This window comes from Aythya fuligula, chromosome 12, assembly GCF_009819795.1.
Source record: "Aythya fuligula isolate bAytFul2 chromosome 12, bAytFul2.pri, whole genome shotgun sequence".
Lineage (NCBI taxonomy): Eukaryota > Metazoa > Chordata > Aves > Anseriformes > Anatidae > Aythya > Aythya fuligula.
The window spans coordinates 7,334,616-7,478,794 of record NC_045570.1 but is presented as its reverse complement, the minus strand read 5'-3'; the positions used below and the strand labels follow the sequence as shown (position 1 = coordinate 7,478,794).

Genomic DNA, 144,179 nt, shown 5'->3' with positions numbered 1-144,179 from the left:
GCATGGATTCCTGCATAGATAGAAAGTAATTCAGAGATCTGAAGAGACAAGAAGATCTGATCTTCAGAGCCTTCCAATTTATGTCTGTGCAAAGTAGGTGTAAAATGCTACCCAACCTGTGACTCATCTGTAACAGTGATAGCCAGTCTGGCCACCTTTAGTGACAGCTGCAGGTGTTCAGTAGCAACTGGCCACAAAAACGCTTGATGTGCCTTAAGGCTATGGATTCATGATACTATAAGACATCGGTATCCTTGTTGTTTTCCTATTCCCATGAGTCACTGTTTTTGCCAGGATAACTATGTGTGGGACCAACCTCTGAACAAAATGAAGGAATGGATTGATCTTAAGGAATGCACTGCAAAATTGAGGTTTTGTGGCATTCTGTTTGGTTTTAACTGAATCAGATCCGACTTTCTAGATCAGGATCAATATTTCAAAGCTGATTCAGAGTGTAGCCTCACAAATAGTAGTGCTAAAGGGTTAGAGAGGACAACAAGCCAATGGCAGCCTGTGAATGAAGAGCTGAGACTGGATGAGTAAAGTGTGCCTGAAATTGGTATTTATGTTAAACATCTTTTATTATAAAACCCACAGCTTAAGAGTACAATTTGTCACATATTATGGCAGACCAACCAGCTCCTAACTATTCCCACTTCTTCAGTGAGGGCATGTTTGCTTATAGTGCATATTAGGATTTAATCTATCTGAAAAAATAGTGAAGGAGGAGGTCAGCCTCCTCTGCCTCCCTGTTCACACAAAGCAAAGCAATAGACCACAGAAAACAGCAGTTGAATGATGGTAAGTAAATGTTACTGCTTCACCCAGAGCATTATCAGCACATCGACTCTACTCACTGCGTAGCCACTCCCAGGTTGTGCCAGGCAAGTTTCTCTTGTGTGTGTTCTAGGGCTTTTTCCCTTTTCCTCACCGCAGTATAGTTCTGTGTAAAAAGGACAAAATCTTAATGTATGGTAACTATGTCACACTGATTGAAATAGTTACTCAAGAAAACTAAAGAACGACTGAACATAAGGTGATATTTCCTGTCAAACAAGGGTGTGTGCCACATTAACAGACTGCATTGGAAAGGAGGTGTGGTAGTATTGGCACTTATAAAACAGCTCTGTCATAGTACTTTATCACAACTCCAACGTATTGGGAAGGGAAAGGGCAGAACTCATAGCACCTGCTTGCCGTGTACTTACATATTATCTATGTTTATAAAGCAATTCTGTGGTTATTAAGTGATAAAATGGACTGAATTGCATCAGATGTCATCTTAAATTTAAAATTTCTGCAGTGTGACAAAGGGAAGAGTCTATTTAGAGCTATCCTTCATATATGTGTGCCTAAATACATACATACATACATACTCTTTTGTTACTGTTGCTTTTTACTTGAATACACTTACTGACCATGCAATATGTTTCATTCACCATGTTTCTTCTCAGAAATTCACATCACTCTAATATCAACCAGATGTATCAGTAAGGACACTACTATCTTACTTCCACTGTATATTCTACAGGATATAAAATCCATGATCAAGCCAAAGGAGCAAAGGTATCTGCTCACCCATGCTCAACACAAAGACAGTCAAAACAAAAATGCAAAAGTTGTTTCAGAGACCTATTTCTCAGGGGAAATTGTTCTGTCCTTGTAATTGGGTGTAATAAGACATGGAGTATGTATGAAATCCCAGTGTCACTTCCTGAATATGTAATAATTGGTGGTGGAGTTGAATGAAATAAAGTAAACATAATGAAGATGAAAGATGAAGAAATTATTGAATGATAGGTCTCCTATCATGTTTACTTTGGATGCACATAATTGCATTTATCAGTTTATTATATAGAATTCATTGATGAAATGTTTTTAAAACTTAAGTGCTTCAACATCTGGTTAAGCTTTGCCTAAGTTTTGCATTTATATTTTACTTCTATTTATACTATGGTGAGAAAAAGGTGTGTATTAGCATATCTTTTTGTGGAATACGTTTAATTAAATTATAATGAAGAAACAAATGTCAGAGCAGCTAAATCAAATGGGAATGAAACATTATAGGGACACACCCTCGTTTATCAGGGTTTTTAAGTCAACTGAGTTCTTGTGGTATAATCTGAATAAAAAGCCAAAGCTATACACCTTACTAATCTCTGCCAAGATACTTTCGTAAGGCTGGTATCAGTCAATAAAGCTTCAGAAAGTGTAACTTGCATGAAGTCATTGTTAGTTGTGTAATTTGGTCAGTTTTTCATTAAGCAATTTGGACTTTCAGGATACAGTCTTTTGTATTCTGTTGGTGATCAATTCTTTCATCACTGCGATCTTGCAGAATTGATAAGCAACTCTCAGTATGTGAGAGTAGTATATAGCATGCAGGTGTTTTGATGTAGGTAGTAACATTTACATTTCATACGTTGTCTAAATATATATATATATATTTTTTTTTTTTGCATGCAAGGTAATTAGAGTTGGATATACAAAGTTCCAGGTGGCTTTGGCTGTCCCACTTTGAAACATCAGTGATTTAATTTTTCAGTGAACTTCTGAGAACTTTCTAGACCTACAGTGTGATTGTATTTACATGAGGCATACGGTGGGTTGAACACCAATTCATTGAAGGACTGACTATGAAAAATTTCTTTCAAAAAGTTAGAGGGCTACTGGATTTCCTGTCTTGCTTTTCCTATGGCTGGAACTCTTTGAGCTGATCCATGAAAAATAAAGCATAAAATACCCCCATGCTTAATGTTTAATGGAGACATCAGGTCATTCTTATTTTCTGTTAAGAGGAGCTAACAACTTGATCTTTTTGCAACAGGATATAGTTTGTCCTGTTGAAATCAAACACATGAAGTCATTAAATATTTTATTCCTTATAAAGATAATAGTATGATTCTGTTGCGTTGTATTTACATGGTAGTGAATGAAAGCAACTTTTTTGGCTTTTTTTTTTTTTTTGGCTTTTAGTCATTACAGTGAATTGAATTATCAGTGTATGTACTTACTCTTTTCACTAAAGTGTGGTGGTGGTGGTAGCAAGGAAGGCAGTAGTGTATTTCTTGGCATTATAGCTGAAGTAACAAATGACTCATTATTCTAAATTTAATCATTATAAAGCAGGGTTTTTTTTACTGTTAGTTACGTTGTCACATTGACAGACTTGTAAACTGCTATATACTTTCAATGGACAAAGAGAGAATGGATTACCAGTGTGTTTTAATCTAAGACCAACCATCAGTTTGCTTAAGAACTGCCACAGAAATAATATATCCTGTTGAATTTCCATTTGCATATTGTACCCGAGACTATCAAAAATGTTACCAATTGCAATGAGAATTTATTTGGCAGATTTTAGGGGTAATAAACCTCCACAGAAAGTGAATTTTCAGTCACAGGTAAGGTAGATTGAAAGGTTCAGGAAGTACTTGCATATTCATCTCATTAGGTAACAGAAATCATATCACATGGCTTGTCTAGTTTACCACAGCTTAAAGATCCTGTCTCAACTAGTTTCAGTGAATTATTTGAAAGCTTAGCAGAGAGATCAGATTGGCTACTAGGAAAAAGTTTCCTAGGAAAATGTTTCTCATCAGCAACGTAGTGCAGCATTGGAGCAGGTTATCTGTGGAGGTTTGGAATTGCTGTCCTTGGAGGTCTTAAAGTCTCACCAAGACAAATCATTGGCAGGCTCAGTCTGGTGTTGGCAGTAGTCCATCTCTGACTATGGTGTTGGACAAGAGGACTTAGAGAGCTGCCCAGCAGCTAGCATTTCAACAATTCTAATTCAAAAAAGCTGTTTAGAGATTTATTTAAAGAAGAGCATGATATCCAAAAATCTAAATTCACTGCATATTTCATAGAGTCATAGAATCATAGAATATCCTGAGTTGGAAGGGACCCTTAAGGATCATCAAGTCCAACTCTTGACACCGCACAGGTCTACCCAAAAGTTCAGACCATGTGACTAAGTGCACAGTCCAATCTCTTCTTAAATTCAGACAGGCTCGGTGCAGTGACCACTTCCCTGGGGAGCCTGTTCCAGTGTGCAACCACCCTCTCTGTGAAGAACCCCCTCCTGACGTCAAGCCTAAATTTCCCCTGCCTCAGCTTAACCCCGTTCCCGCGGGTCCTGTCACTGGTGTTAATGGAGAAAAGGTCTCCTGCCTCTCGACACCCCCTTACGAGGAAGTTGTAGACTGTGATGAGGTCTCCCCTCAGCCTCCTCTTCTCCAGGCTGAACAGGCCCAGTGACCTCAGCCGTTCTTCGTACATCTTCCCCTCCAGGCCTTTCACCATCTTCGTAGCCCTCCTCTGGACACTTTCCAACAGTTTCATGTCCTTTTTATACTGTGGTGCCCAGAACTGCACACAGTACTCGAGGTGAGGCCGCACCAGCGCAGAGTAGAGCGGGACAATCACCTCCCTTGACCTACTAGCGATGCCGTGCTTGATGCACCCCAGGACACGGTTGGCCCTCCTGGCTGCCAGGGTACACTGCTGGCTCATATTCAACTTGCTGTCTACCACGACCCCCAGATCCCTCTATTCTAGGCTGCTCTCCAGTGTCTCATCGCCCAGTCTGTACGTGCAGCCAGGGTTTCCCCGTCCCAGGTGCAGGACCCGGCACTTGCTCTTATTGAACTTCATGCGGTTGGTGATCGCCCAGCTCTCCAACCTATCCAGATCCCTCTGCAAGGCCTTTCCACCCTCATTCGAGTCCACAACTCCTCCAAGTTTGGTGTCATCAGCAAACTTGCTCAAAATACCTTCTATTCCTACATCCAGATTGTTTATAAAAATATTGAAAAGTACCGGCCCTAAAATGGAGCCTTGAGGGACCCCACTGGTGACCGCCCACCAGCCTGACGCAGCCCCATTTACCATAACCCTTTGGGCCCTGCCCGTTAGCCAATTGCTCACCCATCGTATGATGTTTTTATTATATTTGCTTAAATTGCTAACCTTAGTGTAAATCTAGAATATTAATGAAGGACACTAATGTGCATACACATTTGATCTGTCCATAAATTTCATAGAAAAATAAAGTCTTTTATCTTCAGAAGCCTGATACCTATTTTTTGGAGAACTTCTACTAAACAACATGCATCTATTCACTGGGATTCAGGGGGAGGAGCTGAGCATGTATAAAACTTTTGTAGGATTAAGACACCAGATTGATTGTCATCCCATAAAGGAGAGAAGCTATGTAACGTAACAGTGAAAGCAACTTCATTTTTATTTATTTAGCCTAGTCACTGTTTTTATGTTTTAGTTTACCTTTGAGTCAGTAGAATTGGAATTCCAGCTGGTGCAGGATTCTGGGTGAACGATTTCCATAGGGCTTGGTGGGGCTAGTATCTGCAGGGCAACAATCCGTCGGAAACCACCTTTCTGAAGCAATTTTGCATATTGCCAAGCTTTTGTGAATATCCCAATGTAAATTATTTTGAGGCCTCTACACTGCATTATAATCATGACAAGACCTACCTGGCAGACCAAAAAATCAGATCTCTGAAAACATCTGGACAGCAATCAAAGAACACTGCTAAGCAGTTGTTCCCATGCCCTTTCCCACTCATTTGCTGTTAAAGAAAAGATGCCAAAAAATTCTTTACATATGCATTTATGTTTCAGTAGTTACAGTAAGCTCCTCCTTCAGAAGACATTGTCACAGTTGCTTATAGTTCAAAAACCGAATGGGTATGAAACCTAAGTGTCTTTTCACATTTACTTATAGATCACATGTTATTTTCTGTGCCAATTCATTTTGGAGAGGCAGAGGCATAGAGAAAAAAAAATGCTTCTATCCGTATTGTGCAGGTAAACAACAAGGCTCCATACTTACTTAATTTAGCATCTCTGTTTCTCAGAAGCAGACCAGTTTTGGCTAGAAGAGACTGCTGGAGGTCATTTTGTCCTTTCCACACACCAGCATGGCCAATTTTGAAGTTAGACCCAACTTCAAAGTTAGTTCACATTGCTCAGGGTGTTTCAAACTGTTTTACAAGATCATTGTCTTCCTTCTAACTGATGATTAAAGTACCAATAAGGAAGACTTTTTGGTATTCTACAAGTTTGGAACAGCAAATAATCTTTTAGTTTCTCTGAAAGATTATCAAAGTTTTGCTGTAGCTCTGAATGTGGTAAGGACATCGCTCTGGATCTTGTGTCCCCATTTTTCACACTCCTTTTATTGGCTATTACAAAAGGACTTCTGTGATCAGGACATTCAGTCAATGGTGTTTTTAATAATGCTGTAGTAAAAGGGAGTTTTGTTTTTGTTTTATCTTAGTGTGTCTTGATTTAGTGGTCTGTGGAGTATGTATAGGAAAAATTAAATTGGCACCACAGATTTATCCATTTCAAGCACAATGCATTTAATGAGCTTCTTCAGCATTCTCATGTGATCTAACTATAAGACAATTTTATTTTCCAGTTTTGTTTGATTAAAAAAAGAAGTGAACAAGATAATCACAATGCTAAACTCAGATAACAATGTTCATCTTTAGAACTTCTATTCTCCATCCAGTTAAATTTGCAAGACATTATTCTTGTATGGAGCCTACAAACAAACAAGAACCTCTGTAAACATGACTGCCAGGATTAAAGCTAAAGGTGAGCAATAAAGTCTTTATTTCAGCAAGATCTTGGTTACAAATTAACTTTGCTAATGCTCAGTGTACATGGGCTTATCCCACACAGTGTTTCAGGAAGTGGATCCTGGTGCTGTTCTCTGGAGACATGCGATGTCATTCCTTCGCATTTTTTAAATCCATAACATTGCAGGGACTGGTGTAATTAAGGATTGCATACAGAGAGATGAAAGTTTGTGGGTAGAAGGGGAATAGGAAGACAATTACAAAACCTGAAAATGTATCAAGGGTCTTTGGCATTGACATGAGTAGGATTTCATTAACTTGGCATGTTGTTATAAGTAAATTGTAATGCTCGACTCTTTCATATTAGATCCTGAAAGACAGGTGCAGGGGGATTGGCATCTTTGTGACAGCTCACAAAGGCCTGTGAGCATATCTGTCAGGCTGGACAAGAATATATCAAGTGTATGGTCCCTTATACAAATCTGATAATTATAATCAGAATTTTATATGTAATAGGTACATATTAGGGCTATGAAATGGCACCCTCATGAAGGTAGCTATATTGTAGCAACAGTGCCAGAAAATAAACTACTGAAAACATTTTGAATATGTAAATACATGTATGTTACAGAATAAAGTTGTCATCTGAAGTGTTTGGGAATTTGCCCTTTCTATAACGATGATGTATCTTCAGGACTACGTTTCAGGCAGCTGCACACGTGAGCAGCAGAGATGACAGCTGAAAGGCATTTAACAGCTATCTTGTAATGTTCAGTGAGCTACACCTCTGTACTGTGACTTCTCTGCAGTCCCTGCCAGGTAAATACTTGCAATTTGTGAACTCTTAAGAACTCTAGCATCTTCCTATGAGATGGTATCCTTGAACTGTAGGTTACTTTCATTGAAATAAATAGAAATAGTTTTGGTGATGCTGTTAGCATGTGAATTGGTGTTGGTGTTTGCTGAACTAAGTCCTTAGTAACTGCTGTTTCATAAGACTTTAAAAAGAGCATAAAAAAATAACCAATTAAAAAAAATTAGCATGTTAAAAGAATAAAGAAAATGGGATGTTAATATTTAAACCCTTCAGATATTCACAGTTAAATGTCCACCTCTGCAGTTTCCCCACGGTAGGCATCAGCAGTTAAAAAGCAGCACCCTTTTTCGGTCAGTGAAAATTATATTTCAACTCAGCACTGTTATTGAATTGCAAGTTTAAGATCTAATAAAATAAATATACATATGATCGATCTAATTTGCAATATTTGCCCTTTAAAAATCATGAGTAACTTATTAATTGTGGTAACAGGAATAAATAGTAAGGTGGTCAAAGCATTTTTTTTTTAGCTTTTTTATTGTTACTTCTGCTTGAAAATAGATTTGAATTTGACAGCGTCTCTAAAAATGTCTGGAGCCACGATGTTATAGATTTCCCTACTGCTGCCATCCAGCAGAAACGCTTAGAGGAGGGTTTTTGTGAACCAGACAGTGTTTTGCCAGTGCAGTCTCACCTGTGAGACAGAAAAGGGAGGAGGTACAGAGAAAAACTGCTCATCTGCACGGTAGTTAATGCCGGGGCGATAGTTCTTTACCGAGTACAGGACAGAAAATGCAGGGCTTCACATGCCTACTTTGGAAAACGTCCTAGATCCACTCTTTCTCAAAACCGAAAGTTATTTCACAAGTCATTTCACCTTTGAAACCTCGTGGAGAACAGGGCCTAAACCTGCCAGCTATCCCGCAGGTTACACCGCCCTCCTCTTACAGGTGAGCTCTGGCACCGCCGGCTCGGGCCGTGCACGGCGACCTCGGCAGATGCCATTAATTCGGAGCAGGTGAAGGCTTTCGTTTTGCGCCTTTCAGACCCAAGGCTCTGTTTTCCTAACCGCACGTGCACACTCTTCAGATTTAAAAAGCAAAAAAAAAAAAAAAAAAAGAAGCCCCCAAACCCAAAAAGTCGGTGCGAGCAGGGGGCCGGTTCAAGCCCCCAGCGCCCCCGCCGAACCGAAAGCAGGTAGAGGGACACTTCCTGCGGGGTGGAGAAAGGGAGAGAAAGGGAGTTTGCCTCTCATCTCCCTCAAAAACCAATCAGGCCGGATCAGCCAGGCGTTGAGGCGCCCTCCGTCCCTCCTACACCTTTCCCAGAGACCCAATGGCCTTGTCCCTCCGGGAGATTGACTAGAGTCACATGAGCTGCACCAAGGGCAGGTAACTCAGGAGAGGAGAAGGGGAAGGGGAGGAAAAAAAAAAAAAAAAAAGAAAAAAAAAAAAAGGCCAAGCTCAGGCTGGGCTTCTGCCATGATGTCAGAGGGAAAGAACCCCACAGCTTGCTAATTTTACCTCCCAATCAGCCCCGGGAAGAAGGAGATCACCGGGAACAGGTAGAGATGCAAGTTTTCTCCATTTTAGTTATTTTTTTCATTTTTGTCTCAGAAACCCTACCTCCTAAGTAGCTCTTTCTTCTCCTTTTAATATTGTGACTCCTCGTTCTCTCCTTTCCCCTTTGATCACTTGGAGGTAGGGGGTGAACCTTTGCGGGATTTTTTTGTTGTTCCTTTTTTTTTTTTTTTTGTCTGTTTGTGTGTCTGTTTTTCTTTTTTTTTCCTCTTTTTTTTTGACCTCTGCTTTTGATTGTAGTTGTTTCCCCCCTGTGGTCATGACGGCTTCGCGCAGTGACTCTTTGGTGGTGTTGTTTGGGGCAACAGCTGGTGCATATGGGGCTAAACTGGGTTCGGATGAGAGGGAACTAATTCTCTTGGTGTGGCAAGTTGTGGATCTCCCCGGCAAGAAGGTATGGCTTCGACACCCGGTCCGAGGGCGCGTTCCCCGGGCGCAGCCTTTTTGTTTCTTTAAGTTATTTCCCTTCTGTTTGAAGGGCAGAAGCAACTTTGAAAGAAAGCCAGGCCTCTTCCCACCCCCTTCACCTCCTCGGCCCCCTTGGACCATCGGTGGCCCTAAACCTGAGGGCTCCTCGGGGCTCCTGGAGGTGCCCGGGGCAGGCTGGGGCTGGGTGCCCCTCCTCAGCCGCCTCACGGCACACGCTGGGCGCTCTTACTCTTCTTTTATACAGAAAAATAGCCCCCTGTTTGGATAACTTTTCAGAGAATCTTAAGTTCCTCTAATTTTGAGGCTGATCTGAAAAAAAGTTGTTTTGTTTTTTTTTTTTTTGACCTCCCTCCCAAAGCCCTCTCGTGAATAATAATCCCTCAGAAATGAAGGGCTGTAACAAAACAAATGTGGCTATCAATTTCGTGAACAGATTCGGGAAAGCGCCTTAACTTTTGGTGGTTTTCCTTTTTCAACGAAAAATTCCCCCGAAACTCAGCTCCAAGCCCAAACGGCGAGGCCTGAAGCCGCTCCTGTGGCCCTCAGCAGAGAGCACGGCTCTTCTGCGGCTCTCCCGGGTGGGAGGGAAGGAAACCTAGGCCAAGGGTCTCCATTTCTGAAACCTTTACCAAAAAATGCCTTTTTCTTGTTCATCACGATAGTCATTGAGGCAGTGATACTGCACCTTTCTGATTTTTTCTGCATTGTAAACGCGTTGTTAAACAGAGCTTGTTTTCGATCGCTCCTCACTTCTGTCCATCGTTTCTTCAATGTTTTTAGGTAGGGACACTGCACAAATCCCTGGTGAAAGCAGACAATTTGGAGTTAAGTGATCAATGTCGTGAAGTGAGTGGTTTAACACCAGAGGGACTGGGCAAAGCAGAGCCTCTGGACCGGGTTCTTCAACAGGTGAGGCATTGCTCTTTGCAACAGGGGCAATGTAGGGGGATCTGGGGGCAAGACTCAACTGTCCTATAAAAGAAATACACTTTCATTTTGTCTTTCACTGTGAAATCACTAGCAAGTTTTTGTGTTTAAAACTGACCAAAAAGAGACCTGAAGCATTTGAACTGTGAGCCCTGTAATACTGAAAGTTATGTATAGCACCAGAGTATGTGAGCTTGTGCTATGGCTCTTGAAAGTTTTGGCTTCTGATTATGTTGCTAGGCCTCCCTTTATTCCAAGTTTCTCTTACTCCAGACTTAAATATATATATACATAAATAGGGTGATAAACATGATAAATGCAGTACTGATCAAACTTTCAAAATATAGGTGTCATGTTTTAATCCACGGGTTCTCTGCTATGATGTGTTTTAAAATATTAACCTTTGCTTGGTTGTTTTTCTTGAAATTAGTTGAATTCTTCAAAACTATGCTTACGTAAAACATCAGCTGTGTTTGTCATATATCATTCTTCCAAATGAGCTTAATTAGTTTAGTAGATTCAGTGGATAATGAAGTGATTGATTGTTTCTACAACTTTTGTATTATACTATTTGACTAATTTAGTATTGCACTAACAATAAATCTGTAAATTTATATGATTTTTGCACTTCAAGATGTCATAAATTACTTTAAAACTTCTAATACAAGTACTGTGTATGTACTCAGTTCATGAAATTTTGCTTTATTTCTCTTTTATGCATGCAAAATGTGCTTGAGTGGAAAAATACAATAGTGCGTTTTTGTGGAACATATAAAACTGGCTTTCCACACCTTGTCTGAATCACTTGTAGGTGTGTTTCAGCAAGAAACTTGCTTAGGCAGTAGAACAGGTTCATGTTGCTGTAACTTCTGGTGACACAGAGATAACTTGGCAGACTAGGTCCTAACCCTCTTTGATATTGAATGGTTAACATTTTACTCTGGAGTGGGTACGTTTAAAAACAGAAATACGTAACTCGTGTTTTAAAATCTCTCAACATCAGCTGTGGATGGCATTTATTCTACTTGCACAAGTTTTGCTAGACTCTAAGACCAGAGGCTTTTTTTTTTTTTTTTTTTTTAATGCTTCAGAATAACCCCTGAGAAAATGTGCAGCTGCAGGTTTGATCTTGTCCCAGATCTTGCACTAAAGACATCTGGAACAGCTTAGCCTAGTACACTCTGTTTACCTTTATAACAGACACACTTTAATTACACTCAATACTTTATGAGAGATTGTATCTTATTGCTGTAAATTGCGCTGTAGGTGGGTCTGATTTAGCAAATAAAAGGAAATACTACCTTTGTGTGTAGGTGTGGTAGAGACTCTTGAAAAACAACAATTTTACCCTTTTTGTTTGGCATATCTATGCAACCAAATAATGATTTTGCTGTTAATTGTTGGATGCCAGTTGTGATGTGGCCAATTCTGTCATAGATGTGCTGGAACACCCTTTACCTAAGCTTGTCTCCCTGTGCCTCCATACTTCCTGATTCCATGGGAGTTGGGGAGAATTAATTCATCCTCTTACTTGCAATGTCAGCAAAAGGTAGAATTCTGTATTCTTTTACAGTAGACTCTTTTTCTGCATTTTTAAAGATAAATCCATTAAATGATTTAAGTGCATTGTATATTTTAAGGATGTCAGGTACTTATTGATACATACAGATTTTTTTTTTCCTCAGTAAAGTATTTTGATTAGCAAAAGTACTGGTGGGTGAAGTAGTTATTTGAAAAGGAAGTAGACGTGTACCTTGATTTGAGATAATGTTGTAGAGTATGTGAAATTAGCTTTCCCCACCCTGCTTGGATTGTGGTAGAGAATCTGATGATGCAGCTGAAAATTGCTCACTTTAGCACTCATCTTAATCTTATAAATGAAAGTTTCAGTACCTGCTTCTGGCTTTTGCCTTGGGTTCTCAGTCTCTACATGTAGAGGGAAGTGAAAATCCCCAACCATAAAGCCGTCGTAAGTTTTACCTGTGCTTCAGAGGTCTCTTCCAACCTCAACTGTTCTTTGATTTTGATTTGGCAATTCATAACTGATACATGGTAGATCAGCAGCTGTGGGCCTGGAGTTTTCCCACTGACAGCAGAAAACCTCCTGTTACTTTTAAGTTCAATTTCTAGGAATGATAGTCTACCAAAAACCTATAGTCTGGATAAATCTTCACTATGCTTGTAACAAAACACTTCAAATAATGTTGCATCATTTCAATTGTACTTCATATTCTCACAGCATTGCACCTCAGACGACTCATTGCTTGGGTTTGTCTCAAGTATTCTAAAGTATTCTGTTTTCCCCGATGTATTTTTGCTGTGTGATTTTATGAAGACAGGTTCTGAAATACAGTGTCCCCTAAATAATCAAGCTTATTTTGTTAGTGTATGTTTGTAGTGTATGTTTGGTACATTTTTCTACAAGGTTTTTCATACTGTATTTGTCTAGGCTAACAAGCATCTGATTCCACATGTTCTAGTTCATTTATGGGATCCGGCTGGATTTTCCTGTAGCTGATGTGCAATGTTTTGCTAGCTATGTTTTGGGTGGGGAGGAAAGATCCTGTACATGTACAAATATTAGGGAAATAACTACCACAAGTCATAAAGTGTATGCCTTTTGGAAGTAGTTTGCTTAATGTATTTAGTTCAAAATGGCAGTAATAACTTGTCTCTGTTGTAGGGCCATTAATGGTGAACATAAAACTGCTGACTGAGATGTGGTGTTGTAATTGAAGAATGCTACTGAGTAGAAAACATGTGAAGGTTTTTTTTTTTTTTTTTTAAACAAAGCAAGCAGGAAATCTCAAGTTCAAGTGTATGTTTGGAACTGTTTTGAACCTGTGATGTAAGCCTCTAAGCATGCATTACTTTAGTAAGTAATACTAAAGGGAACAGCATCCTGTATTTCTTCCTACAGCACTAGGACATCCTTGCTCTGTTTCTTTGGTCAGATCCTCAAATCATGGGACTGCCTTATTTAGCATGTGATTTAGAGTTTTCTTTTCCAGAGTTTCTTTTTCTTTTTAGAGCTTTATGCTTTCCCAGTTTCCAAACTTTTAAGGGAAAAAATGTTCTCAAGTTGCTGTCTGAAACCTTGCAGGAATGGAAGCTTGTTTTAAAAGAGCAAAACCAGAATGAACTTTACCTTTCTTTCATCCCCATTACACTGTCATTAAAAAGCTGACATCTTCATGTGCTTCTTTGATTATAGCCATAGGGATTCTTAAGCTAAAGATCTAATGCTAAGTTGAAAGTGTTGTGGATTTCTTAATCCTTCCCATACAGAAAACCTGGCTAAATCAGTATGATTTGCCTTAAGACATGTTGCTTTCCTTTTGCAAGGCAATATTTGCATGTCTCCCTGACAAAGGATGCAGTCTAAGAAGAGCTAATAACTTTGGAGAGGTGTCTGCAGTGTTTAGCTGTAATTACCATCCTTCTTTGAACGATGTACATGAAAAGTGAGAGGTTCTCATGAGAGCTGGGTCTGCTTTTGGACCTATTGAAGCACACAAATTTTGTCTGTGGAGTGACATATAAGTATGAAAAACCTGTTTGTAAGACTATTCTAGTCTTGCTGGTCTTTCATCAAACTTTACATTGGATGCAATACCTTAGTGATAAATTTAATTCATATTCTTCATAGGCTAACCCGGGCATGTTTTCCCTCTTGGCTAAACCATGCTCAAATTGAAAATACTGAGAGGTTGCCACTTCTTCAGGTGATAGCAAATTACCACTTCTCTAAAGCATGTTTGAATGCCTATTGATTGTTTATGTGAGCTGCAAGAGCAGTTTATTTTCTCAGGTATCAACAAATTCGGCAAGAAACAAGCTGATTAGATGAGCATTTGGAAAGAAAGGGGCGGGCAGGGAAGAGGTGGAAGAACCAGTGAATTCCTCTAACCTGATAAACCGGTTGCAACCTTTTTTTTTTTAAAGAGAAACTTGTTCTGCAGCCTCCTCTTCACAAAGTGCTAGCAGAAAGTTTTCTTGGCTCTCCCTTTCCAGCTGTCACACCTTCATTTTGGGTAAATGACTTCTGAAATGTTTTTTTAATATACTTCTGAATTTTCAGACTGGAGGAAAAAAAGCCTAAAAACGCACGCTGATTTCTTTTTTTGTCTCGAGCTGTTAATCATAAGACAGATAAATACAACCCCCCAAAAATGTAAAATAGGGAAAAGGATGTTCAAATGTGTATTAGTGGTAATGCTGGGCTTTTTTCCTGGAGCAGAAAGCTAATTCTTACTGTTTTGTTACTTTTGTTACTGACTTAAGTTTCCCTAACTCAAGGGAAATAAGCAGCATGTAAATTATCTTTGGTCAAAGGCATTTCTTGAAACTGATCACAACCTGAATTTTATTTATTTATTGGGACTGTGGTTGGTCTTCCAGTCTGAGGTTGTTTGGTGACTATATCAGCCCAGTATAACTCTTGGCAGAGTCTGGAGTTTTGGAGTCTGAGTTCTGAAGTTTTGGAGCAGGTGTTTGGCAAACCTTTGGCAAGTGTTGCTGAGCAGGCTGTTCTTTCCACAGCAAATATTTAGGGTGTAGTTTCACAAGATTTGGCTTCAGCAGCGAAGCCAGCTTCTTGCCCCTGCACCATGCTTTACCATTCTTTCTGTTGCCTCAGTAAAGTTCTTTGTGAGGCTGTGCTGTAAACAGGATCGCTGAAATGAGCAGGTAGGGTGGGAACTCAAGCTGCTTCGCTGTCCAAGCTCACGTCCCATGAAACTACACCCTTTGGTTGTGTTTTCATGATCCAACATGTTTGATGGTGATACCAGCTTAAAGTATTTCTGCCCCCACATCATGCTCTCAAGCTGCAGATGCAAAAAAAAACGGAAAGCTTTTCAGTAGCACCTTTCACTAAGGTGGTGCTTACATGGACCTCCCTCCCCTGCTTTCTGCCAATACAAAGGTTTTGGGGGCTGCACATTAAACTGGAGCAAGGCCCAGTGCTGAGTTCAAAAAGAGCTCTGGTCTGGAGCAGTTGTGTTTGATGTGCAGCGAGGCAGATTAGGTGGTTAGCTGCTGAGGGCAGCCGTGGCACCAAGGTGTGGACATGCACTGCGTTTGAAATGAGAGAAATGTTTTAAGGCAGCCTGGCTACCAAATAGCTTGTATTGTGAAACTGTGGCCTTGGTTTGGCACCAAGTAAGTGATGAGGATCCCCTGGCACACACAAGGTGGCCTTCAGGTTGTCAGGGCAGGTGGGACATAAACACCTCTTACAGGAGGGCTGAGAGGGCTGTGAGCTGTCTTATGCAGGGTTCTTATTATAAGCATCTAATAACTTCCCGTTTCCATTAATAAACCTAGCTTAACATTAGTTAAAATGTTTGATACCTAATATTGGATTATTGTCACCCTTTCTGGTAGGGAAGCAAGGGTGTGGTAACGCCTCCTGTAACTGCAGGATGTTGCAATATGGAATTTTTCTGTTTAGCAATGAAAATGGGTGGCAAACTCTCACTAAAAGCTCTAGTTGTAATTCTGTTTATGATAGCATAGGATTTTTTTTTTTAACCATTACAAATCCTCTGTGCTACTCAGCTCCCCCTATGTAATGACACACATCTGTTCTCAAAAACTATAGAGTTAATACCAGAAACAGTCCCTCTGTTATATTATACATACTTATGTATAATATGAATGCATCTGTTTTGGGCAGCATTTATGTTCTGTTAGCTTTTATGGAAAAACAATATAACTGTAGTTTCTCTGAAGGCTGCAGTGCTTTCGTCAGAACTCCTTAAGTATTTATTTAAACCTTGCTTTGTTCCTGTATTTAGGTACATTTCTCTTTAAAATCACTAGAGAATTAAAGGCATTTGTCTAAAGCTGCATATGACTTTCTCTGAAAGCATAAAAATGTGGTATTCCCATTTATCTGTGCTACTTCTTTCTCCTCTTAATTTTAAGGGAAGTACTATATTAATTAGAAGTGAATAATTTGGCCCAGTGGTTTGAGGATGAGCTGGAGTAGGCTTTTTATGGTAGTGGATGCTGCTGCTTCTTCCAGTGAAGTTAAAACATTAGCATGAAGTCTCTTACTAAGGCTGGATGGACTAGCATACGTAGAAAAATAAACGTTCCTATGACATGTTCAGAACAGCTTGAAAGCTTGAAATACCTGTCTTCATACAATGTGAGGTTGTGCAGTGTTTAAAGCTGTGTCGCTGACACATTGCAGTGTTCTCACTGCTATGCTGTTATACCTGAATACTTCAATTTCTCTTGAAATTGAACTTAAAATACTTTTTATATAAGTCACTGGAAGATGGTAAAACAAAGGGTAGAAGCCTTTTACTACAAAGATTGCTGCTGGTGAATACATGATCCTCAAAGTTTTTGAACTTTTTTCTTATGACTTGCTGTAAATAGCTGCTGGAAAAAAGTCCCTGGAAACGTGTTAATGAAGTGTTTTGGGGGTTTCAAAAGTGGCTAAGCAATAATGAGGAATTATAATAATTATGAGGAATAAAGGATTTGGATTCTACCATTTTAATAATAAAAATGCATGCGATGCCTCCACCAGTTCTTACATGTTAGCAGGGAAGCAGTTTACAAAATTTGGTGCAGACACTGTGTTGCCTGCAAACCTTCATTGCTTCTCTCTTCCTTTGGTAACAATTAATGTGATTCTTGTCACAGTTTTTGAAAGGGCTGCACAGTTCTTGCATCAGTGCGTTGGTTTGCTCAGAGTTTTAAAAACAAACAAGAAAAACAAAACACCCTTAAGTTATATGCAGAAGGTCTTGCACAGGTAAGTGCTGCCCAGCGAGGACAACACCTCTGTCAACATGTTGCAGCACTTCTTTGCTGAACAGCCTGGTTTAAGAGTGACACACGGATGCTGACAGGAACTGATATTGCCAGCAAAGCAGTCTTGTGGCCAAAGCTATAAAAATGCTGATTGGAATTTGATTTATTTGTAACCAACAACTTAAATAATGGCAACCCTGTTTCATTTTATGCTTCCTGTGGTTAAAATTGGAACTTCCGTATCTTTCAGTTAGAAATAAAGTAATGTCTCTCTCCCCTACAATGGTATCTGTGGCATCCAAAGTTTATGAACATGAGTGGGTTTTCTATCCTTCAGTCTTTCTGGGGTACTGAACTTGTCTCTATTATCATTCTTACTGAGTTGAAACCAAAGCTAAGTAGTGGTGTTTTCGTTCTCTGGTTCTAATTCTAGAGAAATTTAAGCATGTTCTTTATTGTTTAAATGAATTGTATAGACGTTTGCAGTGTGTGAAAACAAATGTGTTTACATAAATTAAGACAAAATTACTTCCCTGACAAGTAACTCTGTTGCAGTGAATTCCACTAAAACTGAAGTAGAGCTAAGTTACGCAACCAGGAAAATAAAAGTGCAAAAAACATTGTGGAGGTTCTTCTTTGTAAGTAGATAATGTTGTGTGTTCCCGAATACCTAAAAGTTAGTTTAGGCGTCATTCGAGGTGAAGAGAATCACAAAACAGTGTATAATACATCAAATATCTTGAATGAAGTAACTATCAGACTGGGAGAAGATGCACAAGTTTGAGAACTGGAAAATATGTTACAGTTGCAAGAATGACTGAAACAATGAAAGAGTTTGGGAGTTTCCTTGCTTTTAGTGTGCTAGCCACTGTCACTCCTTACAGCACAAACTGTGACAGGATGAACTCTTGCTTATTGTAAAGCTCCTGAAAGGACACTAGGTAAATGTGCACGGCAGAAGAGAACTGCTGCTCCTGTGATATACTTACAGAAACAAAAGAAACTATGAATCACCTCCCACTCCTCCCTTCAAATATCAGACACAAAGAATTGATCACAAGGAACCGTGTGATTTGCTTTACTTCATATTCTGTGCAGCTCACATGATGCTTTGTCAGTCATAATGCTTTGAAAACAAGGCACTGCAGAAAAGAGAATGCAATTCTTTAAGAGGAAGCGACATCTAAATAATGCCCCTGATAGTGTTCTAGTTCTGTATTGGGCGGGTCTGAATCCCTTGGAAGGCCAAATGGAAGTTCTGATCCTACTCAGTAGTAGACTACTACAACTACAGATAATCATTTCACTTACTTTCATTTTTCCTTTTCTCAAACAACCAGTTCTTGATGTGTGGGGTTGCTACTCTAATCTGTGACTTCAAATTTCAGAGTTTAAAGGCAAGTTGGCCTAGGGATCCACTTCTTTTTATTTCCACGAAAGCATGTTGAACAAGAAAGGGAAAACTCAGAGCACTTTTATGAAAGCTTGACTTTTCTGCTGATATGTGTAAGCGTATGAGCAAGGATCACTTGGATTCCATTATAAGATAAGATGCTTACTGGATCTCAAGTCCATTCAGGGCGGTCCATGTTTATGGTATTTTACTGTATTCAGTTAAAGGAATGAGAGGGAATCTCATTCAAAGGAAACAGAAATGTGGATAGTATGTATACCGTCTTATAATTCCTGTTTCCATGGACATTACTGCAAAAACAACCTGAAAAACAAAACCAAACAAAAAAAGGGGAGTGAGGGAAGAAGCTTTAATTTTTAAGGCATTGGCAGTTCTCCTACAACTGGTTAAGCTTGCACTACAAACAATGAGGTAGTGTTGAGTAAATAGAGCGGTACCATGCATTACAGTCAATAGAGCCGGTGCTAAAGATCACATTGCTAATGAAAGTTTGTCCTTGAAACAGAGGTAAGAGGGAGTGGGGGAGGTATAGAACGCAGAGAGAACTCATGCTTAAACTAAGATTTTAGGAAATATTACAGTCAGAGTATATGAATTAAAACCTAGAGTTAGGAAAGTCTGTTCAACCTTTTATTTCAGGCTGCAGTAACTTGCTCTGGGAGTTGAACTGATAGCAAACAGCCAATGAGGAGTGTGAGGCCATTGTAGTCCTACTTGAAATATAGGTAAAAGGTTGACAGAATATGGATTTTTTTTGCAAATATTCAAAGTTTCCTGTAAGAGTTATCTTTCGTTTAAAGACAGACTTGTGAATAACCTACACAAACAAATGTTTGATCTGTAAGATATGCATCTTTTTTGCATGTTGTTTGTTTTCGCTGCCTAATGGCCTCTTTCTTATAGGTTAATTTAAACTTGAAAACTGCTTACTTTTTCTCAGTGTTTCCTTGTTATTCAGTTCCCTGACACATAATGCAGTAGTAAAGTAAGTGTAGAAACTGTGCAGTTCCTATACTGCAGGAATGGGCTTCTTTTGTCTCAAACAAGGCTAACTTCTAGTAGCTTGTTTGTGGAATTCCGTGCACATTTCAGCACTCTCTTATTAAAACAGATTGTGCTTTTGAAGATAAAAGCTGTGACCTGATTGCTGTGACATTTAGGTGGCCTGAACCATGGTCTTACTTTTTAGGCTTAATGCATTACCTGGATGAGATGCTGTAGATATGATAGCTGAAAAGCATGCAAATAATCTGGTGTTGCAAACTTCTATGTCAGAAATAATTAATCAAAAATGGTCATGAAATGCTGAAGTGGCACGGCTTTGGACAGATCTTTGTCTTGACAGAAGGTTAGGTTTTTGTATTCTTTCCAAGGAAAAACTAAAACTTTTCAGCAGCTGTTTCTGTTGTAGTAGAGAGACCAGGCCCAATTAAAATGACTCAAAGAAATACATGTAAATAATGGAGCAACTCCACACTTAACACACTTTGTTGTTACTCAAAACTATAATAGTGTTTCCTATGCTCTACAGACTGGCAATGGACAAAGCATGACAACCATTGCTTTGTTTATGTCTTTCATATTCTACCTGTTGCTGAACCATGCTTGGGGGAAAAAAAAGCTTTCACGTAGAAAATTAATGGTAGGTTAGCCTTATCTAAGCTGAATTTTCAGCCCCTTCATGTATGGGGGGGGGGGGGGGGGGCGGGGAAGACCTATTTTAAAGTACTCGTTGAATGGGAAGGATGTAATAAACTTGAGTACCTTCTGGTTTTCTCCCTTGAACCTTAACTGCCATTATAAGAACTATATATGAGCTGCACATCTCCCTTACCACTCTGTGGTGTCCAGTATGATGGCAATGAGGAGGACAGTTATTTCCTGAAATTTCAACTTCCCCGCACCAAAGCAAAAGATAAAAAATGGATATCTTCGAATAGCTTTAAAAATATAGATCCTGTCTTTTTCTGTTCTGGTTGTTTTGAAGATTTGTAATGTTCGGAATTTTATGGCAGAACTCCACAGTCCGATGATGTTTGAGACCGACTTGGCTATTTTTGTTGCTACCAAGCTTGTGCCATTTGTGGTTAACTAGTTTCTTTGTAAGATAAGAGTTTGTATCTATGCAGCCACCTAATGTAGACGAAATTGTTTTGAGAGAACATCAGAAGCAGCAGGATACGTGGTACCTGGCTTGCTCTTGAAGCTTTCTTCAGGAAAGGATATAAAATGACAAGATAGTAGGTAGTGAGAAGTGTTGTATCCTGTAGCTCCTTGAGATCAAGGTGAGCAAATCTGTTCTTACACATTCAAATTCCAAAGGTGGATGGAAACTCTGCTGGATTGGTCACGTGTAAATATAATGGACTATCTCAGGTACACTTACTGTGGCCATTCTGATTGATTACTCCGTTATTAAATGTAGTTTGAGTACCTTTATACTGTTGGTGATGTGTAACTTGACTGATCATACTGAGCACTGTTATGCCATCTTTGGCATGCTGGAAATGAAACCCATGCCTTTGTCCAGGGTAGTTTTAACTCACTAAGTAATCTCAGGCATTAGTGTTCAGCAGAGCAAAAAATTGCTTTTCTTTTAATAGAAGAAATCAAACTGGCAATATTGTTTTCTAGCATTTTTAGTGAGTGGGCCTGAGCTGCCTGTGTCACTTGCGCAAGTTTCCTCTGCAGAGAAATAAGCCAAGGCACAACTTCTTTTTTGTGTTTGAATAGTGTCTAAGTACAGTACCTTTTCCTATGTTTCTAGGGGAGGAGGGGAAAAAAAAATAAAGAAAAGAAAAACTTAGTGTAAGCCAACAAGCTCCAGTTTTTTTTTTTTCTTCCAGCAGTTTCAGTACAAGGTCACCATGTATCCATTATCAGCCATGTGGAATAGCAGCTAACAGGTCAACAAAGGCAAGGGCTTACTATAGGATTCTCTGTTTAAAAAGTTACCTAGAACAATAAAGGGTTATCATACTTGTAAATACTGCTGAAATGCAGTCTACACACTTCCCCAGTAGTATTGACATGCTTTAAATTCCACCATTGCATGGGTAAGGCTGGCATTATCACCAGGATTTGAAGAATGAAGGAGCAGAAAACTGCCCATGGAGAGTATTGTAAATACATGTGAAACTCTTGAAGGTGTAGGATCTGAGGCACAATGTCGAGGTGAAATTATTTTCCAAAGTTGCCATTGTTTGGGTATGTTGTGTGTGTGTCCAAACTTTGTATACCAAACCAATGATTTGTTACTCTTGAAATTTCTTATGCCTGTAAGTTTAAGGGAGGCTTCAGGGCTGCTGGATATTTGTTTTTCAGTGGTGCTCCAATCTTGCTTTTGTTTGGTGGCAGAAAATTTCTTTTCATCAAATTTGGTTGCATCTCAGCCCTGCCCTCAAGACACACACAAACCTCCATGTATACACTATGGTGGCCTTAGTGCAGCTGTGGAATGGGCAATAGAAAGAGTGCAAAGAGATGGGAGAATCACAGAATGACTGCAGTTGGAAGGTACCTATGGATGGTTCCCAGTGCAACCCCTTAAAGCAGATGCAACTAGAGCAGGTTGCCCAGGGCCATGTCCAGTTGGGTCTTGCATATCTCCAGTGATGGAGACTCTGCAACTTCTCTGGGCAGCCTGTTTCAGTTTTCAGACACTTTCAATCCTTTTTTTCAGGAACAGCACCTCTGCAACTATATGCTTTTTTTTTTTTTTTTTTTTGTCTGTTCTCTAGCAATGAATTGTAGAGGGCTGTCTGTAAAATCAGGCTCTGAGGCAAGACTTGAAATATCTTTGCCTGTTGAAGCAGAAGGTGTAGTAGAGCATCTTCAGAGCAGTGATGTGTGTTTTGGGTTGCCATCGGTGTTTTATGCTTCTCTTACTAGCAGAAAGACAGTTCATTGTTATATGGTCTGTGCTGCGAGTGAAGAACAATCCATGCCAAAGCCTAAAAGACAAATAAAAAGCTCTAATGTAATGACTTTCAGTAATGTGTAATAAGTAATGATTTTTTTTGGACATAAATGAATTTGGATATCAAACGTGGTGGTAAATAGTATGGCTTTAGTTGAGGCATTTTGGGATGCTTATTGCAAAGTGCCAGTATGTAGTCTTAATATGCAAAGCATGTGGTTTCTTTGCTAGGAGAGCTACAATTAGGAAGCAACTTGAATACCTTCAACTGACAATTCGTTGATGGCAAAGTAGGGAGGGTATGTGTGGAAGTGAACTTGTGCTTCTGGATTGAGAAAAATGCTTTGTGTTGTCGCTACTGAAGTTGTTTCTGTAAAAATGCTATATGTGTGTGAGTCTGGGGATTTTAGTGTTAATGGCATGTTTTGGTAGACAAATTCCATTTGAGAATCTGTCTGATAGACTGAACTGTAGTTCTCAGAATTCATTATACTAATAAAATGAAAATGCAACAATTTTCAGGACCTAAAGCGAAGCCTTGAGAGGTATCGTGAACTAAAATTTAGAAACATTATAACTTGATAAATTTAGACTGCCTGAATTATTAGACATGCAAACACAAAAGTTCAGCTGATCTGATTTTTATGTTATTACTTGTGTCACTCTGCATAATTCTGTACATAACCACATGCAGGTGCATACATCTGTATATAGGAGTCACCTATCTGTAATGGAGTCCTTGCTGTCCTACACTCCCTAGTAATTCATTGCTGGAGGAGGTCTCTTATGTAGGTAAAATAATTTGTTTGTGAAAGAGATCTAAAGTAGTTCTCTAGCTTCAGCTTTGCATAGAGATGCATGCTTATCAGAGTGGAAACTTATTCTTAATTCCTTCAAATGAATGGGGAGAGGGGTGTAACATGCTTAGCTAACGTTCAAGGTTTTAGCAAAAGGGAACAGCTCAAATGTGTGTACCTAAGATAGAAGTTTTTATTTCAAACAGTGTATTTTAAAAATCTGTGGATTATATCTTTGCTGTTTTTCTAGGACCATTGCATATTAGGCATGTGAATTTCTTAAGCTCCAGGGAGTATATTGGAATATATGAATTTAGGTGAGCCAAAATAACTTTTCTTCTAAGTAATTTCTGAAATTGTTCCTTTTAATAATGACCAAAAGATGTCACTCCTGCATAAGTTTTTTTTTTTTTTTTTTTTTTAATTATACATTTTTTCTAGCAAAGCAGCAGTTAATCTCCTCTACAAATAGAAAGCCCTGACAGTAGGATGTATGTGTGTATAAAAACAGGTCTGCATGCCTGTTTTGCAAAGGACTGATCTAGAAGACATGGTTACAGGTTTTTTTGACAGGCTTTATGCAGAATCACAAATGACCTGTTGGTCTCTGTCTTAATTTTTGCCTAGACCAGGTGTGATTTGCCTTCCCACAGTTAGCCAAAAGATGTCAAAACAAGCACTTTTTAAGAAGTTAATTTGGCAGAAACTTGATCTTGTATCCACGTGTAACCAAAATGTAACCTCTGGGTAATTCACTAGCATGCCTGTTGATATCACTGATCTGAACCCATGTCCCCACACAGCAAGCACCATGTAATACCTGTGTGGGGATATAGAGGCATGTCTAGCCTGAGCATGGCACAAAAGCTAAGCTACTTTCTGGAAGCTGTTTCTGTCCAGAGTTAAATTGCAAAGATTCCTTTAATTCTGAGGCTTTGTGAATGATTTTGTGTCTAGCCTGGTGCTGTTAGCTGTGACGGGTTAGCAGGGCTAACAGAAGCAAAACAGAGAAACTTTTGTGCCTTATTAACAGAGGATCCAGTTCTGAAGAAGCACTAGGAGCAGGTCAGATGAGTAAGAAGCAGCCAAATTTTCTGTTATTTCTCAGAGGTGAACGAAAGAGAGAACCCCCCAGGGTATCTTGGGTTCAGATACAGCTTAGCTGACAGCATGGCAGGGTTCTGCAGCTGCCTGCTCCCTGCTTCACTGCCATGCCAGCCACAGTGCAGAGGCAGCGGCCTTTCTCAAGGATGAGAGCTATTTTTAGTTAGGGAAATGGGAATATCCAAATAGCCAGTGGTTTATTTTAGTGCTTCGTGCATCATAGCTATTGAAAGAGCTTACTGAGGAATCTTAAAGTTTCCCTGCCATCCCCAGCTTTGTTCAGTTAAGGCTACACGGAGAAGGGGGCCGTGTCGTTTCAGCCACTGGGGATTCATTTGCAGAAAACACAGCAGCTTGTGCTGGCTTTCCTCCAGCTTTGCTGCTGGCGAAACATGTCTCTTTGCTCTCTTTGTACTCTCAGCTACAAGCCCCAAATCCTGTAGAGCCAGTTTTTCAGACAGTGCTCTGACTCTCTCCTTCCCTCTCTCCACCTTTTCCCTAAGAACTGTTTTAGCTTTCAGGGAGGTAAACGTACAGAGCAGCCTGCTCAATTCTTTCTTCTTTGTTCAGTTTTTAATCTGTGTGGTGAATTATTGAACGTGTTCCTTTAAACGTGGAATGATTCATCAGAGCCCTAGCAGAGGCTGACCTGCTGGAATAAGCAGCACAGGGTGATGCCTCTGCACTGTGGCTCTTGCAAGCTAAATGAGAGCTGGCTGCAAGATGCAAAGAGTGGTAATTAACGCTGTATAACTCAGTTCCTATGAAATGACTAGATTAACAGGAGCCATAGGGTGTGTGAGCTTGGTGGAGGAAGCCTTAAGGTGGGGCAGCTTTGCATGCTAAAGTGGGGCAGCTCTATGGAGAACAGTATGAAGGTGAATGACGGGAGGTAAATAGCTGAGATGGGTTTTATTAGTGGAGTTAAGGAGACTTGGATGGAATTTATAAAGTGACAGACTTGTGGACAGGTTGCTGAATGTGTGAGACAGAAAACTGTAATGTAAATCTGGCACTGGTCTTAACTTGTCCTGAGCTTGCTATATGTTGGTGTATGACTGTTCTGGGTTGCCTTTTGAGGTGCTGCCTTGTATTTATGGTGGGGGAAAAAAAAAAAAAAAGCTGAAGATGGCTTTTCAGCAGGAACTTGTAATCACTGAAGTTACATTTTAACACAGCTTTATGAATGCATGTGCACTGGTTGCTTTAACTCCTTCTGAACATATGTGATAGGCTGTACACGTATCTGCTGCCTGAAAGCCTTAGGGGTCTGGTGTAACCTATAGTAACGAGAGCTGGTCTCCAGCTATGCTTTTATACTTAACCTTTCCAGAATTAAAGACATCTCATGTAGATGAAAGAAGCCAGTTCAGACTAATCTGAAAAATCTCTCGTTCCTCCATGGCAGAGTTATGCCTGCTATTTTGCCTCGTGCTTTTTTCCTAGGTGAATTTTCCCTTTCACAATCCTCTGCCTCATTCCTCTACATGGTTAACCTGTGTGATAGTGAGGCTGGTTTGGATGGGAAGGGTTGCTCGTGACTCCTAACTATTCTTCCCACACTCCTTTTGGCCTATTTTGAGGAGCACACCCCAAAGTTTGGAAAAGATTATTTTCAAAATAGAAGTTTCTAAATAAGCATTCAGCAAGGCCTGCTAGTCCTACAGCATTTTTATCTGGGGCACTCTAAAATGTTAACATCTACTAATAAGAGATGATTGTTTTCACAAGTAGATTATCCCATATTAGGAGTTTGCAATGTTGAAATTTATCACTAACACTTGTTACATATGCAGTGCAAATAATCTGGCTCAGTTAAAAATAAAAACAACTGCTGCCTCATGTTTTTTTTTAAACTTAGTACACCTCGAGTATTTGGTTTATCTGTGTACTTGTGTAATGTTACGCTTGATGTCTTCTCACCAGGGGCTTCTGAAAATAGTTGTGCTGTATACCTGTCTTTTCAGCTGTACATTGTATGGGAAATGATCTGAAGAAAATAATGTGAATATTTCAGTGCAGCAGTCTTGATTTTTTTTTTTTTTTTGCCAGTTTATCTGATGCCATTTGGCCTGAGCACTGCCTCTCTTGTTCAAACATTTTTTTCTACTTTTGTTTTCTAATTTGAAGGCTTTTCGAACTACAGTTGTTATGCTGTACAAATCAAATGAGGCTGCATGCATTTCCTGCTTCTCTCAAAATGTGTATGGGGGATTTCTTCTTGCATCTTATTAAAACAGATCTCTAATTGCACTTTTGTTATGTGGGCTCTTCCACATCTTCAGAAGCACAGGGTACAAAGTTGAAGGTTTGTGGAGTGTTTTATTACTGCTCATCAGTAAGGATCTGCTTCCTTTTGGCAAGAATCCCTGTACACCTTTGGGAGGCTAATTAATGCCTATTCCTATTTCCAATCCCTTCTTACAAATATTTGCTTTTTATTGTGCCCAGAAGTTAAAGCATGAAGGTGTTGCATTTAGTAAAAAGAGTTCTCCTCCTGTCTGTTATGGTGAGAATATTTGTTGCTGCTCTGTGACTGTGGCAGGCCCTGTAACTGCTTTTCTGAAGTGGTTCATGTGGAATTTTCTTCTTTTTGTGGTGTTTACACATCAGCTGAGGTATTTGGAGCACTCTCAGATCTCAATTTTCTGATTTTTTTTTTTTTTTTTAAATTATTCCTAAACAATGACTTGCTTTATGGCCTCAGGTTCTCCAAGCCTTCAGCTTGTGGTAGGAACCTGAAGTAGCAACTGGGAGGAAACTGGCTTTCTGAATCTGCAAGAATGAGAAAATATAAATATACGTATATAATTATTTATTTTGGTGGGTTTGTGTGCTTTGATAGAGTGCAAAGAACTGCATTAAAAAGGATCGGGGAATATTTCACCCTTTTAAAAGTATCAAATGCCTTCTGTTTCTATATAAAATGAAGTTTAATATAGTTTAATGTAATATGTATGCAAATTAAGCAACTCGCACAAGTTGCTGATGGAAGTGCCTCTCCTTATTCAGTGTTGCCCCCTCAGTTCTCTGTCTAGGGGGATTTAGGGACCACTACTACAGCATTACCCCAAGTGGCAGTGGAATGCTGTTAGCCTAAAGAAGGGCCAGAATTGGATTTGAGCAGTTACTTTGAATTAAAGCCTGGGTAGTCTTGTCTCTACTGCTAATCCATGTCCAATACAACATTGCTCCCTTGTGAACCTTACCTTTGGGACATAAATGCTACAAGAGTCGTTCAGAGTTAAAGCTGTGTAGCTGTGGGAGCAGGTCATTAGGATGTTGCCTCTCTAAGCAGAGAATGTAACATGTTGCATGTGTTGATACTGGGGGAAAAAAACAAAACAAAAAACTCTATTTTTCCTCATATACAGGTTAAAAGGTAGAAATATATCTTTGGATTTGCAAATTTGTTCTAATTTGTTACGAGGAGACGAGGGGAGGTTATTTTTCAGTGGATGTCTACTGCATCATGTTGTTAATTGTTGCTTTGTTTGTGATCAGATGCTTTCCTGGGAGGGAGTAGCATCAAGAGAGAAGCTTAGAATAATTATATTTGTCTCCTTGAAAGTTAGGTAACAAGTTGCTATTTACTGATTTGAAAAGTGTAGCTACTGTACTGTATTAGTGTTAAATTCTCTGCTTATAATAGTCAACTGCTATGGGCTAATAAAAGACTAGAAACTGTTGTCCAAGGATGGAAAACAACTTTGGGCAAGATACAGGTGGAGCCCTTTTCTCTTGAGAATTAACCTGTTGGGGATTATCTATCCTACAGGCAGGGAATAACTTTGTTTTAGCTAATGTTAGTAATGCTGTATCTCTGCAAAGACTTTCATTTTCCTAGATCTGACTTCATTATAATTTCACTTTTGAAGGCATCAGACCACAATTTGTTTGGCTTTTCTTGACATAAAGCTTCCAAAACATTAGTAAATGCAGATGGGTAGGTGTTTTTTTTCCTTTTAGAAGTAGAAATCAAAATGAAATTTTAAGGACAGAACTGAAGTGAAAGGTGGCATAGGTGAAGAAAGACTATTGCACAATCGGTACTGTGGTTTATCTTGAAACGTTGTGTGTTTTTTATTTAAAATATTTCACAGCATTTTTTAGTAATTACTTCAGATTTTGAACCTTGCCATTACAATACCGTTGCCTTTCATACAAACTCATAATTCTGCCATTCTATCCTAGTTCTTTTTGCCATACTGCTGGTCATCTTATATTTTATTCTGCAAAAGCATACCATTTCTGTGCCTGCCTTTTATCAGAAGCCCACATCTGTTATGAAGTGTCAATTTTTTCTCTTGACTAATTTTTTTTTAAATGGTAAATGTTCATTTTATGGCTTATGTGTATTAGTCAGTCAAATGTTTTTTTCTTCTCTAGTTTATTCAGCTGGTATCCAGTGATTTGAAAGTACTTGGAAGGAGTTCTTACACGCTCTGCAGTGATGGCCAGTTACTCATTCGACAAGTCCTCCACCCAGAAACATCTAAGAAGGTATGAGATCAGAACTGATGCAGAAGGAAGATGGTTTACCTGCATTTGAGATGAGCAACACAATTCAACCTTGGCAACTGTAGTGCTCCAAGAACAGCTCTGTGCTTCTAAGGGGTGTGAAAGGGAAGGCATCATCGGATATAGTCCCTGGCGATTGCTCTTGGAAGTCAGATGCAGTACTTGAGGACCCCCAAATAAGCATAATGAGGAAAATAAGGAAAGGCAGAATAAAGAACAACAAAAGTTGTTTGAATTCAGTGTCACAGGGAAAAGGTCTAACCTCAGCAGAGGTGGTAGAGAAGTGCTGCTTTGTTTAGGCTTAACTTAAGTCATTGGTTCTGTGCAGAGCTATGGGTTTGTACCAAAACCTAAAATTGGTAGAAGCCACATGTCAGTGTCCTGCAGAGAGTAAACATGCAATGACTTGCCCTGGAGAATGGCAGTTGTTTCCCATCTGCATTTATTCAGCAGGAAGCAGTACTACAGCTCGTTTGTTACTCCCATATGAAGCAGCAATTTCCTCTCAAGCCTGTCTTGCACAGGGAGAAGAATCTTGCCTTTGTGCAGGGTGGTGGCTCCCGAGTTAGCCTGCTTGGCAGGGTCTGGAGGAAACCTGCAGGAATGGGAGCTGCTGACATTTAAGGAGTTGACGGATCAACTGTATTTTTTTTCTTTTCTATATAAGGGCGGTAGTCATGCTGAGTTTCTACAAATATTCATCTGGCATTTGGGTTGTGCTAAAATTTAGCTCTGTGGCTTTTAATAAAAGCAAATACTTATGTAGGGATGAAGCAAGAAAGAAAACAATGGTGTTTAGCATTCAAATGTGATAGTACTATTTTTTATTTGATTTTGTTTTTTAAATCGGGTCACATGCTGCCATCCTGCAATATGGGTTGTGGGTAACACTTTGTCCTTCCCACTTGAAAAAAATGGACTGAGACAAACAAAATAGAGCAACCCTATAATACCATGAAAGCAGTAATTTTGGAAGACTATGGAATTTGAGCTATTAAAAAGGAAAAAAAAAAAAAAAAAAAAAAAAAAACCTGGTCTATCATAGACAGATGATGATGACATGTAACTATGTAGTTCTTGAGATTGCCTCATTCAGTCCAAAAGCATTAATCAGAATTTAATTGAGGACCCCCAAATAATTTAAAAAATATTAATCAGAAGGAATGTATACAAAATCATTTTGCCTTCTTTGTAGAACTTCCTGCTATCAGACTGCTTCTATTCCTTTTATGATCTGCGCAAAGAATTTCACACATGCTACCCTAGTTCAGCCGCCGTGAAGGACCAGACTATCAAGACCATGGCAGAATGTATCCTTTTGCTGCAGCTTTTGCAACTGAAGCAGTTATGCTTATTTAGGTTTTACCCCTGTGATTGTTATGGGTTTTATTCTACTGAGCTATGATGTGAATTTTAAAAATCTCCTAGGTAAAACTGATCAAGTGAGTGTGTGTGGGGGGAGGGAGGGGTGCCTGTTTGTAATATTTTTCTATTTTGACTCTAATAATGAGAGCTAAACCATATGTAATAAATCCATTACAAAACAAGTGAAAAAAAAAAACACACAGCGTTTTTATTTATATTTGATCCTTAAAGGAAAGGCTTGGCTATCAGTGAGCTTCTTCAGGGTCAAGTAGCCTGCAAGTTTCCACTGTTTGCAGACAATTGTTCTCTGATCTAAACAAAACAAAACCCACCTCTACATCTAAATTTTAGGAGTATTGCTATGGCCCAGAATAATTTGGTTAAAGTTCAGTTATGTTTGAAGTGATAGGAACTTATTCTGTTTTTTTTTTTTTTTTTTTTTTTAAACTGTTAAAGCTGAAATGATGGTAAGCTATCAATAGTTTTCAGAATGTTGACTGTTAAAGTGAATATTAACTAGTTTATGAGCAGAGTTACAAATGCCTAATGGTCACGTGTCCCTGCTAAGACCAGTGTGATTTGATTACCAATTCCATGTTAATAACAGGGAAGCCTTATGGCTTGTTTACAAATGATTGTGCAAGTCTGTTATTTTCTATAATCACCTATTTAGATCTAGGCTTAGGGACAGATGAAACAGAGGAGGACTTTGGCGTGTGGCAAGTGAAAACAATGGTGGCTATCATTTTCAGCATGCTCTCTGAAAGTTGCAGTAAGTGACCTGTTTATTCAGAATGTTGAAATTTTTCCTTTCTGTGTGAATCGACAGTGGTACTGTCATTCTTAAGTAATCTGTGACCCTGGTTATATTTCAATGTCCTGTTTTGTTGCAGATCACATATTTACTGAGCCTGAAACTGTGAAATACAAATATGAAACAGGTCCATGGTAAGTGCTGTTGTTACAGTTCATTACAACCAAAGCTGAGCTTTGTCTACATCAAGGAAAGATTCCAAATCCTTCCTTCCATCTCTGTGAAACTAGGTTGATTCCTGAGAACAATTACAGCATGTTTGGAGGTCTGGTGCAGACAGACCGTAGCTGGTATATTGAATGCTGTACGTTTGTCTGTCTTAAAAGTCACTGCAAGTAAAATGCTCTTTGCTCACTAGCTTCTGTTTTGAATGGCAGTGAGGCTGTCTTATCTTACCCAATGGTGAAGAAATATTTGTGAACTTTCCCTAAGTCAACAGGGGTAATGGCTGGCACACCCTAAATGGAGCTGAACTACATTACATGGTGCTTTTGAAGAGTTGTCTAATATGCTGAATTGCAGACTGTCTTACAAGGCTGTGGTTGAAGCAAATGATTTTTTTTTTTTAATTGTTTGGAGATCCTGCTTAAGGGATCTTTTTGTATTACACAAGTGGATCCCTTATGCTTCTGTGAAAGTCTTGATGTTAATTATTTGCTGTCTAGACAAAGTGTAGTTGGACATCTTTTTAAACAGATTCCTAGGTTTCTGCTTTGTGCAAGTGACAAAATGGAAGCTGTTGATTAGCAGACATGTTCCTTACCCAACTGCAGGTGTTTTGTCTTTTCAGTGTGCTCATGAAAATGGGCGTGTCTCTACCCTATCTTGATCAGTATTACAGTTTAGGAGACACTTTGATTTTAAACAGATTTCTTGCTGAGAACTTGGTCTTTAGATGGATGGAAACTATTCCTTACATGAAGTAGATTTCTCATATTCTACAGAGATAAGCTCAGCTTTTCCATGTTTTTTTTTTTTTTTTTTTTTTTTTTTTTTTTTTTTCTTCTAATCTAAATTGACTTTGGATTTTGGGAGACAAGAAACAGAATAGTTCTTTATTTTCAAATACATTTCAGGAACTGGAGACTTACACATCTGAAGCATAAGTAATGTATATTCATATTTAAGACTTCCTTGTAATCATCTGCATTAGATTAGATTAAATTTGGAAGTTCCTTATTTCTTCACTTTGAAACAACCTTCTTATTTTTCTTAAGGAACTGCTATGTGATGACAATACACTGCATCTTAGGTATTGTGTATATAAAGGAATTACCCCAGTTATTGTTCTTTACTGAAAGGAGTAGCAGAATTATAAGAGTCTCAACTACAAATATGCTCTGTTTTTTCAAGTTAAATGACTTGTAAATAGGAACTTGAAAATATAATGGAAAACCTAGATTAAAGCTTAATTTTGCTTTTTTTTTTTTTTTTTTCTGTGCAGTAGTAAATCTGAAACAGTGGACAATGAGACAGTAATACGTGCCAGAGGTTTGCCATGGCAGTCTTCAGACCAAGATATTGCCCGATTTTTCAAAGGACTGAATATTGCTAAGTAAGAGAATAAGAATTTGTCTTGCCTTTATTGCTTGGTCTTTAACATCAAATGTGTTTAATATTTAGTGTGTGCATTCTCTCTCACACACATGCATGCACAAAAGTGCTTTCTTATATCTTTCCCACCTCCAGCACCTTCCCACCCCATGTTCATAACTGAATAGGTTTCACCAGCTTAACTGTGCGAGAAAGAATTGAGAATAAAGGCTCTCTGGCTCTTAGCCGTGCAAATCACAGTTCCTGGGTAAACTAAGGCTGGAGATGTGATGGCCTTACCTTACTTAAAAAATAAATAAATTTGTGTTAGAACCAATCAGTTGGATAGTAACATATTGAAAGATGATTCAAGCTTTGAGACTGTATCTGTCCCATGTTACTTTTAGGAAGATGTGCATGCAAAATACCGTACTACTTAGACAATGCTCTATCATACATACAATGACAACTGTACAAAAAGACCTCTATTATGCACTCCCACGCACCCTCCCCAGCTCCCCCAATTCAATCCTGCCAGCTTAGGAAAAATATATTCCTGTGTTTCTATTGTATGTTATTTCTAGCTTGCTAACATTGCATTTTAGGATGATATCAGCTCTTTTGATTCTTAGAACCTCAGATAAAAATTGATTTCTCTGTGAAATTTCTGTGTCAGAGAAGGTAGAAGATAATTGTTTTTGATCTACAAATGAGTAGACCAAGGCTTGGAGGGGTTTCAGAAGCCTGTTCTAAGTGTTTTGTTTGTTTGTTTGTTTTATACTAATATTTTCTAGAGTAATCTTGTTGCCTACTTGGAAGACTTAAAAGCCAAATAAATGTTGGAAGACTTAAAAGCCAAATAGATTCAGAAACTTCCAAGTGCTCTTCAGAAGAAATTTTCATTATTGTTTTCTGTGGGTGTGTGAAGTGATTCTAATGTAACATACCTGCCAATGTATATTCCAGGTATTCAATGCAGAGTAAATATGATTGATTTATTCCTGTAGGTGTATGAGGAAATTCAAACCTGAATCTGAGACGATAGGAAGGGGTTACAGAAATACACCTGCATAGAAGTTGAGAAAGTGACAAACAGCATGAGATCCAACATCTCACTTTTTATTTTATTGGGTTTATATTCCAGAGGTGGTGTGGCCCTTTGTCTGAATGCTCAAGGAAGGAGAAATGGTGAAGCATTAGTTCGGTTTGTCAATTCTGAACAGAGAGATTTGGCACTGGAAAGACATAAGCATCACATGGGTAGCAGATACATTGAGGTAAAAAGTAACGACTTGAAGCAAATCTTTGGAGAGCAAAGAGTATGGTTTTGAATGAGAACTGTGCATGCTCCTATATTGCTCTAAATAACAAAAATACTCATACATGAAATGCTTGAATATTGTAATTTTCATGTATGGATTTTTTTTTTTCTTTAAGGTTTACAAAGCAACAGGGGAAGAATTCTTAAAAATTGCAGGAGGTAAGTGATGCTGGAGTTCAGTATAATTATTCAAGTTCATAGGCACATTCTAGTTCTGATACCTCTCTGTTGTGGTTTAACCCGGCTGGCAGATAAACACCACACAGCCATTCGCTCACCATCCCACCTCCCTCTCTGGGATAGGGGAGAGAAATGGGAAAGTGAAGCTTGTGAGTTGAGATAAAGACAGTTTATTAAGACAGAAAAATAATAATAATAACAGTGGTGATAATAGTACTGCTACTAATAATGCGTATAAACAAGTGATGCACAATGCAATTACTCACCACCTGCTGACCGATGCCCAGCCTAACCCTGAGCAGTCTGGCCCCCCCACCCTGGCTAGCCACCCCTATATATTGTTCAGTGGCATGCCATATGGTATGAAATACCCCTTTGGCCAGTTTGGGTCAGCTGTTCCGAGTCTGTCCCCTCCCAGCTCTTGCCGCACCCCCAGCCTGCCCGTTGGCAGGACAGAGTGAGAAGCTGAAACGTCCTTGGCTTGGTGTAAGCACTGCTCTGCAACAATTGAAACACCAGCATGTTATCAGCACTTTTCTCATCCTAAGCCAAAACATAGCACCCTACCAACTAATAGGAAGAAAATTAACTCTGTCCTAACTGAAACCAGGACACTGTCTTGGCTGAGGACACTATTAATGAAGTAGCTTTTCCTGTTTTGCTTTCTAAGAATCTTTGACCCTGTGAAGTTTTGGTTTCATGTGGTTGCATTTGAGCTGTGATGTTTGTAGGCTGGGCTTGGTGTTTGGGAGGAAGGGGAACCTTTGCAGCAGAAGTGTCTGTATACCTCACTAATCTCTTCTTTGTTCCAATTTCATTAAAATGTGTAAGACTTTAAGGGTAAGGGGGTCTCGCTTCAGAATAAATTACTGCGAGTTAATATTGTCTCAGGTATTGTGTGTGTTTGTTACTAGCTACTTACCTCCTGTGTTGCTCCTTAACGCTTTTCTGTTCCTCTGTCATACGGAATTGGCTGACCGTATGTTAATATCTTCCTACCAGGTACCTCCAATGAAGTTGCCCAGTTTTTATCTAAAGAGAATCAAGTTATCATCCGGATGAGAGGCCTTCCATTCACTGCTACTCAGGAGGATGTGTTGGGGTTCCTGGGGCCAGAGTGCCCGGTCACAGGAGGGAAAGAGGGACTTCTCTTTGTCAAGTACCCAGATGGCAGGCCCACAGGAGATGCATTTGTATTGTTCTCCTGTGAAGAATATGCACAGAATGCACTTAAAAAACACAAAGAAATTCTTGGAAAACGTTACATTGAACTCTTCCGGAGCACAGCAGCAGAAGTCCAGCAGGTTGTAACTATTGGCTGTGAAACTCAAAAGAGTTAAATATTTATTTAAATGATCATACACCCATTGTAGACAGTCATGCAAGTTGTCTATATCAAAGATGTCAAGCTCCAGATAGGGCAACATGTGCTTACTGCTTGGCATGGAAAAGGGTACAGCATTGTTTTGTGTTTTTTTTTTTTTTTTTTTTTTTTTTTTCATTTACTGCCACTTTTTTTAACATTCCCCAGATCATGAAGTAAAAACCATTGGATAATTTTCTTCCACTTAAAGATTGACTGAAATCTCAAAAATAATTCTAAAAATGTACCAGATTAATAGTATTTCAGTAATACTGATTTGAAGTCTGTAGTATTGTCTTTAAAATCTGTTTCCCGTGCACAGAATTTAACATGAAATTCTAATCTGGCTACATCAAAAGAGCTTTTCCTACAGTTCTTTTGTTGGACACTAAGAATTACTAGGATGTATCTGATATTTGGTGAAGGGAAGTGATATATCTCTCTTCCTAAGATAATGTATTTCATTTTTTTTCTCCTTTTCTTGACCAGTTCTTAATCATGATCATCTTCTTAAACTGGTAAACCACCGTTTCGTTTTGGCACCCGCAACTTGAACCCTTATAAAACATCACATACTAATTTTTTCTTTGTGACAGAATATTTCTATACTGATAATGCCAAAATCGTGGGAACCATTATGAGATTTCATCTGGCCTTTGCGTAAACATTGGCTATAAAGCTTGCATACAGTTACTGTTTGTTACTATCTGAAATGAGAAGCTTTTTCCATAAAAGTGATGGGGTATGGGAAAAAATATCCACATATGCAGACCTGCCATTTACCTATAGTACTGTTGCATGGAGAATACAACAGTCAAGAATCTGATAATGAATATTATGAAGACTAAGCAAAATGTCATGGTGAAACTTATTTTCTCCTCAATTTTGCTTTGCTGAAAAAATGAGGCAAAGTCCTCAAAGGAACAAAGCCACCGTGTTCACAGTGACCGGATCTTTGTTCTTGTTTTTGTTAGGGAGACCTGGATAAAACCCATGCTCCTTCAATATGTCATTACTTCTTCCTCTAGGTCAGTTTTCTAAGGTGACACCCTAGTTTTTTACTGCTTGAGCAAGAGATGATTCTTAGGGAATTAAAGGCAACTTGTTTGTGTAAAGACAGCTTTCATCTATTTAAATTAACACAAAGTGATTGCAATATTCTATACGCAATGAGGGGAGATTTCTGGCCTGAAATGTGCTACAAGAATAGATTCTTGCAAAAAAGCTTCTATCAAGACAAACTCAATAGGCTTGATCGTTATTGACAATACTAAAACTTTATTATCTTTGCATTGGTGCCTCTTTCAGTGGAATGTGTTTATTTCTGATAATCACTGCTAAATATGTCTTTCAGCAATAAACCCCAACAGCAAGTTATGTTCCCTCTGTCACAAGGGGATGAGTCAAGAGAAAATAAAATGTTGAGACCAAGGTCTCCTGTAGCTTTTATTTTTTTTCTTTTTTTTTTTTTTTTTTTTTTCCAGAAGCCCTGTACTTCAGCATGGTTGTTTTGATTAATTAAGGTGTTTGTTTATTAACCTATCAGGTCTATGAAAGAATTAGTCTTTTTACTTATTATTTATTTCAGATCTCAGTTCTTTTAAACTAGATGTTTTTAATTTACTGTAATTTAAGTATGAAGTGTAAGTGACAAGACTGGTGTATTAGTGTGAATGTTGTTTTCAGATGTTCCTTTTGGGATATGCTAAAATGTACTGTAATCTGCTTTTAACTTTATTGTAATAAGTTTAGAAAGGTCTGCTATTAGTGTCTAGCAAATTAAATTTATCAGACTTTTTTCCTTCAGAGTCTGAAACTTTCAAATGCCCAACAGGAAACTGTCCACAGTAATCTGGTTCAAGAAGGCATTTTCTCTGATATTGGAAATGGATTTATTTAAACATATGAAATACTATTGTGAGAACTGATTTGTGCTCAACCAGATGATGTGTAAATCTCTATCAGTGTCTTTTTTTGTTCCCTACAGGTACTCAATCGATACATGTCAACACCTCTTATTCCCACCCTCCCAACTCCCATCATTCCTGTCATACCCCCACCATACACAATTGCCACGGGTAGCATACGTGACTGTGTCCGGCTCAGAGGCCTTCCTTACACTGCTGGCATTGACGACATCCTGGAATTTATGGGAGATGCCACAGCTGATATCAAGCCCCATGGCGTTCACATGGTCCTTAATCAACAGGTAACAGCATTTTGCACAGGAGAGCTGACTTTCCAGTTACTGAACCAAATTAGAAGTCATGGTAGCTTATTTGCTATGCTTTAGGTCTTCCATAACCTTGACAAAATACTATCTTCTGCTTGACTTTTTCCTTTCTTCCTCAGCACTTCTCCCTACCTTCCCCGTACATGCTTGCTTTCCTTTCTATATCATCTGTATGCCTAAAATGGAGGAGGTTGAAGCCTGTGGCATGTTTTCTTTGACTAATAGCTTTGTCCTTGAGGCTGCCTTAAATATTCCCTTGTGTTTCAGTCAAATTCTGGAAATACACAAGATGGAAATCGCTCATGTAAGATGGCATATCTGCCCTGTTCAGGGTTTGTGCTCAATCACAGCTGTGTTCTATAAGCCCATTTGTGGAAAAATCTTTTTTTTTTTTTCTAACTTGATTAGAGACTTATCAGGGTTTAAAGGAAGCTGATAATTGAAGTTATGTTTTGGATATATTTTAATGATGTAACCATGAGAATTTCTTTTGTTCTTGTCATCTTGTGTTAAAAATATACTATTGGTCACAGAAACATTGAGGTATTATCCTTAAAGGAAACAAATGAGGGAGATCTACTACATCTCTACCCTCTGGAGATGCTTAAAATTCAAATGGAGAAGACCATGAGTGGTCTGATGTAACCTGAATGTGTTAGCTAGCTCTGCTTTGGTTTGGATAAGAGGCCTTCAAATTCTGTTTCCATACCAAATTATTCTACGTTTCCTTCTGGAAAAAGGAAGTAGTATTAAGTTAAGGGTGCTGGCTACACAAGTCTTGCCTTTGCTTCTAAAAATAATTGTTGACTTATGAGGAAGAACAATAATTTGCTTCTCTAAGAACAAAATCTTAATACTTTCTGTGTTTCTTGTGCTCTTGTTCTAATAACACTTTGATTTAAGATTTTTCTTTTTCATAGGGACGACCATCAGGTGATGCTTTTATCCAAATGAAATCTGCTGACAAAGCCTTTATGGTGGCTCAAAAATGTCACAAAAAAATGATGAAGGACCGTTATGTGGAAGTATTCCAGTGTTCGGGAGAGGAGATGAACTTTGTTTTAATGGGTGGCACTTTAAATCGTAGTGGCTTATCCCCACCGCCATGTAAGTTACCATGTAAGTCTGCAATTCTTCTGCTCTCTGCTGCTAAAGGCTGATATGTGGTAGGTGCTGAAGCTTTGTGGCCTTTCACCTTTTGACTTGGGTTTTGCCATGATCAATAATCATTCATCTGTATACATGCTGAGATTGGAATTGTTCCCTTTGGGCAATAATGGGACTGATTGGAGCCATTTTTATTGTATTTTCGGTGGTGAATAGAGGGCAGCAAGGCCTTGCCAGTGAAATTGTTGCACACTTTGCTTTTTATGGGTGAACTGTTCTTCTGAGCTCTGCAGTAGACTCGCCTGTAGTGAAACCTACTTGGAATTAGAGGCATTTTTAAAAGGGGGAGAAATTTTATATTCTAGCTGCCAATGAGTGCTCCTGCTATCTTGCCTTAGAGCATTGAGAAGGTACTCTTTGGGCTTATTTTTGAAGGAAAGCACCCACTGGGATGATATGCTAGTTGGGAGGATTTTTAGTTTTTCTATTTTTTTTTTTTTTTTTATTAAATTGTAGTGAACTTTATTGTGGAACTATAATGGAACTTCGCTGTACCATTCTAATTAGTCTCACTACCAAATCACAAAACAGATAACAATGTGTATCTGCAAAATGGTAAAAAGCAGCCAAATATACTATTTAAAAACAATTTGACTGCACACTAAGCTTTGTGTTCTTATGCAAGTCAGGTATTTGTGTGTCAGAATGCCTCAGACTAGTGATGTAGTGTTTTTTTCCCTGTTGTGTTTCTTAAAAACTTTTGTTATATCCTAAAAATACTTTTTGAAGCTGCAGTAGGCTTACATATGAAAACTTGTGGTCAGCAGTTGTAGATGCCCACACATAGCTAATGTTATGGTTCTTTTGTCCCACAGAGTACAACTTCTGTTAGAAAGAAAAAAGGGGTGTGTTGGTGTGCACGCCTGCTTTCTCTATGCATATGGCTTTATGCTTTCTTTGAATAACTCTGAAGTCACCTGCTTTCCATGTACATATGGACATGGCTGCTCAGCTTGAGGAGTTGTGATTTCTTAGGAATTGCTCATTTCAAATGCACCAGTTGTCATTCATGGTAATGCGCAGGGGTCTCCTGGAGAGGGGCTAGAGAGCAGTCACATTAGGATGAACAGTTCCTTTCCTACTGCAGAGATCTCCATTCTGATTTTTTTTTTTTTTTGTTGCTGTTGTTGTTCGTGTGTCCTCGTTTGTTTTTAGGTCTCTCTCCACCAGCTTATGCTGCTTTCCAAACAGCAGCTGTGATCCCAGCAGAAGCAGCACTCTACCAGCCACAAGCCCTCTTGCCAGCCGCCAGGACTCCCCAGGCATCAGCTGCTGCTCCTCCAACTGTTACCTACTACCCAGCTCAGGCAGCTCAGCTTTATATGAATTACACAGCTTACTATCCCAGGTACCCTCTAGACTTAACTGCTTCTCTTGCCATTTCATCTCAGTGGAGTAAGCAACTGTGCATTTGGTCTGAAATTTGTACTTAAGGTGTAGACAATCTTAGGAATTTGTTGACATTAATCATCAGGGAAAGTAACCCTTTTGACTACTTTTCTGTGGCTTTATAATGAAGTTCAGCTTTTCTATAGGATTTGGTTGCATCTCGTGATAATGTTGGTGTATTGTTTAACAGCATTTTTGGCATTGGTGTGATATCAAGGCAATTCTATTTCTTGACCAAATGAGAAACTGTGTAAATACATGCCTCTGTCCTCCTCTTGGTTTGATCTTGTACTTACAGTACTGTTTCTATACTAATACTATGCTTAGTACCTCTGGTAAGTCTGCTAGATATCTTGTATCAGTGAGACCAAAGAACTTCTTCATATGTATAAGCAAAGCAGGTATCTCCACCTTTTCCCTTCCCACTGATATTATCAACATGGCTTACTGAAGTCTGGTGCTCAAGTCTGTGGGGGAAGAGTTTGTTCATTGACATTTCCTAGGCTTGTGACACTAACTTGACTACATAGAAAATTGCTAGACAGGTCTCGACTGGAGATATTACTTCTTTTGTGGCCTAAAAGCACCAGATTTGGGCTCTTGGCTGCTTCTTTTACTATGATTTCCTCCTGCCTCCTGTATGATTCTATTAATGATCTTAGAACAAGTCATTTGTAGCTTCTAGTTTTCTCCTCCACAATGAAGTAACAAGTACCACTCTTAACCTCTTCGACTGCAAATGCTAGCTATTTTCCTCTACATCTCTTCCCCCAAAAATTGTCAAATGCTGAAGAAAAATAAGGGAAGTCAGCAGAGCAGTCCATATCAAGGCTGTTTCCTCGTGTTTTTTTTTTTTTTTTTTTGTGCGCGCGCCTTTTTTGTCTTATTCTCAATTTTTTCAGTTTCGTCTTTGCGTGTTCCAGCTACTAAAATCAGTTACTGGTTTTCATAACAATCTTGCCCCTGTTTCTCTTTCAGTCCTCCAGTATCTCCTACCACAGTTGGGTATATCGCAGCTCCTCCAGGAGCTGTAGCTGCTGCTGCCACTGCCACCCACACTCCAATTCTGCCCCAGCCTGGAGCATTAGTCCGTATGCAGGGCTTGCCATATAACACAGGAATGAAGGAGATTCTCAGTTTCTTCCAGGGATACCAGGTTAGTATGCAGTCTCTCTCCCTGATGTTTTATTTGAATTTATTTGATCAGCAGATATCAAACTGAACAAGCCTATGCTCTTGGAAATTGATGAACATATTCACAGCAGACTGCAGTTTAGAATTAACATTTGCCTTCATGCTTATAGTAAGCATGTCCAAATTTGAAAGCAGTGATCTAATGCGTGGATATAAGACGTGTTAAAGACTGCTGAGAACAAAGTTCTAGTACAGTAGGCTGCAGTGTAACTCACCACACCTACATTACAAAAGGAGAGACACTGGTGTCAGACACTCTTGCATGGACTATTTATTCTGGTTACAGGAAGGAACATTTTGCATTATGCTGTAACCTAAAGAAAAAAATGTATTCTCCAATCCATGGGATACTGATAGCAAGTATGTTAAGTGCTTATAGATAACTTTGGTCAGTATCTACTGATTTGATACTCTATCAGTAGGCAAACACATAGAAACTTATCTTCTAGAGGAACATTTAAAGAAAGAAAAGCACCATATTTGAATTCAGCAGCACATATTTGAATTCATGGATGGGTCTTTCCATGTCTTCTTCCTTTCACCTCAGAAGATATTGTATCTATATCCATGTTTTGCCATCACATATTTGCTAAAAGGAAAGATAATTGAGTATGGTGTGTTCTGGTGAGTATTTAACCTCTTTGGATAACAGCATTTACATGAATACCAAATCTGTCCTAGTACTACTCAGAAGCCCTTATTTAGAATTTCTTGGTGGGTCTCAAACCACTCTTCAAGTGAAAAGAAGGCAATTTTTACATGAGTTTGTCCTTCAAACTTATGTAAGTTGGTTAACAGTGGTATTGCTGAAGGCTGAGATGCGGATTTTTTTTTTTTTTTTCATGCAAAGAAGCAATTTTTTTCCCCCCAAACGTTGCAGCAGTAATGATCCATTTCTTAACCATTCACAGTTTACCTTTTTCTAACTGACTGCTTTTTGGTGGATGGATGTATGGATGGTGGTTGTATTAAAACCTTAAGTGTGGGGATAGCTTACTTCCTAAACTGAAATTCAGCTATAAGTGTAAGTGTGCTGTTGAAAAATGACTTGAGTCTGTCTATGCATGGAGCAGGTCAGTGATTTACAACATCTAGTAGCCCTGGCATCCACTAGATCTTCAATTTAGCGAAGCGGGACTCTGGGTCTGGTGCTGAATTAGAGCTTTTCCTTATTTTCTGAATTTAAAGAGTAGTTTCTAGCCTTTGTGTTAAGCAGTTAAATGTTTCAAATGAATGGAAATTTTACCACAGTGTGAAAGCTATTCATATTCTTCTGCTGCAACCTCTTGACATCATTAGTTACTGTTATTAAATTGGTCACCTCTTTGATTTCTTTAGAAGATGTTGTCCAAATGAGATCGGGTTCAATATCTTATAAAGGAGCCAAGGAATTATTTTGAATTGTTCTTGGAATCCCGCATGTGGTAATACTAGTTTTGTACTCCCTCATTCCTTTAGGGGAAAACAGAGGTGGTGACTTACTGTACTGGGACAATATTATGTCTCTGGAGGAATAACTAATCTTTTTTTTTTTTTCTTTTTTCCCCCTTCCCTCTCTCCTCACATTATTTTTTTCATTTTCTGCTGCTGCCCAAGGATGCATTGCACGATGCTTCTGGTCATTTATAAAGTGAGCCCTTAATAATCGTCAGTGGTTTTGGGCATGGTTTTAATTTCTGCATAACTAATTGATGTTGGTATTCAATGGGCTTGGGAAATAGATCGGAAAAGCTGAGATTAAAGGGTGATTTTTTTTTTGTCTTTGTATGTCCTTGTCTGAAAGGAGCAAGTTTTAAGTTTTAGTTCCTGCTTTATGCTCTTCTGTGTTCTTCCTTCAGTCTTCATGGGCTCCATATATTGCATGTATTCACATGTTGTTATTTAAGTGAAAACACCTTTCATACCAGACCTGCCTCTTAAGAGAGAGAGTTTGCTTATTATGGCCTTCAACAAGCTAGTCTCAATATCAGTACATGCTTCTAATCTTAAATTATTTAAGAATCTGCAGATCAGCACTTTATCACTTACGTTAATTTTCATTTATTTTATCAGCACTAGGCTCTTGTTTAGTGATCCAGTAGCTTGTTTTCTTCTTGAAGTTATGCATTCTTATTTTTATTGTTAAAAATCCCTTCCAGTTTGTATGTGTTTAATGTATCTAGCATTAAACAACCTTGAAAAATCTGTGAAATTTTAATAGTAAATCTTGGAGATGGGTATTTTCCCCATCACCTTTCATAATGTTGTAGTGCACTGTAACATTCAAAATTGCTAATAATACTTTCTCATTTAGTATTTTTTCCATGTTAAACTGCTTTTTAGTTATATTGTAATGTAACTGGGTCAATTATTTGACTGTGTAGCTAAAGGATACTCAGGGGTGGAGTGGGGGACAAAAAAAAAACACACAACCCTTAAAATCGAAAGGACATAACAGTAGCTGTTGCCCTGACGAGTCCTAAAACACCAGCTTCTCAGCAGGTTTGCTGGTCTTTAGGCATTAATTTGAAATAAGGGATTTATGGATGTTTACCAGAAACTTCCTTTATTGTTCGAAGGCTTTAATTGTGTAGACACTATTTTAAAGTTGAGAAAAAAATAATCTGTCTTTCAGACCCTATTGGGAAAAGCTTGAGGAAAATGTGGGGCAGAATAGTAATAAGATGCAAAGGACTCATCAGTGTTGGTTTTGGCCATCACTCTGCATATCAGTAAGTGCAGCGAGAGAAATCAAGCACCTAAGGAAGGAACTAAGTGTTGGGTGATGGTTTTATATGAAGTCATGTGTCAGAACAAAGCTGATCACCATATGGACATTATTTAAAGCCTTCTGAATTTGCTGAAGAAAAGGCTAGGCTGGAAACGTAAGGACTCCTTTGTGAAAGTATTTTTGTGTAGAACACGCTTAAAATCAATATTTAAACCTGTAGTAGACCTAAGCGCCTTTTATCTTCGGCTAAAAAAATAAAATATTTGCAGTATATTAATCCTCCAAGTCTTTGGAGACCCCAAATTCAAGGCTTGCTGAGGTGGGGAGTTGTGCTTAAAACAAGAATAAGGAGGTGTAGGGGAACGGATAGATCGCTAAGTTCCAAGAGCATTAACCTTTCTCCCTTGTATTAGAATAGCAGGCTTCATTGGTATGGACTTGTTTAAGGATTATTTTTTTTTTCTCCCCCTATGAAACGCATGCTTGAACAAAGAGGTGTTCTCTTTCCAGTGGGTTCCTTTTGAAATCTGACACTTCACAGTCTGAGAGGGATACCCCATTGTCTGTGTACCAATTCTTAGTGTAGAACCTTCTGCCTAGGGAAGGGAAAAGAAAGAGGATGTGATAAAATAATAGTAAGTGGGAATTCTTTAAGTCAGCTGACAACACAGATGTGTTATGTTTACTCCCATGCAGCTGGAATATAGAGTGTTACTTGTTTTACTTTGTTCCTAAAAGTCTTCCATCTGGAAATACTGTCTGTATGGAGAAGGCAACTGTGAGAATGGGACTAGCAAATTAACAGTTATACCTTCTGCCTGGTATTTCTTGCTATTTCTGCCAACTCTTTTGCCAAAGGTTGCAAACACCTAGCCATCAGATTGGATTCTTTATGTTCCAGACTTACTGTATCTAGATTTATTTTATTTTTTCTAGATTTTTTTCCAAAGCCTTGGAAAAATGGCTGGACTAAAAAAGTGTATGCAAGGAGAAAGTGTAGTATTCTACTTCTTTGTTAGCCAATGTATCCTTGGTTCTTATCTGAAAAAGCTTTGCACTACAGAAAGTATAGCAGATAGTCTTTCTGGGAGGTGCTACCATACTGGAAGTATTGGTTGGTCATCTCTAGGAAAAGAGGAGTTAGTGTTTTTTAATATACATCTGTCATTTAGTATAATTTTAGTCTGTTGTAATATATACTATTTAATATTAAAATAATGGTGGTATTTAATATACATGAGTTGAAAACTCTCTGCCATTTCAAATGTTAATACCTAGAAGGGTAGATAAAGAATCAGAGAATGGCTTGGGTTGGAAGGGACCTTAAGGATCATCTGTTTCCAACCCTCCTGCCATGGCAAGGGATGCCGCCCACTAGATCAGGTTGCCCAGGACCCCATCCAACCTGGTCTTGAACACCTCCAGGATTAGGGCATTTACAACTTCTCTGGGCAACTTGTTCTAGTGCCTTACCACCCTCCAAGTGAAGACTTTAATATTTTACATTTGTAAAGTAAATCACTGGCTCTATGAAGAAGCGCCATGTCCTTCAGGAAAGATTATTTTGCTTTAGCTGTGACACTGTATGTCTGTCAATAATGGTCTTGTCACTGTATGTCTTAAGCTATGAAAGTCACTACTGCCACAGGGGAGCTGACAAGGGAAAAATGTAGGAAATGGGGAAACAGTCTTTGCTATTCAGCAGCATCTCTCCTAGTCTGCTGCATTTTTTTTGGTCGTTATGTATGCATATTCCTTCTGGCATCTTGCTGTAGAATTAATTATTGACCCCAGGACCTTATTTGGTAACTGCTTACAAAGGTTCTGTTCTATTTCTTTCTCCTAGGTTAGTTTCCCACACCTGGCTTCCATATGTAGCTTTCATCTTTCTTTATCTTGGCTCACATCTCTAAAAACCACTGAAAGGGGTCAGTATAGCACCAGGGCACATTCTGGTAACTCAGTGTTGATGTCCTTAGCATGTGAAGTTGACCTTTGTAATGGAGCATTTTATTTAACAGTGGTATTCTGTGTATTCTTCCTTACTAGACTAAGCAAAAAAAAAAAAAAAAAAAAAAAAAGGGGGGGGGGGGAGGAAAGAAAATTTTCTTCAATTTGTCTCAATTTGTTTCTGCGTTCTCCTTAAGTAATTCTAGGAAATAGGTCACTCCTGTTCATCTTCTGTGAACATTTGAGAATATCCAGTTTAATAGGGTATGATGAAGAAAACTTTGGTAGACATGCATTTCATAGATAAAAGTAATGGCTTAAAAACTTAGTTTTGCTACTGTATCATTCCAGTAGACTACTAGATTTAACACTGCATTTGACATAGAATCACAGAACAGTTTGGGTTGGAAGGGACCTTAAAGCCCATCCAGTTCCAACCCCCTGCCATGGGCAGGGACACCTCCCACCAGCCCAGGCTGCCCAAAGCCCCATCCAGCCCGGCCCTGGACACCTCCAGGGATGGGGCATCCACAGCTTCTCTGGGCAGCCAGTGCCTCATCACCCTTAAAGAATTTTTCTAATATCTGATCTAAATCTACCCTCTTCTAGTTTCAAGCCATTTCCCCTAGTCCTGTCACTGCGCTCACTGACAGTCCCTCCCCAGCTTTCCTGTAGGTCCCCTTTAGGTACAGGCTTCTGTAAGGTCTCCCCAGGGCATACTCTTCTCCAGGCTGAACAACCCTAACTCCCTCAATCTGTCCTTGTAGGAGGGGTGCCCTGGCCCTTTGATCATCTCTGTGGCTTCCTCTGGATTCATTCTAATAGGTCCCTGTCCTGGTGCTGGGGGCCCCAGAGCTGATAGCAGGGCTCCAGGTGAGGACTCACAAGAGCAGAGCAGAGGGGGACAATCCCCTCCCTCACCCTGCTGACCACACTGCTGTTGGTATAGCCCAGAGTACGGGTGGCTTTCTGGGCTGCAAGCACACTTTGCTGGCTCATGTTGAGCTTCTCATCAACCAACACCCCCAGGTGCTTCTCCTCAGGGCTGCTCTCAATCCATTCTCTGCCCACCCTGTATTTATGCTTGGGACTGCCCTAACCCGGGTGCAGGACTTGGCCTTGTTGAGCTTCATGAGGTTTCACACAGGCACAACTCTGAGGTCAGGGTGGGAACCCTTCCCTCTGCTGTGTCGATGGCACCACACAGCTCGGTGTCACTGACAAACTTGCTGAGGGTGCACTCAGTCCCGCTGTCCTTGTCACTGACAAAGACAATAAACAGATGTATGAGTAAGAGCTTCTGAATCACAGAATCTTTCAGGCTCAAAAGGACCTCTTTGGATCATCTAGTCCAGCCCTCCAAGAGCTGTGAACTCAGGAGGGGAGGTGAGAAATCAGCAGGTCTGAGGAAAGAGGCTGTGTTTCAGCTCAGAGAAGCAAGGAAGATGGGAATAAGGTGATGATGAGGGTAGTGGAGGTAGGAACAGGGAGGTCTGCTTTTAATTTTATTTGAATTTAAATTAAAGGGGGAACTACTGCAGTGGATGGTAACTTCTTACCAGTTACTCGTCTGTTAAGGGTGGAACTTTGAAGTACAGTATGAAGCTGTGTGTTGTCTCAGGTCTCAGCAACATTTATACCAGAAACAGCCAGAATCTAGCTCGGTGAACTTGTAACTGGTCATATAGGGGGTTAAATCACTAGGTGGCGTTTTTCATATCTAAATGGAAACAGAATTGAGCCCACCACCAGAACAGTATCTCCGTTCTGAGCAATGGGATTGTAGAATCACCCTTGACTTTATACTGTTTATCCTGGGTCATTTGATTTTGATTTGTTTCTATGGATTTATAAAAAGCAGACAGAACTGGAAGTATTCATGTTGGTGTATTTCCTCAGGCAAGGCAGGGTAGTTCCTATTTCATTCACAAGGAATAAGAATTCCCCCACTTTTATTTCCTATCTTGGTCTACAGTACTACTCTTTGTAATCCGTAAGTCTGAAGACTTTACTATCCTGCAACTTCTGTTTTAATAACATTTTGTCTCTTACTTTTTTTTTTTTTTTCTTGTGATTGGAACTGACTTCTAGTTTTTATTATTATTATTCCTTTTTCTGTTTCTTTTTTAGGCCTAGGCCTAAGGTCCGACAACTTTGACATTTCTGTGCAGGGTAATTTTCCCACTTTCATGTTTTCCTCATTGCTTATGTGTTTGAACACTCTCCCTTACTAGAGACTATAGACCTTTACATACTGTACATCTATTAATAATCTAAAGTATGTACTATCTTGAGACATTCCTTCCAAAGAGTAAACTTACATTTTGTAGACTTGTTTCAAGGGCAGGTCTGGGAACTGATAAATCTAATATTTGCACGGTCTGGTTGCCCTGGCAGAGGTTATCTAGAAAATACTTCTTATATTTGTCTTTTACTTAATGGCATGGGTCTAGATGTGAAGGTGGCTAGAATCCAGTAGTAAAAATTCTGGGAGGTTCTTTTCTTTAATGTTCTCTGGGCTCTTGGTTGCTCTCTGTGGAAGGTGTGTACTGTGATGGTGGTTTTGTTGTGGTTTTTCTTTTTTTATCTCCTTTTCAACTTCACTTTGGATGGATACAATGTGTCCTGTACACCCAAATATGATATAATTTTTCCCCAAGCTGGCAGGAGACTTCTTTGTACTATAGGAATATCAAAGAAGGCAGCATAGTATGTGTACATTGTATGCTTCTGGCATACAATGTACAATCCTCTAAAATGTTAATGCAAAACAGCCATTTTAGGGAGATGGGAGAACTGAAAGGATATTCTAGAGCTTGAGTCATACTAGACTTTTTGTCTTCTGGATTACAGGAACTGTTGCAGTAGCATGTGTTTGTAGCATGTGTGAATATGCTCAGTCCCTTTCTGGGATATGTCATTTTGGAGCGATAAGATATAGATAAAAAACAGTGTTTTGTATTCCTCACGATCTATTTTCTGACTATAGATTTCATATTTGTAATAGGCCCTCCAATAGTATACATGATTACTGTTCAGATGCAGGGTCTCAAATTTTTGTTAGATCTAACCCACAAGTGAGGAGGGTTTTGTCTTGTTTCATTGGTGCAACTGTACTGTACAGTCACTGTTTTTATTTGAAATATTCTCCCACAAACCTGTCATGATGCAGTTATACGGTATAGTTTATTCCTTTTTCTATTCAGTATGGAAATAAGCTATATTAGTATAAATGCTTTTAAAAAATATTTCAAGTGCATTCATGCTGGAACACTGTTTTTCTTTATAGACTCTACCAGTATAGTTATAGTGCAAGTATTGTATGCAGCTGAAATGCATATCACTCTATGCTAGAGAAGATGCAGTTTATTTCCATGACTGCAAAAAAAATAAATAAATCTGAATGAGATCTGTACACTTCTAATCCCCCGCTTCAGTGTGCATGCTGGAAGATGGTCAGCTGTCCCAATGAGTCATTACTGGAAGCAAGATCATGCAAACTTAAGAGTTTTGTTAGCTGATACTAAAGAGTCATAAGTATAACAAAAAAAAAAAAAGGAATACTTCATGGTCTAAACTGTTTCCCTCCTTAAATAGGAGCTGTTCAAATACACAGTTCAGAATATTCCCCATGTGCCTTTACTGTAAATCTATTCCTACAACCAATTCAGTTGATGTATTTTATTCATCTTGCTTAAAAATGGTGTCTGTCAAACTCACTGTCTCCTGCCAGTTGTTGTAGCTGATGCTCTTAATTTTGGTTGCAAATGATGGTCTGTGTGGCTTGCTGTACCAGAACTGTTCCTTCTCTTGTTGATTTATCATATATCACACTTGTACTGTAGTATGCACCCGATGACTACAATGGCCTTATTCAGCTGAGCGATCAAGCAAGGAGTGTGTTACAAGCACCGAAAGAGTGGGTCTGTTTGTAACTCTTTGTAACTTCCGAAGAAGGTAAGATGCAACTGGCAGAAACTGGATCTCCAGTGGTGAATGGGAAGGGAAAGAAGGGCTTGTTGATGCAGAGCTTTCTTGGTGTTTTTTTTTTTTTTTTTTTTTTTTTTCCCCTTCTTAGCTTGCATTGGGATCCTTGCTTTAATCTTTCTGCTTTTGTCCTATTAAAAAATCAACTAACCTAAGCAAATAGGTCAATTGTGATCTGTAGTTGTTGGGATAGTGGTGGTGGAGGTAGTGTGATTGTCTGGTTTTGCTCAGATGGTGTGCTAGACTTCCAGAAGAGCTGATTAGTGCTTATTTTCATGTGAAGCTTTCAGTTCAGTATTTTACTTTTAACATGTCAGTGGAAGATGCGTTTTTCTTGCTACAGCTACAAAATGTGTGCACAAAACAAACAACAGACTTCTGGCTTTCTTTTCTATACTGTATAGCTGTGTAGAGGTTATTTTTTTCTGTTTCTTGATCTCACTAATAAAAAGTGAACTACATACTTTCTTTTTTAGGAGAGGCTTCTTTAGTATAGTGGCTTTCTAATACAACAAACTAAAATTGCTGATAGCACTACCATATACTTCTTAAAGGCATATCATTGTGACCTAGGCGGAGTTCATCACTTCCAGATACTATTGTATTCCATTCAAAATGCTACTGATTAATTACTGTGTTTTTTACCATTTTTTTGTACTGAAACTTTTTTCAAAAAATAAAAAAAATAAAAAGATAACTAAATAATACATGTTAACAGCAGTATCTTCATAGATAGCATAGACAGCTTGCACAAAATCACCATCCACTCAGTTGTTTTCAAATTAGTTGGGTTCTCATGCCACTATTAGATCTACTAAGGAGAATACAGAGTAGAAGCTGCATGGCCTGGTGATGCACAGAATAATACCTGGCAATATTCTGAGCATTTTTGCATTTATGTGGCATTGGACAATCTGTTTGTCTCTCTTGTTTTACTCAGATTATCTGGAAATCCAGTTCAGCTACAGGGTTCTACGATGTATTAGTTGGAAACAGGCTTTGGCTAGAAAGTAATTCATGGAGTAGCTCAATTCTGTGCAGTCCAAAGTAGCATTATAGATACCACTCTTCTACTAGCAAACCATTCAGGAAAAAAAAAAGTATTTGTACAGATTTGAATCTATTTTTTTAATATAGGTACATAAAGAAATCATGTTTCTCTCAATGTAAATCAGAATGTAAAGCTGTTACGTAGGTATTAAAGAACATGAAGTTTTTTTTTTGTTTAATGCCTATGTTGCTTCTGGAATATGTGGTCTTCTCTGTTAACTTTCTATACAACTCTAATTTACTAAAATAAAATTAATTTTTGGGTCCTGGCGCTAGTGTTATACTAATGCTGCTTTTTAAACTACTTTTTAAAGCGGTTGTATGTGCTCAACAGGCTGACTGTGCTTCGTATGTGTTTTCAACTTTGAACTTCAATATTGAACTTAACTCATGACTGATATTATAAAGATTAATATTAAAGAGCTATTTTAGAGCAGGCTGTCTTTTTGCTCAGATTGTGGCCCAAACCGAACTGTGTACAACTTTCTCTTTGAGCACAGCGTTTTTCTGAAATAAACTAAATTTATTTCTAAACCTGAACTGGGCTTCAGACATGATGTATTTATTTGTCTATGAATTTCTTTCTGCATGCTATTTCTTGATTAACTTTAATTCTGTGTGAAGCCAGTGCTAAATGTCTATACATTCTTTTAGTTTCTGAAGTGTACTGATGCTTATATCTTAAGAATACCTCTACTGCATGCTAAGTGTTTGGGTGGGTGAAGCTCTGGCAAGTATTGCTTTATTTTTGTATGTTTGAATGCAAAGCTGATCAGAAACTACTACTGATAATAACTGAGAAGTCTAGTATTGTGGTATACTAGGCATGCACAAATTCTATTTTAAAAATCTTAAATATTTTAGATCTTCATAAACTCATGAGGACATATGTCACATGAACTTAACTTGAATCAGGCTGCTACTCATAAAATGGTTGGTTTTCCAGCACAGATTTTGTTTTGTCTGGTACTAATCTCGTATGCTGAGCTTTTTTGATCCTCCAACCTTTTGATTTTGAAATTACACGCAGATTCATTTCTATCCAGCGTACAAATGGCACTTCTAAACTTAGCCTGGAAGGACTTCCAGTGTGTTGTAAGAAATGGCTGGGGTACCATAGGGAACACAGGCACATCTGCTTTAAACTCAGTATTTTGAAACTGTCTTTTAAGAATTTAGGAGGGCAAATGCACCCCACAATTCCAATGACTAAATAATCTAATTTTCTATCTTGTCTTTCTTATCATCCTTGAAATTATAATAAACATTTCTTTGATTCAGTAAGACCTGGTGTAGTGCTTAGACTTTCACTGAGCAATCTTTCTTGCTCTTTATATCTGTGTTTTAAGTTCAGCTAAACCTCCCAACACAAAACTCTAATACATCTCTATCCATTTTTTATTTTTTTTTTAAACTTTGCATGCGAGTATCTGCATGCGTTCATAGCCTTTGTCACTTGCCGGTAGTCCCCATAGTACAAGAATTATTCACTGAATGCCTGGTCTTTCTTGCTCAATTTACCCTTTATTAACAACTAAGTTCTTTCTGGTCAACCTCTAAACTCAGTTACTTGTCTAGCAAAATCTCTGCATGGAATTGTCTACATCATTTTGTTCCAGCAGAATAAGAGCTGCTGATTCTGTTGATCTTTGGTCCATCTTCTTTACTGTTCTTGCATACAGAATCTCTTTCCACAAACACAGGAGCGGAGTGAACCTGGTGCACAGCATTTAAAAACTGCATTTCTAGGTGTCATCTTCGGCCTTAATAGTTTATTTCCTTTTGTCTTCTTGTACCCTTGCAGCTCCACACAGATTCCATCCTCGTGCTTTACAACTTTAGTGGCCAGCCCAGCGGAGAGGCACTGGTGACTTTCCCAAGCCTGGATCTAGCTAAGAAAGCAGTGGCTGAGAAAAACGGACAGCTTCTGGGAGGCCACTGTGTAGAACTGTACCTGGTCTAACTAAACACTCTCTGAGGGATCGGAAAGAATGTCGCACTGAACACCGTGCCCTTTACAAAATAAGGAGTCTTCCCTTGCCACCCACACAGCAGCAAATGTGCCTTTTCAGCATGATATGTTGGAATGTAGAGTGGTACATGTCCTGTATTTAATTAGAAAAATGGCGTATTGTATGCCAAAGATAAAGTGAAAAGAAAAATTATGCAGTTAATTTACTTAATCTCTAATGTACTTGTTTGAAAATAGGCAACCCCGCTCTTGGCATCTAGTTAATTCTGAAGACAATCTAATAGCACTTCAGCTATCACAGCCATGGGAGAAACCTATTGCCTGTTTAGTAGCATTTGAAGTGGAAAGCGAAGCTCAAGTCATTCAGATTCTTCTTTGTTTAGTTTTTAGGAGTTTACACTTGGCAAAGTGTCTGGTTTTTGTAGAGTTTAAAAGTCTTTAGAGAGGGCTTTTGGAATGTGTAGCATTCCCAATTCAAAGCATAGATCCAATTGTTTTTTGTTGTTGTTGTTGTTCTGGACTGGAAAATACCAGGATACTGGACCCCAAATGCAATTGTGATTTCTCATGTTTTCATTATATGTTTTGCAAAAGCCATATTTGTCTTTCCTACCAGTGTACTGCTGCCAATGTGTACAGCAAAAAAATAAAAACAAAGGCAAAACCAGCAAAATGCTCTCTTCCCAACCATAACTCCCTGACCCCAACCCAAATTTTTAATCTCTACAGGACAAAAATGGCACATAAACCGGAGTACTAATAAGTTATATTTTTTTATTTAAGCATAATAGCTTTCAGATACTGTATTAAAGATTTTGCTCTAGTTTATGTGCATGCAATTTGTTTACATCTTTAAACTACTTTATTTGTATATTATGAAACAACAAGATATGTTGAAATCTAAATCCTCTAGTGCATGCTTCTTTCTTTTTCCGTGTGTATATACATAAGCTAGAAGTACTTTTACGTCATGTAGCATGTGTTTAAAAAAAAGACATCTGCTGTAGAAGCACTAAATGACTTTGTTTTTACTGTGCCTTACTTCAAAACTATTCCAAGTGCAATACCAGCAGAGCAAAATGTAATGAATCCTGTTGTGACATGTTCATGGATGTCTGGATTGATCTTTTTTGTTAGTGTACAATTTGAGTTGTACTTAAAAGAACTGAATGATGTATGCTTCTTTATATTACAACAAATAAAAGAGATGCTTACGATGTGTATTGGTTTTTGAGAGCAACTTATACTTTGTTTTAATGCAATTTCATGGGCAATCACTTTCTGCTAAGTAAGTTTTACCTATTTTTTTCTTCCCCATAGACTTAGATGGGCACATATGTCTTGTGAGATGGTATGGTTTTTCTTTTTTTGTATGTTCTGGCAAGCCTGAAATGTACATGATAAATATTTCCCTTGCAGTGGAACACTTCTCAGGCAGTGCAATGCAACTGTTAGATGCTTAGCGCTCTCATTCTGGTGCCAGAGAAAAATGAGTATTGAACTTGAAATTGTGTTCACTTCAAAATTTCATTGACTAAATGGGTCATTCTCTCTTCTCTGCAGAACCCAAAATGCTACATTTCTGTCATGGCAGAGCCAGATAACCTTTCTGTAGCAAAAATGAATGGGGATATCTGACTAATATAATTGGGTTTGTTTCTGGTAAGAACCATCCCATGTCAGATGCCACTTCATCACTAAAATCTCCTGCTTGAAGTGTTACTGCAGTTGGCTGGGACTATGAAGATATTTTACTTTGGTATTTTAAAGTGGGAATGCATTAATCTGTTTCCAAGATTTGTCTTAAGTCTACGAAAATATTACTGTTAAAGTATCCTGCACACTAGACAGGAGAATGTTAATTATAATGGTGCAGTCTTTGTGCCTTTGTGGAGAATAGTTCTCAGTTCTCCCTCCTAAAAATTTTGGGAATCCCTATTTTGAGCAATACAGAGGGACCTACCAGGCCATTTTTTACACTGTTATGTTCTGCCACCATTCAGTTGATGATAGCTTGCTTGTGGCTTTGTGTTGAGTTGAAAAGTCTTATTTTTCTTATACCAGCCAGCCTGTGTAGGACTTGTGCTTGTCTGTTAGCTAAAACGATGCTTAATCTACTTAAAAATGTCACTTATTTATTTTTATTTTTTTAAATTTTTTATAGCTTCTTCTACTGTTGTTTATACATGCTTTCTTCCTTCCTTGGCAGGCTGCAAGATTTGGAAGTCTGCAGTCCTGTGCTTACCTGAACAGAGGTTACAGCCCTAAAGGCTGTATTGAGCTTTTTTAAAATAAAAATTATTAAAAATAAGAAAAACAGGAGGCTTAGTTAATGCTGTTGTTCTAATCCCTGGTTAGAAGGAGATGCTGGAAACAGGTTACCAAAATTGAACTCAGCTGTTTCATGCTTCGTGGCTGTGTGTATGCATAAAACATAACACGGGGGCTTGGAGTCGTATAAATTTAGGAAAATATTCTATACATTTTTCACTTTTATAAGCTACACTGAATGCCGGGGCACTGCCAGCACAGCCACCCTCATGAGGGGCCTGACACCAGCCCCACTCTGGAGTTATTCTGAGCCTTGTTGGTCGTGTAGCAGAAAGCAACAAAGGAATTAACAATGGTGCATTTGAGTAAAACGTATCTTTATCCAGCGTTTAATATAAAGATGCTAACAAACTTTGGTTCCCCCCAGTGGCCTCAGGCTCCTTCACCCCTCAGGGCCAGCACTGCTGTGCTCGGGGCCTTGCTGGGGGCTGCCCCAGCCGTGCTCCCGCTGCCGTCCCCTCAGGGCGGGCCTGGGATCGTTGGTCCCCTCAGGCCCTTGTGGCGCCCCACTGTGCCCGGCTCCTTCTCAGCGGCCACCGAAATGAAATTAATGAAGAATGATTTTTTTTTTTCCGGAGGGGTTGACTGTAGGGCTGGGGGAGGCAGAGGAGTGGTGGGAGAGTGCGGGGAGCCTTCCTCAGCCATGTCAGCCTCCATCAGTTGTGTCCCCGTATGGTGGTCGTCGTGTGCCCCCTCCTGCCGTATGCCCAAAAAGACTGAATGTTTGCCTCTGTCATTTGAAGTGTTCTTGTGACACGTTTAGGAATAAAACCCCGTGTGACTAAGGCCTCCCTTCCTGGCCTGGTGGATGCCACCCAGCAGGCTGTCCCTGAGGATTTATGTGCCTCACCTGTGGAAGGGGAGGGGGGGGGTCGTGTAATTTGGGTGCTGGAGACCTCAAGTACAGCAGGTAACTGCTAGAAGCTGAGGTGAGCTCACAGTTTGGCTGTGCTTCTGGAAGCAACATGCACCAGAAGTAGTGTCAGGACTGTATGAAAAAGGTATTAATCTTCTCAGACTTGATCACCAAGCACCTTCATCATGCCTTCAAATGGGGGCCTACATCGCTGGAGAAGGCCGGGAACTTAGGGTAAGGCCTAAATCTGTTTTCTTCTATTTGATGCGTGTGTTTATTTCTTGCAATTGAATTTTTAGACCTGCTCTGTTTTGGAGGACTTCTGAAGTGGATTACTGTTGTAATAAGAAAAATAAGTACAGAAAATGTTAAATGTAAATTGTTTCACCAAAGAGAAAGATGAGAAGCTTGGGAAAGAACTTCTTTGAGAAAGAGTCCTTACCCTCTGTGTTCAGCCACAAGAAGTGTTTCTCAAAAATTATTATATGATTGAAGTACGGAATTCACATTGTTAGTATTTATTTGTTTCTTGATTTAATGCTTCTGATGGTGCTGGCTTTGAGATGATCCCTTAACTGGTGCATTCCTCTTCCTGTTCTCTTGACATTGATAATTTTACCTAGGAATTATTTCTGTGTTGTTTATCTCATGTTGTGTTTCTCCCCAGTTCTAAAATAAGGTAGTTTATTTTTGTTACTTGAGATTGGGGTGAGATGAGACTTAAAAGCTTGCAAAAGCATCTTGTTCCCTGTTCTAATGGTTACAGCTGTGTTTCTGGATCAGGTGTTTAGTGTTAGAATTGCTTCATCAGCAGAGCTAACTCTCACCCTAGGCAGGTTGATAAGTTTTGCTTGTTTATGTGAAGTAAAATATTTTCAACAAACTTTTGCCAGTGATTATCAATTCCTGATTTTTTATGTATATATTTTTAAGAAAAAAATCTTCTTGACTTTTGAAATAGTATTTGTATCTTCTTTGGTCCATCTGTATCTCCTTGGTCCATTGAAATAAGTTTCAAGTGTTATGGTTTAACTAGTTGAATAATGTTTTGTATAGACATATATTTGCCCGAGTCCATGCTGATAGGTTTTGAGGCTCACGCTTAGTGTCATGTAAAAAATGATTGCATCTAAAGTTGGCTTGAAATAGTATAAAGCAAAAATCTCTCCTCATGTGTGCCAAGGTTTGTCTGAGGCCAATCTAAAACTTTAGCTATTTAGATTTACTTGTCATATAGATACATATATTAACAGAATCACAGAATTTCTAGGTTGGAAGAGACCTCAAGATCATCAAGTCCAACCTCTGACCTAACGCTAACAGTCCCCACTAAACCATATAAAAAAAGAAAGAAAAAAAGCAAAACTAAAATGAAACAGGAGCATAATTTTCTTCTTCCTATAGAATTATGTGATGACCACTGTATTATTTGGATGGATATCCAGGTGGACAATGTAACTATTCAGGTAAAAATGATGACAGGTTCATCTAGGCTTGTTTTGAATAACCCAGTCAATTGCTGTTTCTTACATTGGTGTATATTATTGCGATCATATTTCATTTTATCTATATGAGTCAAAAAAAAAAAAAAGCTATTTGTTTCTGCTAATCATAAAAAATACAGTTTAATTAAAATGCCGTCTTTTCTACAAACACTACTAAATTGTAGTTATAATTTGTCTTTAATGTTGTCTGTGTCTTTGACAGTTTTTAAAGGCCTTTACGTAAGTGATAGTAGCAGAAGCTTCTAGATTTCTCAAGTGCGTCAGTGGATTCTAGGTTGGTACTGTAATTTTATTAAACTGGCAGTTTGGTGTTTCATGCCTGCACTAATCCTTGCTACCAGTAGATGTCCCCTTTCGACCAGGCGTTGCAAATAGCAAACGAAATACAAATACTTCGGGACTGAGAGCTTCGATGTTAGCAACTGCAGTAGAAGAGGCGTGCAAATATTGTTAAATAATTTAGTGTCTTAAAACCTCTCAAAAAAAAAAAAAAAAGCAGTTAACTTTAAAAATTATTATTATTTTATCCATGATCTTCAAATTTAAATGCTTTCTGCCTACAATGGTTTGTTTATTGGTATTTGTTAGAGCTGCTTTGAAATGTGCAAATACATCTCCAGTTGTTTCCTTTGGTTGAGCACCATGAACTGACAGTCTTCAGAAATTGTCTTTGTAGACGACTTTGTGCACAGTAATCACTCAGTGCAGTGTGTACATAGTGTAGAAATAGGGTTCATAAACATCAGAAGGGGTTTTAGTGTTGGATATCCTTGCTCCAGCACTTTGGGACTGCCTCACTTGTTCAAGAGAGAATTTTGTGAAAACAGGAATCATGGGGAAGGGGGGGAGAAAGGGCAGTTGTATAACAATAGTTCTGCTAAAAATAAAAAATAAAAATAAAAAAGGCAAACACCCTTTCCCACATCCCTTAACCTTTTAACACCTGAGTTGTCTTTATAGACTCTTTTTTGTTGTTTTGAAACACTCCATGTATTTAGGAATATCCTTGTCATGATGGAAAGATTGTTTCCTGCAGAGCTTCAGAATAAATGCGGTATTTTAAACGCTTTTCAGTTGTGAATATAGCAATAGAACTAGAAGGAAAACATTAGCTCTTGGTTCTTTATAAACTTCCCACTCCTTGTGTTTAATTTTTAAGAAAACTACAGTAAACTCATTTGCCAGGTGTGTTTTTAAGTGAAAGCATAGAAAGCCATAATCTTTGTCATTTAGAAATTCTAGTTTTAAAGTGTTGAGGTGTCCAGTTCTGTGTCACCTTCCCCAAGCCCCTCTGTAAATATAATTAGTATGTACTTTACTCAAATTTCTGATCGTGAACTAAGAATGTTGAGTCAGCAGAAAATACAAAGGAATTGTTAGTAACAGAATTTAGAGACAACTTAGCTGGGTTGAGTCTATACCACTATAACACAAATTTAGACTTAGGAGAATGCAACTCACCTTGTGTCCAAAGCCTGGGGATGTTCAGCAGGGCATTTTACTGCTTTTACAATATATATATATATATATATATATATATATATATATTTATGATAATTTTGCAGTAAGAAGGAATGGCAACAACAACACGTTGCATTGTTTTTATTTTGGGAGAGCATCTTTTATAATAGACCTGCTTAATGTGCAGTTACTCCAGTTTATATCAATTTCTTCTATTTGTCCCTGCCTTCTGCCTCAACTGTTAAAGTGGTGTAACTTTTGAAAGTTTTGTTGCTGTATGTTTGTTTGCTTTAATGATCATCTGTTATCAATACTTAATTTTCTGCTTGCTGGGAGTGAGTGAAGCCAATTTGCTATTGCCATGAGTCACTTATAAGTGTATATTCCCTTTTAAAGTAATTTAGGATACTTGCAACTGTAGCTTTTGGACTGTGTCTTTATGTGCAGAAAGCTTCAGAACCTTTAGTCTGGATGCTTTTAAATGAAAAACATTTAAAAGTATCCAAGGGTAAAATGAAGGAAAACTATTTCCATGTCACGGAGTAGCATTAAAATTTGACTTTGATGCATTGAAATCTAGCACTAGCATGCGTGTCAGGAAGAGGAAGAGCTGTTCCTAAAGGTTTTGTACTATGTCACTGTTAGGGATGTGTCTTCCTAGGCCAGGTGTGCACTGCCTTCAGTGTGGAGGGCAGATAAACACAAAGACCAGCTGTGGGGAGGAAAGTAAAGGTGTGGTGTAACTGAACAGAAGCAAGAGGCAGGCTGCAGAAGGTGCTTCCTGTCTCTTGGCAGGGCAGGACAGACTCAGCCTCAGCTCAAGTGTACCAATTGTTGCTACAGCTTAACCCACGGAGATCTTTAAATGTGCTCTGAGAGCATGGGCCATATTCCTGTTGGATTAAGTGTGTCTCTCTTCTGTTTGATGCAATCAAAATTTTACTGTGAAAATCCACACATTACATCTAATATTAATTCTAGCAAAAGCATTAAAATGGCCTTGACGATTTTGCTCAGTTTTTACTTAGAGTGGAATAATCTATGCTTGATGAGGATAAAGTTGCATGATCACTTACAATGCTGCATGTTCTATGCATGGTATTTACATCTTAAATCTTATTATCAATCTTATTAATTATGTGTGTTATTTACCTCTTAAATCCTTTTAAAATGACTCACCAAGTCAAGTACATTGTACTGGTGATGCAGTCTGGAGAGGAGGTTAAATGATGACCTGCAGGATGTAAGCAGACATGTCCTGAACAAGTAGTAAAAAGGTAGAATTATGCCTGTTTATGCTCCTGTGAATAATAGTCTATTTCTCTCACTTGTAAGTAGGAGAAGTCTTGCAGTGATGGCAGCTTCCAGGTGTTCAGTGAAATGCAACTTCTGCTTATCTTTAAGTTTAATCTCTTTTTGTTCAGTTAAAAGATATTGGCAACTGAGAGATTACAGCATGGTGATGTTTTCCTTAGAGCATTAACCTGATCTTACTGGGAAAGTAAGGAAACCCTGGAAAATAAGGGTTTCTGAATTTTCATATTATGGGGACAGTTTTGAGGCTGGTTTGGAGAAGAAAGCTATATCACAGTGCTATGGGCCTAGATGCTGCTCGTGTAATCCCATAGTCAGTTTGCTAACAAAGGGAAATTCAGAATACAGTAGAAGCAAGTTAGAGGGTTTTTTCCTACTCTGTTCATTGCACCAGGAGAGGATCTAATTGTTCTTTCTTAAATGTAGCAAGTTTGAGAAACAAGAATGCTGGCTTGCAACTGAAGTGGACCTCAAGACCTTTCAGCTACAGGGGAAGTTCAGTTTTGGCTCTTGTGGCTTTCAGAAGGTTTGCAATGACTAGACCAGTTTGGCTAGTGGTATAGAGATTAATATCGTTCTGCTAAGGATTGAGAAGGTGGTATGATTTCCTGACCTGTTTTGAACAGGAAAAGCAGGTTGGAAATATGCTGAAGAGGCAGTCGGTGGTGTTAGACGATACTCTGGGTAGGATGGGCTGAGGTGGAGGCAAAGTGCATTACTGCTAAGAGGCTGTTCTTGGGATAATTCTGGACAGGCCAGAAGAGGAAGGTGGAGCAGGAAGGTGAGGAGACAAATTCATCAAAGCAGTTGATAGGTGATAGGTGTAACTAATCTAGCTTTGAGCCAGGTAGCTCTGGAACTGCTAGCTCCGGGCCTTAGCAGCACTGATTATGTCAAAAAGCTGGACAGACAGGGAGGCAGTTACAGGACAGCGGCCATACTGCTCGTGTTGCTGGTCTCATGACCTGCAGTCACAACAGACTATAAAATAGGTTGCTGAGTACAATTACAGTTTGTTGGTTGCATGTATGTTATTGAGCATAAAAGAAGGTTTAGCCTTTAGATATAGGATAGGAAACTGGATTTGGGATCTGAAGAAAGGGCCAAGGAATCACTTTGCTTGTGCCAGCACCTTGGCTTTCATCCCTGTCAGGCAATGTTTATCTAGTAAGAGGGAGCATTTAATATTTGTACTGATGTCACTGTAAAAGCACATAGTTTTGCTTGAGGTATAATTACGGAGTTGGTTTAAAAAAAAAAAAAAAACACACAAAAAAAAAAAACACAAAACAAGACACCCTTAAGCACCCTTGAATTTCTAATGCTGGCATTGGAGTTGGAAATTCCTTAGAAATGCTACTACAATTAACAAGTAAGTTTTGAATTCTATTTAGCAAGCACAGCATGTCTTTTCAGAAATTCTTCTTGTTCCTACCTATTGTTACTGATTTCAGAAATATTCAGCATCATATTAGGTATAGGTATCAACTGTGTGAAGCACACAGGACAAACTTGACTGCAGTTTAACAGACTATACCACTAAAAATCAAACTCTATGAACTCTTTGTGTAAAAGGACTTGCATTTTTTCCTGAATGCTCAAAACCACTGCCCTCCCCCCACACACTTGAATGTTTTTCTCTATTGTTCAGTGTACCCAGGAAAAATAAGACTCTGTGGTTTATCATTCGTTTTTATTTTTTACACACAATAAACCATGGGGTGTTTTTCAGTGTTTTTATTAGAAACACTCCATCCTTAGTGCCCCAAATCAACTGGTGAGCATTGATACCAAGGAGATCAGCTTTTCAGTAATTTTGTGATATAAGTAACAAATAGTGCTTTTCAGATGCATGTTGTTTAGTTGTTGTTGTGAGTGAGTAGCTGTGCTACGTGGAAGGGTAACCAGTATGAGAATCTGCTTTGCTGGAAGGTGCAGTTAGAATACCAGTTATCCCCTCTTCTCTCTTAAATGGGTTCTGCTGATATCCTATAGAAATTATATAAAGTTTCATGGCTGCTGCCCTTAAATCACTTCAAGTCTGATATGTTTATGACAAGGTGTTTTTCACAAAATATAAATGAAATCTTAGGATCTGGAACTTGACCTCTCTTCTTCCTCACCAGTGGTAAGGTTTGCAAGTAGTTGACATGAGTGATTTGGATGACAGACCAAACTATTCCCTCTCACTGGGGTAGCTTTTCAGTGCTAAAAGGAGTAAAGATGGTGGGGGTTTGTTTGTTTGGAAAAGAAAATGGAAGTGGCAGTTTATACCAAGGATAATATAATACAATCAGTGCAAAGGGAAAGCTTTTGTTCTACCTTTGATGCTCATGAGTAGCTCCTCAAATTGTGTTTGCAAAACTTCCTTGTGGCACAGCCTAGACTATGTTTCAGATCTAAGGGTCTTGTGTTTCTCTGACCTGTTCTTTGTATATTCCCTCTTTAGAATACGTCCCACTTCTGTGTGGTGGATGCTTGGTAACCTCTGCACAGCAAGCAGTTTTATATCAGGTTATCTGCTGCGTGATTTTCTTGAACCTTTCTCGGAAGGGATTGTGCAAGCAGTCTGGGCCAGCTTTCAGCCCAAAGCAAGAGAGACGACATGGCCCTGGTTTCCTCTGATATTCCCCACATCTGAGCTTCATTTGTAAAAGGAGCTCATCTAGTTCTCACTTCAGCAGTCTGGTGTGTTTGAAGCATCACATTAACATTTAGCTTAGAGTTATCTTTGTTTACATGCACATCAAGAGTTTATTCACACAGTATCTCAACACTGAATAAGATCGGTAACCTGTGATTTTTCTCAATTTCTTGAATTTTTCCCCCTGCATAAACTGACTTTCGTTTACAGGCACAAGGAAATAACTCTTAAAAAATGTTTTCTACATGAATACAGTAAATGCAGTCCATTTCAGACCAAATAGTCAAACCACACATGTAGCCTTTTGACTCAAATGTATTAAAGTATTGAAGATAATGTTCTCTTGATAATATTTCATGATGGGAAAACATTCCTCCCTTTCAAAAAGTGCCTTTACATTTATATTGCTGTAGCGTTCACTAAAGGATTGCTAATGTGGAGCTTTATAAATAATCCTTTCTGCACTGCAGTAAGAGTAATTTAATGGGCATTTCTGGGAGGACATGCTGATGGGAAGATATTTATAGGAAGTATCAAGGGATGCCTGACAAACTGAGGTGCGTGGTTTGGCTTTTAAGTATTTCTTACCAGCTCTGAGCAGAGAGTGGGGTGGTGATGTTGGTGAGTACACAGTTTGCTGCTGTGCAGTGTGAGCACGCTTTGTGCCCACTGTTCCCAGCCCACCCACCATGTTCTGAGAAGAGCTCAGCTCTTCAGCTCTTGTAAACATTGCTCCAGCTGTGTGAAACCAGCAGAGTGGCTACAGTAGTTGCTGGAAGGCCAACCGAGGCCAGCCTTAATTATGCAGACTTTTTAGAGAAAATAATTTAAATGTTCCCAACACTGAGCAAACAAGGATTTCCTCTTAACCCTATGAAAGCAGGAAACCCTATTCCTGAAGGACAAGTTTATTTTTTTTTTTCCTTTCAGAATGGCTTCTCTTGTTGAAAGTCATCACTTAATCACCGGTTGTACCTGGTTGTGCCTCCAAGTCCAGCCCCTTTTGTCTCCTTTCTTAAAAAGGAAGGTTTCTCCATGCAAAATTCTATACTAAGATGCTGTTGAGGTTCCTTTGGGCTTACTTACTTTATTTTTTTTCTTTTTTTTGTGAGACCTGTTTTGTGGTATATCTTGGGATGCCAGGAATCCATTCTGAAAGATTTAATGTTGTCTTTCATAAATGCACCTTCATGTGGCCTTTCCTCTAGTTGTGTGCTTTTTTCTGTGCAAACAGCCAGTTGTGCAATGCGGCCTTTCAGGTAGGACCTCTTCTGGCAGGGCAAGACTGAGGACTTTCTGAGAAGTTATTTAGCAGGCCCCGTGTTTGAGGCAGTCCTTTCGTGTGGTTCGGATGGTTCTGTGCTGTTGCAGGGACAGCAGCAGGAACATTGAATTAATTGTTTATATATAAATTATTGATTGGTTATAAATTAATGAAACCAACACGAGAAGCACATGTTAAAAATGTCTAGGGTTCATCAACCACCATCTGTTACTTCAGTGAATTTGCTGGTGGGATATAAATAAGGCATTAGATGAACCTGAGTATCTTTTGGTAACAGCAAAAAAAAAAACAAAACAAAAAGATCTGAAGAAGATGACTGTAAACATGAAATAACAGCAACAGAATGGAGTGAGATAACACAAACAGCTCTAACTGCAGACATTACTGCCATTGTAGATTTATGCTGCAGATAACAGAAGTACTTGAATAGCCCTATCCTGCCCCCAGTTTAGTCATCCCCACACATTTGCTGCTTAGCAGCTTACTTCCCTTGTGAGTACAGGGAGGGCTGGGGACTTGTGGCCAGTGCCTCATCCTAACCTGTCTAATGCTGGCTCCTGGGTTAGGGTTCCTAACTGGGAGGATCTGCATGTCACTGGTCCTTTTCTTCGTCTCCTGAGGGGAATCTGGTATGAATTCACTACGTGGCATGAGAAGTGATTATCCTTTCATTAGTACCTTAAATTTCCTCTAGTTTTAGACTGACTTTAAATGGTGAATCTATCTAGGATGGGGAGGGACACCCTTGATAAAATGGTGAGTGGTTTAGAAGTTTGAGTTACGGGAAAGGTTTATGATGAAACAGCTTGTGATCGATATGCGGTATGCTGACAACTACTGAGACTGTAAAAGGTGTTTGTCATAACTGATAAGGCTCCAAAATGCTTTAAATATATGACCTGAACTGTCAACCAAATATCGAGTTCTTGGAACTGGGGATTGGTACTTAAGAGATTTTATGCTATCTCAGTGGGACGCAGTGGAAAATAACTTGATGGAGTTCAAATGGTGATTGCTTGATGCTACTTAAGAACGCATTTACCTTAGTGGTCTGCACAAACTCAGGTAATTATGTAGCACCTACCTGAGACTCATTGGTATTTCAGCTAGAAGAAATTATATTTCTTAATCTCTTGACTTCCTGTGGTTACTATTAAACACTTGCTGCAATCTACCTTAGTGGTGGTTGTCTCCATGATGACTTACATGCATTTTCTGCATGTATTTGAAATAACTGATAATGCAAAGTGTTTTTTAAAGCAAGCTAAGTTACAGTGATACTGAAAAATTAGCAAATCCTAAGACCTCTTTGTTCATTTTACTAAAGCTTATTCAACTCTGTGATGTTCTGTATCCTGTGAGCTATGGGGTTCAATATGCTCCCAGCACAGAGCCTCCAGTGTGGCCAGTAGTTACTGGAAGTTATTTTTGTGCCTGTGGCCCTTGTGCTGTCAACTCTTCTCTGGGCAGTGCTGCTTGAATGGGAACGCACTTTGTTACTGTTAAGTAAGTGGGTGAAGTACTGGGGAACCAGGCCACTTGCTGAAGTCCCAGTTCATAGATCCACCGCATGTTAGGACAAGGGATGCCTTGCTGTTATCCAGATTACTTTATCTAGCCAGAGTTAAGTGTGATTTAGATTGTGAATACAGTGTTTAACTGTATTGTATGCTCAGAGTAAGCAGTTTGCTTTCTTTAAAAAGTCATAGGTGTAGAAATAACTAACAAACCAACCCCCATGTTTAGTCTAGTTGCATTTACGCTAGGGGAGAAAGCTCTCAATTTGTGCATTAAGCGTCTTGGCTCTTTCCCCATCTGAGAAGAGCTACTTAAGGACTTAGCCTTTGTTTTTCTCCTTTTTGGTGGGGTATCCTTATCTTTTACAGCCAATATTCTCTCTCAAGTCTTCTAGAGAGTTTATATCAGTTTAATCTCTCTGGCTGTCCCCCTGCTTCCACACCCTCTTCTTGAGTAGGAGAGAGTTTGGCCATCCTGTTAGTTAAAATAAAGGCTCTTTCCCTTTTACGTGTATGTAAAATGTTGCCATATCTTCAGCATCAGTTCTTTTACTAGACTGCTAGGTTTTTTATCTAATTCTCTCCTCTCTCTGATGGATAATGCTGCTTGCTGCAGAGCACTTTCACTGAGGCAGTATTCTGTGTCTGTCTGCAGAGAAAACAGCACGCTGCAGTCATACAGCTTATTACTGCCTCTTGAGAGAGACCAGACACTTGCTACCACTCAGCGGTAGCACGTTGCCAACCTTTTCCTATTTGTAGCTTCCTAATGTTTCTCTTTTTAAAAGCAAACTCCACTAAACTGTTTTTTCTGTCCTGCTCAGCCCTGTAACTAAGTGTATGTGAGTGACTCCTGTGTTAGCAGTGGCACCAGAAATTCAGACATTGCTTGCTTTCAGCTGGAGATCTGTCAGTTCATCTTCTGGGAGAGGTTATTTCCTACCACTGTGGGTTTTTTCAGGAAAAGGTGCAAGGCAGTCTGGTCCTTAGTTAAGGTTTACCAGAAGTAGCAGCAGCACTGGCTTTACCAGCAGAAGGCACTAAAGAAGTTGCGAAGCTCCTGATCAGTTCTGCTTGATTCAGTGCAGGCAGGCCAAGGCTGTTTCCCCTGGTGACCTCTCTACACGTGATTTCATCTTCTATTGCTGCTTGCTTATGGTCATCTTGTGGGGGGTCATATTGCAAATAAAGTGACTCAAAATACACAGGAGGGAAATCATTCACACTGCATGTGATCCTAGATATACCTCTTGGGTGCAAACAGGAAGCTAAAATTAGTGTGTGCTGTAAATTTTTTGCTTTGTGCCCAATGTCTGTGTCTTCAGAAAGCTCGTGAAGTATAACTTGGGCATGTGCTTCGTGAGGACTCACACCTCATTTGCCAGGCAAAAGGGCTGCTGAAAATTCCTTGTAAGAAAAAAAGAAGTTGGCTAATTGTTCATAAACTTTTTTCTTACCCCTGACTTTTCTTGTAGGGAATTAGAACAGCAGGTGTAAAGGTGAGATCTCTAAGTTGATTAAACATTATACCATCCCTTCATCCCCATCTGTGTTTTTTTGAAATAAAGGCAAAACCAAACAAAAAATCCTAAGTCAGTATGCTGCTGACAATGGAAAACTAGACTGTATCCATCCAAGTGGCAGCAACACCAAAGATTTGCTTGGTTATTTTAAATTAATATGGAGCTTGAGAACAGCTCAAAAAGCATCTCAACAGTGTGATTTTTTTTTTTTTTTTAACATCATCCCTGAGCATTTTCTTAATGCACAATATCCAGTTCTGATCTGCTTCCTTGGGCCCATCTGCAGCAGGTCTTTACTGCCTGCAAAACGGCCTTCTGTGCTGCATCAGCTACTCAAGTGGATTTGGGATGAAAGAAACACAATGCTGCTTAAAAACTACCTTACAGAGTGGAAAGATACAAGTGTAATGGCCTTTTTCACTACTTTGTTTATGAAAGACTTAGTCACTGTTTAAATATTTAATGTCACCTGCTATTGTACTGTATTTAGACTGGGTCCCTCCAACCAAATGGATTTTTTGTTACAATTCATAGGATTCCATTTTATCCATCCAGCCTGAATGTTGTTGGAACTGCTAAGGGTTCACGGATTGCTGGAAAAAATCTTGAGCATAGTGTAATGCATGTGCAAGTGACATGTAGCAAGGAAGGCATGGTCCCTGCACTGGGATCCAGGAGGAAGGGCAAAAATGGCACAGAAAAAGAACAAACATTAGAACTTGCCCTGCTTGGCCAGTGGTATGTTTAACTCTTGCTTATCTAAGGGCTGTTTTATACAGCGTATGTGCTATCTAAAAAGAATTGCTGAGACCTTTGTGAGAGGTTTTTCTGTCCTCTGCTATAAAGCAGGAGTTGAGATTAACCTTCTGTAGCAGTGGAAGTCTGCGATTGGAAACAGACCTGTTCGGTAAACAAAATCCCACCCCTCCCTCTCTTTTTTTTTTTTTTTCTTTTTAGGGTGTGGGGGTGGTGTATGTGTTCTCCTTTCTAGCAAAGGAAACCTCATTGATCCCCAGTCTCATTTCAGCAGCTGGATTAGTGCCATAGGTTTTCGTCTCAGTCAATCAGCATTTTAGACTCAGTGAAACTCTGCTGACAGCCACAAAATGTATGTCTCTCCCTCTGCCTGCAAACCACGATGTCATTCAGCCCAGTACTTGGCCAGTGTTGGATTGCTTGTTTCCTTCATTGTTTGTGCAACTTTTCCATTATAACTCCTGTCACTGGTGAGGTCAGATGGCAATGATGACTTTCTTGGCATAACTTCTTTTTCCCCTCATATCCTTAGAAAAAATAATCCCATAGTAGCACTTAATTCAGTTTCAGAATTGCCTTATTTGTCCTATTGGGTTGATGACTTGCACTCCTCATCCAGCTACTGTGACCACAGCCCTGTGAATGCCACAGGGTAAGCAACCTGAGCACTCAGACGCTGACATAAATTATCTGAGTACATGTTGAATTAATGCCAATCTGCAAAAATGACATGAACTGAAATTGTTTCAGATTTGTAAATAGTTGCACCTTAATTATGATTTTTAAAATGTCAGACCTTAATATAAAAACGTAATTCATGAAATCATAGAAAACTAGGGCTCTGGAGCAGGCTGTGCAGAAGCTTTGAAGGCACTTGTTCAAATGTCAAAAGACTGGAAAAATCTCTTCTTACATCATACTCACAGAATTTCCTACTTGAAAAGTGGCATACTTCTAGAAGTCTGCCTTGTCTTTTTCCAACACATTGTGAGAGAAACTTGGCTGGCAAAACCACCAAGGAGCTCATGAAATATTTACAAACAGATCCCTTTATTGCAGTGAGGAAAAACTTTTGATACATGTAAGAAAACTGGAATAACAGCTGTAATTTTGTATGTTTCTTGCAGTATGGCTGCCAGCTTGGTAGAGAGAATCAATCGTGTTTTGTATGAAGCTATATTAAATTTAGGAAGGGTACCCTCACCCTTCATGTCTTGTCCTGAAGAATGCTCAATACTAGATTAAATCCTCAAAGTAGATGGTGATGTTGATGCCAGTGCCATGGTAGCTTCACTCTCGCTGCTTGCACAAGAGCCAGAATGTGGAGGAACTTTCCAAGTCACCACTCGCTCACTTCTCATTCCACTGACACAAGAACTTCTAAAAGTATATTGCTCCCGTTCCCCCCTGCTTATTTCAGGTGATACCACTGATTATCCAGCACTGTGTGCCCAAACAATATTTTCTTGAATGTCCGAGTCCCCTTTAGATGCAGAAGACTGTAGTCTATCACTTTTCTTTGAAAATGTTGACACGTTGATCAAAAAGCACAAGCTGGCAGTAACTTTTTTCTTCTGTAAGAGGTGAGGTTAGGAAGGAGTTTGAATGGGTGGGAGGATGGAACTGCATTGATAATGGAACAAAACTCCAGTCTGATCATTGGGGGTGGGGGGGACAGACACCCACCATCCCACAGCAAACGGCATCTAGGGTACAAATACACATTGTCAATTACTTTTATTAGGAAGTACGGCCAGAAAGTTATCTGTTGGCATTGAACATCTTCATGCAAGGGGCAAGGACCACTCTGACCAGAATCACTCTTGATTTTTCAGACTGTCTTGCCTGTACCTTTTTGAGGCCCTAAAGCCCCATGTCCCCCACCCTATTATCTAGAGAATCAGATCAGTCTGTCCAATCTTCAGGCATGCTCCATGCTGTTGGGTCTGGAAGAAATCAAAAAGATGTACTTTGTATCTTGTCATTGATTCCCTTTTACCTGGATAATGCAGCTGCTGCATGCAGAAATGGTTATCACCAATATACTTGCCTTTTTGATCTGCTCTGTCACAACAAATCTTTCTGTAAGGCAATGGCAAGAATGGCTTTTGAAATAAATCTGTAAGGGCTGAAGCCTTGGGCTTCAAATAACAGATCTGAGAAAGATCTATATGTGTTTTTCCAGCTGTTACTAAACAACTTTTTAAAAGATTGGACTGGGTAATTGATGGTCTTGCACCAAAACACGGCCTTGTGAAAAACAAATGGCAACTCTAAGATTTTTTTTATGCTCTTTGCTTATTTGTCCACCCAGAGTTTGGTCATTCGATGTTTGTGTTTTATGATTGCCATATATATACAGTTAGGTTTCTGAGAGATGTTCAAAGTGTTTGTTTATGGAAGGTTTAATGCTTTCTGCAATGTATTAAAGGGTCAGGACTAAATAAACCTAAGTCAGCCAAAAAAAAAAAAAAAAAAAAAGGTCTACTTCAATGGGATTTTGCTTGGTCTGGTTGTTGTTTTGTTTGTGTGTGTGTTCTTGCTTCAGTTGCATTGCATCTTCAGGAGATGCTTCAGTGAGAGCTGAAAAGACAGGAGTTGCACATGCATAGCATTTAGCATGGCTTCCTAACAGGCATAGACAGCTGGAAGGGACTTCTGCTTCTGGTGTGAGCTATTTAAGTTTTCTTGTAACAACATATGCATTTCTTTCTGAGAGAAAAAATTCTGGATGAGTATGCATCAATTGCACAAACGTCTTTTTTTTTTTTTTTTTTTTTTAAATGAATGAAAATATCAAGTGAGGTATCAGAGCCCTTCTTGGTAGGGGAAGAGTCTTTGCAATGGGAGTAAGCAGAGACCACAAACACTTTTCCAGCTGTTACCTGCAGATGACATAACAATGACAGTAGGGAAGAGATAAGCACTGTTGTTTTGAGTTTCCAAATTGTATTTCAAGATAGTAAACAAATTTTAAAAAATAAATATGAAATAAACAGAAGAACAACTTTCCCTCACCCCTAAATCTGTGGAAACATTAGAGAGAACTCTGCCCTAGCTGTAAGGTGACTGTGTAAAGCTTGACTTTTCTACATCCATCTTTTTATAATAATTAATGATACATACAACTCTTCACAAAGCAGCCATCCTATTTTTCTTGCTCCTGTGTCATTTATGACTGTATGTTACAGGCTGGTTGATTACAAAAACATACATGCACCCCTTTATGTGTAGCAGATGTTACTGGTAGCAAGAAGTTATTATGAAGTAATTTTTTTCTTAGATGCTCCCAGCAAACAATGATGCTTTTTGTGTAAAGGGCTGATAAAACTTGCTCTTCTTAAGAGGCAGAATGAGGTTCAGTGTTAATGTTAATTACCAGTGAAGTGTGCATGCAAATCTATGTATGAATTTAAATTCTTTTTTTTTTTTTTTTTCCCCATGTTGAACTAAATGCACTCCTAGGGGGCTTTTCAAGTATCTTAATACTTTAATCACTACAGCAGTGGCTACTTCCTGATTATTTTTGTCAATTAATAAAAGCCAAAGGGGGGGGGGGAAGGGCAAGGGAGAATATGTGGAAATGATCTCATCCCTCACCTAACTAATTACAGTGGGGTAAGTGTTGGATTCAGAGCACACTTGTATTTGAATTGGGCTGGGAGAGATGGCACGGGCAGGGCCAGAAGCTGAGGCAGATAGTAGAGCTATTGCTGTGGAGTACTGAAAGGAAATTAAGAGAACTGAGACTTTTGCCAGCACTTCATCTCTTCTAAAGGCTTTAACAGGGTATTTTCTTCTTTGCTTGCCTGAAATCACAAAGCAGTGTTTTATGAGTTAGAAGTGATGTTTTCAAGAGGCCTAGAGTAAGGTCCAGCTACCTCTGCTGTGCACCACGACAGATGGGGGTGTCAGCACGGGTGCTCGGGGTCAACCATGCTCAGCTTTAAATGCCTTGGCTGGAACACAAAGCCTATCAGCTTTCAGACCCTATCAATCTTCGTGAATCAGCCTTCAGCTTACTTGCATCTGAAAGGCTTGAATTGGCAGTAAAGCATATACAATCAATCCATGGATTATTACTAGTATTGTTGGTATACGCTAATTATATCCTGGGTAATCATACTAAAAAAAACGTGTGGAGCAGCTTTGAAAAAACATGTATATATTTAGTAAAACTCAGGTATAATGACTTCGCGTTCAGATCCTGGCACTGTAGCCACCCCTTTCTGTTATATTTTTAGATTAAAAACCATCGGTGAAGGTAATCGCTCAGGACAAGCGCTGTAAATAAGAGGCTAATCCTAAACTGGTCTATGTTCTCACTGCAATGTGAGCAGGAGATCACAGTGATCTCACTCTGTTTCACTCTGGGGCAGGTGTGCATTGCTAGGCAAAGGCCAGACCTTTGCTTCAGCATTGGAACTGGAACACTTGCATGCCTCAGTACACCTAGGTATGCAAGTGGGATTCCATGGATGAATAAAAGACCCTGTGGCCAAACTGAAAGGGAGACAAATAAATCTTTTCAGTAGCACTAGTTCCGCTGAGATGGGATGTAGTTTTTAGGGCCTGATTCTGCTGTTGCCAAGGGTGTTTCCCTCCACACCACTTGATTAGCCGACCTTGGGTTAAAAAAAATAATTCAGACTGTAGGAATTTTAAATCTGTTTTTGAAACAGCTTAACTTACCTGTGCTAATATCCCTTCAGGGATGGAGATTACTGTTTATAATGCTGTTCCTGAATACTTTCTGGAATAATTTCTGAAAATAATCCTGTAATAGCCTAACTGAAACAATCACCTTTGCAAGCAGGAAATCACCTGTTATTGTGCAAAATGAAACTGTCAGAGCTGCCCATTGCCCACCCACTATGTACGGGCTCACTGTTCCTGGGGCTAAGCTGAGCCCCACACGCTTACCATGTTGGTTCAAACCCACCACTCTTCTAAGGAGGAATATTAAATGTCCCTCATGTTATAGGTCATGATGGAGTGCAGCTGTCACCGCTGCATCACAGCTAGGGATTTTCTTCCCACCCTGCAGTCAGAGATGCATTTTTAAATAAATGACAACGCATTTGCGTTCTTTTTATTTATTTCAACACTATGATTTAAGAGCCTAAATGCAAGTTCTTCCCTTTTATTTCTGCAAGTAGCACTGCAATCATAACTTACAAAAATGTTTAAAATACAAAATGTACATGAAATTACAATACAAGGCTCTGTAAACATCTAGAACTTAATCTTTATTGTCCCATATTTTTAAATATAAAACTTCAATTTGAATGATTTCCGAACCTCAAGGAATGACATCCATTCTGAGTATCAAAAATAGAGTTTCAAAGCTTTGTATCAGAACAAAACAGTCATGTTCTTTTCATTCTTTGGTTAAAAAGGATGGCAGTTCCACTGACAACATGAAAGTGTCTCTACACAAATTGAAATTGCTAGTTTATGTTAATTTCAGAAATAAGACTCCCTCCCTCCCTCCCGGATTAATTTATTGTCCCATAAGCTTTAGTTTTCAACGTTGATCTTTTCTGACCTTCCTTATAGAAAAGCTACCTCATCATTAAGGCTTTCCTTCAGGACAATCTAAATCAGTACAAGTTTTGGAAGAGGTCTCAGGAAGAAGAAAGGACTTAAGGGCCAGAAAGTGGATGCCAACAAAATATCAACAGTTGCCGGGTTCTGCTGTTTAATTAATTTTGCATAGTCCAATAGAGATTGTGTGCTTTTTATATCACTAAAATTATACAAGATTAACAGTCTTTACCTACGTTATCACACAAGCTAAAATAAAATTAAGACCCTTGTATTGAAGCTTTTACAAGGCAAATACAAAACTGCTTTAGTATCCAAAGCTATATATATTTTTTTTTCATTTCATTTTTAAATAGGAAAGCATCTCTATGTCTACAGGCATCAAGGTATTTAAAGGCATCAGAAAATTTAGTGCATAGCAACTCTGGATTGTTTGGGCTCCTATATTTTAGGTACAGTATGAATTCCAGCTACTTACTTGGAGAACTTGCAAGGAGAGTCTGTACCAGTAGGATAAAGGAGCATAAATCCCATACAGTATGAAAAGCTTTTAAGTTAGAATTTTCCTACAAATGATGCTTAATGCAAAAGACCCAATAAATGGATGAAAACTGGAACATGCCTTGCCACCAGCACGCAGTCTGAAGACAATTACATAGCTTACAGTGTTGTTTTTTTGTTTTTTTTCTATGTTGAAAACATGACTAGATGCATTTCTGAGCATGTCAACCCTTTTCTAGGATTTTTAAAATAAATGAGTAGAGGACAGAGTAAAGCACCATCGCTGAGGGACAGTTGTAATATCACACTTTTCAGATTACAGCCCTGCCAATCTTTTACTTCAAATCTAAAGATTTGCACCATTGAACAATACATTCACAAAAAGGATGCTTAGATTCCCAGCACATACACAGTGTCCTTGCATTGTTTGAAATAACTACGGAGTGTTGAGATAGTAGCTTTAGGCTGCACTCTTAAAAGGAAGCAATTGATAAAGATTTATATTTCACCTGCTTAATGTATGGACTTTGAAAAAGTACAGGATTCAGCTATTACAAAGATGCAGTTGTGTAACTACTGTAATGCTAGAACTGGGGTGCTGACTTAAATTTAGGAGTACCGGTTTGTCTGCAAAAGGCTAAATGTAAAGTCTTCCCCTGTGATTATCTGCCAAAACGCAACATCAGGAATCCGAATTTACTCTTAGAGGTATTACAATTCAGTAATGAAGTCCACTTTAAGACTTACATTTTACTGTAACTTTAAGAGCCTAGAATATTTTCCTACAGGACACAGGCACATCCTCCATGTGTGTTTAGCTGTTAACATGTCCACAATTGTCTGAACGCTTCAGTGCAACTACATTTTCAGTATTTCAAAATTTTTGAGTGTATTCTCTTTTCATGGCTTACCCAAATAAGGAACTAAAACTAACATCTTAAATATGCTGAACCTCAGATGCTTCTCATCTTATTTGGCTGTGATTGTTGTACCCTGTATTTTCCGTATCAGAAAGCTATGTAAACTACCATTTCTTGTGGGGGAGGGAAACATTTGTGACCTAAGCAGGCAGTTTCAGATCCTCTCCTAGGTTTCTAATCATAGAGGCCTGAGACTTTTAATAACCATGTAAACAGATTGCTTCAGATGTATCAGGTTATGTGGGCAAGGGAAATGCATCCTTTGAGCACAACAGTTTACTGCTGCCATGAATCTTCTGCATTTCTTTGGTAGCTTCTGCTTTACACATTTACAATTAAATGTGGGCAAATTATACTACTTAATTGCTAATTCACAGGAAATTGCTTTTTAGCAGTCTGAAGTTTATAAACGGTTTACATTTAAGGAACTGTAATTGTCATCTCCTTTTGGACTTCAAAGTGGCATGGTCAGGCATACAGCACATAAAAGATACAGATGTGATCAAATGATTTATTGCATGGAAAACTTGAATGCCACCGAATTGGTGACTTCAAACCATATTCTGCAGGGTTAATAGGAACACCTGGATCCTCAGCAAATACTAAAATTTCTCCTGTATCTAACATGGCTTTGATGTTGCTGTTCTTTAATCTAAAACCCTACTTCTCAAATTTGATTACAAATGTAACTTTCTAAGAAAAAGCTATTTCAAGAAGGAGCCTGTGCTAATAAAGAACAGGAAGATTATCCACAAAGTTATAAAAGTTAAATTTTTGGAATGTCATTTCTATCCCAACACTTTCATGATGGAATGGTCTTTTTGCAGCCTATCAAGTAACATTTTCAGTTTATAAACAAGTGCAGATCTATATTTGGCTTTGCTTCCTATGAATCTAAGAAAGAAAACACTACAGTATTTGTATACACAATGGCTTCCATGGCATTGGCTTCAGATGACAGGTATGATCTGCCACTGGAAGATCATATTAAAAAATAATAATAATAAAATTAAACAATATAAGCTTAAAGGCTTTCCAAAATGACCAAAAGGTGTTAACAAATCATCAGTTACAAACTATACTATCTCTAAGGGAAAGCAGCACACTGAAGATGTGTATTAAATCTTTTTCCACATTCAGTACTGTGAATATTATAAGAGCAAACTAACATCTCCACACATTTGAAGCACTTACAATATAAAAGTATTCTATTTAAATGCAAAAAGCAAAGCTTGTTTGTAACTTTAAAACAGTTTAAGTATCTGGTGTAGATTCCACGTGTCCATTTTAAGAAGTCTCTTTACAGCATCTGAGGAACTATAAATGCTCTGTCTCTACATCAAAAACGTAACCCACTAACAGGGCTTTGCAAGGATCCACTGTTCCAGTTCATAAAGGCCACAGAGTTGGAAGCACAGTAAGTCTAAAGAGGAAGAGGATGAAGAAGTATTCAGAGAGACCGTGAAGTTTTCATGGATGTTGAGTTGTAAGCTTATCTGTTACTGGATTCCATCAGATATTCTTGTCTCCAGAGATCCAGGGCACGTACGTGGAGACTGGGTGGCCACTGTTGTTCCATGTGACACTGAGATCTGTGACATATCTCTTCCTATGATCTCATTTACTACAAAAAAAAGAAAAGAGAAGTGGCTGTTTTTATACTTTCCAAAATGCTGAACTCATCAATCCATCTCTTTTAAATCGAAATATTGCAGTGCTAAGCCTTGGTGCAGTTCAGTAGCAGAGGATGAATGAGGAAACTTCAGTAACAGTTAAACAAGGAGCAAAAGCCCTAGCTTCTCTTATTACACCCTGTACTTACCATAAACATCTGAAAATCTCTAAAACTCCTGAAGAAAATAAGCAAATGTATATTCATCAAAACAAGATCACCATCAGCCACAGCATAGGTCAGTTCAGTACAAATTTCCCCACAGAAGTCTGAGATCAAAAGTGTTACAGGCAAAATAAATAACTCCAGGCTTTCTCTAGCTACTTACAGAACTTCCTCAGAACTTGTATTTGGGTTAACAGAATGTGTTTTTTTTTGTTTTGTTTTTAAATACTACATGCCTATTTAATTGGCCAGTCTTCTTAATCTTACTCAGTCTTATTCTTTATTCTTATGTTTCTAACACTTCAGTAACAAAATCTTCCTCAGTCATCAGTCAGCTTTTCTACAGTCAAGAATTAAGATCGACTAATATGCAGATCAATTCTCTGTGTGTGTGTGTGTCACAGTACATGTGGAATATCTCTTATTCATCAAAACTTTGAATATGCCAAATGATTGTAGTGAAAGAAAAGCCCCTGTTGTGAATTTGTTTGGATGTTCTATAAGCATGCACAGAATGGGATCCTTTTGTTGAATATGGAGCACTCCTCGTGTAACTGTAACTAAGACTGTTCTTCTGCTAGTAAATTGCTTTTATTAAAAAGCTTAAGATACTGTGAATGCTCTGCTGTATGTGGAATGTGTACGAAATCCGGCTCTTGTGGACAGGCTCTGTCTGCGTGCTTTATGTGGGAAAGCTTGAAGAACACCTTATGTCATGTACCCGTATGTAATCACGGAGGAGGTGTTTGTTATCTAACAGTCGATCAATGACAATGGTATTCTCTTGCATGAGTGCAAGGACAGTTTGTTTAAAAATACACACTATGGTAGCCCAAAGGTTAAAATAGTCCAGATGACCTATGTACTAACAAATTCCCTTGAGCATTGCAAGACTGCAATTTGCTAAGCTTAAAAAAAATGTAGTTCAAAGAACTTAAACCGGCACTATGCCACTGAAAATTGTGTGACTGCAGGTAGGATGCTTTTCCAAACATTTTTTATTTAATCAAAATAATGCATAAGTAAACAGTTGTTAAAAAACAATATACTTTTTTTTTTTTCTAAACAAAATTCAGATTTTTGCTTAAGTACTGTGCTCCCTCAGTTTCTGTCAGGATACTGACTGGCTTGCTCTGTGGGACCCCTAACAATTATCTGCTGCATGCTGCTGAACAGATTGCTTTGTGCAAATCCAGTACTGCAGCTATTCAGTACCATTAAAACTTTGAGTGGTACAATAAAAAGCAACATAGCTAAATCCAGTTTTTGCTTTGAAAGTATTAGACTCTTACTTCCTTTAAGTTTTGATAGATTTTAGATATATCTATCTGTAGTAGGCAGCAGCATATCAAACTGGTCTATACTGTTCAACATTTTGTAGTTCCCACATGCAGTGGTGTTTACTAAGTGAATAGCACGTCCCCACGTGGCATTACGCTTTCCTTAAATCCCATTGTATCATGAAAACAATAGCTGGTCATGTGATGTTTTATTTGCCAAGGTTCTGCATAATTCATTAGGTAGAGTATTGAAGTTACAGGTTAGTTTGTAGTGTTTGTTTTGTTTTTAATTTCAGTGTGGTATCTCTGTCACACTTGGTATTTTGGTGTTACAGAACCTTTTTTTGGCAACATTTTTAGCCTGTGACCAACAGAGATTTATCTGCAGGCAACAAATGGCCAGGGGAAGCACACTCCAGACATCTATAGGTTGCTTTATGTTATGTACAGATGATGGTAGAAATGTTTCAAAGAAAGTGCAGACTGCAGAAGTCAGCAGCCAAGATCAAAGTGTGCTAACCCACAGCACGGCAGCCTGGCTGCTGGCTTGGAGACACGGGGACAGGGCTGTTCCACAAGTCCTGTGATAATGTGCCTCTAAGGGAGGCCTGGGGAGCCCTGATCCAGTGTAGGAAAACCCTACCACTGCAAAGAAGTCATATTGAATCTCAGGCAGCCGCAAAGCCCTTTGGAGTAGCTCAGGAAGTACCACCCAGCTTTAAGGCAGCAGTTAATGAGATGCCTGGATATATCGAAATTGGGAAGCATTTGGCTTTCTATGAAGGACAGCCTACGTTTACCAGCATTATAATAATTAACTTGTCTTTCTGACAGTGTGATGGTAGAAATTAAGAAAGTTTAAAATATAAATTGTGTAATTGTTAAGATGAGTAAGAGACTGCAGAGAAATATATGAGACTGAACGTAAAAATCACATGGTGCTTTCCCCTTTGTACTCATTTGTGATTGATAAAATTAATATTAAAGACTAAATTAGAAATCCACAAGTTAGAATTTGAATGCATGATCTTCCTCCATACAGGGTCAATATTACCACAGAACATTTACTGCTCTGTGATTAAAACCGAAGACTTAATTCAGGAACATAAGCACAGATTTTCTATAATGTTGGCTAGTTCTTACATGACAAACTGGGAGAGGAAGTCTAGTTCAACAGCCTGAGACTGGCCAGAGCTCGGGGTACACTGACAGTGCTCTATAACAGAAAGAAAACTTCTTTTCTATAGTTGTGGCAAAATGCTTTATCCCACCTTTTCTATTTTCAACTACGGGCTGTAGGGGTCATACTGTTCTTGAAATATGGCTAGAAAGATTTCATATACCTTTTACTTAACTGTAAAAGCTATTCAATCAGCAAACAGAAACTGGGAAACCAAGATATATTCTTTTTAAATACATGCACATATTTTTTTATAAAACTTCCTTTCTTCCTTCAACATAAGTTTATTGGGGAAGGTTGCGAAGCCTGCTCAGGATTGAGCAATCCTGATCTTGGGTATGCTGTTAAGGTTCTACAGTCTGCCAGGTTCATTCCTGTAGTGTAGCTTACAGTTCTGCTCCCTTTTTGAGGTGAGCCAATCTCATGAGTTCTAAGACGGAAGGGAATAGGGCCTTGACTCTTTCAACTTACTACTTTTTTTTTTTTTTTTTTTGAATTTGCATACTAAAACTCTTGCCTGTTTGGTATGTTCATGCCAGGTGATTTGAATACTAATCCCACACCCCAGACCCCTACTTCCAAAAGAATCAGAGAGATTTTACATACAAATAATTAGAGATCTAACCAATGTTTAGTACTCAGTATGTACTGATGACCTAAACTTGTTTTTAGTTTATCAATGCCAATTGCATGGGTAACATCAAAAGTGTTATCAGATGCTTAATGTGCTAACAGTTTAGGTTGCTTATCTTTTAATAATGACTAGATCAGATCAAAAATGAGAGCAGTGGCACACACTACAATCCGTGTAGAAATATGGCAAGTCCGTCCACTACAAAAGCAATAACTGCATTCTGAAAGCTTGATTGTCAAATATGGCGAGGATCAAAATGCATAACAGGTATTTTAAATCAAGCTGTTAAATGGAAATTATTTTAATAACTCTCCAGGGTCTATTTCATTCACTTCTTTGGCAGTTATCCCATATTTCAGAATTTCAGCTGTTATTTTATTTGCAATAATTTTATCCTTTTCTTTCCCAATGTCTATACATAGTTTAAATTGGCTGGCAAATTTATACCCATACTTAAAAATAGGTGGTGCAGAACCGAATTTAGCATGGTGAGAAAAAACCTTCTGCTACAGACAGATTAGATTGGACCTGTAAATACTGGTAAGATTGTAATGTTGTATTGCAAGGGTTCCCTGCTTCCGTCTCCCTGTCCTCCAACCACAAAGTCTGAAAGTCATCTGGAGGCTCAGCCCCTATAACCTTTCAAAAAAAAAAAAAAAAAAGCAGCATACTAACACCCGTACCAGTGGAACAGAGTAGAGGATAACCAGCTCTGACTTTGGGGTTTGCTATCAAGCTTGTAAAATAAGAGCAACCACACATTCTGTTTTCCCGGTTTGTTCCCACTGTTTTGATTTCACAGTGTTCTGTTTGCTTTTTTAAGTCCCTGCTGACTACACACATGAACGACAGCTGAGCCACTGAGCTTGATATAAAAACCGGACCACAACTCTTTAGAGGCTCCTCCTTCCCTGCTTGCCTCCCCCTTGACTTTTAGTCAGAGGACTTCACCTCTTGCTCCCTAAAGACTTACACTGGGACAGCTGATAAAGCTATTGCTCCAGCTGCTAGCAGCATGAACAGCCAGACTGTTCGTGAAGATTCCTTAACTGTTGCAATTTGCAATCCAGAGTTTTAAAATAAATTAGAATTGGGTTGAACAGCTCAGCCATTTGTGCAGTGAGTGACACACACAGCTATGAGTTGTAATCTTGTCAGCTGTTCCAATGGAGATGTGTCCTGTGTCCCATATGGAGCAACTTCCTGCAAGAAATTCTCACCTACAAAGTTATCTGCATTAGCTATTTTGAACAGAATGGGGTTCTTGTGTTATGAAACATCACAACATCATAAGAGCTGGTGATTTCTAAAAATAGGTTGTGTTTTTTTAATAAATAAATAATGACAACAACAAAAAACAGCTTGCAGTAGCAAGTTCTAAAAAGGAACTGATGCTTTTGTATATTTGTATGGTCTGTTTTTTCCTCCTGTTTTATTTCTTTCATCAATTCTGCAACGTCACCTTTTCAGTGTGAGACTTAGCCATAATTTGTGAGTCATCTTGTATACTTCTACCATCTTACTACATATTTCATATTGGAATAAAAGCACAATTAGATGTAGCGTAAACTCTGAGATAGGTGTTTGAAGTTCTAAATTCAGAAGTGAAGGTGTTCTCTTTTTAAATGAAATGTCAATCCAGAACTAGCATCCTCCTAATTTGGTCTATACCTCATTCCCCCAGTTTCTGTGAAGGCTAAGAGACACGTATTTTGTACAGGAACACAGAAAAACATAAGTCATTCATTCCTGAACCCTAAAGGCCACTCTGGTAATAATGAAGTGACCTCCTTTACCTTGCAGGAAGCTGGTAATCTATAATCAGCATGGTAATCTACTATCAGTCCTTTCTACAGGTCTCTGTAATAAGCAGTTGCCAAGCATTTTAGGTTTTCATAGGTCAAAATACTGCCTGAAAACCTCTAAGGAGAACTATCAGGAAACCAGTTCAGATCACAAACTAGATATGTAATGGGCAATAGCAGAGAGAGAGAAAAAAGTAGGGAAAAAACATCATGATGCTTCTACCAGGCTTCAAAATGTGCTTGGCCAAGGGAATTCCTAAGACAGTATCTTCTGTGCTGAACAGTCCAATCTGGATTTTTCTCACGGGGGTCTTTTGGGTCTGTGCAAAATTCTGGCATCCGCAACACTGTGAGGCGGTAAGTTCCAAAGGTTAACTACATGTAGCCATATCAGTGGTTTTTATTTGTATCAGTCCGTTACTTCACTTGCTGAACACTTTTTTTAATCAGCTTTCTCAGTAAGTTTTTTTGTTTGTTTGTTAGTTTTTCCAAGCTACCCATTCATTTTTAACATCTTCCCAACATTCATTTTCCTGGAATGAATTTCCCATTCATCTCTCCTGGCTGGAGAGAGCTAGCTGATTCAATGGAACTTCTGTTCCAAATCTTTAAGCTTGCTGGTTGACCTTAACCAAAACAGCACCTAATTTTTTTGTGGGCTCAGGGAGGAGAGAAGGGGACCATAACTGAAATGTGGGCACATACCCTATCTATGCAGTTGTATTTGTTCTCTGCTGGTTTCATACTCATTCCTGGCATTTATTCACCCCTTTAAAACAACTAAATTTTCATAGAATTGTCCATTTTAAATTTAAGACTGCTTTAAATAAGAATAGTCCAGAGAGCTTATCACTGTGTGTATGGAAATAGGGCAGTGTTTTTTTCTTTTTCCTCCTTCCCTTACCGTAATTGCCACTCCTTTAAGTAACATTGATTTTCTTTAATCATGAGGTTTTCCTGTAGATATTTTCAGCCAGTTCTTGTTTTTCACTATTCTGAATAGCTCAGCAGCAGTAGTGTGACATTTATCAGCTTCCAGTCCTCTGGCTCCAAATTGGGTTGCGAGAGGTTATACGTTGTGGTTAATGGTTCAACTGGTGCTTACTCTTCCAGAACTGTTGTATGGCTTTTCATCTGGTTGCAGTGAATTCACTGTCTGTTTTATCTATTTGTTGCGAAACCCTTGTTCTGATGCTTCAACTTGAGACTGATCCTGCATTAAGTTCCTCTTTCAAAGGACTCTGGCATAATAATCTCGAGTTCCTTGGTTGTGAACATCAACACAAAATATTTTCTAAGGTCGTTGATAGTTATCGACTTTAAACTGAATTCCTGATTTATCATCTGTTGGTCAGGTTTCAAGCTTAACCTAATAATTTTCATGTTCTTTTCTCTTTTTGGTATTTGGAAACAGCTTCTGGACTCTCTAACTGGTAATTGTACACTTAGTCTGAACCTTTGCAAGTAGTTTGCAGACCACTTGCAACTATTTTACCCTTTTGACCATCTATTTTTTTCTTAAGTTTTACTGTTTTCCTGTAGTTCCCCTTTCAAAGGATTACTGAAGTTTGTAATTTTGTTTTACTCAGCCTGTAATGCTGAGACTGTGACAAAATGAAGAAATATATATTTTTTTAACTACTTCCTGTACGCTACTTGGGACCAAATAAAGCGATGTTTCCCCTTGTGGGTTCCTCTCATGACTTAGTGCTCCATGAAGCACTCATCACACTTACCCATTCTATAAAGGATGACTCAAGTATTCCATTCGTGTGTTTCCTGCCTTTGCACATTGTCTGATCTCCTGCAGCACACTACAGTTACGGTTGCTGTGCTGTTCAGTGGAGTAATTCAGAAGCTATACTCTTAATTTAAGCCTGGCGTCCATCCTAGTGAGTGATACAGTTCTTTTGTCTGATTTGACACTAAGCATTCTTTAAGATACAGAACCATTCTTCTGGCTTTCCTGTGTAAATATTAGTTTACATTACAGGATTAGCATCCCACTGACTTGCTTTCTTAGATGAAATACCTATTACTTTAATTAAAAAAAAGTCACGTTTCCCAATTGTGTTTCTCAGATGCTAGTATTTGTGAATAAGCATGTTCCTCTATGGGTCTGGTTTTAAGTTTGTGTGCCCTTTCAGAAGCATACATCTTGTAATTCTATGTTTGGGTTTTGTCAGCCTCTGTCTCACCATTTACTTGACAAGACTGATGCATGCTATTTTATTTTTTTTTTATTACCCCATTGAGTCCATCATTCAAGAACTTTTCTTCAACAATCATTTTGTACCTACTAGATCCAGAATTGCACAGGCAGTAGTCTAGAACACAGAAATAATCTAAGCCAGAGCTGGTATTTTACTAATCAGTTTGCTGTTTCAAAATGTTTAAATGTCAATTCACTGTAGGGAGTCCTTTCGCAAGTTTTGCCATTCTGAAGTGTAGCTACTTACCTTACTGATCGCATTCTGATGATTTAAGTAAAGCAGGACTAAGTAAGTTTTTGAAAGATGGTAAAAGATCAATGCTGTGATTTATTTTAAATTAGTTACGTGAGCAAATCTAAGGTAAATCTACACACTAATCGTGTGAGAGCTTTATTAAGGCTATAACAGATCTAGGTTACTTTAGTGGTAACAACCCTACATTTAATGTACGCTTACAGGTATTCCCCTTTAAAAATCTACGGGGAAACTAAAACATGTTACATATATATGGGTGTATGTACATGACTGTGTGTCCATCTATTTATATATATCGAATATATATGTAAAGGGACAGGGCAGTTCTTCGGCATTTTAGGCATGTTTGTAGTAAAGTGAAAAACTTAAGAAAAATGACTCTAAATACAAACACGTCCAATATACCACTTGTCAATTTCTAACATTACTATTTAAAAGAGTCATGGTGCATAATTACCTTGTTTATACGTGAGACAAAGAAGCTGAAAGCACCTTAAAGCAAATCCAGATGAACTTTCCCAATTGCATAGTATGCATTCAACTAGAACTCTATTTATGAAACCCAAATTTCTGACACTTAGATTGGTAGTGCATGCCACTGTGTTCCATCTATTTAGATTGACATCGCTGTATCTTTTTTTTAAAAAAGGAGAAACATTCTAAGTTTCTCAGAATTAACTGATCTGGCCACTTTACAACCTTAGCTGTATTTGGGTTAAGATTTTCATATCCTCTTCTGTTATTGTACTAGATTCTACAGCACTCAGGAAGTTCTGTGGCAGCTATATATACTTCAGGTGGAGGCTTTTACTTAGTGAGTGTACACCTGGTTCACAACTTCTGAAGTTTCCAACTATTTCAGAATACACAGGTGTCCAATTATAGCAATACTTAAGTACTATATAGTGCTTTTCACTTATATATGTTAGGACTATTAAAATACTTTCCCCTCTCCTTTGTGCTCCAATTTCAAACATTGAAGCATTTCCGTAAGCAGACTCACCCTCTAGATTTTCCACATAGGAGTTGGACATGAGTGCTGAATGTTGAGTCCATTTCTCTGTTGAACCTGATGGCTGGTATTCCAGGTCAGAGATAAAACTGTCTGTGTCAGAGAAGAAGACAGACATAACTACTGACTGGACTAAACCAAGAAGTTACAGTTCACTCAACCAGGAAGTGACTTTCAGTTTTCTTTTAATAGCACTAACTTTAAATACCCAGTTTCATTCACAACTACTACATACGTTGACAATAACTATTTATAAATTGTCAGAGTGCCTATTAGAAACAGTATCACTTATCTTGTATATTTAATTAGTTTTCAATTTGTAGCCAGAGCCATAAAGGTAATGGTTAATATTTTTGGATGTCTACCTACTTGTATAATTGTGAACTCGATGCTACATAAATTTCATTTAGAATTTGTGTTGGCTTAGCACATTCCTCTGTCAGTTTTCTCAACCTGCTTTACTTAATGCAGTCAAATGAAGAGTGCTTATACCTCTTGACAGCATCTCTACTGAACATGGTAGGCATGGTAGTGCTAGTAAATAAGACCTTTATTTTTATGACTCTTATCCTTTAAACAATGGAAACAATTCCTGTAAACAGCTGTTTGCTTCTCCTTACTTGTCAGACTATCTGAATATTTTGCCCAAGGTACTGCTCTCCAGTCAGTAAGGCCACACAGTTTGCAGTGTGGGAAAACAAAGCATTATCTTGGTGTAGGTGGCTCTGTCAGAGGCACTGTGAGAAATAAAGAGGAAGAAGAAAACTGTTCTTCACCGAACTGTTCCTAGGGGAAAAATGAATGTAGAATGGTGTATTTATTAATTTAACCAACAAGAGTGTATTTATGCAGCTGTGATTAGTGACTATGCAGAACTTATACCAGGATACCTTTTTTTTCCTTTTCTGTCTAAGATGGAGCCACACATTTTTGTAAACGGGCCTTTAATACAATTAACGAAACTGCTACAAGAACTGTCTAAACTGTGCCTTCTGGATAGAGCCACACAGCTGTTTTGCCAGCATGGTTTCTAAGCAGTGCTCAGGGAGGACTCCAGGGAGAATGAAGTTTATTCTCATTCCCTCCTGAAATTCAAGCAGTTCAAATTGCTTCTTTGGATGACTTGTCAAGCTTAATTGTTTAAAGCATAAAGTTGCATGTGGAAGTGGAAGGCATTAGCTGTGTTTCAAAGAAATATCAACTGCCATTTTGAAGGAAAGGAGCAGATGAAGGACAAACTCTTGAGAAAAGCTCACTCTTCATTAGTTCATCTCAAATAATAGGAGATTAAGAAAAGAGCATTTTCTCACCAGCTGGTAGAACCAGCAGGAAAGTGACATTTAAATACACATCGAATCCAGGGAGCCAGGCAGAAAACTACCTGGGGATGAGACAAATTAACTTTTTCACAGTGTTCTTTAAAGCTCAGGCTTTCAAAGATGCAGACAACAGTGAGAGCCTCCAAAGCAAACAATGGAATTAATTGCTCCTTTTAAGCAAGTGTCTGAATCATGTCAGCATCGTTTATACAGTAAGGATTATCTGTCACTAGTGGAGAAATATGATTAAATTTTTCCCAATTAATTTCATACATAGAGGGACTGTGAGTTACTTGAGATACAAAGCTGGTGACAGTATTGAATTTTCACTGATACAAATTCCTGACACTGTATGTTGTATGTAGCATGTGTAACAGGTCTCCTGCCAGTACCTGCTGGAATGAAGCATGCACGTGCCTTAGGCACAATACTTGTTGTTTGTGAAACGTGGTAAATACAGCAACAGCCTTTATAAGTGGGTAATACAGCGTAAGGGTTTTGTATATGAGCAGTGAAGTTGGATAGAACTTGAGGTACCAAATAACCATACATTAAAAATATCTTTCTACCTTATCATTTCATAAACAGCTGAGAAAATTCTGCCCCCCCCCCCCCCCATTTCCATTAGCTGTACCAGACTTGGGTCAGAGCTGTAAAGCAATGAAAAATTGTAGCTCTGTAATAGGCTCCAGGCAGATCAAAAAGTTAAAGGAGTTCTACCATTTGGTTTTCAGGATCTCTTCAAGTATCTTAGTTTTTTTATTTTTTGTTTTAGCACTATCCAATTAAAAGCCTGTATATCCTTTATTGCTATGAGCTGAGTAAGACGTGGGCAGCTAGTCTTAACCTAGAAGATGCGCTATTTCTAGAACAGTGGATCCCCCAAACTATACTAGAATGCACATTGTTTGTGGTGCTGGTAGAGCCAGAGTGGGTTTTTCATATCTGATGAAAGTGTCTGGCAGGTTGTACCAACAGTCAAGGCTTGGTGGTATTGCTGCATCCAGCTAGGAACTTGTGTTTTGGATGACAGCAGACTGAATTATTGTATTTACAGATGTAACAAGGATCAGTAAACCTCAAATAGCATTAGGGACAGACTGCAGCACATGCTTCCTTGCATATAGGCCTTCTTTTATCAACTCTGGATGGAGTTCTATCAGCTGTATTTATATTGAGAAGCCCTGCAGCTACATCACCGTTAGCACCACGTACATGTACTTAGCCTGGTTTTGACTCTGCAGAACCAGCAAGTAGTACAGTGTCAACTTTCCTGTTTAAAAAAAAAAAAAAAAAGCAGCAGCTGCCAGGCTATAATTAACCCTCAGTCTTCTCTGCTGTGACTCTAGGGGTTGGTGATCAAAAATAGGCAAATGGAAGGCCATGTTTGCAATGGCAAACTCTCAAGGACACGATGAGTGGCCTTGCAAGTTACTACTTCAAGCCATAAGATGTACTTATTTTAGAAGTTTTGGGTTTACACCAACTTTACTAAAAATTACTTTTTATTTTTTAAAAAACAAAAAAAAAGATGTATGAAATGTTAGAAGCATAGTTTTCATGGGCATATGTTTACAGCTAATAGAGACAGTGTGTGGGTGCTGCAGAGTTACAGCACAAGCTGTAAGTTGCTCAGTACAGTAACAAATCTGTCCATGTCATGGCTATGATGTCACACTCTGCATTTATATATTGTAGTGAAGCCACCTTATGTAAGTCACATCGCTACCCTTTCTTTCAAGCAAGAAAATAAATGAATTTAAACAGTTTAACATAGTAAGCATTAGGCGTGAATCCTGGAGCTGGAGGCCACATGCTGGGCTGTGGAAAGCAGTGCAGAAGTGTCTAAGCATATTTTTGCCAGTGTTGTGATGACATGCCTAACTCCTTTCAGCTCTGCTCCTAGTGGTAGTATCTGCACCATGATGTAGACATAACAGTTGCATTTCCAAAATGAGTTGGAAAACCTGTCCAAATTCTTAAATGGGAATCTTTTTGTGGTGGTACAACTAGGTGTACTTAACTGGAAATAGATATGAGGTGTTTTGCAGCTCTCAGAGACAAACAGGAGGATTCATACATTAGCTGGTCACAGTGATCTGAGGATTTGTGCAAAGTTCTTAACACATCAGCAGCCTATAACTGATCTTCTCAAAAGACACCTTCCTGGCCTCAATTTTATGAACTAATCCACTAGAATCCACATAACATCCTTTAACTGCTAACAACCCTGGATGATAACATCCTTTTCACTTTTAATTACTATTCCAACCTCATCCCTTGAATCTACTGCTTAGCATCTGGATTGTTCTCTATTTTATTCATAACACCCAATCCTAAAAGCAGAGTGCTATTATTGTCCAACACATGTCAGGTTTTGTCGTATCACCTTACTCAATCTCAAGACGTCACTGCAGGAGCCCATAAAGCTTATGGGAAGAGTAGGAATTGTATATTGCTTTTTATTGCAAAGCCTGTATACTTGATAATATATACTTAAGATACAGAATAATAAGAAAGATGGGAGTTTAAACACAACCTTATTAAACAATCCACAGCAGTGCCATTTTCTGAATGCCTTTTAAAATCAGGAATATTCTGAGTTCAGTGTACAATGCAGGCTGGAGTTCTTGCTGCAGAAATCCGTGCCAGGTATGTTGCAAGATGCACCATTTTGTTCTGGGATTTAATATTAGTGTCTGACCTTCAATGCTTTACTTGGCAGGAAGTTGTCTTAATTAAGAACAACCTATTAATTTGAAAATTTTAAATACATAGAAATAGAAAATACAGTCATTCTGCAAAAACTTTCTTATTAGTTACTGCTAATAGGATACAAGTAGTGATGCTAAGTTAAGATGAAGCTAAAGTAAAAAGATGCCTGTAAAGATCCACAGATTTTCTAGTAAAGATCAGAATAATTTCTGAGCTTCCAAGCAAGAGAACTTATCCACTGAAGAGTTATCACAGAACTATTAAAATGAATGAATGCAAGTGGCTTCGAATTCTATGTGGAATGCGCCTGACAAAGCAGACTTGCTGCTTTACGTACACAGAACTGTTAGAGGATTTCTAGTTATGATTTATAATAAATCCACATACTGAATTTTCTAATCTCTGGCTTTATGTAATGGAGATGCAATGAGTAACAAAATGTAAGAAGATTAGCAGAAGGTCATCCTGATTTGCTGAATATAGCCTAACATAATACCTTGAAAATGGTTAAATACAGAAATCTCATCACTTTAGAAAGCCGTGAAATCCAAGGTAAGCTCACGCCTAAACTGCAAAAAAACACAAAAGCCTAAGTTTTAGATCAATAGTATTAGAACAGCTTTAGATTTAAAACTTGACAGTGGGATAGGCAAACTGCCGCACTAGGAGCACTTCTTAAAAACAGTGAGTAAAATCAACAGGGCCTCATCATATGATGAGACAGAGCCTGACTGACTTTTTCAAGTTGTGAAGGAATGGGACCTTCGTTAGATGAGTACACAACATAGCATGGTATGGATGATGGATACAGGAAGTGACCGGCTGCCTGGTTGTCATGTTAGCCTTCTTGTTTACACCTGCGTGTGGCCCTAATTATTCTGCCATCTGTACGGGGAACAGTTAGCCTGGGAAGATGTGCAGAAGACAGACTTGGTGAAAGCTGTTAAGGGAAAATGGAGGTCTAACATGGGAGAGACTGGGGGAGGAGGAAGAGAAAGGGATGGGACGAATAAAGAGTAGGAAGCTGCTTTTATGCAGTTCCAGTCCAAAAGTTTCTCCACCTGTGCAGATTGCCTATTGGAAAGTCCTAAGCAGAAAAAAGTACTGTTTTTCAGAATGTCTTTTAAGTGGTAACATACGCTACAAATTACTTTGAATTTGTGTTACGTTTCACACATTTTCTGTAATGTAATTCTAATTCCGTATCTAGATGCCCTTCTGCACTTTGATTTCTTGTTTCGTTAAGTGGGGGGAGAAAGGATTGTGGGGAAGAGGAATGACACTATACACACAAGCAAATGCAAGGAAGGGATCAGAAAAGGCTAAAACATCAATTCGATCCTGTTCAAAAATGACTACCCAAGTTTCAGTAGGGGAAAAATGAAATTCAGTGTAACTTCTGCAGATGTACAGGTAAAGGATCTGCCTTTAAATTCTGCAATCTTCTGTCACTTGTAGTCCAAACAGAGCCCAACTTGCACTACTACATATTGGGCAAGGGAATAAAACAAGATTTTAGCAGTCACCCCATTCTGGTCATTACCAAGCATATCTGACTTTGCAGAAACTGTAAACGGTGAATCCAGATGGGTTACACCTTCCAGTAGATGCTGGATCAAGACTAATCCAGATGCTCTTGGTTTGAGTGGTGATGAAGCAGCATTGTAGTTCTACATTAAGTTTCAGATTTGGGGGGAGGAGAGTCAGAGTTTGAAGAAAAAACCTGAATGTTGGCTGAAGAGGCACTGAAATCCACTTTTGGGAGTCTTGTTTAACAAAACTGATGTATAACTACTAGCTACTTTTTTATTATGCTTTTTTTTAAATAATCATACTCTGTCTAGCTAAGCAATTAGAAGTAGCACTTCTGTACTGCACTTGAATTTTTGTTCAAATATTTTCTTGGCAAATAAAGTATCTACTATGCTAATTTTGAAATCCTGCACACTACTAAAAGACACAATACTTACGCTGTCAGGGTGTTGTTTTCTGTTTTAACCTCCTGACTTAAATATTATTCGACATTTAACAACTCTAATCCAGATGTGATTTTAAAAAAATTTTAATTGGTTTTCCCTTACTATTATTTTGAGAGCAGTTTATTTGCCTTAAGTTGGTAACCTTTAAAAACCTGTTTTCCAGCTAAATATAGCTTTCAGGTTTGATAAATTACTTGGGAGAACATATCATATCAATATTTATCTACGTATGCATTTGTGTTTGGATTTTTTTTTTCCATAGTTCTTATAACATTAGAGTAATTCATTCACAATTTGTGTCTAGCTCTATCTGTATGGAAACGAAAATTCAATTATAAACAAAAGCAAATTTTTCAAATTATCTTATAAACCACAGTAATATATTAGATACATTACAAAAAGAGTGTTCCTGTCTAAACATGTTTTCTAATTTAAAACTGATTAAGCAGAGGAAGTATTTATTCATGTTGAGAGTATTGAGCAGCTTGTTCCTTTGCACTATGAACTTCAAGATTTTTCAGACAGCAGGTTTCAGGCTAGACATCTAATTTAAATTTTGAGGTTGGAAATGAAAAATTCAAAAACCAAGTTTTTCTGTTTCTTTGAATCCTAATACTGAATAAATCAATCACTGTATACCAGTAATATTAAAATGAAATGAATGTAAGCTCAGTGCCTGTAAATGTACAGCTGCTGCCAAGTACTTGTTTAGTATTAAAACCAAGTTCTGTTTCCATATAGGAAATGTATCATTTAATCGCCAGTTATCAGAGCTTTAAAATTCTCCAACCAGCGTTATTTAAGAAGTAATAATTATTAAAGCTGTGGTCACAAATCATCTAAAGTATTAGCAAGTGGTCAGCCTTTTATAATGTATCTCTTTCAACTTTTCCTGTGATTCAAAGTATAAAATATGTTTGTCAGCACAGAAACAATTCAGTAATTTCATTATATATATAATAATATATAAATAGATTAGATTATTATATGCTTCATTATATTTATTTATATTTCTAAAAGCAGCTAGTATTTACGCTATAGGAAAAAGAAAAAAAATCTGGCTCTCTTCTTTGCTGTGCATTCCTTCTAACTCCCAAACAGGTACAGACAAACTGCTGAACCGCTCATAAATGCGAAACACTTCTACTTAGGTTGTGTTATATTTAACTACAGTATTTATTTTTTTGGGTTTAATTTTTTATTCCTGTATCTTTTTGGTGGGTGTGAAGGGAAGCAGGATGAGAAAAAGACAGCTTCTACCATGACATTTTTTTTCAAACTTTAAGATTTCTTTCTCACTCCTAAAGCATAGAAGTAGATAGATATCTTTCTTTTCTTTTTTTTTTTTTTTAGGTATTCTGTTTCATAAAGCCTTCCTCTTCTTCCCTCAGCCAAGTCCATGAAAGGATCAGTCTCTTCATTCTTTTCTAGATTAAGGAAAGTTGGTTGATTTTGTGCAGCGTTTCTAAAACCAGAGTATTATTTAACTAGGGTGGCCATTTAACTGAAAGCCCAACTACATTATCACTTTCTCTCATTTTCTTTCTAGTATGCTTTGTCCTAATGGCATTTCCTACTAAACTTTCTTCCTACCAACTGGAGGTTACAATAGCAAAGTTCCATTTAGGCAAGGAACTGGGACTGATCAGGATATTTAACAGATGACCTATGCTTAAATCTTTATGGTATTGTTACTGCTGATGCAATTAAATAATTACAAAGGACAAAAATTACAGTTATGACTATTGTAGAAAAAAGATACTAGTAAGATTCCCATCATCAATATCAAGCACCTCTGAAGGTCAGGCCTTCTGTTTCTTCAGTTATTTTAGTCTGACATGTTCTTTAAATGGCTTCTCATCTATGCCTAAAATAGTCTGATGCTTAGGAGCTGCTCTCTCTTACTTTCCACTTGGTTGGAGAAGTTTTTTAACTTAACATTGTGCAAGTATTTAAAGTAGAGGACTTTGTAGTCTGGCCTCAAGCATTAGAATGTCTTCCACCATGGTCCTTGTTTATGGTAAGCAAGTGAATTCTCAAAAAAAAAAAAAAATGTAGCCAAAGTGGTAAGGAAAAAGCATACAGCTACCGTGAGCAGAGGTGCTGAATGACAACAGCATTTCTACAGAATGCCTATGAAGAGACTAGGACAGTGCCAAAATGCATGTGCTACATTTTCAGTGAAGTAGGTTGTCCGTCAAAACTCGGACAACCCCATGAAACAAGACTCCAAACTACAGTTATGCAACTCAGACATTGTTAGGACTTTCACTGAAACATACCAGTAAGACAATCAGAAGAGGCTTCAAATTAATTCCTTGTATATAAGGTGTCAGTATGTATGAGTTAATCCTCTGGCCCTGTTTTATGACTAAAACCAAAGTCTAGCAAACTAGACTGAAGTACTTGAACTGTATAACTACAGCTGATATAATTAGTTTTAAATAAGTCATTGCTTTAGGCACAAAAATGACTCCATTTTGATAGTACAAATTTACTCTTGTAAAGAGTGTTCTAAGTTAAACAGCCCTCCCCCACACCTGCTGGTTTAATGTAATTATATCCCAGTATTAAAATATTAGATCTGCTTACCATCATCCAGTGTGATGTCTTGTAGTCCTATTGTTTGAAAATTCAATTCTCGATCTTCAGGTTCTGGTTTAATGTTAATAGCTGCCCCATCTGGTGAAAATGGAGATGAATCGCATACGGTATGGTGTACTAGGGACGAAGCTGCATTAAGACCTCCCAGTGCAGGACTGTGTGCTTGAGGGGAGTGCTGTCCCGAGTGACTTACAGTGGTTGGCGGGGGAGATGAGGCAGGTCCTGAGCTAGGAGATTGATAAGGCATAGGCTGTAGCTGGGGTGAAGAAGGTCCAGACAGCGGTGAATGGACCATAGGGTGGGAAGCTGTTGGGGATGGGGATGAAGCAGATGCTGGGTTTGTAGGATGGTACGGGACTTGCTGCAGCTGGGGAGAAGACTGCCCAAGGGAGCGACTCATTGCAGAAGGGATGGAGCCTTGCCCAGCACTCGGGCAGTGGTATCCCATTGATGGTAGGTGCGAAGATGACTGTCCCGAATGAGCTGAGTGTGCTAGCGGGTGCCCTGCGGTACTCGATGTTGACACAGAACCTGGATTTGAAGAGTGGAACGGCATTGGTGGTAGAGCTTGGCAGCTAAGATTTATCAAATGAGGTACAGCTGTGTCCTGCTGAAATGAAATAGCATCAAATCCTTGGCTGGCAGCAGAGTTCATGGGAAGACCAGACTGTCCATTGTATACATCGTTAGACTGCATAGGCTGGTAGGAAGGCCTCACAGGAGGTGCTGATGTTACCTGAAAAGACTGAACCACAGCAGGGGGCAAAACGTGACACTCCTCACTCGGACTAAGGTTTCTACCTTGCATATGCGACAGGTGGGACACTGCTGAGGTCACCATTGCTGTGTACGGCGGCTGAACTGGACACACAAGGCTCCTAGGTGATGTAGACAGTAAATTATCATGAGGATGCCCTTGCTCTGGTGAAGGCAACTGAGTTCGGATAGAATGTAGGCCCTGGACGTTGCTTGTGTGAGGCAGGGCCAAAGAGGGAACTGCAGACAAATCCACCTCATCTCTGTGCTCTTGCTTCATTATAACTAGAAAAAGTAAAACAGCATGTTATAATTCCACCTCATTTGTATCCTGTGATAAATGCACACTAATAGCTGTTCAACAGCCACAATAGCATCATTACTGCCCTTGTTCTAATTTCCCTTTTCCTCTTGCTCTGCTTTCTTTTTCTTGGACTTTAAAGGGTCAGCATTACAGGTATATAAAGGGAGAAGAATCCTTCTAGCACTTATTTAAAGGCAGGTCTCTTCCCTTCTAAACTATCCTCCTATGCAGTGTATGGTTCTTAAAAACATCTGCAATTCAAAAAAAGTTACAAGAAAGAGAAAGTCCAGTACATCTGAAGGATCCGCTCATCAAAGGCATGTGTTGTGGGGACTGTTGCTGGGCTCCACTGAAAACAGGCAGGTGAGTGCAGTATCAGGCACTAGGAAAAGGTGAATGACAATTTTTTTTAATCCACATTTCAAACTTTCATTAGCCTTTGATCAAGATGACTGCTGACCTTTGGCAACTCAGTTCCATTAGTCTGAGTAGTGTGTGTTGTTAGGGCAGCTCTTTAAGTATATTCTCTAATTTCAGTGATGGCAACTGTTCTAAATAGGCACACTTACAGGACTTGTTTTTTGAAGCCAAAGGCAGGCTCATTAAAATACTGATTTTAAGCGTAAATAGTAGAAAAATGCTAACATTCTTAATGGCTTGATTTCTGTTTTAAACAGTACATGTTAAAAGCGTTATAAAAAAAAATGGATTTTTAAAGGGTTTGTGCAGTAACAGCTGCAGTTGTAAGTAAAGTAACTTCTTATTTAAGCGGTAAGTTTCATTACTTCACTCCACCACTTAAATATGGATTTTTCATACAAAAGTATCACTTAAGATTCTTCTTTTAATTGTATGAGGAGCTGATATTTGTAAGAATAACTGCTGAAAGACATCACAATTTTGGTAATGCATAAGTGAATACTTAGTGTACCACAAACCTAAGTAACATTACTCAAATTATGCATGAAGTATTTTAGAGCACAACAAGCAAGCAAAACTTATTTTAAACTGTAGAAACTAATAGAAGCTTTCCTTGCCACTATATAAATAAGCTTCAAGAAGTTTGTCTTAATATTTATATCTGACTTTAAAGATTCCTTCAGCTATCTGTCCTCAAGTACTCCAAATAGTCCTAGAAGATCTAGCTCTATCATTAGCACCAAGTGAACGGACTACTCTAAGTGGGCATGAATTTCTTAATAGAAAGAAAGTGGCAGGCAAAGTAGTAGGTATTTTGTATCTAGATAGTAGTTTCTAGTAGCACTGCTTGTGCTAAATGGAAGGGATTAAAACTTTTTAACTGAAGTAGGTACCATTTTTCAGTCCTGGCTATGTTCCAAGCTATTTTCTCTGAATATGCTGCAACACGTCCAGAGGACTACTTTTTTTCCTTGCATATAAAGCAGCTTTTTGGAATATCAAAGGAGGAAAAAAAATGCCTAACACATGCATAAAAATGCATATTCTGTTATCTCACTACCATCACTGTGGGTATTTAGAAGAGCAAATTTCAAGATTCACTTAATTTTCAAAGACTGGTAAAATGCAAATTATTCTGTAAAAAGTATAACAAAGAAATGCCTGGCTGTATGCGTAGCACTGTAGCTTAATATCCTAAACTTCAGCTTTATAATTAGATGAGTTTAAGGTGTTTTACAAATTGTTCAAATCTAGTCTTATCTATCTTTAAAAAGTATGAGACTGTCTGATACACTTTCAAATGTCTATTTTACATGGCAAAATAGAACGCAGCTTTTGTTTTTTTAATACCTGGTGTATAAGTAAAACGTTGAGATTGGCTTTTTTTCCTCTTGCCATTGCAGAGATAAAACTGCACCTGAACTGCAGCTGTAATAGTTTTGTTATGGTATGGAGGAACTTCAAGTATGATGTTTGCCTATATGAAAGTTGAAATGAAAAAGCTTTACATATTAAATGCAAATGAAACTGCTATTAATTACAGAAGAGTTAAAACAGTTTTTATTACAAAACTAAAGCAAATTGATATTCCAGAATAGATAAACTTAAAAGTATATGCATATATTACATAACAAAATAGTACTATAAGCAAACTGTTATTTAGAGACTTTTTTCTTTCTTAAACCCAAGTGTTCTGAAGGTAACACTTGAAATTAAGAAGACACATCTAAAGGATGCTTTGTTTATCTGCCAGAGAGAGCATAAAACACTCTAGGAGTCAAAGAACTGCAATTCAGATCATTAAGCTTGCAAGAAAAATTTGAATGTGCTGGAAATTATTTGTTATCTTAGAAAAATTATCTTCAGATTTCTTTTAGTTAAATCTGAATTTATTTTTTCAATGCTTTCACAGCAAGCATGCTACTTCCAATTCTTTCAACGCATTATCTTAATAAGTACTTTATAGTAGTAAGCCAATTTAGAAGTCTCCAGTTGTCTGTCTGGATCAGCCAGTGATCTACTTTACTAAATGAATTCTAAATTTCAGAACAACAATGAAAATTGAGTATTCTCATTTGAAAACAAAGATTTCTAAAAGAAGAGAAAGTAAGTGTCTCACCCCTTGACACTTTTCCCTGATTATTTTCCCTTCTACCTCCCACTGAGGTCTTCCATCTGTTGAGAGAAATTTACAAATAATTCAAGCAAAAAGCATTTTCTAAAATCCTTAAATACTTGATCTAAAACTGCATTTAGTTTTAGTCATAAAGAGGCAATTCAGGGAGAGATACAGCTGACAGGCATGTTGTAAACAGACTGCAAGTACAGGGATGCTTTCAGAGTTTCAATGCTACAGACATTGTGAAGCTGGGTGTTGTGCAGGATCCTGCGTTTTAGAAGAACTCCTGCTGATTACTTACAGTTAAATCTAGTTCTAGAGTAGGCAGTGTGTACTCTAAGTGGCTGGGAGTGTTTCCGTATTTTTCCAAAACATTTTTAAAAGAAAGTTTAAGAACTTCTAACATGATTATTGAAACAAACATGCTGAAGACTTACAGTATATATTCTCTTTCACATAGTGACTTAACCTGTATCTTCATGTACATATCCAAAGGTTATGTATTTAAGACAAACACCCACCCCTGAACTAAAAGACCCTACAATTCAACTACAGGGCAAGTTACCTGTGTTGTGAGGGAAGTTCACCTTGGTGAACCTCTCCCTGCTCTCACCTAGCATAACCTAAGGCTTGATTCTCTGTTATTGGGTTTAGTGCAGGTTATCAAGAAACCTACTGTCTAGCAGAAGTACTTCTTTAAAGGGGCTTAAAAATGCAGCTTGAAACATTGGGTGTCAAAATATAATGTAGGAAAAAACACTTTATATTGTATTTGCTAATTAAAACAAAATCAACACCACATTTTTACTTAAATATTTAAGGAAAAGATAAGATGTAGAGGAATTGGACTTAGCTGCAAACTTTTCCTTTTAATGATTTACTTTTGCTACTCTTTCCTTAAAAGTTGAAATCAGGTATTCAAGTTCCAGTAGCAATAATTTAAGTTGCTCAAATGTTAAGCTCTACATATTAAAGGAAAAATCAGAGAAGAAAAGGAAGTCCCTGGATCAGGACAGCTAATCCTAAACTTTAAACTACTTTTCATGGATACTAGTTTAAAGAAGAAGCATTAAGATCATAGCACGTATCCAGAACTGCTACAGAACCAGGAAGGAATGATGGATAACAGAACATCTTTAAGTAAGTTGCATATATGTACACCTGTGTACATGACAAAACAAAAATATTTTCATAGGGCTATGGGGTGTTAAAATTTATAGTTTATGTAGTTGCATACCAATTTGATTTTGCATAATGATGAAAATGGCATTTGTTTTTGGAAAAAGACTAAAATGTGAAGAAAAGGGTTTACCTAGATAAAAAGCAATGCTTTTCTACTAATTATTGACTTTGATATAGTGCTATTCTTGTGATACAGGTATTGTTTGTAATTTTGCATTTACTAAGTTTTCTACCTATTTGGGATTTTGAGATTACAAAGAACTGAACTTGTATGTTGGTGTTGCAACCACCGAAAACTTAATCACCCCTTAAAATACAACTCTAAGAGTCATATATTTTCAATTTGTGTAAGAAATTAGATTTTACTAACAGGCTGTGTGAAGTTTTTAACTATAACAGCAATTATCCACTGCTTCTATTCTACAGGAATGGATGCGTTTTAAACTTTTCAACTTGAAGTAACGGAAGGACGAAGCAAATGCCTTTGAAAAAGCTTTGATTGCAACCACAGCCTCAAAGCAAAATAGTTCAGGTTTGTCACAGGTATTACATACTTCAGTGAGAATAATGTCACTCACTCTCCATGCCCCCCAGCATTAAACCTTCACAGAAATCAAAACAAAGTACTGTGCGCTCCAAAGACCGTCTATCCTAAAACGCCAATTCCTTTGACATCCCCTACTCCATTCCTTCCCCAAGTCTAGCACTGCTCTTTTCTAATGACTTAAGCTATGCCCCCGCGGTACTACTTAGAGCTTTCAAATGAATTTTTTTTTAGCTGCAAAGTAGTGTCATGGTTAAAATGATAACCTGAAGCAGAACAGAAACACAAGAGAAGTTGTGTGTTATGTTGCAGTTCAGGGAAAAACAATGAGAACAGATAAATGTTTGTGTTTTGACAATCTTCCTAGGCTATCCAAGTTTTAGAGCTTTTCATAACGTGAACAGTAACTTTACTGACAGGCATACTTCCATAACTGCCTGGTCAATGCTTTGTACCTGAAGAACAGATGTTTTTAGTATTTTGAACAAAACTAGTTCTCCAGAGAAAAACACAAAACTAAGCTCTCTTCTGGAGTTCTTTGATGTTTGAAATTAATCCAGAACCATTTCAAAAGTGATAAAAGAGACACAAAGTCAAGCTCAAGTAGTGGTTTTGGTTTTGTTCTTAAGAAGAAAAAAATGAAAAAAAAGGAGATTTACCTTGTCCTTTTTCAAAAAATATAATTTTTGATTCTGGAAGAAAATTGGATCCTGTCACTACCATTTCATGGCCTCCATTTACTGAGCAACTACTGATGCTGTATTTCTCAATCTGAGGAAGTTCTTGAGCAGATCGCTGAGCTTTAAAAATGAAAAAGAAGAAAATAATCCATCATTTTAACCATAGTAACATTGCTTTTATGATCCTAAATTGAAGAATCACAGATGAGAGTAAAACAACCATATATAAATCATAGTTGTGCATTTATCTTTGTTTTCAGAATTATGTTGAAATTATACAATTATAGAAAAGAAACACAAAGGAGTCACAAAACCTAACAGTCTCTACTGTTACAGCAAATTAAAATTTTAATTTAGGAACACTGGTGTAAAAACTACTTTAGTATTTAATAGATAAAATGAGTTCTAGGACTAATTAAGATTAAAGTCATGTTTTGATTCCTTACTGCCAGCATTTAAAAAACAAAATCCCCAGAAGTTCAGCTGTTCATTGGGTAAGTAATGGTACAGACTCCTGTAAATGAAATGGTATTATTTGTTCCTAAAATGAGTATTTATTTTCACTGAGATACATGGGCTGCCTCCCTTCATATACAGAAACTTCTGAAGCTGCTAACTGCATGACTGCAGCTGTTAGGATTAAAACCTAAAACACTGCTGTTCCTCCAAACAGCAAATGGGGTTGCCAATTGGCAAGTAACATCTTTAAATAAAACTATTACTATTTTTACATAATTTAGCTCTTTACGCAAAATGGTTGTCACACGATTGTTACATATATTCTGACACTAAATACTGTCAGAATGACATTACTACTGACACATGCAGAAAACACGGCTATAAATTATGTACAGTTAAAGCAATCTTACAGCATTCAACAGGTATGGAAGCAGTCTGCAGAGATAAAACTTTTCCACTAGGTTGTGGGATGTGAACACGGAACACAAGCCGCACTCTGGTATTCTTTCTTCCAATATCTGTCTCTCCTTTACGGAGCTCTATATCTGAATTGCGAAGTTTCAAAATACCCGCACAATCGATACTGGAGACAGGTGAGAAAGGATGGATTAGAAGAGAAATGGAAGAAAACAAATCAAACTGTTGCTAAAGTATACTCTGTAAGCCTTTCTGCTAAGGAATGGAGAACATTCCACTTTTTTCCCATGTTAATGGAGGCATTAAAATAACATTAAAAATAGCATAACATATCTGTTAGTGTCAGAAATAGCAGCAAGTATTCTCTTTAAACATTGTTCTGTCTTGCAAACATCTAGTTGCTGGTTTCTTGAACCTTTAAAAGATTGTTATTCCACTTAACTGCATATTGTTTAACCTTCACAGTAAGTTGTTTAACACAGTAAATATCATTTTCAAGGATGATATTTAGCACTGCTTAGGAAGGACTAGAGAATGATCACATCCCAGCTATCATTCAACGTGCTTATTGATTATTTATATAAGCCACACATACTTTAATCAAACAACACACAAGGAAGCTTCTGAAGACTTTTTATGGGCTCATAGCATTCAGTGGTTACCAGCGTGTAACTTCAGGAAAGCCTAAGCTGGCTTCAGAAGTATGTGTTAGAAATAAATATGCTACATTAATAAAGAAAAAGTGTAGTTCGCTCAGTTCCCTGACTCTCCAGGTAGAAAAAAGCAGTGTAATTGTTGCTAAAACTAACTGGTATTAAACTATTATTCAGTACATTCCATCTGGCAGGACCTAAACCATGAGAAGAATCTAACTGCTAAAAATAAAAACTATGTAAAAAAAAATCAAAATAAGGAAAATGCCATTGACATGGTAAGTTAGATGACCACATTCAATGAAGAAACAAGCAGTTGAACTGTATGGCTATACTTTCACAGAAAAAAGTCACCTGTTATATAAGAAAAAAAACAAACACAAACCACCAGCCATTTATAACCTCCATGCAATTCTACAGCTGTGGGATCACACATACATACAGACTGTACAGGAAAAGAGAACCCCAGAATCATTCACCCATCTTCCCATTAATCATACCAGCTGCCTCGTCTCTCTACTTCACTACTTCTAATGTTACCTGAGGATTTATTTCTGAATACTGGCACGTTTAAAGAGTTGCGTCCAGCTTAATCATGAGTCATACGTGTGGAAAATTAGCTGTTTTACAAGACATTTCATTCACATTTGTACAAATGGGGAAAAAAGCCACATATCAACTACACAGTTGCAATGTACCTGGCTGACATATTATTTTCAGGAAGAAGTGGTATTTCCAGAACTTTCGTGCTGGCAATTATTATCTCTTGGCTAGCTGTAGCAACTGTTTTTCCAGTGATTCGGTGCACCTGGTAAAATGCATGAGGTCTTAAGTAGCGATCGTCTGCCGTGCCGATGAACATTTGCAAGTTTACAGGCTTCTCACTGTAGCCCAGGAGCTGATAAAAAATGAAAGATGTATTAAAATATTAGTTAGCTTTTCTGTATTTGCATTAAAGAGTAATAATAAATTACAAACTTCTTCAGTCTCTTATGTTTTCTTCAATGATAAAGAAAACTGAGTACAGACACCAGTCCTCCAGCAACAGGTATCAGCAACATTTACCAGAATAAATGGATATCAACGTGTCTGTATTCCTTCTGAGTCCTGGACAGAGGAAAACAACCAATCATTTCATCTACAGAACTCTGTTAAAACTATGTTATGCTATACGTGCATTTCTGATATTGCCTTTAAACAAAGAAGAATTAGCAATATTATTAAGGTACATCTACAGTTTCTAGAATTATTGAAAATATTTTTAAATTTACATTTTTATTACAAAATGCAATTTAGTGAGCTTATTAAGGGGTCGTATGAATGTAAATGTATTATGTTAGGGTAAAGAAAAATTGATTCATAGCTAGAAAATCAAGTAATATTATTTTATTTATGAAAAAATAATCATTATCAAGTTTTGCTTTTTTTTTTTTTTTCCTCAAAGAAGTTAACTCGTGCATCTTTCCCTTTCTAAAATATGACTAACTACCAATGCACTCCGCTATCACAAAACTGCCTCTTGTTTGAGCTAACAGTAATTCTAGGCATGAAACACACTGATGCTTCAATAAATAAATTAAACTAGCTATAAAAAAAAACAACATGCTAGCTTTATGATTATACACTGCTAACATAGTTGTCCAGAAGAGTTAAGGAAACAAAATATAACTGACAGTAACACCCAAGTTTCCTTTACCCACTGCAATTTTAAATGAGACCTACAAAACAGGTCTTACAAATCCACAACACTCACTTGATCTTCCGTATTCGTGCAGTTTGTGTAGACTGATGCACACTGCAAGTTACATGACTTCTAAACAGCAATATAACACATTTATATTTCACTGACTTTAATTTCAATTTATGTTACAAATGGAGGGAGGGGAGACAGTCACTCTTTAAATGTGGTTTTGTCACATCAATACTTTTGACTTTAAAGTTACTTAGTTGCACAGCAATATTATCCAAGCTCTTTGCAGAACTAGCACATAAAAAACAACAAAAAAAAAAAAAAAAAAAAAAAAAACACACAAAAATGCAAAAACCCATGTCAATTTAACCTACTTACAAGAATAACAACACCAGTAGTCAGCAGTACAAAAAACAAAGCACACCCACACAAAGACATCTGAAGCACCACTGCAGACTGCGTGTATCTTGATGTGCTACAACTGGTGCGAAGTTTTACCTACACCCAACAAATGCCTCTTTCCTATGTTAAAGTTACACCCATGACAACACCTACCTGTGCTATCACTTGTATTAGAACTTTTGTCTCAATCAATGACAGGAATGTTGTTTCTCAGAGTCTGTAATGTTAAAGAAAGAGCCATTCTCAAAGTTTCAGCTATAGATCTACACGAATGCTTTTGTCCAAGATGTAATGCTCCACCTAGATTTAATTAAGCCATCCAGATACAACCATGTGGTCAATATTTCCTGTCCATTAATTTTTGGTTCAATATGATTGAGAAGCATAACAGCAAACATCTAGACCATGCTAGATGGAGAAAACTGTGATTAATCATAAGCAAAACAAAACCAAAAAAATGAAGCTTGTTCTTCCCCTTTTCCCCCAGCACACACAGAATCGAAAAATTCCTACAGCCATCATACTGCAGATAAAAATCTCCAGATAAGCTACAGCACATAGCTGCTGTTGAGCAAGAACATATGGATCTTGAAGAGCTGACAGAAAAGCTTGATAGATCTAATGTATTACGTATGTTACAATTACAGCATTATTAAGTAATTCTGTGGTGTTTTTTTTCTTCTGTTTTTCCATTTGTTTTTTAAAAGAGTAAGAAGGTCCTAAAAGCCACCCCACTAAGACCATACCATCTTCAAGTTCTTCACAGTGGGAGACTGAAGGGAAAGAAAGGCAGCAGTTCAGCATTTCTATCACTTTCCTGGGCTGGGTGATCTCAAGACCATTCCTACAGTAAGGAGACCTTGCTGCTTTTCATAGCTGATTGAAGGGAAAGAATTCTGGATTCTGTTGTCTTCAGTTCTCCCTGTACCTTTCCCAGCTGTTGTGCTTTCAGAAGTCAGCTCAGTTCAGTTTTATCATAAAACGCAGACTAAAAATAAGGTTACACTAAAGTAAACTGTCCTGAAACTTCATCTCTCTTCATCTCCCCCTTGAGTCCAACTACCCGTGGACTCTCAACTACTCTGTGGAACTGACCTGTGCATAGTCAAGCAGAAAAAACGGACTTAATAATGTTCAGTCAGTAAGTCACATATCTTCCTGGCTTTAACACTCCTTATCCCTTCAGACTCTTGGTATAATGAAATAAAAATATCTGCCACAAAAAGCCAGGCAATCTTTACAAGTCACAGCAGCTTTTATCAAACACAATATCCTGCCCTATAATTGATAAATTTCCAACTAATTTCTTACATGATTTCATTTATTTATGTATTTCTACATTTCACAGGCATATGTTCTGTCAAATATGTCAATGGTTTTGTTCTCATTGGAGTTCTCAGCACAAAGAGCTAAATCTAGGAAAAAACCCTACCAATGCCTCAGCCTTCACTGAGTGGAGGCAGTCTAGACTGTGTTGATACCCATGTAAATAAATGCAATATTCAGACATTTACAGATGTTACAGTAGAGACGATGAACTTCCCATGACCACCACCAGTGTTCAGGTTTTTCTCCATCTGTCAGGAGTCACCTGTAAACTACAGCAGCACAACCAGATCACAACTTTTACCCTTAATTATCATCCCGCTGAAAGTGGAACATGGGGCCTCTCATCAATTATGGCTACACCCATTATACTCAATGCAGGGCTCCAATATCTTTCTAAAATATTTTTTTTCCCAATAACAAATTAGTATTTCTGGAAGCTATGAATTTCAATAATTTAAATTATCTAAAGAAAAATTAAGACCTTATATTCATTTAGCATTTACAGCAGTCACTTTTTGCAAAACTCTCAACACTGTGACCCCACCATCCATTTTCCTCAGTTAAAATTCTGTCTTAACATGATGAAACACAGCCTGAATGTGAACTTTGTTAAACGCATTCACTCTCATACTGGGAATTATATATATTACAAGCCAGAGCTATTAAAAAAAGTTAAGTAACATCCAAACAGGGTCACTGTGACAAAGCTGCTTTCCACTTAACGCTATCTCCCCCATCCTTAGCAATGGATACGTACACAACAGTTCTAGAGATAACAGCAATGAGAGACTGAGACTGACTCACAGAACTGCACCAGTCTGTCAACAGTCAGTGGAGGCCCTGTCCTCTACAGCGGCCTAGAGGCAGCGGGAGCTTACTGCAGTGAAGCAAAGCCCACCCAGTGCCAGTGGTTGCACTGGTGTTGCCTATAATGCTCTATGGCTGCACACCACACTTGAGTTGCTCCGAGCTGTTTTTAACAATGGTTTTGCTTCCATTATGCTAGAGCAAACGTTCACCCTCTATGCCTTCCCAGATATGCTATGGAAGACATACAGGGCCTGGTTTCCAAACATTATTCTGCAAAAGATGTTGGAGACGTGGAAAGCGGCAGAAAACACAAAAGCTCCCTACCCCGCCAACAGATTAGCTATATATCAGCAGGGTATCAGGTGCATTTTCTGAATGATCTTGAAATGCAATCTGACTGATTTACGTCACACCAATATGCTAACCTTACCTCTATGGAAATCTGAAATTATGTTACTACGGCTTGAAAATAAACATAATAATAAAAATATTAATAATATATTAAAAAAAAAAAGAGCCACCACATAGCAGCACTACCTTTGGCACTTTGCTATACTTTTCTACATACCAAATTAAACAAAAGCAAACAAGAAATCCAATGCACCGGCAAAACTGCAAGTTAAAAAAACATGCTACTTTTTCTTCAATGAAAATACCTACATAATTAACTTGAAAGAATACATACTGTTTTGTTCAAATACCTAGTGAAGCTGTGGTGTCTGTACCTTTAGTTTACCTTGGTAGAGAACCCATGATATATACAAATAAGAATATAGTGTCACTACACAGCTCACGGGCATGTAAATTAACAAACTATTTTACAACCTACAACCTGCTGCGGCATCACCACGCTGAAGATACACATGGTAAATTGCTACAATATCAGCCTGTCCAAGATTCAGTCACAGTTCACACACAGGAAGAGGGTAACTTAAACTACTGGTTGAGCACTGGGGCTTTTTTCCATGCATGCCTTCCAGCACTTATGCCATTAATATGCAATCTTAGAGCTGCATGCAAAAAAAAAAAAAAAAAAAAAAAAAAAAAAAGATATTAACTTTAACTAAAAAAAAAAAAAAAAAAGACACAAAAGCAACACTTTCCCAGGAGTAGCAAGCACTGTGCTGCAGACAACTAATAAGTTACTGCACACTGTCACTACTGACCTCTAGAAACCCTCCTCTGTAATAGAATACTGATACACCACCCACTGCTTTGCAGAGGAAACTCAGCCAAGTTGTTTTTGTGTTTCTATATCGTTTCCATAGCAAAGGTCAGTGCATGCGTAAGTTAAACTAAAGCTGGAAGGCTAAAGACTGAAGGTCACAACAGGATAAGCCAGAACAGCTTCAGCCAAAGCAGTTCCAGCAGTATTACTACATGCATTCAGTAAACTCCTGCATGTCAATACTTAGTTTGCAATTTTTATGATGCATGTATGAAGAGAGTAAGTTACTGAGAAAAATTCCGTCATCAGGATGTTGTGTTTTTATATTACAAAAACATTCATACGTCTTTAATGCATGTATAGAAAATCCTTTAGAAAAAAACAACTGTAACACTAGAGATCAATGTGATCACTGAAGTCAGCAGCATTTGCACTTGAAAGTTAGTGGTAGGGGTGAGAATCTTTTCCTTTCTGAGGAAATCAGACAGGTCACATTAAGTAAAAGGCATCAACCTAACGAGGGCAGCAGTTTTCCAGATTACATGCAGATTGTACTGGGTCATTATTTTGCTCATACGCTGTCAGTTCCATGCTCTGAGCTAAGGGAGAGCTTGCATTACCCAGCAAGCTTGTCAGAGGGCTTTAAATCTCAAGTATTTAGAAGTTCTGCCTCTCTCCACTGTCTATTTTTTAAAACTAAGAAGGTTCTCTCTCTGTTTTCCATCTGTTGTTTCAGGCCAAGTATTACCGATCTCTATTCAAATATAAATGGTATTTACCCACAACATGTGATTTCTCGAGAGCTGCAACAAGACTTGAGAAGAACATCCAACAGAAAACACTTCACAGAAAACAGGTACTATGAGACCACCATAGCATACTTTGAAATACTCTGTTTTTCTGAAAAGTAAAATAACCCAAACCCTCTTTGTTTACTTACAATAAACCAATCTCTAATATTGTCACTAAATCCAGAAGTGATGTCAGGCTTTCACTTGGCTATTCTTTTAGACTAAAAACACAGACAAAAAAAAAAAAAAAGGGAACTAAAGCTTAGGGAAAAAATAAAGCGAAATCATTTCTTTAGCTACATTGTACACTCAACCAATCCTAGATACTAATGACATTTCAGACAGTGCCAAGACCCATTTGATTGTATTTTCAAAGCAATTTTCCTGTAAAACTTTCCAGCATTCATTAGGAAATAGCCATGTTTAACCAAACTTTCACTTGTGTTTAATATTCATGTTTTATCCTTTATGCACTTTTCCTTCAATTAGCAACCAAGCAAAAAAAAAAAAAAAAAAAAAAAAGAGTCCTATTGCCACTCCAGTGCTCCCTCCCCTTGGACAATTAATTTACTGCTTATGGCATTACTGGATTGGTAAAGTAGGCTGATTAGAAGGAAGTCTTTTACATAAAAACAGATGTCCCTAAAAATAGAGCATAGTCTTGAAATACAAGACATGTCAGGGAAAAAATCTGTGATAATCAAGGCTTTTGTTCACATAGGTTAAAAACTCCAGCTTCATCAAATGCACCAGTATTCCTGTAAAAATCCTCAGCTCAAACATGAGGAAGGGGGAAGGAAATCCACAGCAGTGTGAAGAAGTGTAGGCACACTCTTCCCCTTTACTTTCAACAGTGAGGTCCTAGGCTTTTCAACACGGTGACACGAAGCGCACGACTAACTAGTCATCTCCTCCTTGGTAGTCTCCCTGCAGCTGGATGTATTTCAGTGGTTCGTTGGAACAGCTCCCAGAGTTACACCACCAAAAGGAAGACAAAAGAGGACAAGAAAGGCCCAGCGAGATGAATGCAAAGGCAAAGATAAAGGGAAGGTAAAGCTGTACTCCTGAATTAAGTATTTTTACTTTTACTTTGGAAGACTGCAGAAGTGAAGATATGGTATAATTTACTTTGGGATCTAAACAATCCTAAAAGAAAAGAACTTTCACTACTTAAGGTTTAGTCCACTTTTAAACAGTTGTTTACAAAACAAAACTGCCAAACCTCCCCATAATAATATAATAAAAGTTCAAAAAAAGAAAAAAAAGGCTTGGAGGTGTTTTGTTCTCTGAGACAATGGAGATGTGACCCATAACCTTAGACTATTTCTGACAACAGTATTCAAGAGGCACTGGAGCATGGCTCTGAGGAACCAACATTTTTTGCTTCAGACATTTCTCCACAAGAATTTCACTTTTGATTGGTTTGCAGCTACTTTCCAACAGAACCGTGAAGACTGACATTTTAAAAGCTGAAGGGTGACTGTTCCAAACTGAGCAGCACACCTAGTAACAGCTAGAAATAAAAGCAAGGGATAAAAAAAGATCCAAAGGCATGAAGATTATCAAGAAATTGAAACAAAAGCTACAGAGTGACTAACACTAGTGGTGCAATTTGCCCTAAATTTATTGTCAGTGGCATTTTGAAAAGCTTGAACCAAGCTATAGATATAAAAACAAGTTCAGGGAAGTTATTGAAAGTCAGACTGACCACAGCCATCCCCTCGTGGCTTCACAGAGGTGCAATGAGTGCTGACCTATGATCTTCTGTGGACTGTTCACAGGAAAGCAGCGAAACTCATGGAAGAGAACTCCATTCAGATCTCTTAGACAATACCCCAACCACTGACTTAAAAGCTTAGCAGTAGATGGAAGTGTTTTTAATAAAAAAAAAAAAATCATTCCCATTTCACAAAGGATTTAATGTTACAGAAAGTTAAATGTATAATTTTAAAATTAAATATGTTGTAACAACCTACTTCCCCTTCCTGAAGCACGGTACTATTTTCAGTCATTTGATTATCTGATGTAGGAAAGAAAAGCATGCACACCAGAGAAGCATCCTCCTTCCTCTTTTGCTAATAGCTCATTGAGTAGACTGACTTAAAACCTTAAAATAGTATAGATCTCTGCAATTCTGAAAAATAAAAATAGTGAGGTACAAAAGCAACAAGTGTTAACAAACTACTAGACATAGTGGCACAAGTCCAGGTTTAACAGCATTTTAAAGGTCATCACAAAGACAAATGGGTCCTGAAGAGAACCAAAGCCAAAAATAGCAGTGCATTACTGGCCATGATACCATCTGGTCATTCAACGTACGGAACATCCTTAAAGGTTTTAGAACCCGGATTTTTCTGTTTCTGAAATCTCACATTTCCTTGCTCACTGCTTGCAGACAAGACTGACTACTTGAATGCTAATTTCAGGCATATTTTGAGGAGTGTTTCAGCTCAGAGTCCTGTCCCATTCTATGCTACCAACAAAAGACCAAATCATAACTAAAATAGTGTTAGACTAACATTACAACTTCACGCCGTGCAGAATTACTGACCACATCTAACTAGCTATCACCATACACAACCCATCTTCAGTTAGCGCTACACTATCAAGAAATCATGCTATTTCTGAACCTCCAATTCCCAGTGCCAAATTACGCTATGGACAGCTTTTCAGATGAGCATTTTCAGGAAAACCCATGTAACTTGCAAAAAAACAAAAAACAAACAAACAAACAAACAAACAAAAACAAAAACAAAAAAAAACTAATTCTACTTGGAAAAATAATTCAATAGTACCCTTCCTCATCTTAGTAACCACAACAACACAAGAAGCAGACAACCGTATCATTACCGATCCAGTATGCCATTTTCATTTTTTCCATGTTAATATGTAAATAATCATTGTATTGATTAAGTGTTCAAACATCTATTAGATGCATGTGGATGGGTTTTACTATCTATTCTGGGGGGTTCTAAGAGCCGATTACATGGCTCACACAGGCTGAGACTTACCTTCTGCATTTATTCGCAGGATGTTGTCACCAACAATTAGAACTGGGATTAGAACCTGCCTTCTGGTGATGTATGAATAAAGGGAAGGACTTGAGACAAAAAAACAAAAAAAAAACACACATAAGAACTGAAAAAATGGAAGGTGGGAAGAAGGGAAGGGTCATAAGACGCAGAAAAAACGGTCTGTATACCATTCTCTATACCCTTCCTCAACCATAGGACTGCTGACCAGTCCATAGATTGCATGGATTCCCCTCTCCCGTTGCAGCAGAATCAAGTACTGTGCAAATTTGGCTTATGGCAGAGATGAACAGCTCTTACCCTTGAGCCCATTAAAGTATGGCAAGAAGACTTATGGCACAGGCAAACTCCTAATAGGTACCCCTGCCCCAATTTTCTGTGGTAACTCACTACAGGACAGATATCCTCCTTGCGTGCAGAACAAGGAGCTCTTAGCTCCACTGCCCCTCAGTAAATCTCACTGCAAGGTTATCAAGACTATCGTGGAGATCACCTTCCTCAACAGCAACAGGACATAAGGCTAATATATTTGTTGTGCACAACAGCTTGTGGAATTTCCTACTAGAAGATAGCATCGAATTTAAAATACTTAAGAGAACTCAGCAAATTGCAGAAGCTGATGTGAATTGCAGGAACACAACATACAATTATTTTTTTAAATGAAACAAGTCATTTTAGATCAGGAAGCTAAAATACAAAAGCAAGAAACTATCCATGAGAGATCCTTATTGTGTTCCTGCCTGCTCTAAAATGCTTAAAAACCATTATCTGAGTGAAGTCTCATGAAAAACCTTAACCCTTTTAGAAAACAGTTAAATCTCACTCCAGCAAACTGTAAATGCAAACATTATTTAATTATGTACAATTTGACCTGGTGCAAGGGTGAGAAATTCAAGGAATTATGAACTTTCATTTAAGAGTTAGATGAAACATAGCAGCTATTTACTTAAAAGGCTTCTTAGATGGGTAGAATAAGTACTTTAACCTACTGAATTAGGTAGACAGTTCTCAGAGGCCTTCTCTGTCTCCTGACTATGCAACACAAGATTTCCCCGCAGTTTGGATGAGAGAATTTCAAAACGTCACCCTTCCCACTGCTTACCATGCTGCCAAGTTATTTATTCCTTCCCTGTGACAAATGTCAGCCTTATCTTGCAATTTTTCTAAACAGGTAAAATAAGTAGTGCGAGATGACACGGATTAGCTGGAACACACTCCTAAGCAAGCACAGATTAAAATGACAGTTGAAAACCCGAAAACAGTAGAATTTCAGCACACAATTCGCTTCCTTGAAGTCAATGGACTTACAAAACAAAACATGATGCTCAACTCATTTCATTTCCTCACATTTGGAAATAAGCTGATTAAATGTACTCACAGCAGATGATGCCAAATTTGTCAGAAGCTTAGTCTCCTAGCAACAGGTACAGTACAGCATTAGTAATAGATTAATGACATACGCTAATAGATTAATGGCTTGAAGCCATGTACTATCTTAAAATCTTTATTTTAAATAACACATCAACTGCACATGCAGAACTACAGAGGTTCCACAGTTTGTAAATTAAATGTTCTTCCTATAAAATACCGTGCAAAAGCAACAAAAACTCTGTAGCAAGGAAAAGCACATAGGCCTTGAGGCACGCACATCCTTTCTTGTCTCTGACACTGGTTAACTGGTTAACTTACAGGCACAAGGAGACACCGAGTACTTCTTTTTGCAATGATCACCCACATGGACAGAACTGAATGTTGTAAAGCCAAGAGCACCAAACAGAAAGAAGTTAAGTCAGATACAAATAGCAATGCATATCGTGAAGTGCATTTGTGTAATAACCTTCTGGAAGTGCTGGAAAAGCTTGCATCTTTATGTTTAAATTGAGTAATTTATGTCTACTCACAGCTATTTAATGTTTGCTTTCCACCAAACTTGGTCCTTAGCATACTGTTTTTACCAGCAGCAAATAAAAAGTTAATTCAAATCCTTGTTTTGTTTCGTAACAACTTCCTCTCCCAACAAGCACAATAATTAATTTCTAATCCAGCTGGAACAGATGAAATTGCAAAATAGAATATTGATTTGCATTCGTAGTCATTTTAATTGAGAGGCATAGCACCATGGATGTGTTTAAGTACGACACTGTGAAACAAACAAATACTACACCCATTTTTAAAACAGCATTCTTGTAATAGCGAGGTATTTCACAATTCTAATTAGAATAAAGATCTTTGAAAATAATAAGTCACATAGATTACAGATCTGTGGTTTTTCTTTCTAATTTACATCTACCACTACAATTTAAAAGCATCTGGTTTTGCAAGCAAAAGGAAGCCTAGATATATTTGTCAAGTTTTATAACCATCAGCAAACTAAGTTCCTTTAAAACAAATATTAGTGCAAGATGCAAAAACCCAGGTGGAAAAAAAAATAGTTCCCAAATGCTCAGTAGAGACTTCTTTTGGCAGCTAAAATCTCCCAAGATTCTGTCCTCATTAATGATGTGTTAAATTCCAGTGCCAGCACCTTGGCATGTGAAAATTGTATCTACTTGTTCTCCAGCAACTAAACACAATGCTCCACATGAAGAAATTTGCCCTGGCAACTACTTTCAGATTCCAGCCTAGCTCAGGCATCCTCACTTTTCTCTAGTATGCAGCACAGACTTACTTCCCCGCTGTGTATTCAATCATTGCCTCTACTGTGCTAAGAAATCTAGCAGGTCTGACAACAGGAGAAGGTTTGAGCTGGTTGCGCCGTGGCATTGTCACCAGGAGAACACTGAGAAACTCTGTAGGGAACATGAGAGCTGGAGGAAGAGCTTAGATTAAGAATGAAAATGGAAGGATGATGAAAACTATTCAAGGAAGAAGAGATGTGATGAAGAGATCCAGCCTTCTTTTCGAGGGAGGGAAAGGAAAGATACAGACAAAAAAAGAGTCCTAAGGAGAAAACAGTAGGAATGAAAAAAATCAAGGTAAGGTATCAGAGCAGAAACAGAGTTGGATAAATAGCCTGAAGAATGCGAATAGGTGTCAGGTTAGAAGAAATTTTTTAGTTGAAGAGCTTAGAAAGATTGCTTAGACAAGGAGAAAGGAACAGACAGTCCAATACATTTAAATTCTGCTGGTACATCTTTACTTATGCACATGTAACTTCAGAGCTCTTCCAAAACTGATGTAATTACAAAGCATGACAGAATTTGCTTTCCAGTGAGGAATAAAAAAGCATAAGGAGAAAGAGTGATAATATGTTTACCCTATAGTATGAGTAGGAGAAACAATAGGGACTGATTATGCCAACTCTATTACCACTTTTGAGTCTGGTTTTAAATACTAACAAGTTACTTAAACTATTGGAATGGGACTAATATAACAAATACATTTGTAATTCCTCGATTGCTCTTGTAAAACACTAAGGACTGAAACCATGACTGCCATTTTCCTGTAAAAGAACAGGAAGTATCCTGGGTTTGGGGGACAAAACAGACCTGTGGTAACCTTAAGGTAATTAGATTAATTTCCATCCCCCGCACCCCCTCATTTATCCTTTATAGCTGTTGTTTCTTTTGACATATAAGTGAACACTTGATTTTTATCGTAATATATCTTAATATATTTTGGGATTAAGATAAAAATCATTAAGCAAGATTGAGGTGAAAAAGTAAAGAGACATTGCTTTCAGCCAAGGATGCAGCAAACTTACAAATCAAGGAATCTTAACAAGCCCCATAATTCCCCAGCACAATCTTGTGTCCAGTGAGAAAGAGGGCAGTTCTGTTGCCAGCTGGCACCATAGGTACTAAAGGAGACATAAGTGACTACCAGTAAACTAATCCAGCGGCCGACCTAGCATAGGGTAGGAGATGTGTGCACACCTTGTCTCAGAGGGGAGCACATCACAACTTGTGTACACAGTTATTTATACCCACAACACCAAAACCACGCTTCTTTCCCTTCAAAGGAGATTATGATGGCAAAGCTTTCACATGAAAGCCAAACCTAATTTACCAGGACCTTACATCCGTCCCTGAGCTCAACAAGAATTGGATGGTGTTTGCAAAGTATTTATATACTACGCTTTAGATGTCTTTAGCACTTCAAATGTTTAGCGTGAACAAAGGAACCCAGCCAAAGCAACTGTTAATGACCAGTACCAAGTATCAAAACAGTTTGTGTACCACCACCCTCTGTTAGTCAGAGGGGAACCGTTGCCTGCATTACTACGGCATTTAGATCAGTTTCAGTACTGAACAAAACTGTTCTGAAAGACAATAAAGCTTGCTTGATTCTGTTAAAGCAGTGGAAACAGTGACAAGACACAAGGCAGGGTAGGAAGGGGAACAAGTCTTGCTTGCCCTTACAGAGTAACAGTTCAAATCTGAACTAATTTTTGTATTGCACAAGGTACATTTAGGGGAAAATCTTACCCAGGAAGGAATATAAGCTTCAAAGAAGGTAACGACTCACGGCATTGTAAATACCAGTAACTGTAGCTAAGAGAAAGTTATCTTTGATTCAGGAAAGTCAGACTTCCTACCTTCACTACAGGGTGTCCTCCGGTAGATGCTTTTACTGCTCCTCTGCTTCCTTCTGTTTCATAGTGAGCTCTGTGATGAGTTTTAGGCTGGACATCTATTTTCAGTTCGCATTGCCCGTAATGACTTGGTAAAGGCCAGTCGAGAGGTGGCAACGAAGATGTGCTGCAATCAAGACGTGCACACTATGGTTAAATGTAATATGCCATTTGGCCAGGGTACAATCACAGGAACTTCTCCATAAATACAGACAATGATGTTGTTTTCCTAACACACAATTACCAAATAAGAATAGCTATTAGCCTAGCACTATTTCTTGAAAATTCCTGAAGTCTTCTGGTGCATTAAAATCTTCAATTAAACATTTGGGGGGGGGGGGTATTTTTGGAGTATACTAATGTAGTGCTGTATTTCTTCCTTCCAATCCCCGATTGAAAGAAAGGCCCTGCATTACCAGCATTATTCCATAATGCTTTTATTTTATGTTTTTATTCTCGAGTTTATCAACAAGCAAGTTCAAGCGGTACTAAAGGGAAGAGTTTAAATTTATCTCCTAAATCATTACGTTTTAAAAAATACTTGAAGATAATAAAGCAGACAGTTACTTTAAGATTGTAAAGCGCTGCACTTTGTTAACTATCATTTAAATGAACACTGCCCGATGATTCAAACTTTTAAGACTAGTAGTCCTGTCTAAGCATAAAGACTTACTGCAACAAACACACCTAAAGAGCATGCTTAGCTTATGCATGGATTATACCCTTACACCCAGTAGCAAAATTGCTCCAGGGAAGGAGGAAAAAAATGCAGGAATAGAAGTAACATGAAAAACTCTAAGGGAAATAAGCCACATGGTATCACCATTTTTTTTCATACCTATCCTTTTACCTGCTTAGATTCACAGACTTCTAATATGAAGAACAGTAGGATTCAAGTCAGTAATTACCTGGTAGAGCAAATTAATTTCTAAACATTTAAAAGTGAATGTTTATAGCACTGTGTACCACACAAGAACATATACAATAAAAATAATTTTCTATTGAAATAGTTTTTATTATCATAAACTAACCAACAGGGCAAGCAAAGTAGGTTTTAAAGAGATGGACAAACACTGGTTTGTACTGTTGCCTGAGAAAGCTCAGCTCCATTTCTTTCTCCTTTACAGGAAGTCAGGTAAAACCCCACTGCTAGTCCAAAACCATGCACACTTTCACAAACACAAACAGCTACAGATCCACAAAAGATAAGCTGTACCTTCTGGAGAGCTGCAAACTATGAAAACATATCTACAGTTGGGAAAGAAGGTAATGTTTTAACTGAAGGGGGAAAAAAAAGGCTGTCTTTAGTAAGTATCTGAATGGACTTGGGCTCAGGCTGCAGCACCATATATCTACCTTTTACTACAAACATCATTGTCACTAAGCATGGAAAAGGAGGAGAAGAAAAGGCCCCACTTGCTGGCATCCTCCTACAGGAGGGCCACCTATAAACCTGCTGGCCTGCTGCTTTGTGGAGTACCTCCGACTGTGTACTTCAGGAGAGAGCTAACAGATAAACTCATCTCCTGAAGTGCCTTTTGGGGAGTGAATGGGAACCAGAGTTTTTCCCTGTCTTCTTACTAAAAGTAAGAAATGAGAGCAATGAATCATGTCCACAAGCATTCAGTGTGTAGCCAAGACTCTTCTTCCCCCAGTAAGCAGGTCTTAGGACCAGTCCTTCCACAGCAATACTATTTACTGGGTAGGAGAAGTGATGTCAACAGTAAAAGAGGAAACAGGAAAACAAGAGGAATGCAGCATAAGCCCAGTCCTGCCAGTTACTTACCACAGCCCAAGGCGTACTGCCTAAATGCTATTATTGGCTATCAACTAGACCTTGCCATTCACTTTTATAGTTACTGAAGAAGACTCAAGTCTTCAGTCTGAAAATGGAAAGAAAACATCAGGATTAGAAGATACTAAAAATAGTTTAAAAAAAAAAATTAGCATGCAATAATTTGTTCTTTATTATTTCTGAAAAAGTTTTTTCTCCCCTATAACCAAATATTTGATGTTAAGATAGTTGGTATGCGTAGTGAACAGATATGGTCCTGCAGAGAGGTTGGTGTAACATGCACACCACAGCCTACATACCAATTACTGAGAGATATTACTCAAAGTTACATATTAAACTCACTCTAGAAAAAGTATTTGTTGCTAATGATGGCTCTCTGTAGCTCTAAGAGGTTTAATCCTGCAATTAACTAATAAAAACGTAGCACAAGCCATATCAGAGTCCCATTATCTGCTGAAACAATATTTGGAATACTAAAACAAACATGGAGACAGGAAAATAACGAGGTCTCAAGATTTTGTCATTCTTTGAAAACAAATAAAAAAATATCAGCGTGAGGGAGTGAGCAAGCACACATGCATGTGCAGATGCCTAAATGAGAGACAGAGAGAGAGAGAGAGAGACAGAGAAAAAGAGGGAGGGAGGAAGACGCTTCCAAAACAGGTTTCCAAATAAATTGTGTAGCATTAGACTTTTAGGCCTTGCTGCTTCAAACTGCTGTTTTCTAGACAAAACAGACTACAGTTGTAGCTGCTTCCCTTTAAGAAACAGACTGTGATGTTGGATACCCAAAGCGTTAAGTGTTTATCTTTGAATATTTTTCTTGCTGTCTCCATCACCCTCAACTTCTCAGCAGCAATGGAATCCTAAAAAGTTTCAGGGTACGGTGTCATGCATCTTTCTGCCCTGTGACAATATCATTTAAATTCATTTCTGCTTCCATACCACTCTTTCACTTGTTTTGAGGAAAATGCTGTAGAGCAATGCATTACAGTGAATCGGTGATCATTTCGAAAGGTAAGCTTTTTACTTCTGTTAGTTTACCAGAGCCTCCACTATCTAAATGGTTTGTTCAAACTGAAGTAACAGGAGAGAGGCTGAACAAAAACTTGCCTTGCCTGTCACCTTCTGAACGTCACATGGACCTTCAAGCTCGGACACTAAATAAATATATAAAATATCAGAATACAGTCTATAAACTTTTTTCCTTTTTTGTTTTCCCCCCCCCCCACTAGGTAGAAATCAACATCAAAACGGAAGAATCATGTCAGTGCTGGGGTGTGAATCGACACAATCTCTATACCAGACACTGTATATAAGAAACAAATTCTGAAGCTGCTAGCTGGAGTAATTGAGTAAATAAAGTTGATACTGAACTCTAGTGATCTCTGATGATTTAAAACATAACTAAGACACCTATAACGTGTTTAAAAAAACACAGCTTTTTGAGGAATGTGCAAAGATTTTGTACTGTTACAAAAAGAGACAAAAAGATTTGTCTCCCTCAGTTTGCACACAGCATGATGACATTTCTATTACTGGCAAAGCCATCTCTACCTTTGCACTCAGAACAAAGGATCTAGATCAGATGCTGAACTGTTTTTTTGTTTTGTTTTGTTTAAAAGTTATTTTAGACAAAAATATTAAAAGAAGTAAGAACTTCTGTTTTTCAAATCCCTCAATTGTCAAACTTGAGGGAGGAGGAATGTATTAGTAGACACTTCCACATACTTTGTTACAGAAGTTCATCACAAAATTACTGTTACAATACCTTGCAACTTAGTGGCTTTTACACATGGTTCTGTAATTTTTGCTTTTCGTTGCCTGAGAAAACCCCTTGTTAACAGTACAGTAACCTACTAGTAAAGCACCAAATCACATACCAGCAAACAATGACTCACGGTCATCCTAAATGCTTCATGAAATCAAATCTTAGCACGTTGTTGAGACAGCACCAATCTGTAAAGCTACAAATGTTCTTTCAGTAATACCAAGAGAATTTCATAATCTGATTAATACAAGTCTCCAAAAGCTCAAACTTCTATCACATCAAGATTAAAGGATTTAGAGAACAGCTGCTATTAAAGGAAACTTAGAAGTAGAGAAAGAACCCTTCAGTACCATCCTGAGCAGAAGCCATCATATTTAAAATGATCTCTTCAGTGTTCACACTATTAATTCAATGGATACCTTCTTCACCTGCAACTATGTCCTCCAAAACAATACTGCTTCTGGCTGCTCACATTGATGAACATACATCTAATGCTCATCAGAAGGACAATCTCATGGATTCCTCTGGATTTCAATGTTTGGACCTGTAAGTCAGGGCCCCACTCCATGGGCTGTATCTCCTTTGCAAAGGAAGAAACAAAGCCTAGAAACAAGACTGCTTGCTTGCATTCAACTTACGCTTTATCCTTCCCTCTATCCCACGCGCAGTGCTGTGGGGCCAATGGCAGCTGTGGAAAACAATCCAGTTAAAAACTGAAAATGGTTGTCTTCCATTTGGAGCACTCCTCCTTGGCGATTCACTGGACAGCCAGCTGGGGCTCTGTGCAGAGAGCAATTGCTAACCCTGGTACTTAACTTTCACAGACCTGCTACTATAGTGCTTTTTAAATTATTATTTCTTAGTTACAGCAAAAGTAACACTTTACACTTGCAGCTCTCCTGAAACATCAAAATCTGTGACTGTGAGAAAGAGCTCACTGACCAATGGATATTCCACAACTTTTTCACATCCTGAGCTTTTGTAAAGAATAACCACCAGCGTTGGTTACAAGACAATGCCGTGACACAGCAAACCCTTCAAAATCTCAAATCTTACTATTCTGCAATATTAGGGTCCTTCTTTGAGAGTTCTTGTGGAGTGAAAACACAGCTGTGATTGCTCTTCACTACATAGAACAAAGTAACATGTTGGAAGTTAAGAATCTGGGGGCCATTCCAGTTGCCACAGTAGATTATCAATAGATTATTATTTTTTTTAATACTGTTTACATTCAAAATATCACTGTTCTACTACTAGCAGACCTACAGTTAAATATGCTTTACTGATATAGTATACTGCCGAGTAAAATCTATATTCTATCTTTCAGAACAAAGGAGAGAGCTGAATCATACGTACAGCACAGAGGTCGTGTATTAAGCAGTCTGAATTTCTCTGGATTCATTAATGGTGTGCAAACATTACAGCAATAGCCTGGCTTATTAAAAATCTAAGAGGTTCAAAGTTCTCTTGCTTGTCTCACTAAGTGGGTACTTATCTTCAAAGTCAGCGACTTGCAAATATTTTCACTTTAAAGTTTTGCTAACACAGCACAACTGGTGTTATTTCTATGTAACAAAAAACAGATGGATAACTACGTAACAGAGTAAGTCTGTCTATAGTCCACTCACATTAAAAGGTTTATTCTTCTTAAAATTAAAGACTGAGATCCCAATTGTTATGCTAAAAATAGAACAATTCTGTTCCTCTCTGCTCCACAGACTTCCAAGAGAAAGACTCAGACAAGAGAACTAACTATTGCAAGTGTTCTAACACCTGCCACTATATTTACATTACTTTTTTCCCCGAAAAAGAAGGTTAACATAGTCAGCAATCTTAGCTTTCAGTGGAAACTGCCAGATAGTCACAGGTAAAATACTCTCAAGTTGCCATTAAGCATCCACCACTAAAGAGATTCCTGAACTGCACATGCATGTGTCACAGCCCATTTGTTCACCACCACTGCAACCAAGATACTGCCTGGTATCCCATCGCTTTGCGGTGCTCCAGACTGAACTTGTGCCACGGCATTATGAAGGAAACTGTCATAAACTGTTATAAAGTAGTTCTTAATCAGAACTAATTAACTACAGAGCACCATATCTGTGGATGTTAACACTAAATGTTGCTCAGCTCCTATGAGATGTACTTTTAGTGAAAAATCCCCATCCTGAGTATTAAATTGAGTATTAAATTACATTATAATCTTTTCTCATTAATAGTTTCTGGGTTGTCCATGCAATGTTTTCATTTTCCTGGATCAACCTAAATTAAAAAAAAAAAAGCCTTATAAAACTTAATCTAAGATGTCTAACTGTAGGCATTGTAATAGAGAACATCAGTTTCTGTGAAACAATTTACTTATGCATCACTTCAAAACACTACCTGCTACTTGTCTTTCTAAAACAGCAGCTTTGTACTTGAGGCAGCTGGCTGGAATCTACACAAGAAAACTTTAGAAGGGATCAGTCTTGATGAGCTTCCCAGTATGACATGATTTCAAAAATATTTACTAAATACCTACTAAATGGGAATTCCACAAAGTTTCAATGACTTAAGGATGCGCTTAAGATAACTCACATGAGCATACTAACCCTTTTCAGATGGTGCCTCGCCATGAGCAAGTGGATCACATTTAGATATTTGCATATGAATAGGCTCTAGGAAGAAACACTTTCTCTGGTATTCTCCTGGACTACTACCTATAGCCTATACTGACATAGGCTATCCTGAAGCATCTATGTTGCTCTTCAGACAGGTAATACAGAATTTGAGAAGGAATGAAGGAAAAAAATAATCAAATTCATAAAAGAAATCTGAAACTACTTTATACGAGAACCTAGAAATAGGTTTGAAAGATTCACTGGGAAAAAAAGTATTGTCAGTGAATGAAATTCAAGCTCTTAACAGTAGACATGAAAAAAATAATAAAACCCAGCATCTTCATTAAACAATGGGGCATCAAATGGCAAGGTCAGATCTACTATCTCTATCATAAGATCCCAATAAGAAAGGGATTTTCTAAGTGGAGGGGATGGAAACATGAAATACACAGAAAGTCAATTCTTATCCTTCTTCCTAACGGAACCTAAAGAAAACAAAAAAAAGGTGTCTTAAACAAGAGTAAGAATGTAATAAATAAAATGACCAAATAACTTCATTGATAAATATACTGAAAAATGACCAATTTCATCTACAATTGAAAGAGTGCTATTCTGCCAAGGTACTGGTCAATCAAATATTACGTAGGGACATTCTGCAATTTATGATATATTTTATAATTTATATTATGATATAATGCTATATATAGTGCATATATAATATGTGATTAATATATAAATTGCAATTAGTATCCAACCTGAGGTGCTTGCTTTTGGTTACTGCTATAAACTACTTCAACAAATAGTGGATCTCCCTACATTTAATTTTTCTTCCTAAAGGGTAAGAGTGAACTTAGCTTCCCTACTTCCTAAGTAGCAAATTCAAAATACTATACAATAGAATTAAATACTGGAGTATACCAAAGATGCCTGATCTCACAGTACCTCTGGAACAAGCTACAAATGCTAAGTAGTTTGACTTTTCATACAGGATATAGCTGCTAATGCAACCATTTCCACTAATTCAATAGTCAGGCTACATTTTGGGCAGCTAATGTATCATTTTATTCAGTTTACTTGTGAATAGATGTAGTCTTTACCACTTTCTGCATGTGTACCTGTTTTATATTTTTGAGAAATGTCAGCGTTTAAATAATTTCTGATATTCTGTATCAAGTCATCAGCTCTTGATTTTGCTCCCCCCTGACTAAGAGAGCAATTCCTTCATCCACCACACCAATTCCTTCATCCACAACGCCCTTGTAGAGCAAATCTTAAGCACTGCCTCTGTAGAATGACACTACTTTAATTAGTTATTTTAAAATCAAGGCAGACTAGTAGGGGAACACCAACATTCACACCCACAGTGTGCTTTTATACAGATAATTTCTTTATGGATATTAACATAACATAACTTTCTTAGAAAATGTCTACACAGAACTGGTCAAGCAAAGTCAGTGCCTATGTTACAGCGCATCTACTGTATTTTTAAAAGGAGAAGCAGATGGGTATTTGGAGTCTCAACTTGCTTTTTTTTTCAGTTATATTGTTTACCCGTCCACAAGTTTTCTTTAAATAGTCTTAACGCATCACAGAAATATTAGTGCATTAGTATGTGTACACAGGATGCACAGGAGTGAAGCCTTCTGAAGGACTTAAGAGATTTGCTTACCACTTACCGAAATATAGGAGTATGACCAGGCTTTGGTTTGTTCCAAGTAAAGTGCGAAGGAACAGAAAGAAATTGGTCTCCGGGCAAGTCTTTTTTCAAGGTGTGTTGAGATCCAGAGCAGTCATCTACTGCAGTTTCCAGGGATGATGATAAGTTACCCTGTTCTTCAGGACAGATATCGATTTTTCCAGATAAAGTGGCAGTCTGATCCTCTGAGGTCTTTCTTGTTTTAAGAGGAATATCAGTCTCTGTACAACACTGAAATGGTGAAAGGCCGGAGTTAAGACCTTGTACATTATGGATGGAAGTGTTCAGCCATGTGTCTTCTGTTATGCTTCCTCTGGGAGAATGACCAGGTGATGGAGTTGGAGAATGGTGAGGAGAGAGAGAACCAGCATAGCAAATCTCAGCACTGGAGTGTCGTCGTTTCCCACAGGGGGATGTAGGTCTTGATGAGGGCCTTGATGTTGGTCTAGGGCTTAGCCAATTTTCATCTGTAATGCTAGTTCTAGGAGAATGACAGGGAGACTGTCGAGGTGACAAGGCATGCCCAAATCCATATGGCTGTTGCCAAGATTCATCACTGGGACCTCTTGGAGAACCACCAGGAGATGCCAAAGGAGAGCCAAGGGTAAATCGAGCAGCTGCTTCATTTAACTCTGAGTCTACATCATCATAAACATGGGAAATGGATTCGCAAGAGGAAGCATCTGAAAACCAACTTCTGGAGGAAATGCTGCTGGCAGGGCTTGGGCTAAGGGATGATTCCCTGTATGATGGCTCAAGAGGAAGATAGAGATGGTCCCTTGAAGGCCTTTCCATATACTCATTTTCTGTGCCATTTGTGTGCAATTCATCTTCATTGGCTTCAATCCCCTGATGACAGTTAGGTGAAATTGATGTAATTTGAATACTAGGGCACTCAAAGGGTTTGGGTCCACCTAGTGGACTATATTTGGATTCTGGTACCTCACAAGTTCCTTCATAGTTCTTGTGACTCTGAAGTCTTGTAGGTGGTGACAGAGGAGAGGAGTGAGACTGCAGTCCATGGCGAGGAATACAAATTGGCTGATTTACAGACGATGATGGTTGGTCTACATTGAAGATGTATATGGATGCACAGTCATCTGACTCAAGATCTGAAAACAAAATAAATAAAGGAAGAAGAAAAAAGAGGAACAGAGTCAGAGTGCAATACTTGAAAAACGTCACAAGATCTTTTTTTGAAAACAGGACGTGTCCGGGAAACATCCTAGACATTTCTTATTATACTAGGCACACAAAGTAAAGCTCATTATTTCAGATCCCCTTTACTTATTTATAGATAGATATGACTACAGCTTAAGTTTTCTTTCATAAATCTAGTTTTCAACCAGATTCTAGTTTATCCACATCTTCAGTGGTTTAAAATGTAATACACACAGAACACGGGTTTAAAATATTGAAAGCATTTAAGACAAAATGCTCAACTCAAACTTCCTCTTCCATGAATTAATTATGAATTGAATGTAGTTATAGTCCATTAAATATTTAATCTTTTTATATGAATATGAACAAACACAACACTTTCTGCAATCCCACTAGTCAATACTTATAAGCCCGGGAGTATCATATGCACAGTATTTATCTCCTTTAACATTGGAAAGCATCTTACAGTGTCTCAAACTCCAATGAAGATGACAAACAACCCAAAGCATTTAATCAAAAGAGGCCTAACAAGGAACATTATTAAAGATATTAGGAAGAATCTTATTCCAAAGGCCTTTTTGGTTGCTTAGAAAACTCTCAAGTGCCCATCCCACAGAACAGCATTTTTTCAAATTGAGTCTCGCAAAGTTTGAGCGCAAGCTGTTCAGCATAAAAAAGGCAAAGTATTCCCAGATCTCACAAACTTATCCCAAACACAGGAAATATTCCAAAGAAAAACAAGCAATCACGAGGGAGTGCAAGTCCAGTTAACAAAATCAGCAGCTTTGTCCCACAGAACCAATGCAGATATTCTTGCCCTGTTTCTCAGCACAGGATTAAGCACTCCTACAATATATTTGTCCTTGAAATAAGTAGAAAACACATCTTTTTTCTTAATTTGTAATCGCTACGTTTCCACTCACTTCCCTAGTAAAAAGGATCCTTCCCTCTAAAATCATACAAAGCGTGAAGGAGACCCTCAAGTTGTTCACCACTCTATCATCTCCTAGAAGATGAATTCAACGTACTTGGATTATTCCCACTTGATACTGAAACTAGTCTGAAAAATCTGTTAACAATATTGTCTCTATAGGATGAGTTATTTGTTTTAATGCTGAATCACTTGGAAAGCTTTTCACCCATTAAAATTGTGCAGTTTCTAGTGTTGCTTTTATTTATTTTTTTCCAGTAGTAGGGGACACTATTAGGCAGAAACCTATATATTTCCACAAAAAAAAAAAAAAAAAAAACCTGCTCCTTTATTAAATGTAATGATAAGACACCATGTTCATCTGACTATTTTCTGTAAATGCAAATCAGATGTTTTTGTTTTGTTTTTTAGTGCTGGGTAGAATATTAACACTTTACCAACTTTTTCAGATTTTAAGATTCATTAAAAGTTATTAGGCAAAAGACCCTTTCAACAGACTCTTTTTACACACTCAGCAGAAGTCACTTATCATTCAAAAATATATATTAACTCTAGCAGATGTTTCAGTACTATCCCTCAATTTGCTGCCTTTGCTGCCCTGAAATGAAGATGGTTTTAAAATAAATTTATTCTGTCTCACAATCAAATAAAAATACCCAGACAGGAAGCCATGTATTTTAGGCCCTTCCACGATGGAAAAAAAAAATAGGATGTTAATCAAGTCATTCAGCTTCATTAATAGCAATCATCTTAATATTAACTAAAAGCCATTATTCAGAAACAAAACAAAACAGAACAGCATCTCCTCAGAGACGAGAAGGAAGCATCTTCAAGTGGAGACAAAGCATACTGTTACCAAGGAACAGACTACACAGACAATGATCCTCACATTAAGAGGTGCAAAAAGGAATTTAAGACTAATACTAAATAGTTTTACATGCATTGTGTGATTTTATATGTAACATTACATTTATATATGGGCGTTCACCTGCTATCCCTCCCCAGCAGCGTGCATGCGTGTACTCAAAACACAGGCAGCTGGAAACCTGCAGTCAGAACATGTTAGCCTCTAATGAATGCCAAATCCCACAAGCGCACTTAAGACTGTGGAAACAATATATTTTGAAGTCTAAGTCACGCAAGCCAATTTCAGACATGATCAATAAACCAAACTAAGATTTATCTTAGTTTGTGCCTGTTCTCCACCCCTCACTTTATAATCATGTGTTAAAATAATCTGCTAGTTACTCATACAAAGAACAACATTAAATATTAGGACTGTCTCATTAATTCTACTATGTTAGTTACCAACAATTTTGTCATATTAAGAACTGTATAAAGAATTTGATCTGCAAGAGCCCTCTAACTAAATAGATGGAATTAGTAAGCATACAAAGATGAATACAACTTCACTGAAAGAAAGGAGGGGAAAAAAAAAAAACCCTGACAATCCTTAAGATGGAAAGGAGTGAGAATAGCTGAAAGAAATCCAACAGAGGACTTCAAGAGATCAGAGAGTAAACAAGCTCACGGGAGTATCACAAAAGGCAAGTACAAGGCAAAAAGGAGTTATGCAAAAATCCATGGCAAGGGATGGAGTTATGGAAATCAGATAACTGAATGGGAGAGCTATTACATCCAAGTAATCCTTGTAAGGGAGCAAAAGATGTTGTAATAAAGGAGTAAAGACGGCTTAGGCCTTTGCTGACCTTAAAATATGTGCTGGAACCATTGAAGAAACAGAAACTAGGTCAGATTACTGAGGTAGAGCAGAAAAGCCACCACAAGCACATGGAGGCAAGATGCTCAGTAGGACATAGCAAAACACAAGGACAGAGAAAAGCACTGCCATCCACATCCAAATCCTGCCACAATCCTGAAATGGTAGACTGTAAATGCTTCTTCAGTAAAGGCAAGCAAGGAAATTAACAAAATTAATAACAATGCAGAGTAAAGAAAACTGGCCCGAGTAAAAGGTTAAAAAGCAGTGAAGAATTACAGATCAATCAAGTTAACTAACTTCAGTTATAGGAAGTAATTTGCTCCTGTAAGCATTTAAAGACCAAGAAACAAAACAAGAAGTCAACGTTTGTTAAGAACAAAACCACATCAGACACATTTTGTTGTACAACCGAGGAAGGCCTTTTGGATTGGTAGCACACAGAGAAGCTCAGCTTTGCTTTAGCTTACTACAACACCACACACTACCATGCATGGCGGAGGCAGCGAGTCTCTAGAAATAAGCAAAGCCCTCTTCCCCTCCCCGATGAGATGGTGTTTACTAGTGGGCTCACAAAAGGCAGCGCACACCCTGTATTCCTAACATGCCCGTCAGCTACACGGAGGTGCAGCCTGCCACTGGTGTCTCCCTCGTGTGTCTGTGCCTCAAGGACAGCCAGGCGCTCCAGCACTTGGAGCACACGTTTGCTACTGCCTGGAAGCGCACGAGCCCACAGCAGCTCACTGGCAGCACCGAAACACTGGCTGGTCTGTGACTGAGCTGCCAGCTACACTTCAACGTAACAATATTCCTCAGTTAGCTCAAAGAACACCCAGAACAACCATTTCTAAAGCACATTTTGCTCGCTGCCTGACGTATCACACTGCTATTCCGGACCAGCAATGCTTCCCACCAGTTGTTCTCAGCGATGAACTGGCACAGGCGTATGTGCAGCTGTGCAGCGAGCCCCATTTCTCCACAGAAGGAAGGTCAATTACTATCAAATGTCTGAACATAAGCCCTGTGCCAAATATATCCAAACAGCGGTATTAGTCTAGGTTTGTAAGCCCATAAACAAACAGGTTCAGACAATAAGAGTTGTTATAAGGTACTAAGAAAGTGCAACATGACCTAGGTCTTACAAAAATACTACTGTGAAAACAGGATCAGTAATAAAGTCCTTTAAATAGCATAAGGAAGGACTCGAGCATTGCCACAGACATCATGTGTGCTCTAACACGAGTCATACAATCTGCCTCCATTCCCCAACTTTAAGAAGAGAAGGACACCCTCCTCTGTTTTTCAGGTCTGTCACAAGTCACCTTTATCTCTTTCCAAATTTGATGATATTAAAAGAATGCCACAGAAGTATCTGTTAACACAAACAAAAAAACATCAGTAGCTCCACTTTTTAATTTCATTATCCTACTCAGTTGCAGCAATTCATATACCTCTTGGGGAGAAAAACGAGTCCAAAGCTTCACAGCAAACCAAACCCACTCAACAGCCCCAATTTGCTTTTTGTGCACTTAAAGACAACCCATCAGCGTTCATGGTGGCGCACTACTCCACTAAAGCTCTATAATTGGACATTTAACTCCAGATTTCCATTGCATCCTGCACATTCTCCAGAGACAATTCATGTCTTCCAACAAGCTTAAATGTCAGATCTAGCAGGGAACTTCAAAACAAACAACCCAAAAAAGCCCTGAAGAACAGCCACGTATTAGTTTATGAGGAGTCTAACTGACTAGCAGGCCACCAAAAATGGTAATAAAAAGGGTAAATTGTGAAAGCAATTACGGCAGCAATGGGGAGCAGGGGGAAAACACCCCTTTGTAGTCCAAGTTTACAAACACACAAAACATCAGTGCAAGTTCAAGCTTCCAGGAAAGGTTAATTTACTCCACCACCATTTGATGGAGGAGTACCCCATGTTCAATGATGTTGTGCTCTCTTTCATGGTCATATCTGATTACCCAGAAAGGAGAAAAATAAATTTTACTTCTCGTGTATGCTGCTAGATATAGGCAGCTCTGTTGTGCCCACCAGAATTTCACTCATCTTCTCGTCTTAAGCAAGGATCCTGAAAATGTGCATGAAAAACACTCTTTCACAGTGGCAGCTCGTCAATGAATCTTTTTCCGAGTCCTAGTCTAGATGAGAATTAATTATCCTCAGTAGAATCGCAGAGCAGTAACGAAGCTGCTCTAGCTTAAGCAAGAGAATAATACAGCCTATCAAGTGTTTACAACTGACATTTCACAGAAAAAGACCAGACTGGCTCGCAGGGTGTAACTACATGTTATGTTTTTTTCTGCAGTAACTACCCTCCCACGCACACTCACACGTATACAAAGCAGGAGGGGAAACAAGAAGAGTCGTATTTTTAACCCGGATGATTTTAGTAATCTGATTTACAGTGCAGCTACGTAAACTTTAGGACGTGGGGAGAAGCAAGCAGCCAGGACTGGAAGTGCAGGTGGTGTCACTCCCAAATAAAAACGTAACGTGCAACTGAAGCCTTCGGCCGTCGCCTGGTACACATTTCAAGTAGAAGGGCTGTCCATGGAGCAATCACGCTTCACCATGAAGTAACAGAATTCAGTTCCAAATAGGGAAGTAACAGTCATGAAACTTTATTGGGCACGTAAGAAAAACAGACTAAATAAACATGAAAATCAAGTGTATCTACTTAAGCCACAAGCACGTTTCCAAAAATTATGTACTTCAGTTGTGGCAAATGGAGTTAATCTCAGCTGAGAAAGCTTCCTCCTTGTTTTTAAAATCCAAGTTCTCATAATCTTTCATTGCAGAATGCTTTGAGAGATGCTGGCTAGACTGATGTACAAAGCAGGCAAAAAAATCCAGTTAGTAACAGTAAGTTTCAACAAGAATTAGTCACTCTATGTTCGGTTACAAGAACAGCGAAGAGCAACCGGAAGCACTAGGCAGTGTTTATACCTGGGCCTTCTCAAGCTCTCCTGGTATTTCGGGTTGATTGTGCAGCAGGCTTTCAAATGAGAACTTTTTGGAGCTTATGGTTCAGTATCTGTTCTCTTCTGGGGACAATGGACTCCATGAAGGGTTCTCCAGCTACTTGAAGTTCTGGTTAGTGCTTGACCTACCCAGTGAAATTGTCACCCCTCTGCCGCATGTCTGCACGATGACCAGCTCCCACCACCCCAGGTGTTTTGACAGCACTCTGCTGTCCCAGGGACACGTCCAGGAGCACAGTCTGCCTCTGTCCTGAAATAAGCACTGCACAGAAGCCGAGTTACCAAAACCAGAGTGCTTAAGTAGGGCCAAAGCAAAACAAACCAAAAGAGTAAACAGGTGCGTACAAGAAAATGGGTATCTTAGTTTGTAGGACAGCACAGTGACCCGGGCTGTGATCTTTGTGGAAGTGCATAGAAAAAAATGCAATAAGCAAAGACAAAAAGTTTGTGTGGGGAGAGGTTAAGTCCTACAGCAAGACGAGGGAAGACAAATGGGAGCCTGCCTCCTTCTGATTATCAACCAGAGCACAGTGCTGGCTGAGACCTGGTGCTGACAGCATCTGAGCAAACCAGTTTGGGAACCCCTCACACCTCAGCAAAGCTACCCCTTACTTCAGCTGCTGTCCTGCAATACAACAGAGTAAAGCCTGCTGTGCCGCAGCAGTCGGTCCTACCACATAGGTACTTTAAATCTTTAATATTACAGCTTTTCATCAATACATTTTCTAATACAGCTGGAGTGTAGACTTCACATGTACAGAACTCAAAGGCTCTGTATGTTAAGGGACTGAGATGAGCCAGAATGAGAAGTGCTCGCATCAGTGAAGAGTTATCACCCCCCCACCCCCTCTAAGTTCACTTTGCTAACTGACTGACACAGTAAGTGTCACGGGCAGAGACAGGCATGGAACCCAAAAGGAGACACCAAAGCACAGCTAGAAAGCTAGTTTTTCACCAATTTTCAGAATGATCCCCCAAAATACAAGCATGCCTCACGACTGTGTCACGTGCAAACCCTGAAACTTCCCATCTCTTCACAGAGTCCTCAGTAACTTGTATTTATTCCAGCAGGCACCTAATCAGCTTAAAATCAAATCTTCCCCCAGCCAGCAGAAATGCTAACCCCTTTGAAAGGTACTGCTATCTGCTGCTCTGAAGCCTAGACCCGACCATTCACACTGATGAAATACACAAACTCTGACCTAAATTAAAGTAGCTACATGCAAAACACAGAACGTTGACAAATTTTCTTAGCGGTTCCCTGCATTATACCACACGTTCTCTTGTGGCCTTGTCACTTGAGTACACTTATCCCAAGTGACACCACTAAAACCTTTTGTAATCAGGCTGTTACTCTAGCTCCTTTGTGTCCTTGATTTAGGGAACAGCTACTAGAAAGCATTTATATAAGGTATGGATGAATCCTTATCAATTACTGTAGACATTATCACCACCCTTTATCCAACACCAAAAGCAGTAAACCACTGTCACTCCCAGTTAATAAAAGCACCCTGGCTTCATTACCAGCTTGAGATCCTGGATATGTAGTGGGTTTTCAGTTTGGATATGAAGACACAAGAAGTTTGTAAAACAAGTTTAGTTACAAGGTAACGCTTTATTCCCTCTCTAGCATGGTACAAATACTGCTTATCAGTGAAATTTCTGTTTACGTGGCCTTCCAATTTGTCTGTTTAACCAAACCAATGTAAAACAATTCAGAAAAAAAAAATCACAGCGTTGGCTCCTAAGAAAGAAAGGTAGCAATCACTGAAACACAAAGACTCTTGCTAAGGGGTGAATTGAGAGATAGTTGCCTCCTGCAATCCTGAATAAGCTCATCTATAAAAAAATTAAAAAAAATCTAGGTTTGAAAGAACCTAAAAGCAAGTCCAGAGAGGAACACTTACAGGATTTTGAGTATAACTTCCTCCACCAACCCATTAAAAAAATAAACAGAAAGCCCTACTCCATCTAGTAATATTTTGCTATATTAAAAATATTTATCATTTTCAGAAGTGATGAATAACCTCCAAAAAGCAGCCTGAGAAGCCATTTTAAACAAACAATTGCTATTAAACTAAATATTAATATGAATAATTTCACTCTGTAGTTCTGAGGGTGATGTATTAGCCATAGGTACCTGCTCATGTTTCTACCTATGAATGTCTTTCTGCATGCTCAAATGAAGTATTTGTTTCTGCTTTTAAAAACCACAACACAACAAAAAAGCACACACACCAAACCAAACCGAAATGAGATTCCCATTTTTATGGCCATGTTGTTGGAAGATCACTGGTTGTGTTCCCATCATTGCACTCAGGTTCCCAGAAAGCTGATTCTTCTCCCGTTCCCCCAGGTATACAGAAACAAAGCCTGGCCCTCTCAACAAAACCCGCCAAAAATAACTCGTATCACACCTATCGCCCTTTGTCTGACAAGCAGCCATAAGCATTCAGTGTCAGGGAGACATTTAATCAGAAGAGCCACGTAAACGATTAAGTTCAGCTGTTCAGTCAACTCGAGAGACGTGCAGCCGGCAGCACAGACAGAAAGCCTTCTTACCGATCAGCTCTGCCGTTCTTCAGCTTTGAACTCATCTTCCCTGAAAGACTTTGAACAGCTCGGCACATTTTTGCACGACCTCGCTGCCAGCGTTTCGCCGCCGTACTTAGAGACGGCTGTGCTGGAGGCAGAACCGAACAGCGGCTCATTAATGGGCTTGCTCCTGCTTCGCGATTTTACTTGGCCTTGCTGATCACTTCACTCCTCTTGAATTCCACTGTCATCTGAACCCCCACGGCATGCCTGGACAAATGCAAGGACGGGGATGTTGTTTTACGGGCTGGGCTGCCTGCCAGCTCTGCTCCACGCACTTCCCTGGCCCACTAGGGCAGCTTTAGGCAACAACTCCTGTAGTTACGTTATTGCTGTGAACGGCCAAACTGCTGCTTGCGATTGACCCGGGCCCAATCTGCTCTTATTTCTCACTCATTCAACAGCAACAATACTAAATTTGCAGTTGTAGGGCACAAGGAAAAGGAAAATGTCATGTTTTCAGCAGAGGACTACTTTTTGCTTTCAGTAAAGAAACGATTTATTTCCAATTTTCGTATATCTGTAAGATAAAAGAATCAGCACAAACACTTTCCGTACCCAGCCCACCTCCCACACCCCGGCTCTCAGCACGTGTTCAGATTTACACCATCAGATTGGAGGGAGGGGAACAGAAAGTGGCACATCAGGATGAATACATACACGAAGTAAGTGACATTTGGTCAAACTGGGGATCTTTTCCAAATGGCTGCATGAGCACCTCTTGATGCTTTACACAGTGGGCCAAGAACCAGACACCAAATCATGAAAGTTATGAGATTAGATCAGGTGCAACTACCACAGCACATAACAGAACTTTTTTTGGCTTTTGCCAAATGGCCTCTTCCTGGTCAAGCTTTACCCAAAGAGGCAAGACTTCATTTTGCTAGCATAATATGAAAAACCACAACACATTTGAACATTACCATCTTAATCTGCGTTACTCTCAATGGCCAGGCAACACTGAATTTGGTGACACCAGCTTTGACTTTAATTCCTATCTCCCTCTGGTTCTTCCTCAGGCTCCCGACATTACCTTCAAGCCGTGCGGCTCTTGTCACAGACCCTCTATTTTTGGTCAGATGCAGCTGTTTGGTTTTCCCCCTGCCCTCCACCAGCAGATTATATAACCACAGCCTCTGCCTGATTTGCATCGTGTCCCTGCGCATCAGCCTTTTGCATGCACACAACAGCACTCACCAGCTTGTGAAATAAAATAGTGGCAGCAATTAAACTTCCCCACAAGCAGCAGTTCCTACTGCAATACATTTGGTGCTCTGTCTATCATAAATAAAAAAGTATTTTTTGTTTTAAAGTGTCATTTATTTCTAGTGGAGGAAAAAAAAAAAAAAAAGAAACAGACTTGAACAACTTGTTCATTCATCCCTTTCTTGCACCAGCTGAACCAGGCCTTCCTCTACACAAGTTCTCTTGCACAGAGCAGACACCTACAGAGCAGCACGGACAGCTGTATTTATACGGGTGGCTCAAACTATTCACATAAGCCTCAGAGATACCATCTTGTGCAAAGACTCGCTCTCCTACCCATTTACGCAAACAAATGAACCTAAACAGAGTAAGATGACTTCAGGCAAGCAATACAGGTGTGCAAGCTGATCTCTTAAAAAGCCTTCAGAAGGCTACGTCCCACAGGCTGCCCCTTCCCAGCTAAGGTGAGGGATCTGTAGCACTCTGGGATCAGAAGCAAGGGGCCACAGGCAGGATTTCCACCTTCAGCAGCCCTCCCTCAGCCCCCACCTGCAGTGCACAATGACTTGCCAGCGTTCAGCCCTGCATCTTCCACCCAGCCCAGTTTTGAGACTTTCTTTCCTACCACAATGTGACTTTCTTAGCACTACCCACCCTAACCATTACCTTAGGGAAAAGAACAAGAAGTTCAAGTGCACTGCAGGCTTCTATAAACATTTTAGCCTGGTTTCTACTCTCTAACAGCAGCCCCTGACAGCAAAGATGTCACAAATACACATTTAAGAAGTGAAAAATGTTTTAGATATTAATGATCAAAGCAAAGCTATGAAGACTAGTATTACGGTGCTGTTTCAGTACAAGTCATCTGCTGTAAGATTTTTTAGTACATAACTGAATTAAATGACAGACAGAGTGCCAACTTTTGCTGCAGAGATCTCTGCCTAGCTGCTGAGGAAAGTTCAGACATCGCACCTGAGCACTCAGCACACCAGCAGCGAGCACCTGCTGAGCAGCCCAAGAAGCTCCAGGATGCTCGTAGGGAAAGAAGGGCAAACAGGGAAGGCTTTGAAAGGAAGTAGCAGGTATTGCTTTGTCAGTCACAATTGCCAAACGAGCATTTCATTCTTGGTATTCAGAAACAGCTTTGAACCAGTACACTACTGGCTCTAAGCTACAGGGAAAAGAAAAGAAAAAAAGTAGAACAAAAGCATACAAGTTTCCAAATAAACTAAAAAGCCAAATCCAGATAAACCAGAGCAGGGCTCCAGCTCACAAAGACATTCTGAACTGTCACTAAATCCATCACCAAACTGGGATATCAAAACCAAACAAACCCAAGCAAGCAAAACCAATAACCCACAACTATTTTTTTTTTCAGGATGTAAGAGAGATTGTGGGAAATAATGCACCAGTAACAAGATAACTGCACAGCATTAGCTAACCAAATATTAAGTCACAGAAAATATGGAGAACCCTTTCTCAGTTTATTTCGTAGCTTCCAAAAAACAGCTATTATGGACAAAAACTCCAAGGAAGATAGCTTTCATTCTCATAGTAAAAACGTATCAGTACTTTTAAAATATTTGTATTTGGGGAAATCAAACAAAAAACAACCAAGGATGACTACATACATTGAAAGCTAAAAGGTATTATGGAATTGTCTTCCTCCACTTCATAATTCAACAGCAAAAAGTTGGGGGTTAGGGTGGGCATATTGTTCTGCTCTCCTGGGTAACAAACCCTTTCGCTTTCGGAAGACTTCTGCAGAAATAACAGGCCCATTTTTGACAGGATTCAGAACAGAAGCATCAACAACTCAGCTGTCACAATTTCCTAAGCAATTAAATAATTCATCTGCTGGATATTGACAGTCTCTAAGTCAGTCCTCATTTCACGTATTGAATAAATAATAATCTGGGATGTTACAGAACTTCACCAGATCTGGAATTCCCAGCTCAGTACCACATACTCTAAGTTCTTCAAAGGACCTTCCCTTGTAAAAACACCTTTTTTGATAACAGAAGATAAACCTTGAAAATAAAAAATCAGCTGAAGAAACAAATCATAGCAACTTGTACTTGCTCCCTTCTGCAGTCTGGCATTTTTCAATGCCAGACTGCAATTTTTACTATACCTCAACCTCAACAGGGTTTGTAACAGCAGCACCTAGCCCATTATGCAGTTTACTTGATTAATGCCTTATCAATTCTAAATTCAAACTTCCCAAGCTTACAGTTAATAGTATTGCAAAACTGAGCGGTAGAAGGGGTGGGGGCATCAGAAAAAACAGTATTCAAATTCTACTAGTCGAGTGTTACATATTCAAATCTCAAAAATCTCTAATTAAAAAGACCAAACGTGGTGGCACCTCAAATATGTTGACCAACAAAGGCAGTTACATGGCAACCTCTTTTACTGGAGTTCACAGGACCAACAATACCGTAATCCAAATGCCTACTTCAGCAAAGGCAACTGATACTGGGTGGCCAGATGCAGTCAGATGCTGCCCCAACTAACAAAATAGTTTTGCAAGGAAGAGCACAACAAAGGGCCTTGGTTCACCTCAGGGCACTGGAGGCCTGCAGTGTTTTGTCAGCAGATGAAGCTGACCTGCACCTAGAGCCCAGAACCACCTGCTCTGAGCGCTGAACACTGCAAGATAAAAGCGATCTCGGGGACAAGGACACTGAAACACCAGGGGAGGTTTGGCAGAAGGTGCTCAGTGCCTGAACACCGCTTATAAGTATCTGAAGCACTTCTGAACCCAAGCAAATGCTCATGTCAGGACACGAGGTATATGAAGTGGGCAATCCCCCTGATTTTAACCAAAGAACACAGCAGACTGCAGTACTAGGCCACAGCCTCTCAAGTGCCTTAGAGCCATCTTTCATGCATTCCCCTCAGCAGCAAGAGCTACAATTTTCAGATCTAGCGCACAAGCTCCACTGCAGAACGGTGGTCTCAGTCTCTGCCACTGAGCACAAAGCTAAGCCCTTTAGTTCCAGCATCCTGCAAGCCCCCGAGAGTGTTTTATGCGCTAGCTCAGAATACAGCCTGGTTTAATTTCTCATATTGACCTTTCATGTCACAAAAAACAGCAACTGCAGCCTGGGTCTAGCATTTTCTCAATCATTCTCAATCACTCAGAAGTAATAATTAAAAACAAAACTAAACAAAAAAACAAAAAAAAAAAACAAAAAAAAAAAAAAATGAATGAATAGGTCATATTTTTTGATTTTGGTTAAAAAGTCACAAATTAAGATATATAATTATTTATGTACCCATATGGAAGAATTAAATCCTCACAATACTGCAGTAGTCTCAGCATAAAAGAAAGCATTAACTTAGATTTTCGTGCTATTTGCACCAGAACTTAGTACCAGACACTTCTTTCACGAGGATGCCGATCCCAAACACCTCGGGAGATGAGCATGAGGCACAAGAACTTTCCAAGTGTTCATAATCACAGAAAACTTGGCAATTTAAGTATTATTTATTTCAAATTAAGCACCTTCCCCTGTCACCTACACACTTTATTATCACTACATGTTAGGAGAAAAAAAACCTTACCCTTACTTTGCTGCACAACTGACAATATCATTGAAGCGAGTGACATGGGATTATGAAACACGTGCTTTAAGGAGATGCAACAACTTCTGTTCGACTAATATACTTGGACAAGGGGGAAAGGGAAAGTATACGACTTCCAACTAGGGTCCTCTCTTACGAGGAATCTAGCTCTGGATCTACAGGCAGAACTGACAGCTAAGCTGTGGCAATGCCAAGAGGCAGAGGCCTTTTTGTAACCCCTCCGCCTCAGGACCACGTCTGGGGCACAGACCAGCCACCCCCAGCACGTCACCAAGCTGTCAAGTTTCTGAGTTGGGGACGCAGATCAGAGAATCCCAGAATGGCTGAGGCTGGAAGGGACCTCTGGAGATCATCTGGTCCAACCCCCTGCCAAGCATTTCTCACTGAAAGCCACAGCAAACGAATCTGTTCGTCGTCTGAATATCGCATTTTCAAATTTGCCTTAAAAACAGTTGTAAATTATCAAGCATGGAAGTTTCGCTCTCTTTGTAAAGTAATATCTGAGCCACTGGTTAAGGAATGCTACCAAAATACAAGTACTATAAAAGCGTCCAGTTTTCTGTACTCGTTTTCTCATTCTCATCTACCATTGACCGAGTAACTGAGTAACATAGTTTAGATTATTAGTTTAACATGAAAAGAAAAGCAAACAGAAATTGGGACGTCACCATTATTTTTGTTGTAATTTATTAACACTCCCCATTGTTTCCCGTTTGACTTGAACGCATCCTGTTCATCGGGTGCTACAACGCGTTTGTTTTGGCTAGCAGAACTCAGGCCCCCTTCCCAAAAGCACCATCTGCTTTTTACTATTCCTGTCTACTCCACCAAGCTGGAAAATAAGGGAGGAAAATCCCCCCCTTTGTTGGAGCAATCTGTAAGCTAAAACTCCGCATCAAAAAAGTTGGAGGCTGGGGTTGTTTTTTTTAGCAACTACTCCCCAGTGTTCACGCTGGACTCTATACAGAGCGTATCGATGAATTTTTTTCCTGATCAACTTCTGCAGACCAGCAAGTGAGCGCACACAACAACATGGCTGCACCATCTCGCCCGGCTCCAGCTGCGTTTCAGACCTATCTTGCCATCTCACCGGGCAGGCTCGGGACGGCGCGTTACCAGCCAGCCCTTATTTCAAGTAGGTCACAAAAGAGGCGCAGAGCCGGCCAAGTCCAGCGCAGCCACACGCCGCACAGCTGGCTCTCCTTCATCCCCTGCACGACAACTTGGGGGGAATTCGCGTGCTGGGCGCTGCTCGAGGAAACGAGAGGGGTTTTTAAAGGGCTTCCAGGCTGCAGGGGCGCCCCACAGCCGGGCAGCAGTGCCACCAAACCCTGCAGGGGGGTCCCTGGGCCCCAAACCCCGCACCTCAGCACGCCCCCACATCGCGATCTGGGCTCCCCGGGCGGCGCAGGGCGAAGTTTTGGGGTTTATTTGTGTGAGTCTTTTAAAACTTTTTTTTTTTTTTTTTTTTTTTTTTTGCTTTTTCTCCAAGAAACCGGCGGCGGCGCCCCCTCGGCCTCCCGCCGGCGAGGGGCGGGGAGCGGCGCCGTGAGGCGGCTGCGGCCCCTCAGGGCGGGCGGGACGGCGCCGCTCCCCCCACACCCCCCGCTACTCCCCAAAACCCCCCCCAAACCCCCGGTTCCCCCCCAAATCCCCTCGATACCCCCCTAAGCGCCCCCACAGCACCCCCGCTGCCCCCCTCGTTGCTCCCCCGGCCTCGCCGTGAGGAGAACGCGACCCCCCCGCCCGTCCCGTCACGGTCCCGTCCCGGGGTCCCCTCCCGGCCCCGCGGCGCGCACCTGCAGGCCCCAGCGGCGGCCCGGGGCCGGGCTGCCCGTCCTCGCCGAAGATGAGCCTGAAGTCGAACTCGTCGCTGGCGCCGCAGTTTGCCGTAGTCATGGGGTTGGCCGGCGGGGCGAAGCGAAGCGAGACCCCCCCGGCAACCCCGGGCCGGGCTGCGCTGGGCCGCCGCCGCCGCTCAGGGCCGCCTCATAGCAGCGGGCGGCGCCGCGGGCTGAGGGACGGCGGCGGGCGGCGGGGCGGGGGGGGCTCCGGCTGTCAATCAGCGCGGGGAGCGCCTGCTATTGGCCGCGCCCGGGGAAGCCCCGCCTCCCTCCGGCTGGGACACGCCCCTCTGTTAGGAGTCGCACCCCCCTCCTCCCTCAGCGCTCGGGTTCTGTCTCGCGCGGGGTTTGGGCCCGTGACGCCGCGCGGCCCCGCCCGGCCGCGGGGGCTGCTGGGGGATGTAGTTCGCAGGGAGGCACCGCCCAAGGGGAGCGCGTAAAGGGGCGGGGCGGGGCGCGCCACGTGGCGGCGCGGGAGCGCGCCCGGCGGGCACGGGACTGGGGCGCGCCGCGAGGGAGGGGGCGAGGGGAGCCGGGGCTGGGGGGGTGCTCCTGGGGCAGGCTGTAGGTTTGGGGGTTAGTGCCTTGTGGGTCGGATTGCTCAGTGCATCTGTAGCTGAGGGTATCGCTGTGCACAGGGCTGAGCGCGTTGCTGCTCGCATCAATGCAGATGTGCAGGTGTGGCGGCCCCACCCGTGTCTGCAGCCAGGTGCGCCTGTAGGTCAGCAAAGGTGATGAGAACAGAGCTTGGTGCCGGTGTAGGGTCCTGGGTCCAGGTGAATTGTGAGGGCCCAGTTAATGCCATCTGTCTGCACGCTCGTAAAGAAGCTCAGTAATCTGTGCTGAAGAAGCCCTGCCTAAACAAAAAGCCCCTTTCTGGTGTTACAGATTTGGTGGAAGCAGAAAGCATCGTGCTTAAAAATAAAACTGAAAAACCTCTGCAGGCCTTGGCAAGGGAGGAGCCCGTCTAACTGAGGATGGGCCGCTCCATGTAGCACAGAGTACAAAGCTGCTGGGGGTTTGCCTTTCCCTTAATCCTCTAATGCACCATCCCTTCTGCTGTCGCTTCCCATGCACCATGAGCTGTTTCTGTATGTAAAACCCATGAGCAACTGCAGCTATTGCTCCTCCAGTGCTTAAACTGAAGGCTGATGCTCCTGCTAGGGGAGCCCACTCCCTCTCCTAAAGGAAGCCCAAACCTTTACGAGCCCTTGGTTTGTTGCCTCTTTTATACCTCTAAATCCAAGGTCATGGAGCAAGACAAGCTGGAAAAGAATGTGTAATTGGATTAACCAAGGCTTAAAAAAAGCCCTCGTGCCTTCATTCTTGAATGAAAACAGGTCTTTGAGAAATGTTTCATGATAACAGATAATTTTTGACTTAAAACTTTGGGATAATCTTTCTGATTCTCAAAGCAGATAAATTATAATTCATCTTATTGTTAAATAATGGTTGTGTCAGGTTACAGCAGGTGGAGTAACTGTAGTACTTTCCTGTTCTGCTACACCAGCACGTTATTCATTATGCATGTCCCTGGAGTAAAATACAACCAAATTTGTTTTTGCATAAGGGGGTACGTGAGCACAACAAGCATTTGATCCCGGTTCTTTGATAAGATGCTCAGAGTATAATTCTAATCAGCAGGCTAACCTAAAAATGTACACTAGTGTTCCTTTCCTCTGACTGTAAAACGAATCTTTTCTCCACTGTTTGAGACAGATACTCAGAAAGCTATGATACCTGCGGGTCATTGGGGAGTGGGGAGTGGTTCCAGTCCTACTTACAGCTGTTGGTAAAAAGGAGAAAAGACCATATATCCTGAAATAAAATAGAGCAATCGGTTATCTCGTGGCCATCTAGCCAACAGAAAGGATTTACAGAATTTGTAGGAAGTAAGGCAGTAACCTTCATAAGGCTTTTTCCTTCAAAATCAGGTATATCCAACTCTTTGAATTCAGAATTACTGTTTCTTGCCAGTGATACCCTCCTTCCTTTGTCTTTTCTTCACCATATTTCTTCACTCTACTTTCTTTGTCCTGCTGCACCAAAATCCACGTCCTTTCTGCGCTGAATTTGTAAAAAGAAAAACCCCTTCAACCCCCTTCCACGGAGCTGAGGAGTAATTGGGGCGTGACGGAGAGCGAGTTGGCAGAGGCCCTCAAAAGAGTGACGTGGGTTTACATCAATTTCCAGGGACTTAGGTCAACCTCTGCGCTTGAGGTCCGCAGCGTGGATGGCTGATTTGGCATTAGCTTGCTACCACTGCCTGCTGAACCAGCGGTGGTAACGAGGGCAGCGTTATTTCGCTTGTGTTTTTGTGAGGGGGTGCTTTTGTTTATTCATCTAATATCTGTAGGTGGTTTCTGTCCTTGCTGCTTTTAGGCTGTGTTATTGCATCCAGATGGGGATACACCTTGATCTGGTCAGAAGCTGGAGTAACTGCGTGTGCCTCGAGAAGGAAAGAACACGCTTCCTGTGGTATTTGAATCCTTTCCAAACTGGGGCTATTTTCTAGGCGTGTTGTGACTCTCGGCTCCAAAAACCTGAGGGCTGCGTTGTGCCGTGTTTTATTTTCCACACATCATCCTATGCTGGATAGCAAGGAATTCTGGAGCTGCAGCCACATCCCAAGATCTGTATTTGTCTTGGAGAAACAGGGATTCCTCCCCCCCTTCCTACGGGCAGCAAATCAAACCCAGCTGTGCAATTGTAGCCAGAATAGGCTTTGGAAGAAGCATGGTCAGGCATTCGTTCTGCATGATTCAATAAACCAAACAGACTCGAATTAAGAATATAATGCACAAGGTTGTATTTCAGATGCTTGATCTCGTTCCCTTTCGTGGTTGAATCTGGACCTGTTTAGAAGCCACACACACCAGCGTGGCATAGAAAGGGCAGATGAGAAAGCACAGAGAAAGACTTCTGGAATCAGCAGATAGTGTTCTTTGGCTGCGTCGACGGTTATGCTTTTTACAGCTACTATTGAAAAAAAGCATGAGTGCAGAAAGATTTTTTTTTTTTTTTTACTGTTGCAAATATATCCGTAGACACTTGCACTCATTTGCAAATGGCATAAAAACAAAATATCACAGCTTTTATTTCTCTCACTGCTAACAAGTCAAATCAATTTTTTAAGTATGCAGAACTGTGTTACGTAGGAGACGGATACTATTTCAGCATAGAGGCAGTGTTTGGGGAAGTTAAATTCAGCAGTCATATAGAAAAGGGGCTTGCATTCTGCACACAAGGTCATAGGTTATTTATATTTAATATGTGACATCTGGCATTTAAATAATTTCCTTGGCTAATTACCAGTGCCTGGGTGAAATGTGAAACTTCTGCCATTGGGGAATTAAAAGGAAAACAAAAACAAAAGTAGATTGCAGAGCGCTGGAAAGTTTTGTAGGAAAATTAGAAGTTGTCCTAATTCAGGCATCAGAATACATGGTAAGAGAAAATGGAGTAAAAGGGAGTAATTTGACTGAACTTTGATAAATTTTAAGATTTCTGGGAAAATTTGCAGCCATCCTTTTCAGACTCACCATGCCATGACTGTTGATTTGCAACACTCCTCTCTAGATTTCATGCTCAGCATTTGATCAATGGGGCATTTGTAATAACAAGATCACAAAGTGAAAAAAAAAAAGGTTGCCTACAAGGTGTGTGTTGACAAAAACACACCTACATAAAAATTTAATGAGGTCATAGAGTCTCATTTAACCATTTTACAGGTTTCCCCGGGAAGTTTCACCGCTCCCGTAAACTTCCTGCAGCCTTATTAGTACATTTCAGTAGATTTTTCTTCAATATGTATTTTACTTTAAACAATCAATTCTTTGCTTTATTGTTTGTTTAACACTCTGCCACGTAAAGCAGACATTACTTCATGAAGTTTGTTGCTGCTTTATATTTCCATAGTTTTACACAGCGGGGTTGAATCCCCCCATTTGGAAGTTACCATCACACACTAAAAAGAGCAGAGGGTCTGGAAACCTGGCACCTAGTTGCATTGCTCTCTCCGCAGAACTTCCATTTGTAGCATTTTGCTCTCAGATCATCAAGTGAAAGCCAAATAAAATTATCAGCTGCGTTATTACTTACTGGTATCAACATATAAGGACACTCCAGGCACAGGTATTTGCTTCCGAAGAGATTGCTTTTATAGATACCTTAGAGTCTTATTACAAAGCCTGCAGTGGTTTGTTGGTGAAATCAGATGACAACTGAGATTGCTACCGGAACAAGAGCAAACTCCTTTAATGCACAGTGATGTTTGCATAAGATAAATATTTGTGGAAACTCGAATGAGGTTTCATAAAAGCTCTTAGGCTTGATACAAAGTCTAAGGGGGCATTTTAATTACTTTTGCATATTTTAACTTTCATTTTTGAAGGTTTGCTAGCCTGCAGAAAGTCCTCTCGCTAAGGTAAGGACTGGGACATAGAAAACGTGTTCAGTTCCAAGCTTCCAGTTTCTTAGAGGCTAACTTTTAGACTTTCCCAAAGGGCATAATTAATTTGCTCATTATGTAGTCATCTAAAACACTGCTGTTGGTTCCCTCTAAGGTGATGATAATGCAGATTTTGTTGTCTCTTTTTTTTACTTAGATAGCACATGCCTCTTCATAAGGACTCCAAAGTTTGGAATATTTCTTAAACATTGCTTGAGCAACCAAGCAGCCTAACTGGGTGATTTGGGCTGGTATTTCTCTTTGTGCTGGAAAAGGAGAAGCATCACACGACTATCACAGGAAAATGGAACCCGTCTCTGAGCCTCTTGCTAGTTCTCTAGGACCTCTACAGAATAAGATAATCCTATGATATGGCTCTG

At 39.0% G+C, this 144,179-nt stretch overlaps 2 protein-coding genes across 3 annotated transcripts; one reads left to right on the top strand and one right to left on the bottom strand.

Annotated features, from left to right (window-relative positions):
• Positions 1 to 25,074: 25,074 nt before the first annotated feature.
• Positions 25,075 to 53,897, top strand: ESRP2 (epithelial splicing regulatory protein 2). The gene is made up of 14 exons (XM_032195614.1): positions 25,075 to 25,104; positions 28,759 to 28,872; positions 30,086 to 30,200; positions 30,929 to 31,027; positions 31,149 to 31,203; positions 32,514 to 32,624; positions 33,747 to 33,879; positions 34,040 to 34,082; positions 35,106 to 35,407; positions 37,454 to 37,675; positions 38,620 to 38,818; positions 40,022 to 40,214; positions 41,234 to 41,411; positions 52,951 to 53,897. Exons 1-14 carry the CDS (start codon positions 25,075 to 25,077, stop codon positions 53,107 to 53,109), a joined length of 1,953 nt encoding a protein of 650 aa, XP_032051505.1. The 3' UTR covers positions 53,110 to 53,897.
• A 19,493-nt stretch (positions 53,898 to 73,390) lies between these two features.
• Positions 73,391 to 139,491, bottom strand: NFATC3 (nuclear factor of activated T cells 3). 2 transcript variants are annotated; one of them, XM_032195417.1, is made up of 11 exons: positions 139,305 to 139,491; positions 123,283 to 124,414; positions 115,405 to 115,567; positions 102,344 to 102,543; positions 100,986 to 101,158; positions 100,096 to 100,236; positions 97,711 to 97,766; positions 96,942 to 97,068; positions 94,100 to 95,152; positions 85,486 to 85,587; positions 73,391 to 76,902 (listed from the first exon to the last, which is right to left on the bottom strand). In XM_032195417.1, the coding sequence occupies exons 1-11, from the start codon at positions 139,402 to 139,404 to the stop codon at positions 76,778 to 76,780; spliced, it is 3,372 nt and encodes a 1,123-aa protein (XP_032051308.1). In that variant the 5' UTR covers positions 139,405 to 139,491; the 3' UTR covers positions 73,391 to 76,777. The 2 variants fall into 2 exon arrangements, with proteins under 2 accessions (XP_032051308.1, XP_032051309.1); XM_032195418.1 differs by lacking the exon at positions 85,486 to 85,587.
• Positions 139,492 to 144,179: the final 4,688 nt, after the last annotated feature.

Bases quoted from the DNA above. Each gene is read 5' to 3' on its own strand.
- ESRP2 (XM_032195614.1), top strand. From the start codon at position 25,075: ATGAGAGCTGGCTGCAAGATGCAAAGAGTG. The intron at 31,204-32,513 runs GTAAGTGCTGTT...TTTTCTGTGCAG, and splicing joins AAATATGAAACAGGTCCATG to TAGTAAATCTGAAACAGTGG. The intron at 41,412-52,950 runs GTTAGTATGCAG...GTACCCTTGCAG, and splicing joins GTTTCTTCCAGGGATACCAG to CTCCACACAGATTCCATCCT.
- NFATC3 (XM_032195417.1), bottom strand. From the start codon at position 139,404: ATGACTACGGCAAACTGCGGCGCCAGCGACGAGTTCGACTTCAGGCTC. The intron at 115,568-123,282 runs GTAAGTGGTAAG...TCTTGATTGCAG, and splicing joins GGTCATACTCCTATATTTCG to CACATCTTCGTTGCCACCTC. The intron at 97,767-100,095 runs GTAAATCTCCTT...TTCTCTCAACAG, and splicing joins ATTTTTTGAAAAAGGACAAG to ATGGAAGACCTCAGTGGGAG.